The sequence below is a fragment of the Moschus berezovskii genome, chromosome 21 (genome assembly GCF_049115385.1).
Source record: "Moschus berezovskii isolate FMDL1 chromosome 21, NW_MosBer_1.0, whole genome shotgun sequence".
NCBI classification, from domain to species: Eukaryota; Metazoa; Chordata; class Mammalia; order Artiodactyla; family Moschidae; genus Moschus; species Moschus berezovskii.
The window spans coordinates 16,844,300-16,988,478 of record NC_142480.1 but is presented as its reverse complement, the minus strand read 5'-3'; the positions used below and the strand labels follow the sequence as shown (position 1 = coordinate 16,988,478).

Genomic DNA, 144,179 nt, shown 5'->3' with positions numbered 1-144,179 from the left:
GGTTATAAAATTGTGTAGAGCACTTGGTTCACAACAAAACTTTCTGTACTGACCCTTTCCTGTCAATCCCTGCCTCTGCCTCTCATCCTAAAAATCATTGATTTTTTTTTTTTTTATTCCTATAGCTTTTACTTTTCCCAAAACGTCAAGAAATGAAGTATACAACATATCACGTTTGAGGTCTGGGTTCTTTAGAGTAAATTGTTTCTGGATTTCTTTCATATTGTATGCATCAACAGTTTGTCCTTTTTCACTGCAAATTAATATTCTATTGCATAAATGTACTACAATTGTTAGTCCACTAACTAGTTAAAGGATATCTGTATTCTTCCCAATTTTTAGTGATCAAGAAATAAAGATGATATGAACAATTCTGTCATTGTCTTTGTATAAAAATACATTTTCATTTCCAATGGGAAGATATTTAAACAGCATAGAATTGTTGTGTCAAATGGCTGTTGTATGTTTAACTTTCTAAAACATTGCCAAACTGATTTCCAAAAGAGCTGAACCATTCTGCATTCCTGCCAACAGGTAAGAGTGTTCAATCAGTTCAGTTCAGTCGCTCAGTCATGTCGGACTCTCCGCGACCCCATGAATCACAGCACGCCAGGCCTCCCTGTCCATCACCAACTCCCGGAGTTCACTCAAACTCATGTTCACAGAGTCGGTGATGCCATCCAGCCATCTCATTCTCTGTCATCCCCTTCTTCTCCCGCCCCCAACCTTTCCCAGCATCAGAGTCTTTTCCAGTGAGTCAACTCGACGCATGAGGTGGCCAAAGTATTGCAGTTTCAGCTTCAGCATCAGTCCCTCCAATGAACACCCAGGATCGATCTCCCTTAGAATGGACTGGTTGGATCTCCTTGCGGTACAAGGGACTCTCAAGAGTCTTCTCCAACACCACAGTTCAAAAGCATCAATTCTTCGGCGATCAGCTTTCTTCACAGTCCAACTCTCACATCCATACATGACCACGGGAAAAACCATTGCCTTGACTAGATGGACCTTTGTTGGCAAAGTAATGTCTCTGCTTTTTAATATACTATCAAGGTTGGTCATAACTTTCCTTCCAAGGAGCAAGCGTCTTTTAATTTCATGGCTGCAATCAGCATCTGCAGTGATTTTGGAGCCCCCAAAAAATAGAGTCTGACACTGTCTCCACTGTTTCCCCATCTATTTCCCATGAAGTGATGGGACCAGATGCCATGATCTTTGTTTTCTGAATGTTGAGCTTCAAGTCAACCTTTTCACTCTCCTCTTTCACTTTCATCAAGAGGCTTTTGAGTTCCTCTTCACTTTCTGCCATAAGGGTGGTGTCATCTGCATATCTGAGGTTATTGATATTTCTCCCAGCAATCTTGATTCCAGCTTGTGCTTCTTCCAGCCCAGCGTTCCTCATGATGTACTCTGCATATAAGTTAAATAAGCAAGGTGACAATATACAGCCTTGACGCACTACTTTTCCTATTTGGAACCAGTCTGTTGTTCCATGTCCAGTTCTGACTGTTGCTTCCTGACCTGCATACAGGTTTCTCAAGAGGCAGGTCAGGTGGTCTGGGATTCCCATCTCTTTCAGAATGTTCCACAGTTTATTGTGATCCACACAGTCAAAGGCTTTGGCGCAGTCAATGAAGCAGAAATAGATGCTCTTCTGGAATTCTCTTGCTTTTACCATGATCCAGCGGATGTTGGCAATTTGATCTCTGGTGCCTCTGCCTTTTCTAAAACCTGCTTGATTCATATAAAATGTGCTGGTCATTATAATTGGCACCAAAGTTATGAAAGACAAGAGTATTATTATGTGCCTTGCATTTTGAAAGCCACTCAGCTTCTGTGTTGTCAGATCAAAAGTGAATGTAGTTAGCAAACATTTTTAAAAGTATAGCAGGGAGACAATGTCATGCACATAGACACACAAAAATACATACTCTCTCCCACACACACAAAGTACACATTCAATATTGTTTCAAAAATGTTTTCTGGGGCTTCAAGTAACTTAAAGTAGTTCTTATAACTCAATAGTATTCTAGCTGAACAACTATATTTAATAACTTACTATATATTTGGGATTGAATTAACCATCAGGATATTCTGATCAGTTATATAATTATGTATATCAACTAATATATATAATATTTCTTACATGTCACATTCCCTCAGTAAAATCATATTAGGTTTCCAAGATATATGCACCAAATAATTATGCAAATTACATTATAATACCTATTATTTTATATACTTGAGTGAAACCTGAAATACTGATGACACATTTGGTTCTGAAAATTATTTACCATAGAATTAAAATGAAACAGACTTTTGAAACTAATTCCTTCCAAGGAATACTGGCAAGTCCGTCAAATAAATTCAGTAGTATGCTTTCCATTTTACCTTCTATCTATGCATTCCACAAAACAAATGGTAGCTATTAGGTGAAGACAATAACTATCTCAAGAGGAAGAAAAAGAAAGCTGACACATAATTTCAGTGCCTGACCCATTTTAAGAATATTTTTTCCTGAAAGATAGGTAATTTATTCATTGTTTCATAACTTATGGATGTTTACCACCATAATGGCTTTCTGACTTTGACTTTGTCAATTGTGCATGGTTATTTTGAAAACAAAATCATGTAGTTATGTTTCAGAAAGTAAATCAAACAACTTCAATGACCAAAAACATTGGTAAATTGGCAAGTGTTTCTTACTAACCTAGTCCTGTATTGTAATTTTTTTTCAATCACCCCTTCTTAATTTATATCATTATGCTAATATTTCTTCTCATTTAGAACAATTTTATCAAACTCTTCCGCATATTGTATATTTACTTATTGCAACCACCCTGGGATGTGTGGGTGGAGTGGAGTAAAGAAATGGGGATAAATTAGGTTTAAGTCTTTTTGTTGAAATTTTGGCTGAGTTAGGACTATAATCCAACTTCCTTTACACATTCTCTGTTTTATTCCTTTAAGCTTGAAATATTCTGAAAAACAGAAAAATAAACTAAATGTATTATAATACAATTTAGAGAAATATTTAAATCATTTAAGAATAATTTGAATACTTCTAATAAAATAGTAAATATCTATTTAAAATGCAAAAACCAGCAAATGATATGCAATAATGATATTAACAAAATAATCTTCACTACCATTCACCCTCTTCTGTGTACTGATACACAAATAGAATTTCAAGAATGACTGACAAGTTGTTTTTCCTGTGATCTCCAACCATGAATCTGTCATGTTTATTCTTGTTCAAAGATAGTGACAGCAGATGAGAAGAAATTGAATGGCCTTTTAAAAAAATAAAACACACATGACAGATGCCATATGGCTTTTCCCCCAATAACTGGGTTGAATACATTTAGAAAGAATTTCAAAAAAGAAGTGGAAAATTATTTCATAAATGCTCTTGCATTTCAAACAAATAGATAATAAATATTATAGCATTCAGTGACCTGATATAATCCTGAACAATAAATTATAAACTAGCTATAAGGAAATTATATAAGCTTAATGATAAAACTTTATATTAAGAAATCAAATATGTTAAAAAGTATGGAGACAGGCTTAATGAGCACAGTATGTCCATCACTCAAATTTAAAATTTTTCAACTATGCTCAGTCATCCGCTTGCCCATCTTGTCCCAAACTTAAATTACCCTGAGACAAGTCCAAGAAAGCATGCATTTACATTATTCTATCATGTGGTTTTAAAATGTATGTATGATATTTAAAATAAAATAAAAATATCATAAAGTATTTAATTTAAAAAAACCCACTGTAAAAATACTATAGATTTGGTGACAGACCGGGAATCCTGGTGTGCTGCAGTTCATGGAATAGCATAGAGTCAGACACGACTGAGTGACTGGACTTACTGACTGATGAGATTAAATATGAAAACATTGATTTAAATAATGGAGACATCCATTATTATTGACATATTTTGACATATTTTTGACATATAACTGACATATTTAATAATTTATAAGAAATATATTTGATAAAATATAATGCATTATCCTTGTAAATGAATTTGTAAAGACAAATCATTACTTTTTTTAAGACTTCAATGATTTTTTGATTTTATGCATTTATCATATGTGTGAAAATATTTCAAATATGTCACAGTACTTCTAAACATAAATGCTACTTTACAAACAAACGTTCATGCACATATATTCTTTTCCATATGGTCCAAAGGTCTACTATATTAAAAAGTATAATTATATGAAATATATATAAAATGTATAAGTGATTACATATATACATACACACATACACACTGATTTTTGAAATACTGATTAATGTCTATCAGGTAGTTGCATATAATTATTTGAAGTTTATAAGAAAGTTAAGAGAGTTTAGAATTGTATATGAATTGTTGTTGTTTAGTTGCTAAGTTGCATCCAACTCTTTTGGGACCCCGTGGATAGTAGCCCACCACATTCCTCTGTTCATGGGATTTCCCAGGAAAAAACACTGGAATAGGTTTAATTTCCTTCTCTAGGGGATCTTCCTGACCCAGGGATTAGTCCCCTATTTGCTACATTGGCAGGCTTATTCTTCAGCACTGAGCCACCTGGGAAGCCAATGTATATGCATATAAAGATATAAAAGTCATGAGAAAATAGGTAGTATCAACGCTAAAGTCACTGGTAGAGAAAAATTTCTAAAGAGATGTGTACTATGAGAATGATGTGAAAAATGAAAATTTGTTCCATTGATCTATATTTCTGTCTTTATGCCAAGTACCATACTGTCTTGATGACTGTGGCTTTGTAGTAGAGCCTGAAGCCCGGCAGGTTAATTCCTCCAGTTCCATTCTTCTTCTTCAAGATTGCTTTGGCTATTCGAGGTTTTTTGTATTTCCATACAAATTGTGAGATTATTTGTTCTAGTTCTGTGAAAAATATCATTGGTAGCTTGATAGGGATTGCACTGAATGTATAAATTACTTTTGGTAGTATACTCATTTTCACAATATTTATTCTTCCAATCCACAAACATGGTATATTTCTCCATCTATTAGTGTCCTCTTTGATTACTTTCACTAGTGTTTTATAGTTTTCTATGTACAAGTCTTTTGTTTCCTTAGGTAGATATATTCATAAGTATTTAATTCTTTTCGTTGCAACAGTGAATGGAATAGTTTCCTTAATTTCTCTATTTTCTCATTATTAGTGTATAGGAATACAAGTGATTTCTGTGTGTTGATTTTATATCCTGCAACTTTACTGTATTCATTGATTAGCTCTAGTAGTTTTCTGGTAGAGTCTTTAGGGTTTTCTGTGTAGAGGACCATGTCATCAGCGAACAGTGAAAGTAAATGACCCAATCAAAAAATGGGTCAAAGAACTAAACAGACATTTCTCCAAAGAAGACATAAAGATGGCTAACAAACACATGAAAAAATGCTCAACATCCCTCATAATCAGAGAAATGCAAATCAAAACCACAATGAGATACCATTTCACACCAGTCAGAATGGCTGCTATCCAAAAGTCTACATGCAATAAATGCTGGAGAGGGTGTGGAGAAAAGGGAACCCTCTTACACTGTTGGTGGGAATGCAAACTGGTACAGCCACTATGGAGAACAGTGTGAAGATTCCTCAAAAAACTGGAAATAGAACTGCCTTATGATCCAACAATCACACTCCTGGGTATACACACCGAGGAAACCAGAATTGAAAGAGACACATGTACTCCTCCAATGTTCATTGCAGCACTGTTTATAATAGCCAGGACATGGAAGCAACCTAGATGTCCATCTGCAGATGAATGGATAAGAAAGCTTTGGTACATATACACAATGGAGTATTTTTCAGCCATCAAAAAGAATGCATTTGAGTCAGTACTAATGAGGTGGATGAAACTAGAGCCTATTATGCAGAGTGAATTAAACCAGAAAGAAAAACACCAATACAGTATACTAACGCATATATACGGAATTTAGAAAAATGGTAACCTTAACCCTGTATACGAGACTGCAAAAGAGACATAGGTATATAGAACAGTCTTTGGGACTCTGTGGGAGAGGGTGAAGGTGGGATGATTGGGGAGAACGGCATTGTAGCATGTATATTATCATATGTGAAATGAATCACCAGTCTAGGTTCGACGCATGATACAGGATGCTTGGGGCTGGTGCACGGGGATGACCTGGAAGGAGGATGTGGGTAGGAGGGAGGTGGGAAGGGGGTTCAAGAAAGGGAGCACATGTACACCCAGGGCAGATTCATATCAATGTATGGCAAAACCAACCAATATATTAATGTAAGGTAAAAAAAAATAAATACAATTTTTAAAAAGAAAAAAATATGAAAATTTGCAGAAAGATTCTAAGGAACAACAGAATATAGAAACTGACATAATCACAATAGGAAGAGAATGATCATATTACTGAATTCTAAGTGTTAAGAGAATTAAAAGGAGATAAGGGACTTCTACTTAAAATATAAATTTAGTGTTAAAAAAATTCCCCATCTGCTAACTTCCTATTCAAGTAACACATAGGGGTAGGTGTAAAATTGAACAACAAAAACACTAAGGATGAGATCATGGAGGGAAACTAAAGCAAAACCACAAATGGATGGAGGCAAAAGAATACCTTTTGCCAACCAAGAAGCTATTCAGTTCAGTTCAGTCGCTCAGTCGTGTCCGACTCTCCACGACCCCATGAATCACAGCACGCCAGGCCTCCCTGTCCATCACCAACTCCCGGAGTACACTCAAACTCATGGCCACAGAGTCGGTGATGGCATCCAGCCATCCCATTCTCCGTCGTCCCCTTCTCCTCCCGCCCCCAACCTTTCCCAGCATCAGAGTCTTTTCCAGTGAGTCAACTCGTCGCATGAGGTGGCCAAAGTATTGCAGTTTCAGCTTTAGCATCAGTCCTTCCAATGAACACCCAGGATTGATCTCCTTTAGAATGGACTGGTTTGGAAACTCCTTGCAGTATAAGGGACTCTCAAGAGTCTTCTCCAACACCACAGTTCAAAAGCAGCGATTCTTCAGCGATCAGCTTTCTTCACAGTCCAACTCTCACATCCATACATGACCACGGGAAAAACCATTGCCTTGACTAGACGGACTTTTGTTGGCAAAGTAATGCCTCTGCTTTTTAATATACTATCAAGGTTGGTCATAACTTTCCTTCCAAGGAGCAAGCGTCTTTTAATTTCATGGCTGCAATCAGCATCTGCAGTGATTTTGGAGCCCAAAAAAATAAAGTCTGACACTGTTTCCACTGTTTTTCCATCTATTTCCCATGAAGTGATGGGACCAGATGCCATGATCTTTGTTTTCTGAATGTTGAGCTTCAAGCCAACCTTTTCACTCTCCTCTTTCACTTTCATCAAGAGGCTTTTGAGTTCCTCTTTACTTTCTGCCATAAGGGTGGTGTCATCTGCATATCTGAGGTTATTGATATTTCTCCCAGCAATCTTGATTCCAGCTTGTGCTTCTTCCAGCCCAGCGTTCCTCATGATGTACTCTGCATATAAGTTAAATAAGCAAGGTGACAATATACAACCTTGACGTACACCTTTTCCTATTTGGAACCAGTCTGTTGTTCCATGTCCAGTTCTAACTGTTGCTTCCTGACCTGCATACAGGTTTCTCAAGAGGCAGGTCAGTTGGTCTGGGATTCCCATCTCTTTCAGAATGTTCCACAGTTTATTGTGATCGACACAGTCAAAGGCTTTGGCATAGTCAATGAAGCAGAAATAGATGTTTTTCTGAAACTCTCTGGCTTTCTCCATGATCCAGCAGATGTTAGAGGATTTCTAATAATTCTTTCTGTATTTGGAAACAATTATTTTCAACAGATAATTTATAAAGTGGTAACTTCTGTTATTAACATTGAATTAATTTATCTTATCCTATTGCAGTTATTATGATTATTAAATCATACTTCAGATTGTATACCTCTAACTCAGTAGTATAAGGAGTGGCCAGAGGAGGGAGGTGAAAGCAAATGAGTCTTGAATTATGAAACATGACAAAAATTGTAGGAAGAAATGGAGATAAAAATATCCTGGAGCTGATGGAATTTACAGAGCTTTTTTTAAGTGGTAATTTCTAAAAACCATAAATGATACTGCCACTTTTCAAAGACTGAGTTTCCTTTTATGTCAAAACATGAGAACATGGAATCACTAGGATCCATTTTGAGCTCAATAAACCTCAAATATATTAAATCGAAGAAAACTTTTCTTAATTAGATGCAGTTATGAAACTCATTTAAAAGAACCCCAGAAATTAATACAAATTAATGAAAAATTAACCATAAAGGGAAATAATGGATGCTAAAGAAATGATTCTTAAAGTGATACTTACATAAATATACCAGTAAATTAATTATATTCATGTATTTATTCATAAATTTTATTTATTTATTCATAAAATAATTATTATATTTATTTGTTCATAATAATTCAGATTTCACACTTTGGTTTAAAAGGATAGTCACAGATGTATTACACTGCAGTCACACTGAAAGCCTCATTTTTATAGATAATTCTTAATACAAGTCTAAAATATCACATTATAGGAATATGTATACTAATATGAAAAACAGATATGCAAGCTTTGATTCTATGTTTTATTTAAAAAGTAAGTAAAAAGTGAGTTTTGTTATCAAAACTAACAGCTTGAAAATAGAAACAATTGGTCAGTCTCACCTGAAGATACTGAAGCAAAAATCTCAAATAAAATTAACAAAATAAAAATCAGATCCTTGAAACTGTATTATAAGATCAAATAGGCGTCTTACATGGAAAAAAATATAGCTTCTATACTAGGAAACCTAGGAGTATATCTTTCACATTAAGAGACTCACAGAAAAATATCAAAGGATTATCTGCATAGATACTAAAGCTATATTCATTAAAGTTCAAGATTCAGTTTTCATTTATATAGAACTTATAATAAAATTTGAATATAGGCTGTGTCCTTACATTTTAATATCCATGCATATGAAACAAAATATAACAGAAAGTGTCCTTTCACACTACATTTTTAACATTGATTGCATCTACCTATCAGAATAGATAGACCAGAGAAAACAATAATAAATAATAATTGTTTGTGATAGGGAAAATAATGGCCCCCCCCTCCTAGATTTCCATGTCCTCGTCTTTGGAAATTGTGACAATTTTACCTGGTAAGGAGAAAACAATTTAAAAACAGAAAGAAGATTGCTATTTCACTGACCTTAGAATAAGGAGATTATTCTGGAATATCTGTGTGAGCCCACTGCAATCATAAGGGTCCTTTAAATGTGAAAGTTGGAGAGAGAAGTTAGTATTAGAATGGATTCAGTACAAGAAACACTTCACTGGCTATTGCTGGCTTAGATAATGGAAGGAGACAATGAGTGAAGGAATCTGGGCAGCCTCTGGAAAGTGAAAAAGACAAGATGGATTATTTTCTATAGAACCCAGAAAGGAATTCATACTTATCAACACCTCATTTTAGCCCAAGGTGAACATTTCAAATATCTGACCTCCAGAACTGTAAGATAATAAATTTGTTTTACTATTTAAGTCACTAAAATGTGAAAATTTATAAAGCAGCAATAGGAAATTGGAACATAGAATAAAATTTTCAGAGGTGCTTTAAGTATTTTGTCAATTAGACTTTGAATTCACCAGTGATAGAGCTTTATAAAATGGAAAAATTATAGAAACACTGGAAATATTACAAAGAATTTTAAAAATACTAATGAAGTTAGAATTTAGAAAAATCAACTGATTTACTCTTCAGAAAAAAAAAATAAAACTAAAGATTGTACTTAAAAGAACAAAAACAATAAACTGATATAAATGATTTTTTAATATGAACACGTATATAAAACTTAAAAGATTGATATACTTTTATCATAGCCTTAAATAAATGAAAATACAAATCAGATAAAAATTCAATTCTTTTATAGCTTTACTATAATTCAGGTAAAAATTCAATTTTTTATATCTTTATTATATAATCTATATAAGATACTGAATCCAGTAAAAACATAGGTAGCTATTTTTGTAAACAAGCAAGGTGGAAAATATATGTGTAATATTTAACAAGGAATTCTCAAAAAAGAAGAATGAGGGGAGGCTAGCTTTTCAGATGTCAGAAATCCACCGTAATTTACACAATGTAGAGCTGTTGACATAAAAGTGGAAAGAAATCAATGGTACAGAAAGGAAAACTCAAGAGTAGACTCATATATGGGAAGGAATACACAATAAGTCTTTATAATTGCACAAAACTTGACAAAATTGTCAGCAATATAAAGGACTTTCCTTTCATAATTTCATCGCAGAATCAATCTTGTTAAAGCTCCAACTCACTATGAACAATAAAGGAATGTCCTGATTTTGGGTAATTTATAGTGATCTTTTCTAAAAAGTATGGTGGTGGTTTAGTTACTAAGTCATATCCAACTCTTGTTACACAATGGACTGTAGCCTGCCAGGCTCCTCTGTCCAAGGAATTTTCCAGGCAAGAATACTGAAGAAAAGTCTCCATTTCCTTCTCCAGGGGATCTTCCCAACCCACGTAACAAACCTGGTATCCAGCATTGCAGGCAGATTCCTTACTGACTGAGCCACCAGGGAAACCATTCTAAAGTATAGTGTTTTAAAATGATTTCAGCAGTTTTAATGCTGAATATTAAGTATTAACTAGAAAATATTTCTCTAAGGATACTTTAAACCAGAAACTTGTATGGAAACATAAGACTTTTTTGTAATTGTTATTTTATAGAACAGGGTTTAATGATAGCCAGGTAAAATTTCCGGGTTCCTATCAATGCTAATTAAAGTTTTAACTGAATAAAGACACACTTTGGAAAAATAAAAGTGAAAGTGAAAGTCACTCAGTTGTGTCTGACTCTTTGTGACCACATGGACTATACAGTACATGGAATTCTCAAGGCCAGAACTGGAGTGAGTAGCCTTTCCCTTCTCCAGTGGATCTTCCCATTCCAGGGATAAAACCCGGGTCTCCCATATTGCAGGTGGATTCTTTACCAGCTAAGCCACAAGCAAAGCCCTTGAAAAAAGAAAGTTCCACTTCACAAAAACTAATGAGACCAGCATCTTTCAGACTTTCCTACATTATACATTAGTCAGTTCAGTTCAGTTCAGTCGCTCAGTCATGTCCACCTCTTTGTGACCCCATGAATCACAGCACACCAGGCCTCACTGTCCATCATGAACTCACAGAGTTCACTCAGACTCATGTCCATCGAGTCGGTAATGCCATCCAGCCATCTCATTCTCTGTCATCCCCTTCTCCTCCCGCTCCCAATCCTTCCCAGCATCAGATTCTTTTCCAGTGAGTCAACTCTTCACATGAGGTGGCCAAAGTATTGGAGTTTCAGCTTTAGCATCAGTCCTTCCAATGAACACCCAGGATTGATCTCCTCCAGAATGGACTGGTTGGATCTCCTTGCAGTCCAAGGGACTCTCAAGAGTCTTCTCCAGCACCAGTTCAAAAGCATCAATTCTTCAGTGATCCGCTTTCTTCACAGTCCAACTCTCACATCCATACACGACCGCAGGAAAAACCATAGCCTTGACTAGATGGACCGTTGTTGGCAAAGTAATGTCTCTGCTTTTTAATATGCTATCTAGGTTGGTCATAACTTTCCTTCCAAGGAGCAAGCGTCTTTTAATTTCATGGCTGCAATCACCATCTGCAGTGATTTTGGAGAACAAAACAATAAAGTCTGACAGTTTCCACTGTTTTTCCATCTATTTCCCTTGAAGTGATGGGACCAGATGCCATGATCTTTGTTTTCTGAATATTGAGCTTCAAGCCAAGCTTTTCACTCCCCTCTTTCACTTTCATCAAGAGGCTTTTTAGTTCCTCTTCACTTTCTGCCATAAGGGTGGTGTCATCTGCATATCTGAGGTTATTGATATTTCTCCTGGCAATATTGATTCTAGCTTGTGCTTCTTCCAGCCCAACGTTTCTCATGATGTACTCTGCATATAAGTTAAATAAGCAGGGTGACAATATACAACCTTGACGTACTCCTTTTCCTATTTAGAACCAATCTGTTGTTCCATGTCCAGTTCTAACTGTTGCTTCCTGACCTGCATACAGGTTTCTCAGGAGGCAGGTCAGGTGGTCTGGGATTCCCATCTCTTTCAGAATTTTCCCCAGTTTATTGTGATCCACACAGTCAAAAGCTTTGGCATAGTCAATGAAGCAGAAATAGATGTTTTTCTGGAACTCTCTTGTTTTCTCCATGATCCAGCAGATGTTGGCAATTTGATCTCTGGTGCCTCTGCCTTTTCTAAAACCTGCTTGAACATCTGGAAGTTCATGGTTCACATATTGCTGAAGCCTGGCTTAGAGAATTTTGAGCATGACTTTACTAGCGTGTGTTCAGTTTAGTTCAGTTCAGTTCAGTAGCTCAGTCGTGTCCAACTCTTTGCAACCCCATGAATCACAGCACGCCAGGCCCCCCGTCCATCACCAAATCCCGGAGTTCACTCAAACTCATGTCCATCGAGTCAGTGATGCCATCCAGCCATCTCATTCTCTGTCATCCCCTTCTCCTCCTGCCCCCAATTCTTCCCAGCATCAGACTCTTTTCCAGTGAGTCAGCTCTTCGCATGAGGTGCCCAAAGTATTGCAGTTTCAGCTTTAGCATCAGTCCTTCCAATGAACACCCAGGATTGATCTCCTTTAGAATGGACTGGCTGGATCTCCTTGCAGTCCAAGGGACTCTCAAGAGTCTTCTCCGGCACCACAGTTCAAAAGCATCAATTCTTCGGTGCTCAGCTTTCTTTACATTATACATTATTAATATATAATTTGCATAATTTGCAAGCAACTATAAAGATAACTCCTTATAAGTACTTTCATCATATGTAAAACTCTTGTCCTGTGGTTTCTTGCAGGACTTTTAAGATGTTAAACACACACACACACACTACATGCAGTCCAATAAATACTCATCTGAATTACTCCAAATGTTTCTCATTTCATTTTTATTGACTTGCTCATATTTAACATATCTCTTCCACTGACATCCACAATAATATCATTCTGTATACAAGTGAGAAAATACGTTCAAATAGAATAATTAAATTGCAGAGGGAATATATTTAATAGGAATATAATATTTATCAGTAAATTATTCAGTAAAACTTGCTCTTCCCAAAAGAACTGTAATTTAAGCTGTGCAATATAATTTCCATCAGATGAACATGATAATATTAATGAGTCAAATCTAAAAGATGTTCATTCTCCTCAGATGGGCAGAGTCATTTTTCTACACAATTAGTTGATTATAAAATAAATATTATTTTAGATATGTTTTTCCTGAAAATGTCATTATATGTAGTAAATTTTGAAGGCTTCATTCTGAAAAAATTTTAAAATACTGATTAACTTCTCAATTCATAAAGAAAAAACCTAAATGTTTCACCAACCAGGAACTTTCAGTCTTTTATCATTTTTGTACTTCTAAATATTAGATTTCATATATATGTATATTTCTAGATAATATCTGAATATGAAACCATGAAATCATATATTTTACAAAGTGGTATGTAAAAATAATTCTATTTCCAAAACAATTTACTTAGTATTATAAAATGGAAGGAAGAAAGAATGAAGAAAAAACAAAAATACCCAAAACTTTCATCTGCAAAAAATTAGAAGATATACCTCTAACTTTCTAGTACTACACACTACATACTAAGTGTGTAGCTATGGGAGAATTGATTGGGAAAAGTCAGAATGTTCATTCATTTTGCTTTGTTTACTCTTGGATCTCTTCAGCAAAAATAAACAAAATGTACTTTTTTAAATGTTGCTTTGTATTGAGTCTTTGGGGGGCAATTTGCACCCAAACTAAATGTTTCAGATGGTCTTTATTTTGCCATCATGAAGTTATTACAGTCATGGATTATGTCAGGAAAAAAAAATGTATGATAACTATACGTGCTGGCAGCAAATGCATGAAAAAGTTGTTTGCTAAATTGTTGATTCTTTTGTACAAATGAAATAATACAAACACAGTGTAGTAGTTTGTATATAGGTTAGGTATATATAGTAAACAAATACAAGCAAAATGCTGTTTTAAAATTACGCTTCAATACTTCAAAGTTAACTTATGAAGCCCTTAAAAGTGCAGACTCACCATTTATTTCAAATATGATAAAATGAAGAAACTCTAAAAAGACTGAAAGAGTGAAAACAACAATAAAACTGTGCACAGTGCACATTACAACTCTTTTCAGAAAGATGAGCATCAGGGAATAATTAATGAATATCTTTATCCCAATATAGGCAGTCTTATATTGTCCGTCTAGTGAGATATCAGAACAAGTAATTACCATGTCACCAATTTTTCTCTTTTCTATCCGAGAATGTTCCCTGCAGTTGGTGTACCCATTCTTTGTTTTGTGTTAGACAGATAGCTTTTCCTTTTTTGAGAGTATGTCTAAAGGAAATGTTCTTGATGGTGAGACGGCACACCTCTTCCACTATCCAGGACTTTTGAACTGGATGCTGCTGCTAAGTCACTTCAGTCGTGTCCGACTCTGTGTGAACCCCCTAGATGGCAGCCCACCAGGCTCCCCCGTCCCTGAGGGTTCTCCAGGCAAGAACACTGGAGTGGGTTGCCATTTCCTTCTCCAATGTGTGAAAGTGAAAAGTGAAAGTGAAGTCACTCAGTCGCGTCCAACTCTTCGCGACCCCATGGACTGCAGCCTACCGGGCTCCTCCGTCCATGGGATTTTCTAGGTAAGAGTATTGGAGTGGCTTGCCATTTGAACTGGATAGGAACCCTTTTGACTGGCTGGGTTTGGGTTGTCTGCCATAAGGAGTGTATTCAACGTGTAATAGAGAGTAAACCAAATAGTTTGTTATAAAAATATGGACTATAGAAAACATTAATGGTGTTTGTCAATATCTAGCTCTTTTTGATTTCTGGACAGGGCAGCCAAATTTAGCAATGTGCTCAATTTGAATTTAAAAATTTCAAATAAACAAAAGATATTTTATATAAGTATGCATTTTTTTATTCTAAAAATAAGTTTTGTGTGTAAAATTAAAGTTCAATTGGATATCCTGTATTGTTTTCCAGCAAACCTACCTCTGTGGCAATTGGCAGACTTAATTTCCCATGTTCACTTCATAGAGGAAAAGCATATGACTAGTTTCACTAGTGGGCTTTAAAGAAAGACAACACATTACTTCTAGATAAAACTAAATTTTCATTATGCAATTCTTTGTTTCCCAGTTATGGTATCTAAGCAGATTTCAATTTGAGATTTGGGTAAAACAAGATGAAAGCATCCCATATTGCTAATTCACTCCCCTCTAAATGAGTGAGAAATCAATTTTCTGCTGTTTATACAACTGATACTCAATCATGACTATCACAAACAAAGTTTATCTTCTAGTTTTTCCTCTATTTCCTCTCTCATTTACCACAACCCCCTACCATTTAATAAATATTATTTTTACCAAATCCTTCACCTCAGTTGTTCACAACTACCCTGCCTTTTGTATTGTACCAAAATTGCACAGAAACTAATAGGAATGTGGAGTAGTCTCAAGAAAATATATTATTTTAAATTCAATGATAGCTTGAGTGAAAGTATAGAATTATTATGAGAGTTGGATCCTAGTACAATTTGCATGTCCAAATGCTCTTTCATTTCCAATAACATTACTATTACTGGAAATGTAATAACAGATCTGGAAATGATAATATTCCCAAGAACATTAGTGTATGAAAAGTTGGAGAGGTTAAAGAGATCATCTCAATAGAAATAATAATTTCTACTTCTCTGGGAAAACAAAATAACCTTCTTTATTCCATTTGTGTGAACAGGTTGAAAATATTGTCTGTGTGACCCAAGACATCTGCCACTATATGTCAGACTGGAATAAAAGTACAGTAATCCAGCAGCAGGTTTGGGAAATGGAATTTTAAATGAGTGTTGACATGCAGGAAGGTAGAGAAGAACCCATAAAAAAGAACATAAATTGTAAGGAGTAAAACAGTAAATTTTATGTCATGTAACAAAGAGATATCATAGAAAAGTAAGATGTATGTTCATATTGTTAAATCAAATCACTGACGATTATACAGTGGAAGTGACAGATTCAAGGGATTAGATCTGATAGACAAAGTGCCTGAAGAACAATGGAGGTTTGTGACATTGTACAGGTACAGCAGGCAGGGATCAAGAACATCTCCAAGGAAAAGAAATACAAAAAGGCAAAATGATGGTCTAAGGAGGCCTTATAAATAGCTGAAAAAGGAAGAGAGGTGAAAGGCAAAGGAGAAGAGGAAAGATATACCCATTTGAATGCAGAGTTCCAAAGAATAGAAAGCCTTCCTCCGTGATCAGTGAAAATAAATAGAGGAAAACAACAGAATGGGAAAGACTAGCGATTACTTCAAGAAAATTAGAGATACCACAGGAAAGATGGGCACCATAAAGGACAGAAACAGTATGGACCTAACAGAAGCAGAAGATATTAAGAAGAGGTGGAAAGAATACACAGGAGAATTGTACAAAAAAGTTCTACACGACCCAGATAAACACGATGATATGATCACTCACCTAGAGCCAGACATCCTGGAATGTGAAGTCAAGTGGGCCTTGAGAAGCATCACTATGAACGAAGATAATGGAGGTTATGGAATTCCAGTTGAGCTATTTCAAATCCTGAAAGATGATGCTGTGAAAGTGCTGCACTCAATATGCCAGCAAATTTGGAAAACTCAGCAGTGGCCACAGGACTGGAAAAGTTCAGTTTTCATTCCAATCCCAAAGAAAGGCAATGCCAAAGAATGCTCAAACTACTGCACAGTTGCACTCATCTCACACGCTAGTAAAATCATGCTCAAAATTCTCCAAGTCAGGCTTCAGCAATACATGAACCGTGAAATTCCAGATGTTCAAGCTGGTTTTAGAAAAGGCAGAGGAACCAGAGATCAAATTGGAAACATCCACTGGATCATAGAAAAAGCAAGAGAGTTCCAGAGAAACATCTATTTCTGCTATATTGACTATGCCAAAGCCTTTGATGCATGGAATTGAACAAACTCTGGAAAATTCTTCAAGAGATGGGAATACCAAATCACCTGACCTGCCTCTTGAGAAACGTGTATGGAGGTCAGGAAGCAACAGTTAGAACTGGACGTGGAAAAACAGACTGGTTCCAAGTTGGGAAAGGAGTATGTCAAGGCTGTATTGTCAGCCTGCTTATTTAACTTATATTCAGAGTACATCATGAGAAACGCTGGACTGGATGAAGCACAAACTGGAATCAAGAATGCCAGGAGAAATATCAATAACCTCAGATATGCAGATGACACCACCCTTAGGGCAGGAAGTGAAGATGAACTAAAGAACCTCTTGATGAAAGTGAAAGAGGAGAGTGAAAAAGTTGGCTTAAAACTCAACATTCAGAAAACTAAGATCATGGCATCTACTCCCATAACTCCATGGCAAATAGATGGGGAAACAGTGGAAACAGTGGCTGACTTTATTTTTTTGAGCTCCAAAATCACTGCAGATGGTGACTGCAACCATGAAATTAAAAGACGGTTACTCCTTGGAAGAAAAGCTATGACCAACCTAGACAACATATTAAAAGTCAGAGACACTACTTTGCCAACAAAGATCCATCTTGTCAAAGCTATGGTTTTTTCCAGTGTCATGTATCGATGTGAAAGTTGGACTATAAAGAAATCTGAGCATCTAAGAATTGATATTTTTGAACTGTGATATTGGAGAAGAATCTTGAGAGTCCCTTGGACTGCAAGGAGATCCAACCAGTCCATCCTAAAGGAAATCAATCCTGAATATTCATTGGAAGGACTAATGCTGAAGCTGAAACTCCAATACTTTGGCCACCTGATGTGAAGAGCTGACTCATTTGAAAAGACCCTGATGCTGGGAAAGATTGAAGGTGGGAGGAGAAGGGGACGACAGAGAATTAGATGTTTGGATGGCATCACCGACTCAATGGACATGAGTTTGAGTAAACTCTGGGAGTTGGTAATGGATAGGGTTGTCTGGTGTGCTGCAGTCCATGGGGTCACAAAGAATCGGACACTACTGAGTGACGGAATTGAACTGATAGTTAAACTGTTTGTTGTGTTTTATCTGAAACTAGAATGTATGATTTTGGGCTTGAAACTAATGAATTTAATTGTTGGAAAATTTCAGAGAGAAGCAACTCCATGTCAGCAATTCCATGTGACATGAGGAAATTACCTCAGGGATTTAGAGAATACAAGAGAAAAGTGCTGAATTGGCTTCTCTCACACATTAGAAGTAGAGATAGGATCAAAACAATCCCCTGGCTTAAGAATGGAAACTGTGATCATACTCTAGTCTTACTTGTTTTGCTAACATAATGGATAACTGTTTGCACAATGCAAGTCAATTTTGTTCTGATGCAACACTTTTAACCTTTACTTCAAAAATCAAATTAATTAAATCTGTTGAACTACCCTCTGTAATACATGTCCACAGAATTCACCAACATAAAAAACAAATGGGCTTCCCTGGTGGCTCAGAGGTTAACGCGTCTGCCTCCAATGCGGGAGACCCGGGTTCGATCCCTGGGTCAGGAAGATCCCCTGGAGAAGGAAATGGTAACCCACTCCAGTATTCTTGCCTGGAGAATCCCATGGATGAAGAAGCCTGGTAGGCTCCAGTCCACGGGGTCGCAAAGAGTCGGACACGACTGAGTGACTGAACAGAACAGAACAGAACAGAAAAAACAAATATCTACTTATTTCCTATATATATATGACTGAAATTTATTTGATCACTATATGTAAATATGTAAATATTCACATAAGTCACTTGAGATCTGCCACTCTCTGGAGTCAAAATAGAATCATTTTCTTCACCACTCATTCCTTAAAAGTTAAAAATACTGAATAATCAATCAATATGGCACTCTGGAAAACCAATTATGTTTTAGCACTATCTGTCAAATAACATATTTGCATCCTGTCAAGGCAAAACCTCTTATAATATGATGAAATGTGTGTACCCAAAAGTTAGGGTATCCTTCAAAAACAATAGAGTCTAACACATTTATTCAAATGTGTGTTTTTATGGCACCTATCATGATTCACTCTCATTCAAAAGTCTATCAAAAGTACTTAAGAGACAACAGAAATAACTTTGCCAATGTTTCCTTTTTTAATAAAATATACTTGAGGTGTACATGGTGAAATGATATACATAGTGAACGATTCGTATAGTCAAGCTAATATATATGTCTAATTTAGTTGCCTTTTTTTTTTTTTTAATGAGAATACCTGAAATCTACTGTCAGTAAATCTTTGGTCTATTTACTGTAGTCATCATGCTGTACATTAGATCTTTAGATTTAGCCGTCCTACATAACTTCTACTTTGTACCCTTTAACCAAGTTTGCCCTGCTTGTCTCATGTTCCAGTCCCTGGTCACCAAGTTTATAAACTCTTCTTCTAAGTAATTTTTTTTATACTCCATATGTATGTGAAATCATATGCATTTTTTCCTCTTTGTGTTTGCCTTATTTCAATTAGCATAATATCCTCCTGATTAATACATGCAGCTGCAAATGGCTGAATGTTCTCATTTTTAAGGATAAATATAATAATATTCCATTGTACATACATAACAACTATCTCTTCATCTATCAATAATCACTTTAGTTTTTGAATAATGCTGTGATGAACACGGGAGTGCAGATATCTCTTTGAAGTGTTAATTCCACTTCCTGGCGGGAATATATCCTGAAGAAGAATTTCTGGACCATATGGTAGCATTTTTAGTTTTTTGAGAAAACACCATACTGTTTTCCATAATGGTTCCGTAACTTCACATTCCCCTCAGCAGTGTGCAACGACTCCTTTTTCTCCACATTCTTGCCAACACTTGTATTCTTTTTATGAAAAGAGCCATCCTAACAGATGTGAGGTAATATACCATTTTGGTTGTGATTTGCAAATTCTCTGATAATTAATAATGCTGGGCATCTTTTCATATACCTTTTGGACACTTGTATGTCTGCTTTGGAAAAATGTCTATTCAGGTCAAACATTTTTCTTGGATATGATACTCAAAGCTCAGGCAAAAATAAAAAAGAGGGACTCAGACTAAAAATTCTTGCATAAAACAAAGGAAAATATATATACAATGATAAGGCAAGCAATGAACTTAAGAAAACATTTGCAAATCATATATCTGGTAAGAGGTTATTGTCCAAAAATTACAAGAAATTCATACAGCTAGAGAGCAAAAAAATATGATCTGATTTAAAACTGAACAAAAGACCTGAACAGACACTTTTCTACAAATATATTTCTGAAATTTAATATTATGTCTCATTTATATTTAAACAGAAAAATAAATTTTAACTTGGTTACTGGATTTTTAGTTGAAATTTTCAGGAGTTAACTCAGGAAAATTTTGTGTCCTGAGTATATAAAGGGTTTTTAAATCTTAACATTCTTGATAATGCTTTAAAAAGCATTCTACAGGTCCAACATATAAAACTGCAATGTTACACAAGCAGAATCTTCAAAACAGGAAAGTTATTATATCTATACCAATTTCTATAATATCAATGATGTTAATATCATGATAACATTATTATGAAAATAAGATTACATATTTTCTATATTTAAAGTTAAGAGGTTTAACTGAAACAGGTAACATGATTATTTATATATGTTTGGTTATATTACATAAGCTGAATGACAAATATCTTTAATCTTATTACTGTGTAAGCATAGCATTACTCTGTATAATTAACACATCCCATCTCTAGTAAATTCAGTTGTGCTTTCTTTGTTTTTATTTTCTTTATTGAACGATAATTGCTTTACAGATTTCGTTGTATTTTGTCAAACCTAAACATGAATCAGTCATAGGTATATATATGCCTCCCTTTTAAACCTCCCTCCAATCTCACTCCCCATCCCACCCCTCTAGGATGATACAGAGCCCCTGTTTGAGTTTCCTGAGCCATACAGAAAATTCCCATTTGCTATCTATTTTACATATGATAATATAAGTTTCCCTGTTACTCTTTCTATACATCTCACCCTCTCCTCTCCTCCCGCTGTGGCCATAAGTCTATTATCTATGTTGCTCCACTGCTGCTGCTAAATCACGTCAGTCGTGTCTGATTGTGTGACCCCATAGACGGCAGCCCACCAGGCTCCTGTCTCTGGGATTCTCCAGGCAAGAACACTGGAGTGGGTTGCCATTTCCTTCTCCAATGCATGAAAGTGAAAAGTGAAAGTGAAGTCGCTCAGTTGTGTCCGACTCCTCACGATCCCATCTATTTTTGTCATCTTTGATTTCTTTCATCAGTGTTTTATAGTTTTCTATATATAGGTGTTTGGTTTCTTTAGGTAGATTTATTGCTGAGTATTTTATTCTTTTCGTTGCAAAGGTGAATGGAATTGTTTCCTTAATTTCTCTGTTTTCTCATTGTTAGTGTATAGGAATGCAAGGGATTTCTGTGTGTTAATTTTATATCCTGCAATTTTATTATATTCATCGATTAGCTCTAGTAATTTTCTGGTGGTGTCTTTAGGGTTTTCTATGTAGAGGATCATGACATCTGCAAACAGTGAGAGTTTTACTTCTTCTTTTCCAATGTGGATTTCTTTTATTTCTTTTTCTTCTCTGATTGCTGTGGCTAAAACTTCCAGAACTATGTTGAATAGTAGTGAGTGGTGAGAGTGGGCATTCTTGTCTTGTTCCTAACTTTAGAGGAAATTATTTCAATTTTAAATCATTGAGGATAATGTTTGCTGTGGGTTTATCATATATGGATTTTATTATGTTGAAGTATGTTCCTTCTATGCCTGTTTTCTGGAGGGTTTGTATCATAAATGGATGCTGAATTTTGTCAAAGGCTTGCTCTGCATCTATTGAGATAATCATATGGTTTTTAACTTTCAATTTGTAAATGTGGTCTATCATATTCATTGAATTGCTGAAAAAGTATCTTTCTAAACTGGAATGACTCAAAGCAAGCATCCTATAAACAGAAATAAAAACTTCAAAGACATTATCTCAAATTATAATCTTCAAGTAGCACTGCCTAGATAAGAAGCATTTTATCATTCATTTTAAGAAAATATTTCACATTATATATTTTTGATAAAGAGCTTTGAAATTTCACATATAAATGAGTTAGTAAAGTGTTCATATAACACTTTCCAAATGGCATTTTCATTCCCCTTGGTGTATTTGCTGTATCAAAGATTGTAAAAAGAAATAGCAATTTTTGTCATATAGAAATTTACTTGTGTTTTGATGTTAAGAGAACGTGAAGATCTCTTTTGAAATGAATCAGAAGTGATAGTATTGAGATAAGACATGATGATAAGGAAGATGGTGATATTATACTATACTAATTTTTTAGATCTTCACAATAAATTTTACTAAAATATTACTTCTTGTAGTAAAGACTCTCAATATCAAACTTTAGTAAATTTAAATTTTAAAACTCATTTTGTCCATATTTGCTTAATAATTAGCAGGAAAGGTATATTATTACAAGGAAAAAATGACATTAAACAGAAACAAATGGGAAATGAATATCTCAGTTTGGAGCTATGCATAGCTATAAAACATCTATAGTTTTAATATTTATTCATGGATTAGCAGAATCACCTAACGGTTTAAAAACAAATTTAGACATATATATATATATATGTATATATATATATTCCCCTATCTTAAAATATATACTTTCCTACTTTCTTTCAGCTTATTGATCCATTCTTATTCTGACTTACTATTAATAGATAATAATTTATGCAATAATCATTGCAAAAAGAATATTCTTCAAAATCAAACACATATGGTTTTAAAATCCTAACTCTGTCACTTGATAGTCTGGCTTTCATATACTTCATTTCTACAGTAGGAAAAGAACATTTATCTCACAGATTTTTTAACAGAAGAAAAGTAGGAAAACATTAATAATATTAGTTGGCACTTATTAAGTAATGACTATGTAACAGCAACTATTCTAAGTACTTATTTAGTCATGAGACTAAACATATAAGGAAGATAGCTACATAATTACTACTTTGTTGATGAACAAACTAAGAATTAGCTAAGTTAATGTATGGTGGAGAAAACATTTCAAGCTGAAGTTCTTAACAGCACACATTTACCTTTATTAAACACAGAAGTATTGATGTACAGAGAAATCCTGTAGTCTCTCAAAGCAGGGAATGATGATTCTCAGATACAAGATATTTGAGTGCAAGTTTTTGTTATGATAGCACAGAGTTATCTAAAGATTATATTCCAGTTTTTTTCTACCTTGATTTCCCAGTTAAATAACCATTTTGTCAGAATTGGTTCTCTTCCATAATTATGCATTCTTGGATAATTATAAGTATAAAAAAGGACAATTTTGGTTTAGTTTACAGTAATTTGCAAAGTTCCCTTTTATACTTTCTCCTATTTCTTAATTCAATGTTCCCATATTTAATTGCAATTAATATTTATTGATAATTAATATGTAGTCAATTAAATATGAATAAAGCAAATTTAAAAGCAGAGCAACATTAATTCACACTGTGTTACATATTTCTCTTGATTTGCTCAAAACTTTTCCATTCAGCAAAAGAAAGAATCCTAGACTGCTGAAGAATTTTAAAATGTTTCAAAATGAATGATCAATAGGTAAAGGAAAATAAGTATATTTTTAAGCATGTAGATATTGTTAATAAGAATTGTGAAACAAGGCTGATAATGAAGAATTAAACATATGACATTGCATCTTGTACATAGTATATGCTTGCAGCATTTGTAATGTAATTTCAAGATTGCATCATACTGTCTTGGAGAAAATTATCCATGAGATTCAGTACGTTGGAAAGCTCTGAAGTCTCTTGAAAAGTGACTGAAGGTAGAGGAAAGGCATTTGAGATTAAGGGGGACACAAAGCCATGCCCATATCTGACGTAGCATGACAGAACAAGTCGACTTTCTAAAAGCTAGCTGATTATTGAGATTCTAGCTTCCATCTATGGGGTCGCACAGAGTCAGACACGACTGAAGTGACTTAGCAGCAGCAGCAGCACCAGCACTAGGAAAAATAAAGTTACTAAATTATAAATTGTTCTCATAGAATTTTACTTCATAATAATCTAGATGTTGATATTATTAATATTCTTTCAAGTACCTACTAACTTGTCAATGATTTGATATACTAGATTCTCCCTACTTAGGTTCACACTGAATCCAGTCCAGGTTATAATCCAAAAAATTAAAATAAATTATAGCATTCTTTTTTTTTTAAGAAAAAAATAACATCTAATTGTAATGATCTCTATATAGAATGTACATACTTTGGATATGTAAATTACTCTAATATTTCATGTGTTTACAAGGGGTTACTTGCATATTTATGTATTCATTATATATCTATTGTTTTCCTTTAGGAGTTTTAGAATCTAATAAAACTGTCACAGAATATTCAGCTGAAATGAATAAATAAGTAGATGTTTGGGTTATTTTTCATTCCATAAGTAAATTTAACAACATTATAACTTCTAAACACTCTCTTCACCCACAAAATAAACTGAAATCAATTATAATACTAATATGATGAGATTTCTCAAGTTTGCTATTCAAATTTGTCAACACCTATTTATTATAGAATCTCGGAAATGTATGTCTATAATTTGTTTTATGTAAAAGAAAAAATAATGGGTATATTAACCCTTAGTGTTTTTTACCTCCCCCCAAACTGAAAATTTAAGATGTGAGACATTAAAGTGAATTCAGTACTTTCACTTCATAACAACTTAAATATATTTTAATATAATTACAGAGAAATATTTTTGAAATGGGAGAATACAGTTTTCAGGTACATAGTAACCTATACGCATAAAGCTTAGCATACATTGGAGGGTGGACAATGGTTTGGATCTTGTAAAAAACTCCATCTCCAGAGTACTTTCACTCCCTGACTGGTATTCAAGTTTTCTGGAAGACCTCATTCACTGGGCTTCTCATTATTTGGTCTAACTCAGGAAACTTATTTAATACATCTGATGGAAAAGACCTATTCTCAAAGCATTTATCAAAAACAATCAGCTGCCTAAGGAACTAATATCAATCTGGGCAAACAAGGGAGTTTAAGAAGAAAAATAACTGAGGGGGTGAGATGTCTACAGCATCACTGAAAAAGTTCTAACATTCTTAAGACTCCAAAAGAATTGCTTTGCCACTCTAAAGACAGAAAGATTTATTGTTGTTTTTCCCATCCTTGTAAGTACAATGGAAAATTCAAGATATTTTGATGTTAATATTCTAATTGACAGGGGAATGCTATAATGAATGATATGAAGCCTTAGTGATTATTGAACTAAGCACAATAATAAAATGATGCTCCCTGAGGAATTACTACTAAATGAATTAAAAATCAATTAATAAGAAACATAATATGTTATTCATCGGTTTTATTATTTGAACATCTCTAAGTAGTTTCCCAGACTGTCCAGTATTTAATAATATTCTTTAATATAAAAAAATCAGAAAATTTTTAAAAGTAAATCTAGAGGAAAAGCATCGTGAGAATGTTCTTTGCAATGATTTCATGGTCATGACACCAAGCACACAGACAACAAAAGCATAAATAGTCAAATAGGACTACATCAAACTAGAAAGCTTTTGAACAGCAAAGGAAACAATCAACAAAATGTAAAGGCAACTATAAAACAGAATATATTTGCATATCAAGTATCAGATAACAGGCCAATAACCTGTACATACACACATACACGCTCAAAACTTAATGGCAAAAAAGAAATTTAAAATGTGCAGAAGATCTGAATATACATTTTTCCAAAGAAGACTTACAAATAGCCAACAGGCACATGAAAAGATGCTCCACATCAATAATTATCAGAAAGATGTAAAACAAAACCACAATTAGCTCTCACCTTGCAACTGTTAAGATGGCTATTACTTAAAAAGACAGAATTTAAAAATCTGTGCTAACAAGGATATGGAGAAATTGGAACCCATGTGTACTGTCAGTGAGAATGTAAACTGTTCAATCACTATAAAACCAGTATGGAGGTTCCTCAGAAAATTATAAATAGAAGTACCATGTGATCCAGAAATTCCACTTCTGGCTATTTATTTAAAAGAACTGAAATCAGGATCTTCAAGAGGTATCTGAACTCCCATGTTCACTACAGCAGTATTCACAATAGCTAAGATAAGGAAAAAATCGAAATATCCATGAATGAATGAATGGATAAAAAAAATGTGGTCTCTATTGACTATTATTATATAATAAGCTTATCATATTATATAAACATGCTATATGATCTTATTATGTATTATATCTTATTATTATGTATTATGTAATAGTATCACTACAAACAAAGCTAGTGGAGGTGATGGAATTCCAGTTGAGCTATTTCAAATCCTGAAAGATGAAGCTGTGAAACTGCTGCCCTCAATATGCCAGCAAATTTGGAAAACTCAGCAGTGGCCACAGGACTGGAAAAATTCAGTCTTCATTCCAATCCCAAAGAACGGTAATGCCAAAGAATGCTCAAACTACCACACAATTGCACTCATCTCACACGCTAGTAAAGTCATGCTCAAAATTCTGCAAGCACTTCAGCAATATGTGAACCGTGAACTTCCAGATGTTCAAGCACGTTTTAGAAAAGGCAGAGGCAACAGAGATCAAATTGCCAACATCCGCTGGATCATGGAGAAAGCAAGAGAGTTCCAGAAAAACATCTATTTCTGCTTCATTGACTATGCCAAAGCCTTTGACTGTGTGGATCACAATAAACTGGAAAATTCTGAAAGAGATGGGAATACCAGACCACCTGATCTGCCTCTTGAGAAACCTGTATGCAGGTCAGGAAGCAACTGTTAGAACTGGACATGGAACAACAGACTGGTTCCAAATAGGAAAAGGAGTATGTCAAGGCTGTGTATTGTCACCCTGCTTATTTAACTTATGTGCAGAGTACATCATGAGGAATGCTGGGCTGGAAGAAGCAGAAGCTGGAATCAAGATTGCTGGGAGAAATATCAATAACCTCAGATATGCAGATGACACCACCCTAATGGCAGAAAGTGAAGAGGAACTCAAAAACCTCTTGATGAAAGTGAAAGAGGAGAGTGAAAAAGTTGGCTTGAAGCTCAACATTCAGAAAACTAAGATCATGGCATCTGGTCCCATCACTTCATGGGAAATAGATGGGGAAACAGTGGAAACAGTGTCATACTTTATTTTTTGGGGATCCAAAATCACTGCAGATGCTGACTGCAGCCATGAAATTAAAAGACGCTTACTCCTTGGAAGGAAAGTTATAACCAACCTAAATAGTATATTAAAAAGCAGAGACATTACTTTGCCAACCAAGGTCCGTCTAGTCAAGGCTATGGGCTTCCCTGGTGGCTCAGAGGTTAAAGCGTCTGCCTCCAATGAGGGAGACCCGGGTTCGATCCCTGGGTCGGGAAGATCCCCTGGAGAAGGAAATGGTAACCCACTCCAGTATTCTTGCCTGGAGAATCCCATGGACGGAGAAGCCTGGTAGGCTACAGTCCACGGGGTCACAAAGAGTCGGACACGACTGAGCGACTGAACGGAACAGTCAAGGCTCTGGTTTTTCCCGTGGTCATGTATGGATGTGAGAGTTGGACTGTGAAGAAAGCTGATCACTGAAGAATTGATGCTTTTGAACTGTGGTGCTAGAGAAGACTCTTGGGAGTCCCTTGGACTACAAGGAGATCCAACAAGTCCATTCTAAAGGAGATCAATCCTGGGTGTTCATTGGAAGGACTGATGCTAAAGTTGAAACTGCAATACTTTGGCCACCTCATGCAACAAGTTGACTCACTGGAAAAGACTCTGATGCTGGGAGGGATTGGGGGCGGGAGGAGAAGGGGATGACAGAGAATGAGATGGTTTGATGGCATCACCGACTCGATGGACATGAGTTTTAATGAACTCCAGGAGTTGGTGATGGACAGGGAGGCCTGGCGTGCTATGATTCATCGGACACGACTGAACAACTGAACTGAACTGATATTACATATTATATGAACTTATTCCAATATGTAAAATATTAATTAGCTTTTAAAAGGAAGGAAACAATGTTGTTTAAAACAACATAGATGAACTTGGAGGACGTTAAACACGGTGTAATAAGTCTGACTCAAGAAGAAAAATATTGCGTGGTTTTGCTTATATCTATAATTAAAAATAGCCAAAATCATAGAGTCAGAGAATAGAAATATGATTATCAGTGCCTGGAGAAAGTGGGATACAGGTTGATGTTGATTACAATGTGCAAATTTTCAGATATGCAAGATGTACAAATTCTTGAGATCTAATGTATAGCATGGTGCCTATAGCTTACAGTATTGTATTGCATGTCAAATCTGCTAAGAGGGTAGATCTTCAAGCCTTCTTACCACAAAATAAAGAAGAAAAATAAAACAAAAACTATGTGAATGTGATGGATATATTTTCTTGATTATGTGAACATTTCACAATGCACACATATCAAAATATCCACTGAACACCTTAAATATACACAATATGTATATATCAATTATACCACAATCAAGCTGTTAACAAAAGCTGAGAATGTCAGTAAACTTTGTGTATTATTTATTAGCTAGTTGACAATTTTTCCATGGGGTCGCAAAGAGTTGGACATGACTGAGCTACTGAACTGAACTGACTGACAATTTTTCTGATTATTCTCACTTTATAGAAGTCATATTTCCATAATTTAAAAGGATAATGGTATTCTATTACAATTGATAGGCTCTTTCTGCCATTAATAAATAAAAGAGAGATCTAATATTATTCTTATACAATACCCAATATAATCCAAAAGACCAAAAAAGATATATCGCTGAAATATATTTGTCATTTTCTATTACTTTCTGGATGAAGTACATCTTGAATGCTTGATCACTCATCAAAGATGATTTTTATATGCTTCATTTATATAATATAGAGACTATAGAGAATTAAATGTTATCTTTAGTAGAGGATTCAAAATTATTTTTAAAATTATAACACTAGAAATATCTGTCTTTTTCTAAAATAAAACTTAGCTGCTAACTTCGAAAGTCGTATCTTGAACCTGCAGTTTTAACTGGTTTAACTTTGAGAACTTTTAAGTGCAGCATTGTCACCTAACGGATATATAGATTCTTTGTGCTAAATAATAGTTTTATTTTAATTGAAGGAACATAAGATTAATCTTAATTTTTAATAAAGCTTAAGTTTTAGGAGCAACAAAGTTTTTAAAAATTAACTTACTTAAAATAAATGAATGAAATAAACAAGTGATTTTAAGGGATTTTAAGACTGCGCAAAAACGTAAGAAAAAGCAAAAACTTCATGCTCTGTATGTACAGAAAACATAAAATACTCCAGCACAGAGTTGGAGTTTGATGACTTGAGACAAATAATCAAACGGTGACACTTTTGTTTATTTTTCCCCTATTACTTGATTTTTAATATAAATTATTTGCAACAGTATTTCAACATGCACATTACTAAAACAGAAGCAAAGCTAATATGTTGATAAATACATCCGTGTTTTCCCTCTATCGCAGAAATAATTAATCTATATACCTTAATAAAACCTTTGCTTATAAAAGGCTTTCAGTTCAGTTCAGTTCAGTCTTTACTGTGAGTCAAATTTTCTTGAGGGGATAAAAAAAACAGATAAGTTCTCAAACTGAATTTCATTTTTACTGTTTAATAAAAGTGAAACCATGTTGATGAACTGTAACAAGAGTGTTAGTGCACTAAACTAACACTTTAAAGTGTTTCATTATGAATAGAATGTTTTCATTAAATTTTATGAAGAATTTTTTGTTTAAATTATTAATCAGAACGAAGCCCTAAATTTGTTTGTTATTCTTATTATAAAAGTAGACTTTCTATACAATTCCTTTACTGTATATTGCATTTATAAAATTATTTTATGAAATCTTAATATTTCATAGTAGCAGTTTCATATCATTTGTAAAAGCAATGAAGCTGAACAGGCATCTCAGGGACTCAATTTCACGTCTTCTTTTTAAAACTCTATCAATATATACATTGGGCTAAATTTTCTGAAGAATTTTTTGTTTAAATTATTAATCAGAACAAAGCCCTAAATTTGTTTGTTATTCTTATTATATTACTAGACTTTCTATACAATTCCTTTACTGTATATTGCATTTATAAAACCATTTTATGAAACCTGAATATTTCATACTAGTAGTTTCATATCATTTGTAAAAGCAATGAAGCTGAACAGGCATCTCAGGGACTCAATTTCACGTCTTCTTTTTAAAACACTATCAATATATACATTAATGAAAATCCATTAAAAGATAAAACAAAAGATATCATATTTAATATCCTAGACAGTAAAGAATCTGCGTGCAATTTGGGAGACCTTGGTTCTATCCCTATGTTGGAAAGATTCCCTAGAGAAGGAATGGCAACCCACTCTAGTATTCTTACCTGGAGAATTCCATGGACAGAGGAGCCTGGTAGGCTATACAGTCCATGGGGTCACAAAGAGTTGGAGATGACTGAGCAACTAACACTTTCCCTTTTCACTTAGAATGAGAAAACGGTATCTCTATAATCATATTAATTTCATACATTTTTATATTTTGGTCCAACGTAATAAAGTATTAAGCAACTACTTGGACATTATTGCTTTATGTATATAAAAATAACTGACAAAATATTTGTGTAAAAGTAGTAGAAAAAAGCAATTGCTTTACTTTGAGGATTGTGACGTCATTAAAAGTATATTGAAAAAATGTTGTTTAAAAATGAAAAGCAAATTTAGTTTGCTGCTGCTGCTAAGTCACTTCAGTCGTGTCCGACTCTGTGTGACCCCATAGACAGAAGTTTAAATTACTGAAGAATAACGACAATGCTAATAAACAGAAAAACACTGGTTGCAGTGGTACTAGTTCCTTTAAAAATATACATATATATATGCACACACATATGTCTATCTATTTCAGTATATACACACAGTGATAATGTATGATATTATTAAATTATTTATGAGTATGAACGTCTATGTAAGCTGTTTTTACTCTATAAGCCAAAAGTAAAGATATCACATTTATAGGTATTATTATCACTGTGATAAATTAGAGCTGAAATTAAAATCAATTCACACTGCAAGTTCAATCACTGTCAAACTTTTAATAAGGCATCATTAATTTATCACTAGATTAGTAATTTAACATCAGAATAGCAAAAATGATCAATGTACTAATATGTCCTTTAGACTGCTTTATTATTGATACAATAAAGAAAAGTCATCCTTTTCTTAGTTTATTTAATATTCTAGAAGTACAATGTCACCTGGTTTTTCTTTAATTTATTTTTTAATTGAAGGATAATTGCTTTGCAGAATTTTCTTGTTTTCTGTCAAACCTCAACATGAATCAGCCTTAGGTAAGGGTTTTCACCTGCTTTTGAGTGAGTAGCTTATCACTTATATAAAGGAAAGGTGAATGCTGAGAGAAGTCAGGAACCGTACTGAGTGACTTGACTTAAAACTATAGGAGGAACTCCAGGAGTCACTATAATAGACCATTCACATTTATCAACACAAGGGACAAAGAAGGTGGTGTTTTGCGTCAGTCCTCGGGTGTTGACAGTCCTTAAAACGAGTTAAATCACTGGCACATACGATCTGAACATCTCAGTAAAGAACAGGTGCTTAGCTGTCAGGTTGGTGGGAATAGAGGTGGGGCATTACCAATGTCTTTGACAATACTCTCATAGCAAACAGTATCACATACAAAAGCACAGTATTACTCACAATGTGAGTACTAAAATGTTAATACAAATAATAAATTTAATATTTATTCTACAAATACGTAAAAGGTTTTTTTATGCCCTGTTTTAAAGCTTTTAAAATTTAAATTATAGCTATTTTACTATTATGTGTCTACATGTGGTATCTCTGTATATATTCAGCTTTGAGTCTGCAATATTTTTGAATATGTGGCTAAGGATCCTATTGTTCTAAAAACTTTCTCTAGCCATATTCACTTAAAACCTTGCTTCTGCCTATTTACTTTCCCCCATTCTTCTGGGGTCTCACTACTAAATCTTTCCTCCAAGTCCCTTTTCACAACTTTCTAGAAGTTTTATGTATTTGTTTCTCACTGTTCTAGTTTGGATATTTTCATAATCTTTCAACTCATTCAGGCTCTTTTTACCTTTGTCTAACATATTGTTAAATCCCTCTATTGAGGTTCTTCTTTCTATTATCATATATTTTCTTTTTATATAAGTCAATTTCTTTCTATAGTTTCCAGTTCTCAGTTGAAATTCTCTAACTACTCATTTTGTTTTAAACAAATAAAACACATAATTTAAAGTCTACCTAAATAAACTCATATCTGGTCTTAAAAGGATCTGCTTCTCTTGTATCATTTTATACTTAAGTCTTTAGTGTACCTGGTTATTTTTATCGGCTGCTGAACATTTTGTTTAAACATATGTGGTGTCAGTTTAAGACTGAATGATGCTATATGCTTTCCAAGAGGAGCGACAGTTTCTTTTGACCAGCAAGTTGTAGGGTTAGATACACTTATTAAATGACTGAATTGATTCAAAACTGAAGTTCAATAATGTGAGTTAGGTTACTGAATGGTTTACTATTAATTCTATGTTGTGTCCTTTTTCAATAGATCCTTAATTCTAATTTGTATTCCCCAAGCCCCCAGGTGATGACTGAAAAAAATCTATTCAGACTTATAAAGGCCCTGTTTTCAAGCTGCCAAATAACACAAGAAAAAAGGTCACATCATAAGTTGTGCTTAGCTCAGAGAACTTTTTACCCCTGGATCTCGACCCATCATATCCTCTCCATTTGCTGGTCTTCTGATAGCTTCCTACATATCTTATTTTTAAATATTCTCCATTTTTCTTAGTTAACTCTTAGGAATTATATCCTGGTGGCTCAGGCTGTAAATAAACTGCCTGCAATGAGAGAGACCTGGGTTCGATCCCTGCATCAGGAAGGTCCCCTGGAAGAGGGCATGGCAATCCACTCCAGTATTCTTGCCTGGAGAATCTCATGGACAGAGGAGCCTGGCCGGCTACAGTCCATGGGGTCGCACAGAGCCAAGACATGACTAAGTGACTAACAGGAATTAAACAACAAAAACAAACCCCAAACTTCTAGGAGGTAAACAGTTCTACCACTGACATAATCAGCAGACTAATTAGAATAACACTTCAGACCTCACATTTGTATTCAAATAGCTGACTTAAAATAAGTCATTTGTAGAAGTAAACAAATATTTAAAAATCTACAGAACTAGTGAGTGAGCTGAGAAAAGTATACTCCTACCTGGTTTTGAGAGAGTAGCTCATTCCTTAGGGTGAAGGAAACAGTGGTATGGAAGGACAGCACTGAGAGAAGGCAGGAGACAGGCAATGAAGACTGTGAACTCAAGGTACCATGCTGGGTGACTGGAGTTCAAACCTGCAGAAGTTTCAACAGGCCCGCCTGGCCAGTGGCTGTTCCTGGGCCTCCGCTTGCCACAGGGCCCTCAGGAGGAATGGCAGCCTGCTCGGCCTTCTGCGGCGGTGTGTGGTGACAGGGCACCTTTACAGGTCACGTTCTGCTGGCGGGTTGAGGGCAGCAGAGCCTCGCTCACGTGCGTGCACTAACAGAATCAAATGTTTCTACTAAATGATGCAGGCCCAGCACAACCACTCCGCCATCCGCATGGGCTACCTGGAGCCTCGACGTATGCTCGCAAGATCCGTGAACTGGGCGCTCAGTCCCCTGATGTTCTCAGGGGTGAGAGTTGGAATCTGCCAGGCGTCCCTCAGAGAAAAGGTGAAAGGGCCGAAGATGAGCCTGTATGCTTCTTGAGGTACTTTTTGCAGGTAACGTATACACTTCCATGAATGAGGGTTTTATACTACCCAAGGTTTACGCGCAGCAACTCAATTTCAGAAAACCATTTTAAAGAGGTAATTTTTAAAAGCACAAATATGTATATGTAAGAAGGTGTTAACACCTTACTTACATTGGAATGCCCCATGAATATTGAATACTTAAATAGTGGGTCATTGCCATCACACCTGTGTACTGTAATTTTTACAATGGAATAATATGCAATAAAAATGATATTTACATGGACCTTTTAATGCCACCAGAACATTCTAAATATTTAATGTTCATTGAGAAATTTAAAGGGCCTTTCCCAGTGACTCAGTGGCAAAGAAACTGCCTGCAGTGCAGTAGAGGCAGCAGATTAGGGTTCCATCAATGGATGGGGAAGATCCCTTGGAGGAGATTATGACAGCCCACTCTAGTATTCTTGCTGGAAAAATTCCCATGGACAGAGGAGCCTGGTAGACTATTGTCCATGGGGTCACAAAGAGTCCATCAGTATTGAAGCCACTCAGCACTGAACACACAGGTGAAAATTAGAATTTGTTAGTATAGTGAGGTATTAAAGATGTGCATAGTTATAGACACGCATATGTATAGATAGAAATATATGTTCAAATAATTATATATTTCCATTTAATATTAATTTATCAAATACTTTAATAATTTCTTATTAAAGACATTAAGAGAATATTTTATTTCTCAAATGACACCAAAATGTGCTGTGGGACTTGCACTGGAAATGTAAATTTCTAAATTGTTTTCTATACAAATAGCAATCAATAATTTAACAACTAATAAATGAGGTAAACTATATTTAAATAATAGGAAGGTGACAAATATTGTTTCAATACATTATTCCAATTTTATTTTCAATGGTTTTATTTTAGAAATCCATTTTAAATGTTCAGTTCAGTTCAGTCACTCAGTCGTGTCCGACTCTCCGCGACCCCATGAATCACAGCACGCCAGGCCTCCCTGTCCATCACCAACTCCCAGAGTTCACTCAAACTCATGTCCACAGAGTCGGTGATGCCATCCAGCCATCTCATTCTCTGTCGTCCCCTTCTCCTCCCGCCCCCAACCTTTCCCAGCATCAGAGTCTTTTCCAGTGAGTCAACTCGTCGCATGAGGTGGCCAAAGTATTGCAGTTCCAGCTTCAGCATCAGTCCTTCCAATGAACACCCAGGACTGATCTCCTTTTAAACATCATCAAAACTGTAAAATTTATAGTCTACATTCATGTTGCTACTTCAGCTCTTCAGTGATGAGTTGTTCCTCAAAGATACATAGACGCACACATATATAATTTTTGAGATGATAACTAAACTATTTCTTCAATTGTTACATGACAGTTCCTTCTTAAAAACAAATACAGCACCATTTCCATTTCTTTCTGTTCTGAACAGGTGAAGATGACAGTAAAATCAATAAAGAGAATTGTAAGGTCAGGATGAAGAACATTCCCAGTTCAGATCTTAATTTCAGGAACAATTTGCCATGACATCTGTGTAGTCTCTTCATGGAACTTTAGCAAATCTGACAGCTAATTAATTATAAAGCAAGATTAGAGACTGGACAGAAGTGCTGGCAGAGGAGAATTCATCTTTTGTGTCAACATGTTTCAGTATGTTCATTTTCTTAGGCCTGAAACACATTCGCCTAGTAAATCATTGTTTATCTTTAAGCTCAAAAAGGAAATCAAACATGACATGAACAATTATCAAGATATTCTCAGAGAAATGAATTCCCAAAAAAGAAATATGAAAGTAAATTAGAACTATGGTGACATCTGAGATTTCCCTGTTTTTTGTCTAAATTGTATGCAATGTCTAAAATTACTTTATTTTAAAATATCAGACCGAAATAGAAAGCTATCACCAGAAACAAAGTTTATATAAAATGATCATGAATTTAATATACCTATTTTATATATATACAAATTGTAGATTATGAATTAAGAATGCAGAGTTCAAGGTAACATTATAAGTTAAATAGGAAAACTCGGCCGATTAAAAAATTAATATTCTCCATTCTTAGTAATTCAGAAATGTTATTTGACCAAGTTAAAATTCCTATTTTATTTAACCCTGGATAAATTAAAACCAAACAAAAGCTTTTTACTTTCAATCATGTATTTCCATAGCTATGTTCTGTAAAAATAAATGCACATATTATAACTTATTGTGGTGAACAATTTAAGTGTTTAGAAATAGTGAATCAGTATGTTGTATAACAGGAATTAACATAGTGTGTAGGCCAGTAATACTTCACAAACAAACTCATAGAAAAAGAAATCAGATTTGTGACTACTAGAGAAATGGCAACCCACTCCAGTGTTCTTGCCTGGAGAATCCCAGGGACGGGGGAGTCTGGTGGGCTGCCATCTATGGGGTCGCACAGAGTCGGACACGACAGCAGCAGCAGCAGAGAAGGGAGCAGGGGAATTAGATGAAGGTGGTCAAAAGGTCCAAAATTCCACTTATAAGTACTGGGGATGCAATGTGCAGCATTATTAATATGATTAATACTGCTGTATGTTATGAAACTTGTTGAGAGTAAGTTCTAAGATCTCATCACAGGGAAAATTTTTATTTTACTTCTTTAATTGTGTGTCTTCTGAAATGATGGGTATTCACTAAACTTATTGTAATCATTTCATGATAAATGTAAGTCAAATCATTATATCATACACTTTAAACTTATACAGCACTATATCTCAATTATATCTCCATAAAACTAGAAATAAAATAAAATTGAAACAAGTGAAGAAACTTTTGGTTTCTAGTCTGGTATGTAATGAACTTGGAAGTTGCTGCTGTATCTTAACAAGTAAAAACCTATACAAACTAAAAAATAAACTTTTCTTAGATCTGGAAATAAAGTTATATCATATCCTGCTCCAATGTATGAAAGTGAAAAGTGAAAGTGAAGTCGCTCAGTCGTGTCCGACTCTCAGCGACCCCATGGACTGCAGCCTACCAGGCTTCTCCATCCATGGGATTTTCTAGGCAAGAGTACTGGAGTGGGTTGCCATTGCCTTCTCCAATAGTACAAATAGCTGCCTCCAAATTTGGAGAAGCAAACAGAATCCAACTTCCTGGAGCAGAAACTTACTAGAAGAAACCACAGCAGGAACCACTGCTGGGTAGAAAAAAATCTAATCTTTAATTAATGAATTGCCAGAAGTTCAGTTGCAAACGCCTAAAAATCAAAAATGCCTAGAGAACCCAGTCGTAGGAGGACCCCACACTTGAGTTTAAACAGTAGGGATTTGGCCAAGTTATAAAATTAATTTCAGATTTTTTTTTTTACTTCTATGAGGAGGAGGGGAATATGAAATATTCTGATTATGTCAGGGCACTCTGTTCTTCATAAGGTCTGTACTCAGGAGAAACAGTTTATCCAAGATCCAAACTGATGGGATTTGATCGGAGTCTAACCAACCTGGGAAAAGAGAAAGACCCCTCTGGATGTCTTTAGCCTTCCAGATAAAGGAAAGAAATGCCCAACTTCAGTCCATTCTGACCATCCTGTCCCACCTAAATAAGTATGGACTGAAAAGCACTTTTGAAGTTCACAGGAGAGAGGCACAGTCTCATTAAAGACTGCATCATAGAACTCTCTAGAATGCATCATCTCCCCCAACAGCTTACCACTACATTGTTCAAGGTGTATTTATAGCACCTTTTCCTAGTATATCATGTCCATTTGTCAAGAAAAAGTACATGCCAAAAGAAAATAATAGTTTTGAGAGACAAAGCAAGTATCAGAACCACTGTCAGTCAGACATAAATATTGGTATTATCAGACTAGGAATTTGAAACAGCTGTACTAAGAACTATAATGGATAGAGTACACAGCACAAAAGAACATATGGGAAATCTAAATAGAGAGATGTACCTTCTAAGAGAATCAAAAAGAAACACCAGTGATCAAACCATTATAACAAATGAAGAATACTTTTAATGGACTTATAAAAAGTTAGATGGATAGGCTGAGAAAAATTTACTGAACTCAGGATAGCTAAGTATAAACTGTCAAAAGTGAAAAACAAAGAAAAAGCAATCAATAGTACATCAAAATAGTGAGACAACTGTGAAATGTGTAACATGTATAATGAGAATACCAAAGGAGAAGAGATAGAGAAAATAACAGAAGAAATATGTGAAACAATAATGATAGGAAATACTAACATTAATGTCAGAAATAAAGCCATAGATTCAGGAAGTTCAAGAACACCATCAGGATAAATACCAAAATATTAATACTACTTATTATTTTCAAACTGCTGAATATCAAAAATTTTAAAAAACCATGAACAAAGGCAGAGAGAAAAAAATCTGGCACATAAAGGAACAAAGATAAGAATTATATCTGACTAATCTATGCAGACATGAAGATAGTGAAGTGAACTATTGAAAATGTTGAGAGACAAAATCCAACAGCCAATAATCCTATACCATGTGAAACTATCCTTCAAAAGGGAAGAAAATTTTTTTTTCTGACAGATATAAATAGAAAATGTGTTGCCAAGAGATCTACCCTGCAAGAAATGTTAAAAGGAGTTCTTTAGAGAGAATGAAAATCATATAGGCCAGAAATTCAGATCTAAAGATGGAAGAGCATTAAAAAAATCTCCATCCTCGGTATATCAGTTGTATATCTTTTTTTTTACATTTTTTAATAGTTGCCCTAGAGTTTGAAATATATTTAGTTACAACTAATCCAAACTGACTTTCATATAACTCTACAGTTTCAGGAATGTGAGTACCTTATGACACCAACAAAGGAATATATTATATAAATTTTCAGATATATCTATAAAACAAACATAATCAAATACATTACTGCAATTACTATTTTGCTCAACTGCTATTCATCAGATTAAGAAAAAATTTTTTACCATAACTATAGTGTTGAACTAGAGTTTCTGTTGCACCCCATCCTCACAAGTATTGGGTATTGTGTTTGTATCAGATTTTGGCCATTTTAATAGAATCACAGTGGTAGCTCATTGTTTTAAATTACATTACGCTAACGACACATGCCAGGTGTTCATTGGAAGGACTGATGTTGAAGCTGAAGCTCCCAATATTTTGGCCACCTGATGCGAAGAGCTGACTCAGTTGAAAAGACCCTGATGTTGGGAGATTGAAGGCAGGAGGAGAAGGGGATGACAGAGGATGAGATGGTTAGATGGCATCACCGACTCAATGGACATGAGTTTGGGTAAACTCCAGGAGTTGGTGATGGACAGGGAGGCCGGGCGTGCTGCAGTTCATGGGGTCGCAAAGAGTTGGACACGACTGAGCGACTGAACTGAACTGAACTGAATGACACATGATGTGAAGCATCTTTTCATATACTTAGTTCATTTTCTATGTTTTCTCAGTCATGTCTGACTCTTTGAGACCCTATGGACTTTAGCTCACCATGATGCTTTGTCGTTGGGATTTTCCAGGCAAAAATACTGAAGTGGGTTTCCATTTCTTCCTCTAGGGGACATTCCTGACCCAGGGATCAAACCCACCACCTGCATTGGCAGGTGGATTCTTAACTGCTGAGCCACCTGGGAAGCTCCATATACTTATTAGTTACTGTAAATCTTTGGGGGCACTATCTGTTAAGGTATTTTGCCCATTAATATGTTGTTGTTAAGTTTTAGGAATTATTTGTATATTTGGGATAACTGTCCTTTCTCAGATATATCTTTTGTAAATATTTTCTTCCGGCTTGTGGCTTGTATTTTCCTTCTCTTTATAGTGCATTTCATAGAGCAGAAGTTTTTAATTTTAATGAAGCCCAGGTTTTCATTTCATTCTTTCATAGACTGTGCCTTTGATATCCTATCTAAAAGTCATTCCCAACCACATGCATTTAGATTTTCTTCTATGCTATCTTCTAGGATTGTTACATTTTTACATTTAGGTCCTTAATCCATTTCTAGTTAATTTTTTGGAGGCTTTGAACACTGTGTCTAGATTCATTTTTCCATATTGATGTCCTGTTGTTCCCAAATGATTTGTTTAAAAGGTTTTTTTAAATGATATGTTTTCTTCATTGTATTCCCTCTGAAACTTTGTCAATTATCAGTTGATTATATTTGTGTGGATGTAATGCTGCACTTCCTATTATGTTCTATTGTTTCATGCATCTGTCTATTCTTTTGACAAAACACCCTGTCTTGAGTACTGTAGCTTTATAAGAAGACATGAATTTGCATAATACCAATCGTCTTACTTTATCCTTTTCCTAATCTGTGTTAGCTATTTTGGATCTTTTCTTTCTCAATATAAATTTTATAATTTTAATCTGATATATGGATTTTTTTGATTGGTATGGCATTGAATCTATAGATCAAAGTGCAAGTAACTGACACACTATCATACTGAATCTTCTTATCCCTAGAACATGAAATATCCCTCCATTTATTTAGAAATTGATTTTCTTTATCAGTTTTTTGTTTTTCTTTTTATAGATTATGTATATATTTTACACGAGGTTTTCACCCAGTTATTTCATTTTTACTTGTTCATGTATATGGTTTTGTGTTCTTAATTTCAAATCTCCCTTGATCATTGCTGATATATGGAAAGGCCATTGACTTCTGCATATTAACCTTGTATACTTCAACCTTACTTAATCACTCATTAGTTCCAAGCCATTCGTGTGTATATGTGTGTTACTTTGAATTTTTCTACATAGACTACCACCTGTTAACAGTAACAGTTTTATTTATTCCTTCCCAATGCGTACACCTTTTTATTTCTTCTTCCTGTCTTAGCTAAGACTTCAGTATGATGGAAAAAAATGTAGCGAGAAGAGACATATTTGCCCTGTTCTTAATTGTGGTGGGCAAACTTCAAGTTTCTCACCATGAAGTATGACATTAGCTGTGGGTTTACTGTCTGTGTGCTTCATCAGGTTGGTGGACTTCCTCTTCATCTCTAGTTTGCTGAAAGTTTTTTATTATGGGTAGATGTTGAATTTTGACAAGTGCTCTTTCAGAATATATTGATATGATCATGTTTTTTTCCTTATCATTTTGATACGATGCATTACATTAATTGGTTTTTGAATTTTGAAAATGCCTTGCAAATGTGGGATAAATCTGAATTGATCATTTGAATGATTCTCTTATATATTTTGAATTTTATTTGAGAATATTATGTTGAGGATTTTTACATTTGTTCATGAAAGATATTGATCTGTAGTTTATTTCCTTGTAATGTCTTTGTCTGGTTTTGGTGTTACGGTTAATGTTGGCCTAATAGAATGAGTTAGGAAACATTCCCTCTGATTCTATTTCCTAAGGAGACTGTAGACAATTGGCACAATTTCTTTACTACTTCTGTACTCAGTGAAATCATCTTGGGCTGGTGTTTGCTGTTTTGGAATGTTATAATTGGGGTATTATCTTAATAGATACAGGTCTATTCAGATTTTTTACTTCTTGAGCAAGTTTTATTTGATTGTGCTATTGAGAAACTGGTTTGTATCATCTTGGTTGCCAAAATTATAGGCCCAGAGTTGTATTTAGTATTCCTTTATTATTATTTTAGCTCCATAGGATCAGCAGTAATGTTCCCTGTTTGATTTCTGGTATGAGTAATTTTTGTCATCTTTTGTTCTTAGTTAGCCTGGTTAGAGACTTACTAATTTGTTGATATTTTCAAATAACTTTTTTATTTCATTGATTTTTTTCTATTGATTTCTTATTTTCTTTCATTTATCTCTGTTCTATCTTCTTTTACTATTTCCTTTCTTCTACTTTCTTCTGAAGTGATTTAAATGCACTTCTAATTCATCTCTTAGATGGAAGCTTAGATGACTGATTTTAGATCTATTAATATCTTCTTTTCTAATTTACATTTTCAGTACTAGAAATTTCCCTATAAGTGACACTTTCATTGTATCTCACACCTTTTGATAGGCTGTGTTTTCATTTTCCTTCATTCAAAATATTTTAGCATTTCTGAGATTTCTTCTTTAACCCATGTGTCTTTCAGAACTGTGATGTTTAATCTCCAAGTATCTGGTGATTTTCCAGCTATCTATTACTGATTACCACTGTGATCTGAGAACAGATATTGTATAATTCCTACTGTTTCAAATTTGTTAAGATGTGTTTATGATCAACAATTTGATCTTTCTTGGTGAATGTTCCATGTGAGCTTATGAAGAATATGTATCTTGCTTTTGTTGAATAAAGGAATCTATAGATGTCAGTTACATTCATTTATTATCAATATGGTTGTTAAGTTCAACTATGTCCTTCCTTACTGATTTTCTGCCTGTTGAATTTGTTCTTTTATGACAGGAAGGTGTTAAAACCTCCAACTCTAATAGTGGATTCATCTATTTCTCTCACTGGTCTATCAGTTTTTACGTCATACATTTTGACACTTCATTGCAAATGGCATACATATTAAATATTGTTGTGTCTTCTTGGAGAATTTTATCATTAATGTAATGCCTTTCTTTATCCCTGAAATCTTCCTTACTTTGAAGTCTAATATGAAGTAACCTAATCTTATTTTCTTTTGTTTCTTGTTAACATATTATGTCTTTCTCCATAACTTTACTTTTAATTTATACCTGTCTTTACATTTAATTTGAGTTTCCTGTAGACAACATATACTTGGATTTTGTTTTCAACCTACACTAACAAGCTCTGTCTCTTAACTGGTGGATTTAGAACATTGATTTTTAAAGTAATTACTAATATAGTTGGGCAAATATCTACCATACTTGTTATTGTTTATTATTCATCACTGCTTTTCCTTAATCTTATTTTGCCTTCAGCTCTTTTCTTCCTTTAGTGATTTTAATTAAGCATTTTTATATACTTCAGTTTTTTCTCCATCCTTGGTATATCAGTTGTATATCTTGTTTTGTAAAATGGTACAGCCACTTTAGAAGACAGTTTGGCCGCTTCTTACAAAACTAAATATACTCTTATCATATGATCCAGCTATGCATTCCTTGGTACTTTCCAAAGGAGTTAAAGGCTTAGGTCTAAACAATAACCTGTTCATGGATATTAATAGCAATTTTATTCATAATAACATAAGCTTTGCTAAGTCACTTCAGTCGTTTCCGATTCTGTGTGACCCCATAGACGGAAGCCCACCAGGCTCCCCCGTCCCTGGGATTCTCCAGGCAAGAACACAGACACAACTAAAAGCCTTTCAGTAGGAAAATAGATAAGTAAACTGTGGTGCATCCTTGCAATAGAATATTATTCAGTGCTAAAAAATGCTATCATTTTAGAAAGTCATAGCTATGGAAAAACATGGAGAAAACTAAAATGCATATTTCTAAGAGGAAAAAAAAGTCAACCTGAAAATGCTACATACTGTATTATTCCAGTTATATAACATTCTAGAAAGGGTAAAACCATGGAGATGATAAAAATGATTAGTGATTTCCAGGAATTAGGGAGAGTGAGGGATGAATAATTAGAGTGAGAAAAATTTTAGGGCAGTGTAACTGTTCTGTATGATACATGTCATTATAAAGTTCTTTTCAAATCCATAGAATGTGCAACAAAAGGGAAGCATAATGTTATCTGTGGACTTTGGGTGGCAATGAGGTGTCAGTGTAGGTTCATCAATAATAACAAAACTGCCACTCTGGTGGGGGTCACTGATAGTGGGAAATTCTACACATGTGTGGGTCATGAGGTTTATGGGAAATCCCTGTCTGTACCTTCTACTCAATATTGTTGTGAATCTAAAAACACTCTTAAAAGAGAAAGTATGTTGTTTGATAAATAAATATCTTGATTCATATCCAGTATAGCTCATTATAAAGCAAATAGTTAAAATAGCACTAGCCCAAACCCAATCAGTTCTACATCATAATGACTACTTTCTGTGAGACAGCAGTGTTTCATGTTTAAAATAACATGTTCCCTAGAATCAGAAAGACTTGGGACATAAATTTTGACCTGTGACCAATGGCCTGTCTCCTTCCATATGTCAGGAAAATATCTATCCTAGAGATTATAAGAATATAAATGTACAGTGTCTGCCATTTAGCAAACTCTGTAAAGCATTACTTTGCACTTACTTTGAATGAGCAGATAATTTGTCTTCTCTACTGGAAATATTAGCCAACAGATTACAAATATATGAGTCTCTTCTTACTCTAGTTAATACAATTAGGAATATGATATATCTACAGCTATTAATTCCATAACATTTAGAAAAGAAGGTATTTTTTGTGGTTTCCAAATCTAAAAATTTTAACATGAATTTTAAAATTTTATGAAGTATGGAATTTTGTGGCCCAGGGGTTATTATTCTGACAGAGTTAAAACAAAAAACAAAAACAAATAGCTATGATAACATAGCAAGTCTAGTCCTCTTTATGGAATTATGTCTGAGTGTTTATTGTTTTGAATTAATGTCTATAGATCCTCCCCTCTCTTCATTTTACTGAAGTTCACTGTCAATTTGGGTTGCTATTTGTAATGAAACACACCCATTAGAGCTGAACTAAATATATAATTTAGGCTAGTCACAAGGTCTCTCTGGGACTCATCAATATTAAATATTTAAAATAAAGTGAGACTAGACTCTGAGTTACATCATGTACTTGGAATTAGTTGTTCTACGAGTAGTTACTGTGCCAACATCTGCTGGATCATTGAAAAAGCAAGAGAGTTCCAGAAAAACATCGATTTCTTCTTTATTGACTATGCCAAAGCCTTTGACTGTGTGGATCACAACAAACTGTGGAAAATTCTGAAAGAGATGGGAATACCAGACCACCTGACCTGCCTCTTGAGAAGCCTGTATGCAGGTTAGGAAACAACAGTTAGAACTGGACATGGAACAACAGACTGGTTCCAAATAGGAAAAGGAGTACGTCAAGGCTGTATATTGTCACCCTGCTTTTTTAACTTATATGCAGAGTACATCATGATAAATGCGGGGCTGGAAGAAGCACAAGCTGGAATCAAGATTGCCGGGAGAAATATCAATAACCTCAGATATTCAGATGACACCACCCTTATGGCAGAAGGCGAAGAAGAACTAAAGAGCCTCTTGATGAAAGTGAAAGAGGAGAGTGAAAAAGTTGGCTTAAAGCTCAATATTCAGAAAACTAAGATATTGGTATCTGGTCCCATCATTTCACGGCAAATAGATGGGAAATAGTGGTTGACTTTATTTTTCTGGGCTCCAGAATCACTGAGCATGGTGATTGCAGTCATGAAATTAAAAGACACTTACTCCTTGGAAGGAAAGTTATGACCGACCTAGACAGCATATTAAAAAGCAGAGACATTACCTCGCCAACAAAGGTCCGTCTAGTCAAGGCTATGGTTTTTCCAGTGGTCATGTATGGATGTGAGAGTTGGACTATAAAGAAAGCTGAGCACTGAAAAATTTATGCCTTTGAACTGTGGTGTTGGAGAATACTCTTGAGAGTCCCTTGGACTGCAAGGAGATCCAACCAGTCCATCCTAAACGAGATCAGTCCTGGGTGTTCATTGGAAGGACTGATGTTGAAGCTGAAACTCCAGTAGTCTGGCCACCTGATATGAAGAGCTGACTCATTTGAAAAGACCTGGATGCTGGGAAACGTTGAGGGCAGGAAGAGAAGGGGATGACAGAGGATGAGATGGTTGGATGGCATCACTGACTCAATGACCATGGGTTTGGGTGAACTCTGGGAGTTGGTGATGGACAGGGAGGCCTGGTGTGCTGCGGTTCATGGGGTCACAAAGAGTTGAAACACAACTGAGCACTGAACTGAACTGAACTGCACTGCATACATGCAGAATGATGAGCGCATCATAAGCTTATATGTTGATGAATTCTTATAAAGTTCAGAAAATTGCACTGTTACTATTGAAAAAAATAAATAGAACATTATCATCACTATAAAAGTCTCCCTCAATCACCTTAGTTGTTATACCTCTCCAAAGATTACCACTATTCTCACCTGTCTCCAAAGGTTATATGGTTTTTTAATAAATAATGGCTTTATAATATATTGCTTCTAACTTTAAATGAATGGAATCAGCACATGTTTGCCTCTTGATTTGTCATTTTCGTTAAAACTTTGTTGTGAATATTCTTTATCACCACATTGTTTTTGTATTCATACATCATTCATTTTTACTTCTGTAAAATATTATTTTTTATGAATATGCCACAATATATTTGTTCATTTTCCTGTTGATTACTTTCAATGTAAGGGACTACAGATTATATTGTTGTTAATGCACTTTTCCTTCTCTTTGGTCCAAATATACATTTATTTCTGTTGGTTGTATCTCCAGAAGGGAGTTGTTTGGTGATAAGGCATGCATGTATCTAACTCTAGTAGATGTCATCAGGGCTTCCTTCGTAGCCCAGTTGGTAAACAATCTGCCTATAATGCAGGAGACCTGGTTTGATCCCTGGGTCAGGAAGATCCCCTGGAGACAGAAATGGCAACCTACTCCAGTATTCTTGCCTTGAGAATCCTATGGAGAGAGGAGTCTGGCAGGCAATAGCCCATGGGGTAGTGAAGAGTAGGACACAACTAAGTGACTAAAGCAAACAATGGCTAAACATTTTCATACTTCCTTGTCAAATCTCAGTTAAGTTTACCAGTAGATTTTATGCCAGTGGAAGTATAGTTACCTTATATTGTTGTTAAAAGAGTTCAGAACATATATCCCTAAACATGCCACACTGGCACATTGACCATTTTGAGTTAAAGACACTTGAAAAACAGCAGATGCAAGAAGAACATTCTGACTTTCCTTTTTTTTTTGAATCAGGAGATGAAATTCTTAACTGAAGGGCAATACACCCTAGGCCAGAAGGTATGTAACATTCTTATCACTAATGGGAACTTGAGTTGAAGAGACTTCTGTACAAACAGATCTTGATAAAATGATTTTTACTTGCCTTCAGCTCATCAAATATTTAATTACTTTTCTCTTTTTATTCAGCTGCCTCTTTTTATTCAGCCTTGTGTAAAAGCATTTTTGTTTTGCAATTTTTTACATCTTCCTTCCTTATGGAGACTCCCATGTCACATAAAGCTTGCATTAAATAAATTTTTATGCTTTTTCTCCTGTAGATCTGTATTTTGTCAACTTAATTATCAAGCCTGGGTGGGGGGGTGAGCAACTAGAGGTAAAATTTGCCTCCCTATACTGCTTTAATATGTGTTTTGGGGACCATTATGGCAGGTGAACCACATTTTCAGTTTTTTCAATCAATTGCATATATTTTTTTTTTACAGTTTGGATTGACTTCTGTTGCATTTATTTTGGATTAAATTAAATTATTAATAAATGAGAAAAAAAAGGTGTCCCAATAAGATTCTAAAATTTATCTTTATCTGGCAAGGCAAAACTTGCACAGTACTTCTCCACATAGAAGTTTGAGAGGATTATAGTTTAAAAAAAAAACAAGCCATATATCCCAAATGAGGCAATATTCTAAATGCAAGTCTCAGCTGACAAGGTAGACTGTAAATTCTTTGTGGTTGACTGGACATGTTCAGTTCTCATATCACAGATGCTTGCAAATCTGGTTTCAAACAAATTAAATCTTACACGAGTTGCTTAAGAGCCAGCACACCTAAGATTCCTTAGGGAGGTACATATTCCTGAAGCTTAGCAGAATTTTCATTATCAATATATTCTGGATATAAGAACTTGCTACTATATTGTCACTTATGTTCATGTTCTGAATTTCCTTTTCATCTTGGTAAAGATGTCTTTTTGCTTTAATTAACAGAATTTTCTAGCTTTCAGTTCAGTTCAGTCGCTCAGTCGTGTCCGACTCTTAGCGACCCCATGAACCACAGCACGCCAGGCCTCCCTGTCCATCACCAACTCCCGGAGTTCACTCAAACTCATGTCCATCGAGTTGGTGATGCCATCCAGCCACCTCATTCTCTGTCGTCCCCGTCTCCTCCTACCCCCAATCGCTCCCAGCATCAGAGTCTTTTCCAGTGAGTCAACTCGTCGCATGAGGTGGCCAAAGTATTGGAGTTTCAGCTTTAGCATCAGTCCTTCCAATGAACACCCAGGAATGATCTCCTTTAGAATGGACTGGTTGGATCTCCTTGCAGTCCAAGGGACTCTCAAGAGTCTTCTCCAACACCACAGTTCAAAAGCATCAATTCTTTGGCGATCAGCTTTCTTCACAGTCCAACTCTCACATCCATACATGACCACGGGAAAAACCATAGCCTTGACTAGACGGACCTTGGTTGGCAAATGTAGCCTAAATTCACAGACTTTTTCTTAATGATTAGGACACTTACTAGGTTCTCTTTCTTTGGGGTACTGAATTTAAAAATTATTCTTTAACCCAAAGTCAAGAAACATTTGTGTTTTATTTACTAACAGATTAGATTGGGAGTCCACCTAGAGTTTAATTTTGTGTTAGAGATTGAGGTAGGTTAATGGTATACTTTGTTCATTTGAACACTTACTGGACCAGCAACTTTTACTGAAAAGAATAAAATCCCTCAGTGTTTTGCAGTGAAAAATTTGTCAAAAATTAATACCATTTTCTTTGTGAGTCATTTTCTAAAGTTTTTTATTCTGTTTTCTCTTTATCATTATTTCAAAATCAACCTCTTTTTTAAGCTGTATCTTTGCAGTTCCTTAAGATATGACCATATAAATCCTGTTGTATTAGCAGACTTTGTATATAACTGTGAATGTGTTTAAAAAGTGGTAAAATCCTGAAACTAGCATAATTCTGTCCAAATTATATATAACTATCATTTTACTTTTATTTTAGTTCTTACAGTAGTACTCTGGTATAATTTGAACTGCATCCCTATCCATTCTTCACAACAATTATTAAAAAAAATATATGACCACTAACGGTCAACCAGCAGGTTTTCCCTTGATCCTTCTCTAGTTCATTAACTGTAAAACAGGAGTATCATCTCCTAGAAGAAGGAAAGCATTCTCTGATACAACAATACAACCAAAATTTTTAAGTGTATAAAGAGATTTCAAGGCATTTCTGTTAGAGCATTACCTTAAATCTTACCTTATTACCTTCAATCTTCCCAGTAAATCAGAGAACTTATAAAATTTTGAATAATTTGTCTAACTGTATTTTTGCCTTTTAATTTCATTTTATTCTGTTTTGCATAAATTCCTCCTCCCTTACAGTTTCTCCTAAATCCCACATGACTTTAAGCTTTTCTACTTGGCAATTATATAGAAAACTTAAAGCATAAAAGCACATGGCTTTCTGAAATCAGATACACCTATATATGTCTCAGTCCAACAGTTGGTAGATATGTAACATTGAGCAAATTGAAACTGAATTTATAAAATGGGGACAGAATACTATGGTTATATCTGAATTCTCAGAAACAAAGATGCATATTTCTTACAGTGGGAACTCAACAAATGTTTTTTAAGATTGAGTTATCATAGAATTGTCACTGAAGAGCTGTGAGATAGTTTTGTTAAATCCTTTTAGGAGCGTTTAACGTGTGATGGCTTTTCAGAAGAGACATTTAAAGAATATAATTAAATCTGAGAGATGTACTCTCAAGCACAGCCTAAAATGAACTTTAATCATGAACTTATTCTGTTATCAGATTAAACTGAGGCATGGAAATTCTTATATTCAAAATGATTTATTTATGCTAACGTCATTAACTTTTATACACATTTTTGCAATCTTCCTGTGAATAAACAGGTTAAGCATCATTTAACACAAGACATGTGGAAAAGAAGTAAGGGCTTTGTGTTCCTGGGAAGATCCAGAGCAGCAATTTTTATTTCTGCCTTGTGGAAAGAAAACTCTCAGCATGTACACCCTTGGAATGGAAAGTTTCTGCTACATAGGTTTAACTTTACTCCTGAACCATGAGTGCACATGGCTTTGTCTCTCCAGTCCTAGTAGAGCTGTAGGAACAATATTCAAACTCAGAATATCAGGTTAATAGAGCAGATTTAACAGACATTTGCAAAAACTGTCCATCTTGCTTAAACTACATTATCTCTGTATTTTTAAGTTTACACATTTTTCATAATGTTCACACTTCTTCCCTGAAAATATGGGTCAAAGGAATAGTTAATCTCTTTGTCTTATTTGCTTTCAGAAATCAGAGGAAGTATAACAATCTAAGTATGATTAGTGCAACTGTTTTATATATCACTTGGAGAGATCAGTTTAATAAAAAAAATCTGTCTGGGTCATCTTGACCAGCATAACATTATTTTTGATTCATGACACATAATGAGCCAAAATATACTTGCTGTAAGAATGCTAAACATTAAAATGACCTTGGCTCTTCTCTTACCAAGGAAACCATCTGTAGAGGAAATCTGCCATATGCAAACTGATATAAGAAGCTTCAACACCTTATCTTTTCCCAAATGAAAATTTAGATAATCATAAATAAACTTTAAAGAAAAATATTTCATTCTCTCAAAATTCCTTAAAAACTACTTATATATATATATATATATATTTATTTAGTGTAAAGAGCTGTAAATAACCCAAGTAACAGAATAAATACAATTTATTCATATACTAGTCCAATTAACCTTAGGAATATCTTCCAGGTGTGGAAGACTATAGTCCTTAACTGTAAGATATTCAGTTCAGTTCAGTTCAGTCGCTCAGTTGTATCCGACTCTTTGTGACCCCATGAATCACAGCACACCAGGCCTCCCTGTCCATCACCAACTCCCAGAGTTCACTCACACTCATGTCCATCGAGTCGGTGGTGCCATCCAGCCATCTCATTCTCTGTCGTCCCCTTCTCCTCCTGCCCCAATCCCTCCCAGCAAGAGAGTCTTTTCCAGTGAGTCAACTCGTCGCATGAGGTGGCCAAAGTATTGGAGTTTCAACTTCAACATCAGTCCTTCCAATGAACACCCAGGACTGATCTCCTTTAGAATGGACTGGTGGGATCTCCTTGCAGTCCAAGGGACTCTCAAGAGTCTTCTCCAACACCACAGTTCAAAGTCATCAGTTTTTTGGCAATCAGCTTTCTTTATAGTCCAACTCTCACATCCATACATGACCACTGGAAAAACCATAGCCTTGACTAGACGGACCTTTGTCGGTAAAATAATGTCTCCGCTTTTTAATATGCTATCTAGGCAATGGCAACCCACTCCAGTGTTCTTGCCTGGAGAAAATGGGGGAGCCTGGTGGGCTGCAATCTATGGGGTCACACAGAGTCAGGCACGACTGAAGTGACAGCAGCAGCAGCAGCAGGTTGGTCATAACTTTCCTTCCAAGGAGTAAGTGTCTTTTAATTTCATGGCTGCAATCAGCATCTGCAGTGATTTTGGAGCCCAAAAAAATAAAGTCTGACACTGTTTCCACTGTTTCCCCATCTATTTCCCATGAAGTGATGGAACCAGATGCCATGATCTTAGTTTTCTGAATGTTGAGCTTCAAGCCAACCTTTTCACTCTCCTCTTTAACTTTCATCAAGAGACTCTAGTTCCTCTTCACTTTCTGCCATAAGGTGGTGTCATCTGCATATCTGAGGTTATTGATATTTCTCCCAGCAGTCTTGATTCCAGCTTGTGCTTCGCCCAGCCCAGCATTCCTCATGATGAACTCTGCATACAAGTTAAATAAGCAGGGTGATAATATGCATCCTTGACGTACTCCTTTTCCTATTTGGAACCAGTCTGTTGTTCCATGTCCAATTCTAACTGTTGCTTCCTGACCTGCATACAGGTTTCTCAAGAGGCAGGTCAGGTGGTCTGATATTCCCATCTCTCTCAGAATGTTCCACGGTTTATTGTGATCCACACAGTCAAAGGCTTTGGCATAGTCAATAAAGCAGAAATAGATGTTTTTTACTTTGAGTTTAATAGGACCATGAAAATGTTGCTACCAAATCCTGGAATGACTGCCTTATTTTCCCATATTTTTCTTTGATTTTTTTTGTGAGATTATTCTTATGGAAAAGTAAGGCAAACGACTCAAATGCAGTCAAATAGTCAACTTTTTAGTTTCTACCTGGATACTGTTGAAAGAAATAGTACATTTCACAATGTAAGATCATAACTATAGTTATGAAAAGTTAGCTGTGTCATCTTTTTTTTTTGTATTTAAGCAAAAGAAATACATACCTCCTAGTTTTAATAACACTTAAAAAATCATTTATGCTCTAATGTATACCTCTTTAAAAATATTTAAGATGTAAAGGAATTTTTTAAAAATCAAATATGTTTTTTCTAAAAATATAAATGATTTTTTCCCCCTCAGGGGGCAAGGAAATTGAAGTGATTTAAAGAAAGCATCAGATATCTGATTTTATATGATGATTCTATGCTGTGCTCTGGTGCTCAGTCATGTCCAACTCTTTGCCACCGTATGAACTGTAGGCTTCCAGGCTCTTCTGTCCATAGAATTTTCCAGGCAAGAATACTAGAGTGGGTTGCCATTTCCTACTCCAGGGGATCTTCCCAACCTAGGGATCAAACCTGGGTCTCTTGTGCCTCCTCCATTGGCAGGCAGGTCCCATACCAAGGTGCCACAGAAATTTTATGCTGTAATAATTAAATATTGTGATTATTTTTGAGAGTAAATTTTCATCATAACTTTTAATAGAATCTATATCAGTGACTTTTAATAGAAGCCAGCCAAACAGTGAGCTTTTTTGAAGTTGCCCTTTATCATATTGAGAAGTATCAGTGAGAAAGAATTTGTCTATTATTCTTAGTTTAGTGAAACTTGTAGAGAATGATTGTTGGAATTTGTACAATGCTTTTCCTGCATCAGTAGAGATGATCATATATTTTAATTTTTTTAGTCTGTTAGTGTGGTGAGTTGCATTCATTGGTTTCAAAATGTTAAATCAACATTAAATTCCTGTAATAAACCACACTTGGTTATAACATTTTATCAGTTTGTATTATTACTGGATTTAAAATTTTTAAAGAATCTTTGCCTCTATACCCATGAGTTTGTAGTTTTCTTTTCTTGAAATCATTTTCATTGGATTGCTTAACCCATTTACATTTAATGTATATATTAATGTATTTTTTAAAAATATAGCATATCAATAATTACTTTCTGTTTCTGTCATCAGTTTTCTTTCTTAGTTCCCTCTTCTAGATTGAGTACTTTTTATCATTTCATTTCAAATATTTACTGGCTTCTTATCTACAGCTCAGGTTTATATTACTCATCTTTAATTTAGCACCATATATTTTCATGAGATACTGTAGAGTCTCACGTGTGGTATAAGCACATTTTCTGCTACTGCCCATTTTACTGATATTACACACTAGCTTTCCTGGTTCTTATTTCAGAACAATGGTAGACTCATTAGTAGCATAGTATTCATGCTTCAACTTTAGAGACAAAGTATACATGCAATTGGTAGAATTTCCCTCCCCAATTTCTTTGTGGGAAGAGTTTTAACTACAAATTCAGTTATTTTAATAAATATAAGAACATACGTGTTATTTTGGGTGAATTTTGGTACCTGTGTCTTTCAAAAAATGTATGCATTTTATCCACGTTGTTGAACTTTTTGACATTAATTACTGTAATATTAATGTATCATTTTAATATCTGTAGATATTCTAAATCTAGTGAAACTTTTTACTATGGCTCACTATATAGTCTCTCTTGAAAAAAGTTCATATGCACTAGAGAAGAATATATGTACTATCACTCCACCTAATATGTTGTTCTGGAAATGTAAGCTATATTAATTTTGTTGATAACATTGTTCACATCTTCTATATCTTTGTAGATATCTCTCCACCTGTTCTATCAGTTATTGAGAGGAATTTAATTCCATGACCAAAACTGTGGATTTGTCTATTGATGCTTTTTCCTTTACGTTCCTATCTGTTGTTCTGGAAATGTAAGCTATATTAATTTTGTTGATAACATTGTTCACATCTTCTATATCTTTGTAGATATCTCTCCACCTGTTCTATCAGTTATTGAGAGGAATTTAATTCCATGACCAAAACTGTGGATTTGTCTATTGATGCTTTTTCCTTTACATTCCTATCTGTTTATGCTTCATGTATTTTGAAGCTCTGCTATTAGATTCATTAACATGATTCTTACGTCTTTTCAATAAATTGAAGCCCTTATCAATTTATAACCTTCCTTTCCTTACTTTGTTCTTAAATCTACTTTGTTTGCTATGAACTCAATTAATCCAGCTTTCTTTGGGTTATACACATTTTTTTCATTCTTCAAATTTTAATGCCTTTGTGCTTTTATAATAAAATGAGACTTCTGATAAACATCATAGAGTTGGAATATGCTTTTTTTTATCTCTCTTGATAACCTCTGACTTTTAATTAGGTTTAGGACATTTAAACTTAATGTGATTATTTATACATTTAGAGGTTATGGGCTGAATTGCATCCTATATTATGAGGATAAAAGGCATATCTTCATTGTGGGAAGAGAAAGTTAGACGTAATGTGGGTCAAAGATACAGACTAGTGGTCCTATCTGCCCTGTATTTCTATGTGAATGTGAAATATCTTTTTAAATTTTTATTTTTCTATGTACCTGTTACAGCTGAATATAAATTACATGCATATCCTAACAATGTAGCATTGCTCCTTGACTGGAGCTAGACAAATTTATTTGATATCTTCTTAGTGTTTTAGTCAAAATTAGGTTGGTGTGAGTCGGAGCTATGATGAATTATCAAGAATATAACATTGTAAAAATGGAAAGTAATAATCTGTATCCCTTTATTAAGTCAACTACTATGAGTGATTTGGTTAATATATGCAATGACATCATTTATGTTACTTGAATAATTGTAATGACCCTTTTTTTGGTTTGGTTTTGTTTGTAGTATAGACATTCGATAAATATTGCCTATAAGGAGTGTATTGACATCAAAGATTTTGTACTAAAGATTTAAAATTAGTAATAAAAATTTCAAGTGTGTTCTTCTAAATAGTAATTCGCATGCATTTTGACATATTTTTCAGAGCTGCATCTTAACATTTTATGTAATACTATCATTAGAATGAACACAGTGGATTCCATTTTAATTATAGAACAATAAAATATTTATACTTTAGAGTTTATAGCAATATCTATATTATATGGTCATGCCAGAATCAGTACAGTTCAGTTCAGTTCAGTTGCTCAGTTATGTCGACTCTTTACGACCCCATGGACTGCAGCACGCCAGGCCTCCTTGTCTATCACCAACTCCTGGAGTTTACTCAAACTCATGTTCATTGAGTTGGTGATGGTAGAATAAGTGGTGCCAGAATAAGACATTTCTAATTTTGAATAAAATATCATTTTAAGACTTATTTTCTTTTTCCTTTTCCATTTTTCTTTGTTATTTTCTAAAATCAGGGTAACTCAAAATACTATTTACACATTCAAAATAGCTTTGAAATATTTAAGGAAGCAATCAGTACTAACTAAAAATACCAAAATACATAGCAAATAAGTCTCATTATCTTTTCAACGTAGAATACTCCCAAACTGTATACGTCACTATTTATAAATTTTCTGTTTCAAAATAATATCTGATATATTGAACACATTTTGTATCCTATACAAATCTTTGATTATGATCTGTATTTTATATTGTATTATTAGTCATAACATTGGAGATAAAAATATAAAATTCTATTTTATTTACAGCATGTAAGTTACTTATCTACCTGACTGTAAATTAATATGGTATTAAGCTTAAAATCTTATTTAAGATATCTGTCATGTGCTTTATGAATTCAACTTTCTGAACGCATGTATATAAAGGAAATATTATTTAGGCATTTAGCGAGTTGATAAAGGACATGAAAAACTAAAATTTAAGTTAATTTCCAAAATAGATTTTTAAAATTCAATTAATTTCAATAATGCTATTTCCCACTTTGATTTGAGAATATATATTAGGTGCGGGTTATAAAAGTTAAAAGAAAATGTTAAACTTGAAACACGAGCTTTGAAAAACAGAATTGTGCCATCTGCATTTCTTGACGCTATCATATGACCTTGATATTCTAGCCATCTAGAATATATTTTTATGGGATTAAAGGCTTATGATAAAAAGGAGGAAAATACAGTTTGCTTAGTTCACTTACACTTATGTTGAGATAGTTTAGGAATTATTTTTTAACACAACATGTATCCTTGATATGAAATCAAATACTCCTTATGCCTGCCTTGAGATTATTAACATAGTTTATTTATTCTCCATTATTTTCTTTTTTATGCTATGCAATACTTCTTTTTTACCTTAGATTTCCAACATTGTTTCTTGTAGATATAAACCAAATACGTTAAATATATCCCTCAGAGTTCTAAAGATATTTTTGCTTCTATTTCTTTGGGATGACTTCTGCTCATAGGTAGATAAATAATTGCTGACTTTATTATCTGAGTTCTGACAGCTCAAGTTTAAATTTTTCTGAGAATATTTGCTTTAAAAGGAAACAGAATCTTCTTTTCTTAGAATATTCCTTATTGGTAAGATTCATGTTGTTTCTCTCTTGGTGACCTTTTATAGTTGGTCAGATCTTTCAAGTTACCTCTTTTTTGTAGGTTTGCTTTTCTGAAACTGTTTTCTGTATTCTAAAATGTAAATCATTACCTAACACCTCAACTGAAACTGAAATTATGTAACTAATATATTGGAAAATTTCAGTTTTTCTGTTTCCTTCCACCAGCATATGCACGGTTAGTTTTTCTGTGGCTATAATTAACACAAAATTTCCATAGAAACATTTAAAGTTGTGTCCTATTTTTCACTTTGTAAAAACATGTTGTATTTTCTGTTTTTTTTCTTCTCCTTGTTCTTCTTTGTAGAATACTTCCTTGTCTGATCTTGTAGTTCTACATTTTTATGACACTTGGAATTTTTCAAATTACTTTGAAAACTGTATGTTTTGGTTATTATTATTTTTAAATGCATACATGGAAAATTCAATTCTTTATGATATTAAATTTTAATATCAACCAACCTATTAAGCTATCCCATTTATATACATCTTCTATATTATATATATATGTATTTTTTTCAAAATAATATTATAAAAGATTTCTTAAATATATCCCTAAGTGCTTTAGAATGTTTGTTTTCACTGAGTATTTTATTTTCTAATGGTGGGAAGTAATAGTAAAGCAATATCTGTCATCTATTTTCTCCTTTTTCATTGGGGAAAGTATAAGTTATTACACAAAGTAAATATAGTAACATATGGCTTAGTATGGAGAAATATGGTCAAAGTTAATGTCCTACCTTTTAGTTGGCATTCTGTAGGCTAGAAAAATAATGGAGATATGAGGCTTTTTTGCAGCCTCAACTAACTTTTAATTAATTCTCAGTATTTATTGGTGTCAAGGGGCAATTGGGGTCAGATGGGTCATACTCCTTGTTTCAGTGTCTTTTTCTCAAGTTTCATATTCTACACCTGTTATGAAAATGTTACGAAGTACCGAACTACCTGTTCATGGGTATCAAGAAACAGTCACATTAGCCACAGTAGTGTTAGCAAAATATGCATTTTCTCATTGGTTCCAATAGAGGCTTCAGATGTGAGAGTATATGTGCTAATTCAGAGGGAAATGCTAGAGACTTGGCCTCAAAACCACTCCTCCAACCCATTGAACATTTCTGTAAGCACTGATTTTCCAAGTTGAATAAACAGAATTTTGTTAAAATACCCAGAGTAGGGACTTCCCTGGTGGTCCAGTAATTAAGAATCTACCTTCCAAAGCAAGGGACAGAGTTCATCCCTGATTGGGGAGCTAAGCTCCCACATGCTGCAGTGCACCTGGACTCATGCTCTGCAGCTACTGAATCAGTGTACAAACAAGATTAAAAAAAAAAATGTGTGGGAACCTCAATAGACATTTTTCCAAAGACATACAGCTAACCAACAGACACATGCAAAGATGCTCAACATAAATAATCATCAGGAAACTGCAACTCAAAATCACAAAGAGAAACTTCCCTGGTGCTGAAGCAGTTAAGACTCTACACTCCCAATGCAGGGGGCCTGGATTTGATCCCTGGTCAGTGGAAACTAAGAGTTCACTGGCCAGGCTGCAATTAGAGATATGAGTGCTATGACTAAAGATCCTGCATGCTTCATCTAAAGAACCCTGCATGCCATAATGAAGATCAAAGATCCTGAATGCCACAACGAAGACCCAGCACAGCCAAATACATAAATAAATATATAACAAAACAAAACACAATGAAGACTTTTTGGTGGTCCAGTGGTAAGAATCTGTCTACCAATGCAGGGGACAAGGGTTCAATCACTAGTCCAGGAATATCCCACATGCTGAGCAACACCTAAGTCCATGGACCGTAACGACCGAGTCCATGATCCACAGACTGCATGCTACAACTACTGAGGCCTTTTGTCACAGCAACTCAAGCTTTTTAATATCCTGCCTTGGTTTGTCATTGCTTTTCTGCCAATGAGCAAGTGTCTTTTAATTTCATGACTGCAGTCATGGTCCACAGCGATTTTTTAGCCCAAGAAAATAAAGTATGTCACTCTTTCCATTTTTTCCTCATCTGTTTGCCATGAAGAGATGGGACTGGATGTCAGCATCTTATTGTTTTGAATATTGAGTTTCAAGCCAGCTTTTTTACTCTCTTCTTTCACCTTCATCCAGAAGCTCTTTAGTTCCCCTTCTCTTCTGCCATTAAAGTGGTATCATTTGCATGTCTGTGGTTGCTGATATTTCTCCCAGCAATCTTGATTCCAGTTTGTGATACATCTATCCTGGCACTTTGAATCATGTACTCTGCATGTGACTTAAATAAGAGGGTGACAATATACCACCTTGGCCTACTCCTTTCCCAATTTTGAACCAGTCTGCTGCTCCATATCTGGACCTAAGCGTTGCTTCTTGACCTGCATACAGGCTTCGCAGGAGGCAGGTAAGGTGGTCTGGTATTCCCATCTCTTTTTTTTTTATTTTTTTATTGGAGGCAAATTACTTTACATTAATATATTGGTTGGTTTTGCCATACATTGACACGAATCTGCCCCGGGTGTACATGTGTTTCCCCTCTTGAACCCCCCTCCTACCTCCCTCTTCCCCATATCCTCCCTCCAGGTCATCCCTGTGCACCAGCCCCAAGCATCCTGTATCATGCGTCAAACCCCATCTCTTTAAAAATGTCCACAGTTTGTTGTGATCCACACAGTCAAGGCTAAATTAAACTCAAAGGTTTTACACAATGAAAGAAATCATCAACAAAATGGAAAGACAATTTATAGAATGGGAGATAATATTTACAAATGATATGACCAACAATGGGTTAATATCTAAATTATATAAATAATTCATAAAACTCAGTAACTCATCACCTCCCCAAGGAAAATAAAATAATTTAAAAATGGGCAGAAGACCTGAATATACATTTTTCCAAAAAGGACAAACAGATAGACAATAGGCACAGGAAAAGATGCTCAATATCACTCATCATAAGGGAACTGCAAATCAAAACCACAATAAAATGTCACCTCACATCTGTCATAAATCCTATCTATCATCAAAGACAACAAAAATAGCAAATGTTAGTGAGTATGTGAATGTAAAGAGAAGCCTCAAACAGTACTGGTAGGAATGTAATTTGGTCCAGCCACTGTGGCAACCAGTGTAGAGGTTCCTCATAAAACTAGAAATAAAACTACCATATAACCCAGAATCTTCACTTCTGAATATATATCTGGGAAAAGTGGAAACACTAATTAGTAAAGATTGCACCAACCCCAATGTACATGGCAGCACTGTTTATAATAGCCAAGATATGGAAATAACTCATGCATTCATAGATAGATGAGTGAGTAAAGAAGAATATATATACACACACACACATATATGTATAACTCCAATACTTTGGCCACCTCATGCGACGAGTTGACTCACTGTAAGAGTCTGATGCTGGGAGGGATTGGGGGCGGGAGGAGACGGGGACGACAGAGAATGAGATGGTTGGATGGCATCACTGACTCGATGGACATGAGTTTGAGTGAACTCCGGGAGTTGGTGATGGACAGGGAGGCCTGGTGTGCTGTGATTCATGGGGTCGCAAGGAGTAGGGCACGACTGAGCGACTGAACTGACTGACTGACTGATGTGTATAGAATGTTGAATATATATAATCATATATGTGAATATCACTTTGCTAAATAAAAGAATGAAATACTGCCATTTTCAGCATCGTGGGTATAACTAGAGAATATGATGTTAGTGATATAAATCAGACAAAAAAGTGTTACATGATATTTCACTTATATATGCAATCTAAAAATTAATAATGAATGTGTAGAGCAAAACAGAAGTAGACTCATGCATGTGAAATTACAAACTAGTAGTTACCAGCAGGGAGAGGGAAGGGGAGAGGGGCAAATTAGGTGATGGGGTTAAAAGATACAAACTACTATGTATACAATAAACAATAAGGATGTACTATATTGCACAGATGATTATAGCCATTATCTTGTAATAACTTTTAATGGATTATAAAATGTAAAAATGCTGATTCACTATGATATACACCTGAAACTAATATTGTAATCAATAATACCTCAGTATAAATAAATCAATAACAAAAGGCATGTTCATTGAAGATATATCCAATAAACACATAACTTTTTTTTTAATTGAGAATTTGTCACATTTCTTCAGTAAAGTCTAAGTGATCCCACATTCCAAACTGAGTCTACAGTATCTATGCTCAGAAGAGGTCCAGGAATTTGTTATGGTCCATGGACCATCATTTAACCAATATTATATGAGAAAGCATGCTTTCTTTGAAGATATTTTCTTGCAAAACCCAGTCCATATAGAATAGGAGCAGAGTTGGTGCCCCATGACTTCTAACCTAGAAATAGATCAATGAAGTGTATAATAATTTTCTTCTAAATTTTGAGAAACACAGTGGACTGTAAATCTGGGCTACACCTAAACAGGGGGGTAAGCGGGAGTGAATATCCAGCTAAATTAAGCTAGAATAGCAGAACAACCTGGAGTGTTAAGAGACTGCATACAAACGGATGGAAGGCCAGAATATCTGACAAAGAGCACATAATGAACCAAAAAGTGATTCAAGAGATAAGAGTCCACCAGGAATCTACTGAAAAGGTACTGGAATTTCACAGAGATTATGACAATTAGCTTTGGGAAATCATGTGCAAGGTTGGATTCATAAGTGGTCAGCAAGAGTCAGACAATTTAAAGAATCTCAGCTATAGGAGGACATTATGAAAGACACTAAGCATACCAAAAGAGAGAGTCGTTTTTAGATATCTTCAAAAAACAAAACCACCAAGTACACTATCCTAGTGCTAGAAAGAAACTTCCTATTTTGTATGTTTCTTTTTTCTCACTTAAGCATTAAAGGAGCTAGAAGCAGCCTGTGCTGTGCTTAGTCACTCAGTCGTGTCCGATTCTTTGTGATCTCATGGACTGCAGCCCACCAATTGAATAGTAAAAGTGCTAGTTAAAAAATAAAATAAAAATAAAACAACAAAAAGATGCATAGCTTGGACCAAGTTCAAGCTAGAGGAGAGACAGTCTTTAAATAACTTAGCGTTTTCAATATTTGATGAGACTACACTTATTAATAAATGGCCTAAGACTATTTAGGGAAGTAAAGTGACCAGTAAATGTATTATTCATATATATATTTTATCATCCTAAAATGCAAAAAGACGAAATGTGACTCATTTTAGATATGATTTAAGGAGCTGGAAAAACATGACCCATGTCAGTGATTTGAATGAGTAATGTGGGTAGCTGATGATAGAGATTAATCCGAATTCCATTATTGAATCACTAGCAATACAGACTTTTTTTTTACATGTCAAGTGTTGAAACCCTTTGAGATTTTCTTTGCCTGATTTTGCAGTCAGGACTGATAAATTTAGGTTGACATAATTTAACATTGTTATGTAAGAACTCAAGTCAATGATGCTGGACATTTTACTAAATTGGTTAATGTGAGCTATTAAATAACTATGTGTATATATATATACATATATATATAAATTCTTGGTGACAAGGCTTGTATATTTTCATAGTGATTGGGTATGTCTGATTTGAACTTAGGTGATTTTTATTTCATCATTTTTGCAGACATATAGTCTGTCTTTCCCTCTGTCTTTCTTTCATGTTTCTAAAATTTCTAAAATGAATGCATGTTGCTGCTTTTGGTAAATTTAAAGATAATCATTGATTTCCCTTTACGTAATGACTGCTTATGCTTCTTGTAGTTAATCTGCTGAGAACAACCACAAAACCTGGGGAAAAAGTTAAAATACCTCTCTGAAGGTATTGAGAAACTAGCAAGACAGTCAGATTTTTAAGAATGAAATAAGGATGTGAGCCAAAAACATTAAATCCAATAGTTGGATCTGCTTCTCTGCTTGAGGCAGTTATGAATTCTAAAGAAGTTTCAGTGTAAAGGCTGAGAGGCAAACTAACTTACAAGAACTAGAGTGGGAGAAAAATGGAGTCCACAGGGCACCAAAAAGGAGGGTCCTGATAAATAGCCAGGCTCTTCTACTGCTATACCCTGGAAGCAAGCAAGGACAGGAAAGAACCAGACCTCACAAGGAAAGAAGCCTTCCTTTCACTCAGTTTTGCCTCTGGCAAAATTGTTTCTGGAGGAGCATAATATCACCAAGAGCCTTCATTATTTTCAACTAAATTTGATACTCTGTCACTTTATAAAACTAAAGTATAAAAATAATTAGTCATTAAAAAGTAAATAATTGTCATCAAACAGTAAAATATAGAATATATTGGAACCACAAAAATCTATATGCAGAAATTTCCAGATAGAAAATTTAAAATATTTTTAAATATGTTCAAGAAATTAAGTGAAAATGGGAAAAACGAAGAAGTAAAACGTGTAGAATAAATACTAGTATTGTATCTGTGCTTATACTTAAAGAATCTGATTAATGACATGAAGAAACTGCTGAAGAAATAATCAGTTACTAGCATACAGCTGAAAAAAATGTGCAAAAATGGTGAAATAATATGATGAAAAGTACCAAAAGGAATTCAAGAATAATGCAAGAAATGTAGTAAAAACAATACAATATACGTTTAATTGACGTGACAGCAATAGGACAAAAACAAATGAAACCAAATGTCAGTACAAAATATGAAAATGACCGCAAGCCAAAGAGAAAGTAGAATCTTTAAAATAGTCAAAAACCAAATTTCTCTTGAAAGAGCATCAATGAATTGGACGTTGACTTCTCGAAAAAGATATTGACAGAAATCAATTTGAAATGACATTTCTAAAGAAAGAAAATAACTAACAGATTTATTTATATAGGAAAACATCCATTTTACAAATGAAGTTGAACTTTTAAAACTTAGTGGAAAAAAACTAATTTTAGAAGGTCATTATAAAGAAAATTATAAAGGGATTATTTTAGACCAAAAAAAGTGATTCTAGACATACAAAGACAGCTACATTAAAAAATTTATAATACTTTTTGAGAGAAAAAAACTAAATAGGACTGCTATGCCATATTCATGCATTGAAAGGTACACAATTATGAAATTGTCAGTATTCTTCAAGTAAATACATAGATTGAATTTCAATCAAAAGCCCAACATATTTTGTGTGTGTATGTACATTTAAACTGGGTCTAAACTTTACATGGAAATACACATGTCCGATAACATTGAAAGTGTTACTGAAGAAGTTGAAGAACTTTCACTGTGCACTATTAACACTAACTATGTGGTAAAATAGGGTGATGATATTATAAAAATATTAATGGTATAAAGCAAGTATAAATAGATGTACTAATGGTACACAATAAAGAGTGAAGGATCTGACTTACACACACATGCACATACACAGACACACACACACATATATATGTGCATATGTATGTGTGTGTGTATATTTACACACAAACATGTCTGTTACAAAATGATTTAGACAAAATGACCCTAGGCCATTTAAATAGCTACAGGTTTGTAAAACAAAAAGAATCTTCACCCATTATTCTCATAATATACAAAGATAATTCCAGATGTATGGTACATCTTAAATGTGAGAATGTCTGAAGAATGTCTTCATAATTAATTATAGACAGTGAAGCAGGTAAATAAATTAAAGGTTGTTAAATAACTTGAACAAACATTTCCTCAAAAATTCTGTCTAAAAGGCCAATACGCATACAGTGGACTCAACTACATTAACAAACATAAAATGCCATAGGTAGGTAAAAGGCAAGGATATGGAATAATGGCAATTATATATTTCTAGTGAAAGTACAACTGTATAATTGTTTTTGTATATCTGTTAGATGATAAAACTGTTGAAAATACATATACCCTAAAATCTAGAACTTTAACTTATATGTGTATCAACAATAAAATTAATTTAAATGTATACCAAAAATATTTATAAAATAGAGTGGTATTGTTTACAATAACCCCAAACTGTAAACACCCATTGTTAGTCTACAGAAGAATGAAAAATAAAATACTTGTGTAGCCTCAAATTGTAAAATTTTAATGTAATAAAAAATATTTGTGGTACATAAAATTTATGGATACATTTCACAGTAATTAGTCAAAGATGTAAAATACAGCATACATGCTGCTTAATTTTATTCATAAAAATTTTGAGAATAGACAAAACTAATCTTTTATATAAAAATTAAACAGAGTGGGAAAGAGCTTTAGACTCTTGTGCTAATGTTCTATTTTATGACATTGTTAGTCATAAAATATATCTTGGTATATTTATTCTCATAATTGATAACTCTGTTTACTGATGTTTTGTGTTTTGTGAACTTTTACATATATGTTATCCTTTAATTTAAAAGTTTATAAATATTTTATACAGATAATATACTACATATAGTCATACATTTGTGTGTCTGTATATATATATATATTTCCCCCCCCCTAAAATGTAATGGCTACCTACTCCAGTAGTCTTGCCTGGAGAATTACATGGCCAGAGGAGGAGGAGCCTGGTAGGTTATAGTCCATGGGTCACAAAGAGGTAGACATGACTGAGTGACTAACAGTTTCACTTTTTTCCTTTTCAAAACAAATAATATATATGAATGAACATTTGAATGAGTTATAAATGTACATGAAATTTTAAAACACAAAATTAAATATATAGGATCTGCACTATTTCAAAGAATTGGCAAGAAAACAGAGGCATCTTAGTACATATAGGTAGACTATCAATATGCAAAAGATTTTCACTGTTGTTCAGTCACTAACTCATGTCCGGCTCTTTGCAACCCCGTGGATTACAGAACACCAGACATCCCTATCTTTCACAATCTCCCAGAGTTTGCTCAAATTCATGTCCATTGAGTCAGTGATGTTATCTAACCATCTCATCCTCTGACACCCTCTTATCCTTTTGCCATAAATCTTTCCCAACATCAGGGTCTTTCCCCTTGATTTGGTTCTTGGCATCAAGTAGCCAGAGTATTGGATCTTCATCTTCACCATCAGTCCTCCAATGAATATCATGGACTAGTTTTTTTTAGCTCTGTGACATACTTACGGCTAACTTAATCTTAATACCAATTCACCTCAGCTCAGTTCAATCGCTCAGTCGTGTCTGACTCCTTGCAACCCCAAGGACTGCAGCATGCCAGGCCTCCCTGTCCATCACCAACTCCCAGAGTTTACCCAAACTCATGTCCATTGATGCCATCCAACCATCTTATCCTCTGTCATCCCCTTCTCCTCCAGCCTACAGTCTTTGCCAGCATCAGGGTCTTTTCAAATGAGTCAGCTCTTCACATCAGGTGGCCAAAGTATTGGAGTTTCAGCATCAACATCAGTTCTTCCAATGAACACTCAGGACTGATCTCCTTTAGGATGGACTGAGTGGATCTCCTTGCAGTCCATGGGGCTCTCAAGAGTCTTCTCCAACACCACAGTTCAAAAGCATCAATTCTTCAGTGCTCAGCTTTCTTTATAGTCCAATTCTCACATCCATACATGATTACTAGAAAAACCACAGCCTTGACAAAATGGAACTTTGTTGGCAAAGTAATGTCTCTGCTTTTTAATATGCTGTCTAGGTTGGTCATAACTTTCCTTCCAAGGAGTAGGCATCTTTTAATTTCATGGATGCAATCACCATCTGCAGTGATTTTGGGGCCCCCCAAAATAAAGTCTGCCACTGTTTCCACTGTTTCCCATCTATTTTCCATGAAGTGATGGGACCAGATGCCATGATCTTAGTTTTCTGAATGTTGAGCTTTAAGTCAACTTTTTCACTCTCCTCTTTCACTTTCATCAAGAGGCCCTTGAGTTCACCAATTCACTTACCCTAACAGATATTTGTACTTCCTGCCAATATTACTATAAAACAAGCATGCACATAGCTATTACTCAGGTAACAAGAATTCACACTAAGTTATTAAAAAATGCAATCCAATTTTTAAATTGTGTATTAGAAGGTATTTCACTTAAATTGAAGGTAATATTAGTTATGATCGAAGAAAATTGGTTGGGCTTCAAATAGCTTTTTAATATCATTTCCTAATGAAAATTCTTCACAATTTATTTAAACCTTGCTTTCTTTTCTTATAAAAATATTCATGTTTGACTGCAGTTCATTTCTAAAGTTTATATCATTAAAAAAATGTTCCTATCCTGAGCTTAAGATCTCCTTTTATGTATTCTTTATATATATATAGTATTTCACATCTGTTCATGGACTTAGGATGGATATATACTAAGGTACAGTTAATGTCATTGTCCCATTTTCTACGCCAATACCTCATTAGGTTTGCCAGAGTTAGCTGAATTTCTAAACATAGTGCTCATTCAATCGGGGAAAGCCCAAAAGAAAACCTCAATCAACAACTATGTCTCATCAGTCATTTGCTAGTTGGAGCTGGAGTTAATATATATAAGTAAAAATATTTGCTTAGTTGAACATTTGAAATCAGTCAAAGAAAAGATATTAAATTTTAAAACTATTTTTTAAAATAATGCATGTATATGATAAGAGTTCAAACACCATGGAAAGGTGAAAGATAAAGGTATAAGAAAGAATTCTCTTCTTCCCCAAAGAATCTACTAATAATGCTACCTTATTTAACTTAGTGCTAACAAAACCTGTAGTAAGCAAACTAATGGACCCCAGTGATAACGTGCCTTAATTGCAAGAACTTGTGAATATGTTATATGAACATGAAAAAGAGCAATTATGTTGCAAATCTAATTAAGGGTGATAATTTGCTGACCTTGAGATGGTGAAGTTATATTTTTCCACTTTTATTTAGAAAAAAATTGACAAAGAGAAGCTTAAGGTGTAGCGGATGATGAAACATCATGAAATGATTACCACGATAACTTTTATGAACATTCATCACCTGATATAGGCTTCCCAGTTGTCAGTAGTTAAGAATCCACCTGTCAAGCAGGAGACATGGGTTTAATCACTGGGTTGGGAAGATCCCCTGGAGAAGGAAATGGCAACCCACTCCAGTACTCTTGCCTGGGAAATTCCATGGACAGAGGAGCCTGGTGTGCTGCAACTCATGGGGTCACAAAGGAGTTAGAGACGACTTAGTGACTAAACACAGACATATTCCCTCTCTATCCACTTTCTGGAAAGTTATTTTATCATAAGTGGATGTTAATTTTTTGTCAAAAGCTCTTTCTGCATTATTGGAATAACTCTATTTTTATTATTTAAATTTAATTTATTTATTTACTCTATAAAAGCATTTTTATTTTTTTTCTTTATTTTCTTTATTATTTTATTTTTTTATTAGAGGCTAATTACTTTACAATATTATATTGGTTGGTTTTGCCATACATTGACATGAATCCGCCCCGGGTGTACATGTGTTTCCCTTCTTGAACCCCTCTCCCACCTCCCTCCTCCCCTTATCCTCCCTCTGGGTCATCCCCATGCAACAGCCCCGAGCATCCTATATCATGCGTCGAACCTGGACTGGTGATTCGTTTCACATATGACAACATACATGTTTCAATGCCATTCTCCCAAATCATCCCACCCTCACCCTCTCCCACAGCGTCCCAAAGACTGTTCTATACATCTGTGTCTCTTTTGCTGTCTCATATACAGGGTTAAGGTTACCATCTTTCTAAATTCCATATATATGCGTTAGTATACTGTATTGGTGTTTTTCTTCTGGCTTACTTCACTCTGTATAATAGGCTCCAGTTTCATCCACCTCATTAGAACGAATTCAAATGTATTCTTTTTGACAGCTGAGTAATACTCCAATGTGTTTATGTACCACAGCTTTCTTATCCATTCCTCTGCAGATGGACATCTAGGTTGCTTCCATGTCCTCGCTATTATAAATAGTGCTGCAATGAACATTGGAGTACACGTGTCTCTTTCAATTCTGGTTTCCTCGATGTGTATGCCCAGGAGTGCAATTGCTGGATCATATGGCAAGCCACTCCAGTACTCTTGCCTGGAAAATCCCATGGATGGAGGAGCCTGGTAGGCTGCAGTCCGTGGGGTCGCTAAGGGTCGGACACGACTGAGCGACTTCACTTTCACTTTTCACTTTCACACATCGGAGAAGGAAATGGCAACCCATTCCAGTGTTCTTGCTTGGAGAATCCCAGGGACAGGGGAGCCTGGTGGGCTTCCATCTATGGGGTCACACAGAGTCAGACACGACTGAAGTGACTTAGCAGCAGCAGCAGCAGCATGGCAGTTCTATTTCCAGTTTTTTAAGGAATCTCCACACTGTTCTCCATAGTGGCTGTACTAGTTTGCATTCCCACCAACAGTGTAAGACGGTTCCCTTCTCTCCACACCCTCTCCAGCATTTATTGCATGTAGACTTTTGGATAGCAGCCATTCTTACTAGTGTGAAATACTATCTCATTGTGGTTTTGATTTGCATTTCTCTGGTTGTGAGGGATGTTGAGCATTTCTTCATGTGTTTGTTAGCCATCTTTATGTCTTCTTTGGAGAAATGTCTGTTTAGTTCTTTGGCCCATTTTTTGATTGGGTCATTTATTTTTCTGGAATTGAGCTTTAGGAGCTGCTTGTATATTTTGGAGAATAATCCTTTATCAGTTGTTTCATTTGCTATTATTTTCTCCCATTCTGAAGGCTGTCTTTTCACCTTGCTTATAGTTTCCTTTGCTGTGCAGAAGCTTTTGATTTTAATTAGGTCCCATTTGTTTATTTTTGCTTTTATTTCCAATATTCTGGGAGGTGGGTCATGGAGGATCCTGCTGTGATTTATGTCGAAGAGTGTTTTGCCTATGTTCTCCTCTAGGAGTTTTATAGTTTCTGGTCTTACATTTAGATCTTTTTTTTAAAAATTTTTATTTAATAAATGGTACAAAGCACAATGCCAAAAATATTAACAGTTAAAATTTCACCAAATGAAAAAATACTATAGAATTCACAGTTTAAAAGCTACATTAAGTTATTTTAAAACTGCCTCAAGCTGCAAAAAGAAAAAAACCCAATGCCATACCTAAGTTATCCCTCTCTCAAAATAATGCCATTTATGTTATAAACCATGAGCACCCCATCAAAAGACAGGAACTGCTTTTGTTAATTCATATATATATATATATATGTATCACTCTGCTATACACCTAAAACAAACACAACACTGTAAATAAAATATAGTACAATATAAAATAATTCATATATATATATATACTGTATCACTCTGCTATACACCTAAAACAAACACAACACTGTAAATAAAATATAGTACAATATAAAATAAAATAAGTAACATTTAGATCTTTAATCCGTTTTGAGTTTACTTTTGTGTATGGTGTTAAGGATTGTTCTAACCTCCAGAAATAAATAAGGAAATAAATTTGTGTTGTTTAACCACATTTTGGGGTAATTTTTGGTAATTTTATAAGTTGCAATAGGAAAGTAAGACAAGATGTTAATAAAATGTATATTTTATTGATACAGATCAGAACTCTATGGGAAACAATTCACCTTGCCTCGGGTTCCCTGAAGTTGTGAAGTATACAAGTTGTGAAACTACATATAATGGTGGCCATGATCATGCTCTTTACTATATGATAGAGATATTCCTATATCAGTATATACAGAGCTTTTTGTTTCACTAATGATGCATGGTATTCTGTTTTATGATAGAGCCACAGGTTAACCATTCTTTATCTATAACTTAAAGAAATAGAGTTAGAAAACTATTCTATCATTTATGTCTAACCAATGGAACTATAATTTAATACATATTGAAGTATAATTAAGTTGCTCCAAGTGTTATTTATTGAAAATTATTCTTTTTGAACTGCAAGGATATTAAACCAGTCAATCCTAAAGGAAATCAACCCTAAATGTTCATTGAAAGGACTGATATTGAAGTTGAAGTTCCAAAACTTTGGCCACCTGATGCGAACAGCCTCCTCATTGGAAAAGATCCTGATGCTGGGAAAGATTGAAGGCAAAGAAGGAGGGGGCGGCAGAGATGAAATGATTAGATAGCATCACCGACTCAATGGACATGAATTTGAGCAAACTCTGGGAGACAGTGAAGGAGAGGGAAACCTGGCGTGCTGCAGTCCCTGGGGTCCCTAAGAGTTGGACACAACTTGGTGACTGAACAACAACAAGGTGGACCTGATTCTCAAATATATATCAGCTCAGTCAGTTCCGTTCAGTTGCTCAGTTGTATCCGACTCTTTGCGACTCCATGGACTACAGCACAACGGCACACCAGGTCTCCCTGTCCATCGCCAACTCCCAGAGTTTACTCAAACTCATGTCCATGAGTCCGTGATACCATCCAACCATTTCATCCTCTGTCATCCCCTTCTCCTCCCACCTTCAATCTTTCCTAGCATCAGCGTCTTTTCAAATGAGTCAGTTCTTTGCATCAGGTGGCCAGAGTATTGGAGTTTCAACTTCAGCATCAGTCCTTCCAATGAACACTCAGGACTGATCTCCTTTAGGATGGACTGGTTGGGTCTCCTTGCTGTCCAAGGGACTCTCGAGTCTTCTCCAACACCACAGTTCAAAAGCATTAAATTCTTTGAAAGGTGAAGCTGATTCTTTCTTTATATGAGGAAGTAACCCTTTTGTTTTTCTCTTCCCTTACGAATAAAACAGCTTTTGGAATTATCCTCTATTGATGTGAATGAGTACAAGATGGGAAAATAACATGTGTTCACAGATAATGAGACTCTTGTTATCTTTGGGAGGTTGATCTGTCAATATAAATAAGCGAACACTGGGAAAGAGCCTAGTGCAAAGCCAAACTAGGCACAAGATGATACTGAGCTTAAATCCAAGAAGACAGTTGCCATTTTCAGAAGGATACTGCAAGAGGAGCTCTGGGTAATCATGAATCTGTAATACTAATATTCGAGCTATTTGTGAACTTTCATTTTCAAAACACAAGTATTAAACAGCACAAAAAATATTTGATCCTGGAAATGCTATGTTGTCTACATTAGTTGGTTCATTTTGGAGAGACTGTCCATAAATCATTAATCTCCTTATGAGAAATAGATTTATTAAAGAAAATTATCATGCATTGTATTATAATCATTCTCATTTTATTATCTAGTTATAATTGTTTTTTAGAAATATGTTGAGTGGGCATAATCTCATCAAATCACTTGATGAATCTCATTTGAGTTTCTATATTGTACCACTGATATATTTACATCTAAACAGGTCTGTTTTCAAAACTTAATGACAAAGTAATCAAATTTAATAAATCTAATAAAATAAATTTTAAAAGGAAATAAGATTTTGACAATAAATTGTTGCAGAATTATGAAAGCTACTGCTGCTGCTGCTAAGTCACTTCAGTCGTGTCCGACTCTGTGTGACCCCATAGACGGAAGCTCACCAGGCTCCCCCGTTCCTGGGACTCTCCAGGCAAGAACCCTGGAGTGGGTTGCCATTTCCTTCTCCAATGTGTGAAAGTGAAAAGTGAAAGTGAAGTCGCTCAGTCGTGTCCGACCCTTAGCGACCCCACGGACTGCAGCCTACCAGGCTCCTCCATCCATGGGATTTTCTAGGCAATAGTACTGGAGTGGCTTGCCATTGCCTTCTCCGATGAAAGCTACTAAGCAGACATAAATTAGTCTGAAAACACTGATGCTTAATATTAGAACATACAGGAATTTAAGTACTAAAATACATTTAAAATAGGATTTTTTAAATATTTTAAAATTTATTTTCTAATTGGAAGAAAACTGCTTTACAATGTTGAACTGGTTTCTGCCATGCAACAATGCTAATCAGCCATAATTGTACATATATTCCCTCCTTGACCCTTCCTCCCCTCCCCTTATCCCACTCCTCTAGGAAATCACAGGTTGACAGGTTTGGCTCCCTGTATTATATATCAGCTTCACACCAAGTATCTGTTTTACAAATGATAGTGTAAATGCTACTTTCTCCATTCATCCCAATCTCTCCTTACCCCACTGTGTCCACAAGTCTATTCTCCACATCTGTATCTCCATTCCTTTCCTGCAAGTAGGTTCATCAGTATCATTTTTCTAAAATAGGAATGCTTAACAAATTTGGTTATAATTATTTCTTCACATCAGTCCTTCCAATGAACACCCAGGACTGATCTCCTTTAGGATGGACTGAGTGGATCTCCTTGAAGCCCAAGGGACTCTCAAGAGTCTTCTCCAGCACCACAGTTCAAAAGCATCAATTCTTCGGTGCTCAGCTCTCTTTATTGTCCAACTCTCACATCCATACATGACTACTGGATAAACCATAGCCTTGACTGGATGGACCTTTGCTGAAAAAACGATGTCTCTGCTTTTTAATATGCTATCTAGTTTGGTCATAACTTTCTTTTCAAGGAGTAAGTGTCTTTTAATTTCATGGCTGCAATCACCATCTGTAGTGATTTTGAAGCCCAGAAAAATAAAGTCTGCCACTGTTTCCACTGTTTCCCCATCTATTAGCCATGAAGTGATAGGACCAGATGCCATGATCTTAGTTTTCTGAATGTTGAGCTTTAAGCCAACCTTTTCACTCTCCTCTTTCACTTTCATCAAGAGGCCCTTTAGTTCTTCTTCACTTTCTGCCATAAGGGTGATGTTATCTGCATATCTGAGGTTATTGACATTTCTCCCAGGGAGATCAGTCCTGGGTGTTCATCTGTAGGACTGATGTTGAAGTTGAAACTCCAATACTTTGGCCACGTCATGCGAAGAGCTGACTCACTGGAAAAGACCCTGATGCTGGGAAAGATTGGGGCAGGAGGAGAAGGGGACGACAGAGGATGAGATGGTTGGATGGCATCACCGACTCAATGGACATGGGTTTGGGTGGACTCCTGGAGTTGGTGATGGACAGGGAGGCCTGGTGTGCCGTGGTCCATGGGATCGCAAAGAGTTGGACACAACTGAGCGACTGAACTGAACTGTATTATTTCTTTGATCAGGTCCAAATGAATTTTTAAGGAGGTATTCTTCTAAAATATACATATATATGTCTAATGTATGCTTATTTTATCACTGTCATGCTCTAAATGATTATTTACCAACATCTGGGACATGGGTAAAATAGTAGATATATTTTTAGTTTTAAATTTTTTAAAATAAATTAATTTAGGGTCAATTGATTATCTAATAGATTCAGTAATGTTGCTGCATATTTTCAGTCTTATACTGAGTAAAAGGTCTGTGGATAGGGGAGAAGACAGAATTTCTTGCTTTTGTTACTCACTATCTAGATGTTCTTTAGTATTGTCATATGAGAACATTGAAATGTTAGATGTTTATCTTTCATTATTTTAGGAATGCTTGGCATAAATTCCAATAGTGACACTGACTTATTTAAAAGACAAAAGTGTTATTTTAAGAATATCGTATATTGAAGATTTTTAGCTGGCTCAGTTTTTTACAGCACCTTAGAGAATGAAAGATGTGATAAAATAAGCTATATCAGCTCAGGAAAGACGGAAAAAAATATGGAAATGAAGATCTGAAGTGTCTTTTAATGACAAGAGAGAATAGGAGAGGAAGATAGCTTTATTTATGAATGAAGCAAATGTGACTCAAGGGAAAAGATGTTAAATGTGTTGATTAGGAAAGAGAATAAAGAGGAAAAAATAGAAAAAAAAGGTAATTTTTCATGTTTTAAGCTTTTATAACTACATATTAATTTTACTGACATATTTTCTATAGGCTTCCTTGTCTGAAAGCAAAGAAAGAATACCTAGAAAATTAATCTTTCTTAAGCACTGTAGTACTTCCCAGGATTTAAAATAGACTCTAATTTTTGTTTAAAATATCTTAAATATACTTAAATCATCAGGACACTTATACAAAATATTGTTAATAGTGACTGCTTATCTCTTGATATCCTTTGACAGTAGAATTTTGAGTAATTTCAATTTCTTTGAATGTATACACACACACACACATATATTCTACCAGATTCTTCAAAATGAGCACATTTAGTTTTTATTCATGTTTCAAAGCATAAAATATAAAATTTAAGCAGGAAACATTTTTTTTTTACTCCCTGAGCAAATGAAATTTTTTGAAAGTCAGAAGGGGCAAGTTTTAGTTTGAAGTTCAAGAATGTCCCTTTAAACAACAGAAAATAGACTCATCAAGATATGTACTATTTTGAGGCAACTGATATAATTATTTGCCTCAACTTCATAATTATGGGGAAAGGATCAGAACATTAAATAAAGAAAGCTTTGTTGCTGCCAAAACAGATTCTCACTTAAGGAGGATATAGATTTTCAGAAGAAAGATGGTGGTGCTCATTTGTTTTCTGTAACTGTCAAAATCTAGTATGACCTTGATATCCTTTAGTCTAGGAATTAAATTTGCATATTCACTACCACCAGCACAGCAAAATAAAAATAAGGAATGAAGAGACTATATGGTAACCCACTCCAGTACTCTTGCCTGGAAAGTCCCATGGACGGAGGAGCCTGGTAGGCTGTCATTCATGGAGTCGCTCGGAGTCAGAGACGACTGAGAGGCTTCACTTTCACTTTTCACTTTCATGCATTGGAGAAGGAAATGGCAACCCACTCCAGTGTTCTTGCCTGGAGAATCCCAGGGACGGGGGAGCCTGGTGGGCTGCCATCTATGGGGTTGCACAGAGTCGGACATGACTGAAGTGACTTAGCGGCAGCAGCATATATATATATATATGCCATATGTATATGTGTGTGTGTATAGAGAGAGAGAGAGAAGATATGGGTAGTCATCTTGGACTGCCGTAACAAAATATCATAGATCAGTAACTTAAACAACAGCAATGTATTTTCTCAACATTCAAAAGGCTGAAAATTGAGATCAGAGATGCTAGAATGGTAGGATGAAATCTGCCTCCCTGGCCTAGATAAACTGTCATCTTGATATGTACTCAAATGAAAGTGTAAGAGAGCAAGTAAATGCTAGTGTCTCTTTTTATAAGTGCACCGACTACATTATAAGGGCCGTATCCTCATGACCTCAACTAAGTCGATTACCTCCCAAGGCCCATTTCCCAAGCAGCATCACTTGGGGATTGGGGCATCAATATAATGAATTTGGGACAGACACAAATCCATTTTACATTACCACCAACAGTGTTTAAGTGTTCCAATTTCTCTACATCCTCAACAACACTTGTGATTTTTTGTTTTTTGATAACCATCATAACAGATAGGACATGACATCTTACTGTAGTTTTTATTTGTATTTTCATGATTATTAATTATGTTGTATATCTTTTCATATGCACATTGTGATGTAGCAATCCCACTCTGGTTGTGTATCCAAAATAATTAAAATCAGGATTTTGAAGAGATAACTGCACTCCCAGTTTCATTGCTGTATTATCCACAGTAGCCAAGATATGGAAACAATTTAAGTGTTTCCAAGAGATGAACAAAGAAAATGTGTTAAATACATACAATAGAATACTATTCAACCTTTTAGAAAAAGGAAATATTGCCATTTGACACAACGAGGATGGAGGTCATCATGTGAAATAAAATAAGTAAACACAGAAGGACAGATACTGAATGACTGTATTTATATGAGGCATCTAAAATAATCAATCTCATCGAAGAAGAGAATACAGTAGTGATTGCCATGGATCGAAGAATGGGAGAAATGGGGAGTAGCTGCTCAACAGGTATAACATTTCAGTTATGCTAGATGAATAAATTCTAGAAATCTGCTGTGCAACATACTGCCTTTAGTTAACAATACGGTATTGAGCATTGCAAAATTTGTTAAGAGGGTAGATCTCATGTTAAGCGTCCTTACTGTACACCCACAAAATAGACATAAGGAAACTTTGGACAGCGTTGGATATGATCATTACCTTGATTATGGTCATCACCACAATCAAGGTAATGGGTGTTTGGGCATGTCCAAACTCATTAAATTGTACACAACAAATGTGTGCAGTTCTTTGTATACCAATTATACGACAATAAAGCTGTTAAAAAAAGTCAAGAAAAATCTTAAACTGTGGATGTATAATGTCTTCTGAACAGGAATAAAAAATAGTTTATGAGTGGATTGCATGATGTATAAAAATGCCATGCCTAGATCCATTCTCTTGGCACTTGGATTCTGCATTCTTCAGAAGGTCATTCTAGCATTCTGAAAGGCCAGATGCTAATGGCTATCCCAGGTGGCTGGAATACAGAGTAAAACCAGTAAAATCCATACTAATCAGTCCATTTTTTTGCCTCTTACTGTAAATTCAGTTATTCTCATGAACAAGATTTTAATACTGTAGTGTTCCACCTTAAGCTGTGACAAATTATCCTGCAGAACCAACTGCAAAGCCGACCAAAATGTCACCTTCCATAGTTAACATATAGCAAACTCCCTAGGAGACCATGGCCGTAAGTTGAGAATGAGTGGCAGTGTACCAGGAATAGGTGCTCTGGGAGCATGATCCACTAGCTTAAGCAACTTACTTGTACTTTTGGGACAAGCTTGAAGCCATTCTTCAATACGACATTTTCACTTGATGCAGCTCATACATTTGTGACTTGGTGAATTAGATAATGTCCATTTATTTGCATATGCTCAGTTGTAGGACAGTGGTCTTTGGGCTTCCCTGGTGGCTCAGAGGTTAAAGCACCTGCCTGCAATGCGGGAGACCTGGCTTCGATCCCTGGGTTGGGAAGATCCCCTGGAGAAGGAAATGGCAAGCCACTCCAGTATTCTCGCCTGGAGAATCCCATGGATGGAGAAGCCTGGTGGGCTACAGGGGTCCCAAAGAGTCAGACACGACTGAGCTACTTCAATTCAGTGCTCAAAGATTTTCTCCAAACCCTAAGGGTCCACTCTCTAATTCTCTTTGAAGACTCACAATAGACTAAAAGTACTTCCTCATTTGCTACAGAAATTTTGAGTAGTATTAGTTCTGCCAAGTCATATGTGACAAAGATTCATTCACTAAAACTTGGGCCAGCTCTTAGAGTCTTTGTAAGGACTGGAACGCAAATTCAAATCCTTGTAGCCTTCAAAAACTCATTTGCAGAATACAGCACATTTAATTTGTCATATACTTCTCAAGTCAAAAGAGGACAAATGAGCCATGTGCCACTTGTCTAGTCCTAGGGAGTATAACAGACATCATCCTTGTCTTTTATTTTAGAGTAACTCTAATTTGACTCAGGCCAGGAAACACCAATAATCGTAACTGAGGAAGGAAATTGAAATTTGATAGGTTTTATCTCCCTTTAGGGCTTCCGTGGTGGCCCAGAGATAAAGAGTCCACCTGAAATGCAGAAGCTGCAGGAAATGCAGATTCGATCTCTGGGCCAGGAAAATCCCCTGGAGGAAGGCATGTCAACCCACTCCAGTGTTCATGCCTGGAGAATCCCATAGAGAAAGGAGCCTGGCGGGCTATAGTCCATAGTTTGCAAAGTCAGACAGAACTGAAGCAACTTAGCACACACACACATTCCTCTTTAACAAGCATTTTTTTCTCGCCAAATGTTAGAGGATATAAACTGTGTCTATTGTGTCAATATGTAGACATTAATGTTGTGGGCTAGCATAATGTCTTTTGAGATGTTGGGTTAATCTAGATTTCTTAAACTAAATTATGAGAGAGAATTATAAAGAGAGAAGAGACAATAGAGTTTTAGTGCTGTCATTACAAGTTGAAAGCCAATTGCTGCTCATGTTTTCTACTTATTGATAGAAAACAAAATCTTTTGGCAGTTTGATAGCTGCATGATAGGTGCCAGGGGCAAAGTTAATTGCTCCTATAAAGAGACTACATCTGGAACAATTGGAGTCATCATCACATTTTATGTGGTTATCTCCCATTCCTGCCATGTTTCATCTGCAAGAGTCAAACAGACATGTTAAATGGAGTTGTGCTAAGAATCTCTGAAATTCCCCAAGGAATACAGCACTGCTTTTATTGTTCTCTTTTGATAGGGAAGAGTGGGAAGAAGATGAAAGGGTTAGTGCTCAGTCGTGTCCACCTTTTTGTAAAATCATGGACTAGCCTGCCAGGCTTTTCTGTCCATGGAATTCTCCAGGCAAGAATACTGGAATGGGTAGCCATTCCCTTCTCCAGAGGAGTTTCCCTGACACAGGGATCAAACTCAGGTCTCCTGCATTGCAGGCAGAGTCTTTACCATCTGAGCCACCAGAGAAGCCCAGGGAGGGGAAGGTTTCAGGGCAAATCTTTAGCTTCTCTGTACAGAATCTACTCTCAAAATGACTCAGTCCAAAGCTCTATTACATGACTATAAGCCCCACCTCTGATAGAGCACAGTGGTATTAGAGATCTGCAGAGGTTAACATTGTTTCGGAGCCAATGAACAGTTACACGTGTAAGTTATGCCAATAAATGCCTGGCGTCTCATATACATTTAGTGGGAGCTACCTGTCAGACTAGGTTTAGTCAAACAACTGAACAAGGTGCTTGAAGTACTACTCCTGTCGCTCAGAATAGCACATTACAATTAGAATCGTATGGAAGTATAGCCATATTGATTAAATTGCCCTACTCTAACATTTTATTTCCTTTCTGTCACATTTAGAATGCAGCTCCAACTAAATTTATCAGATTTTTGCAATAATAAATGGTGAAAGAATGTAATATGTGGCATATAGTATATTTATCTTGATCCTACTTCTGGTTATCCCCTGGGCTTCCCTGGTGGCTGAGACAATAAAGAATCTGCCTGCAATGTAGACCTGGGTTTGATCCCTGTGTTGGGAAGATGCCCTGGAGAAGGGAATGGCTACCCACTCCAGTATACTTCCCTGGAGAATTCCATGAACAGAGGAGCCTGGCAGGCTACAGTCCAGTCCATGGAATTGCAAAGGGTCAGACATGACTGAGTGTCTAACACTGACACTTCACTTTCTGGGACATAATGCTATCAGAATCAGTTTATCTGGCTAGAGGCTATGAGGTAGTAAGAGTGGTTAGTGAGAAGAACTGGTGTGTCATTGCAAAGCAAAAAGCTCAGGTGAATGACTAAAGCTCTCCACCACAGCATGCACACCCATTAGCCAGGAGAAGAACAAGGGCTAGGGATTCACACAACTCGTATCCAGATAACTTCACATAAAGGATCCCATTCTCGTTTTCCAATGCCACTATTTCCCAGTCAATGTTCCAGTCTTCACATAAGAGACCAACAATTCATTTATAAATTCCATAAATGGATAAAACCATGTATCTGATCTGTGTTGTTATTACCCTACCACTACTAAGTACAGGGGGAAAAAAAATCTTAGATTAGGAATAGACAGCTCAGAACTTGCAGGTGTCTTTCTTAAAGCTTTGTAGTGTCAGAGGCAACTAGACCATCTCCCAGTTCTCATAACCCTCATCTTCACCATAACACTCTATTGAACAGTGACTCTATATTGAAGCCATGTCTCCCTTATTACTTTTTCTGTCACGCTTTCTATAGACTGTAGAGCTGTCATCCTCCAGTTATAACCACTAGATCAACTCATATCCAAGCAGGCCAAATAAAACAAATCAAAACAAACAACAACAACAAAAATATTCTCATCCATGAATATCTGTTTTTACACCCACTGCTATTATCAGCCAAGTCAAGTACAGGAAACAGAAACCATTTTTAAACAGGTGCTTTTAAACAGTTTCTGTCACAAATCATAAACACTGAAGGACAGGTTCTTAGATAACCATAAGGAATAACTCCCATTCTCTTACTACCCACCACTGAGAACTGGAGCCATGACATCAAGCATGAAAGAAAGTGAAAGTGAAGTCGCTCAGTCGTGTCCGACTCTTTGCGACTCCATGGACTGTAGCCCACCAGGCTTCTCCATCCATGGGGTTTTCCAGCCAAGAATACTGGAGTGGGTTGCCATTTCCTTCTCCATGGGAATTTTCCCCACATCAGGCATACACACCTGAAAAATGAAGGTCAAGGGATGAAAAACCAGTATCAAGAAGTTATCACTTAATGATGCTGCAGGTATCTGTTAACACAGTGGAAGCTGATAAAGAGACCTAAGTGGTGGCTACAGGAAACCTTCAAATGTGTACAACCCTGTTTTGCCGTCACAAAAGATAAACATATCCAGGATATTGGCCTCTCTTTCATTTTTATCTTCCAAATTTAAGCACATTTTTGGATTTTTCTTAAATCCAGACCCAAAGATACAAAAGACCACAAGAAATAAAGTTGTAGCTTTCCAACTTCTCTAAGGAGGAAGTGAGAAATAGAAATTGAGAAAGACAATCCACAATATCTAGAACATCAAGAATAAAAACATCATAATAATAGAATCACTAAAATTAAACTGTATTTAAACAATAATTTAACATTGGCGTTTTTAAAAAATAATTGAATAAACTTTTTACAATAATGACTTAGAGATTTAGTTTTACCTGTATTTATTTTGTACTGGAGGACACTGTAGTATAATTAATAAGGTCAGCAGATTTTAGAATTAGATTTCACAGTTAGGTTTCTATCATACAATTCTGTGTCTTTTCCTCTGCATCATCTGTTTACATTTTATTCTTCATGACTGTCTTTCAACTCAGACAATTATACATAGATAGGTAGGCTATTTTCTGTGAAATCTCAAAATGAAAAAAATATTAATTGCAATTAATAGAGTAAAATCTGCTCTGATCATGGTAATAGGTTTTGATTCTTCATTACAAGTGACACTTGTGTTATCAAGTTCAACTATTAATTCATTGGTATGCTTCTGTTGCATCATCCAGTATGTATTATACTTCACCCTAGGAATGTTATTCTCTTTTGCTCTATTATTCATGTTTTTAATCAGAACACAGAATACTTACTGAAGAGTGTACAGATGTTAAAGTGAGATGGAGTTGGGTTATACATCCGCATCCACACCGTCCCTACAGTAACATCTTAGTCAAGTGTTTCAAGTATTTTCTATCAAGTCCTACTTCTGCATCTGCTTAAAACGATAGCAGAGCTGTTGTGAGCAGTATATGAGAGGGATAAGGCTTGAAATTTGCTCAGTACATTGTCTGTCGATATGAATGCTTAATCTTGAAGCTGTTTATAATTCAGTTCAGTTCAGTTGCTCAGTCGTGTCCGACTCTCTGCGACCCCATGAATCACAGCACGCCAGGCCTCCCTGTCCATCACCAACTCCCGGAGTTCACTCAAACTCATGTCCATCAAGTCGGTGATGCCATCCAGCCATCTCATTCTCTGTCTTCTCCTCCCGCCCCCAATCCTTCCCCGCATCAGAGTCTTTCCCAGTGAGTCAACTCGATTAGGGACTGTTAATTGAGATACTGCTTTTCAAATTCCATAGTTTCATTTTCATTAATTGGGTATCCACTTATCTCCCTACAAATCATCTGAGCAGAAAATATTTTTATTTGTGACTTTTAATATTTAGCAAAGATGGAGACAGCAGACAAGATGGCGGAGGAATAGGACGGCGAGACCACTCTCTCCCCCACAAATTCATCAAAAGAACTTTTGAACGCGAGTGAAGTCCACAAAACAACTTCTGAATGCTGGCAGAGGACGTCAGGCACCCAGAAAAGCAGCCCATTGTCTTCGAAAGGAGGTAGGAAAAAACATAACAGATAAAAAGCGAAACAAAAGAAGTAAGGACGGAGCTCTGTCCCGGGAAGGGAGGCTTTAAAAAGAGAGAAGTTTCCAAACACCAGGAAACATTCTCACTGGCGATTCTGTGGCGAGCCTTGGAAGCTCAGAGGGCCACATAACCCTCTTTTTTTTTAAGATTTTTTAAAAACCCACAGATTACCCGCCAAACGGTAACTCCCAGCGGAGAAGCAGTGCAGACGCCTGCATACGCCATTAGCAAGCGGGGGCTGGGCAGGGAGGAGCCGGCTGAACTGCTTAGAGAGAGGACTGGGCTTGAATGCCGCGAGAACAATTTGAGAGAACTGGGGAGAGCAAAGCAGACTGTGGGATAGCTTCCCCACGAAAAGGCGGAAAGCTCTAACCTATGACTCGGCCAGCCCCGCTCACAGAATAAAGGACTGAGCAGAGTGAGCTGGCTGTGGTTGGCCCATCCCCCATTCCCCGCCGAGACAGGCAGGGAGCGCAGCCAGAGCCGGAGCGGGCAACCGCGGCCCCAGAAAGGCATCCGATACAAACTGCAGGCAGGCTTGTTGCTATTCAGGACTTCTTGGGCTCAGGCAGGTCGATATCCCCCTGAGAAGGTGCGCCGGTTGTACACCCAGAAAACTGAGTGGCGGGGACTGGGGAGGCGATAAGTCACAGAGACCGCGCTCGCCAAACACCTGGTCCCCCGAGCTGCTCGGACCGGGGAAGGCACAAAACGCTGGCCCAACCAAGTCTGCGCCTTTGTGGAGTACCTGAGAACCTGAACTTGAGCCGCTCATACCTGGGAAGTGCATACAACCCGGTGCTGGCCTCAGACAGTTCCCGGCAGAGCAACCTAGAGCCTGTGCAGTGTAGACTGGGACAGCATACGTGCTGTGAGCGGGGGCAAACCCAGTGTGGCCGAGACGCTGTGAGCACTCCCCACAGACGCCAGAGATAATCGACTGCAGCGTTCCTCCCTTCCCAGAACAGGACTGAACAACTGAGCCTTAAAAAGTATCCACCCACCCCCTAGTATCAGGGCGGAAATTAGACACTGAAGAGACCAGCAGACAGAAGCTAAAACAGAGGGAACCACCTTGGAAATGACAGATAGAGACGTCTAGAGACTACTCCAAGAATAAGACCAAAAACCAGAGGCAAGAGGCTTAAACCCGAATCCTGAGAACACCAGAGAAGTCCTGACTCCAGGGAACATTAATCGATAGGAGCTCATCAAACGTCTCCATACCTACGCTAAACCCAAGGGTCAACAAGTTCCAGAGCAAGACATACCACGCAAATTCTCCAGTAACACAGGAAACTAGCCCTGAGCTTCAATATACGGGCTGCCCAAAGTCACTCCAAACCCACTGACATCTCATAACTCATTACTGGACACTTCATTGCACTCCAGAGAGAACAAATCCAGCTCCACCCACCAGAACACCGACACAGGCTTCCATAACCAGGGAACCTTGACAAGTCACCTGTCCAACCCCACACACAGCAAGGAAACTACATAATAAAGAGAACTCCACAAACGGCCAGAAGAGGGAAAGGCCACCCCAAGCAAAGCATTATAAGCAAGATGAAGAAGCAGAGAAATACCCAGCAAGTAAAGGAACAAGATAAATGCCCACCAACACAAACAAAAGAGGAAGATATAGGGAATCTACATGAAAAAGAATTTCGAATTTTGGTGGTGAAAATGATTCAAAATCTTGAAAGCAAAATGGAGTTACAGATAAATAACCTGGAGAAAAGGATTGAGAAGATGGAAGAAAGGTTTAATAAGGACTTAGAGGAAATAAAAAAGAGTCAATATACAATGAATAATACAATAGATGAGATCAGAAACACTCTGGAGGGAACAAACAGTAGAATAACGGAGGCAGAAGACAGGATAAGCGAGCTAGAAGATAGAATTGTAGAAATAAATGAAACAGAGAGGAAAAAAGAAAAACAAATTAAAAGAAATGAGAACAATATTAGAGACCGCTGGGACAATGTTAAACGCTCCAACATTCGAATCATAGGAGTCCCAGAAGAAGAAGACAAAAAGAAAGACCATGAGAGAATACTTGAGGAGATAATAGTTGAAAACTTCCCTGAAATGGGGAAAGAAATAATCACCCAAGTCCAAGAAACCCAGAGAGTCCCCAACAGGATAAACCCAAGGCGAAATACTCCTAGACACATATTACTCAAATTAACAAAGATCAAACACAAAGAACAAATATTAAAAGCAGCAAGGGAAAAACAGCAAATAACACACAAGGGGATTCCCATAAGGATAACAGCTGATCTTTCAACAGAAACTCTTCAGGCCAGGAGGGAATGGCAAGACATACTTAAAGTGATGAAAGAAAATAAGCTACAGCCCAGACTACTGTACCCAGCAAGGATCTCATTCAAATATGAAGGAGAAATCAAAAGCTTTACAGACAAGCAAAAGCTGAGAGAATTCAGCATTACCAAACCAGCTCTCCAACAAATGCTAAAGGATCTTTTCTAGACAGGAAACACAGAAAGGGTGTATAAACTCGAACCCAAAGCAATAAAGAAAATGGCTACGGGATCGTACTTATCAATAATTACCTTAAACGTAAATGGGTTGAATGCCCCAACCAAAAGACAAAGGCTGGCTGAATGGATACAAAAACAAAACCCCCATATATGTTGTCTGTAAGAGACCCACCTCAAAACGAGGGACACATACAGACTGAAAGTGAAGGGCTGGAAAAAGATATTCCATGCAAATAGAGACCAAAAGAAAGCAGGAGTAGCAATATTCATATCAGATAAAATAGACTTTAAAACAAAGGCTGTGAAAAGAGACAAAGAAGGAAACTACATAATGATCAAAGGATCAATCCAAGATGAAGATATAACAATTATAAATATTTATGCACCCAACATAGGAGCACCGCAATATGTAAGACAATTACTAACAAGTATGAAAGGGGAAATTAACAATAATGCAATAATACTGGGAGATTTTAATACCCCATTTACATCTATGGATAGATCAACTAAACAGAAAATTAACAAGGAAACACAATCTTTAAATGATACAATAGACCAGTTAGTTCTAATTGATATCTATAGGACATTTCACCCCAAAACAATGAATTTCAACTTTTTCTCAAGTGCACATGGAACCTTTTCCAGGATAGATCACATCCTGGGCCATAAATCTAGCCTTGGTAAATTAAAAAAAGTTGAAATCATTCAATGCATCTTTTCTGACCACAATGCAGTAAGATTAGATCTCAATTATGGGAGAAAAACTATTAAACATGCCAACATATGGAGGCTGAACAACACGCTGCTGAACAACGAACAAATCATAGAAGAAATCAAAAGAGAAATCAAAATATGCATAGAAATGAATGAAAATGAAAACACAACAACCCAAAACCTCTGGGACACTGTAAAAGCAGTGCTAAGGGGGAAGTTCATAGCAATACAGGCACACCTCAAGAAACAAGAAAAAAGTCAACTAAATAACCTAACTCTACATCTAAAGCAACTAGAAAAGGAAGAAATGAAGAACCCCAGGGTCAGTAGAAGGAAAGAAATTGTAAAAATTAGGGCAGAGATAAATGCAAAAGAAACAAAAGAGACCATAGCAAAAATCAACAAAGCCAAAAGCTGGTTCTTTGAGAAGGTGAATAAAATTGACAAACCACTAGCCAGACTTATCAAGAAACAAAGGGAGAAGAACCAAATCAATAAAATTAGAAATGAAAATGGAGAGATCACAACTGACAACACAGAAATACAAAGAATTATTAGAGAATACTATCAGGAATTATATGGCAATAAAATGAATAACCTGGAAGAAATGGACAAATTCCTAGAAAAATACACCTTGCCAAAACTGAACCAGGAAGAAATAGAAAATCTGAACAGACCCATCACAAGCACAGAAATTCAAACTGTAATCAAAAATCTCCCAGCAAACAAAAGCCCAGGTCCAGACGGCTTCACAGCTGAATTCTACCAAAAATTTAGAGAAGCGCTAACACCTATTCTACTCAAACTCTTCCAGAAAATTGCTGAGGAAGGGAAACTTCCAAACTCATTCTATGAGGCCACCATCACCCTAATCCCAAAACCTGGTAAAGACCCCACAAAAAAAGAAAACTACAGGCCAATATCACTGATGAACATAGATGCAAAAATCCTTAACAAAATTCTAGCAATCAGAATCCAACAGCATATTAAGAAAATCATACATCATGACCAAGTGGGCTTTATCCCAGGAATGCAAGGATTCTTCAATATCCGCAAATCAGTCAACGTAATACACCACATTAACAAACTGAAAAATAAAAATCATATGATTATCTCAATAGATGCAGAGAAAGCCTTTGACAAAATTCAACATCCATTTATGACAAAAACCCTCCAGAAAGTGGGAATAGAAGGGACATACCTCAACATAATAAAAGCTATATATGACAAACCCACAGCAAACATTATCCTCAATGGTGAAAAACTGAAAGCATTTCCCCTAAAGTCAGGAACAAGACAAGGGTGCCCACTCTCCCCACTACTATTCAACATAGTTCTGGAAGTTTTGGCTACAGCAATCAGAGCAGAAAAAGACATAAAAGGAATACAAATTGGAAAAGAAGTAGTAAAACTTTCACTGTTCGCTGATGACATGATCCTCTACACAGAAAACCCTAGAGACTCTACCAGAAAACTACTAGAGCTAATCAATGATTACAGTAACGTTGCAGGATATAAAATCAACACACAGAAATCCCTTGCATTCCTATACACTAATAATGAGAAAATAGAAAGAGAAATTAAGGAAACTATTCCATTCACTGTTGCAACGAAAAGAATTAAATACTTAGGAATATATCTACCTAAGGAAACAAAAGACTTGTACATAGAAAACTATAAAACACTACTGAAAGCAATCAAAGAGGACACTAATAGATGGAGAAATATACCATGTTCATGGATTGGAAGAATAAATATTGTAAAAATGAGTATACTACCCAAAGTAATTTATACATTCAATGCAATCCCTATCAAGCTACCAAAGATATTTTTCACAGAACTAGAACAAATAATCTCACAATTTGTATGGAAATACAAAAAACCTCGAATAGCCAAAGCAATCTTGAGGAAGAAAAATGGAACTGGGGGAATTAGCCTGCCGGACTTCAGGCTCTACTACAAAGCCACAGTCATCAAGACAGCATGGTACTGGCATAAAGACAGAAATATAGATCAATGGAACAAAATAGAAAGCCCAGAAATAAATCCACGCATCTATGGTCACCTCATCTTTGACAAAGGAGGAAAGAATATAAAATGGAGAAAAGACAGTCTCTTTAACAAGTGGTGCTGGGAAAACTGGTCAGCCACTTGTAAAAGAATGAAACTAGAACGCTTCCTAACACCATACACCAAAATAAACTCAAAATGGATTAGAGAGCTAAATGTAAGACCAGAAACTATAAAACTCTTAGAGGAGAACGTAGGCAAAACACTCTCCGACATAAATCACAGCAGGATCCTCCATGACCCACCTCCCAGAATATTGGAAATAAAAGCAAAAATAAACAAATGGGACCTAATTAAAATCAAAAGCTTCTGCACAGCAAAGGAAACTATAAGTAAGGTGAAAAGACAGCCTTCAGAATGGGAGAAAATAATAGCAAATGAAGCAACTTATAAAGGATTAATCTCCAAATTATACAAGCAGCTCCTGCAGCTCAATTCCAGAAAAATAAATGACCCAATCAAAAAATGGGCCAAAGAACTAAACAGACATTTCTCCAAAGAAGACATAAAGATGGCTAACAAACACATGAAAAAATGCTCAACATCCCTCATAATCAGAGAGATGCAAATCAAAACCACAATGAGATACCATTTCACACCAGTCAGAATGGCTGCTATCCAAAAGTCTACATGCAATAAATGCTGGAGAGGATGTGGAGAGAAAGGAACCCTCTTACATTGTTGGTGGGAATGCAAACTAGTACAGCCACTATGGAGAACAGTGTGGAGATTCCTCAAAAAATTGGAAATAGAACTGCCATATGATCCAGCAATCGCACTCCTGGGCATACACACCGAGGAAACCAGAATTGAAAGAGACACGTGTACTCCAATGTTCATTGCAGCACTGTTTATAATAGCCAGGACATGGAAGCAACCTAGATGTCCATCTGCAGACGAATGGATAAGAAAGCTTTGGTACATATACACAATGGAGTATTATTCAGCCATTAAAAAGAATACGTTTGAATCAGTTCTAATGAGGTGGATGAAACTGGAGCCTATTATACAGAGTGAAGTAAGCCAGAAAGAAAAACACCAATACAGTATACTAACACATATATATGGAATTTAGAAAGATGCAAATGATAACCCTGTATACGAGACAGCAAAAGAGACACAGATGTATAGAACAGTCTTTGGGACTCTATGGGAGAGGGTGAGGGTGGGATGATTTGGGAGAATGACATTGAAACACGTATGTTGTCATATGTGAAACGAATCACTAGTTCAGGGTCAATGCATGTTATAGGATGCTCGGGGCTGGCAGGCGGGGATGACCCAGAGGGAGGATAAAGGGAGGAGGGAGGTGGGAGGGGGGTTCAGGAGGGGGAACTTATGTAAACCCGGGGCAAATTCATATCAATGTATGGCAAAACCAACCAATATAATATTGTAAAATAATTTGCCTCCAATAAAAAATAAATTAACTATAAAAAAAAATTTAGCAAAGATGTCTGCCCTATTAATACATAATATATATTATGAATTATGTGAGATAATGATCAAATATTATCAGAGAGGATATCTCTGATCATAATATCTAAAGTAGACCTCTCCCTTCAAATCATAAAACTGTTCAATTAACTTCTAAGTGGTTTTAAACATCTCAAAATATACTTCTCTTCATTTGTATTTCTCTTTCTACAAAATATAAATTTCCTGAGATAAAAGTCCAGGTCTAGTGTTTTATTGTATTATAACAAAACATAATACAATGTGATATGATAGTTCATACTAGATATACCCGGTCATAGTATAGGATGTTATACCAGTCTTTATTTCCTGGGATGAATCCCAATTGGTCATGGTATGTAATCATCGTTGGTGTTATTGTTTTTCTAGTTGCAAAGTCTTGTCCAACTCTTTTTGCAATCACGTGTACTGTAGTCTGCCAGGTTTCTCTGTTCATGAAATCTTTTGGAATACTTGGGTTGTCATTTCCTTCTCCAAGGGATCTTCCCCACCCAAGGATCAAATGCACATCTTCTGCATTGGCAGAAGATTTGGTAATTCTGCATTTACCACTGAGCCAAGGAAGCCCACAATAATTTTTACATGTTGCTAAATGTGGCTTTCCAAGGACTTGCATCTTGTGTCCATGATAGGTATTAGTCCTTAATTTTCTTAACACAGCTTTATCTAGTTTTGTTATCAGGGTAATATTGGCCTCATAAAATCAGTTGTAATGTGTTCCTCTTTTATTTTCTAGAAGATTTTGTGAAAAATAGGTGGCCTTCTATTTCTCTTCAATTCAGTTTTGGTATTTTACTTTATTCTGGGGGCTTTTGCTTGTCATCTAAATTGACTATTTTATTGGCATAAAGTTTTTAATGTAATATTTCCTTTTTTAAAATATTTTCACAAGTTTTAGTGAGTCTCCTCCCATTTTTATCCTCAATTTTGTAAATCTGTATTTTATCTTTCATTTTCTTGATCATTTTAGGTAATGTTTGTCAATTTTGTTGATATTTTCAAATAAACAACTTTTGCTTTCAGTGATCCCACTATTATATTTCTGTTATTTATTTTGTTGATCACAAGGAGTTTAAATGTTGACAACTTAAAAATGTGAATATACTAAAAACAGAACCACTGCAATGTGCAAATATACAAGTTCTTGAAATGCAATAATTTAAGAGCACATAAATACTTTAATGTAGGGAAAGAATAAAATACTAAATCACTCTGTGTGTACCTGTACGAATGTGTATATTTTTTATTTTATAATTTAGTAATTATACACTATAATTTTTATTTTATATTATACCACGAGATACAGAGAGTAAAAAAGTATTATACTCCTTTTATGAAGGTATGTATGTGTCCTATTAAGTTAGGTTCTTTTTACATGAAAAGCATTGTAGTATAGTCATTACAACCATGGCTTCTAAAGCTTGTTATCTATGGGACTTTGTTCAATGTGATAGAATATTTGCAAAAATGACCACGATAATGCCCTCTCCTTAAATGCACACTTCTTTAGGAAGATTCTCTAGAGAAGGAAATGACAACCTACTCCAATACTCTTGCCTGGAAAATCCCATGGACAGAGGAGCATGGTAGGCGACAGTCCATGGGGTCGCAAAGAGTTGGACACGACTGAGTGACCACTTTCACTTTTATAATGTAGGTTTACCACATCTATAATGAGGTATAATCTAGTTTCACATTCCTTATATCAGGATTTGTGTTTTGATTTGCTTTGAGCAACAGAATATAGAATCTGTTTTATTGCTCAAATTGCAAAGCCTAAGTTTTAGGAAGAATTGTGGTTCATATTCCCATAGTGTTGAACCATTCCTATGAGAGAATCCATCTAAAACAAATAAGCAAACAAACAAAAATCTAGGTCTAGCCCCCAAGGGATGGCTGTCTTGCAGAGGAGAACAAAGGACTGCAGCTGATAGCCAGAATCAACTGACAATTATATATATACAACCATTTGAGACCATGATGCCCCAGTAGAGACACCAGGTGTTCGAAGTTGCATGAGTGATCCCAGGTGAAACTGATCAAAGAACTACCTAGTTGAGCCCAGACTAAAGTACTGACCCTCAGAATCATAGGCAAATAAACAGTTGTCTTTTTAAGTTTTGGGTGGTCTGTGATGCAGCAACAGATAACTGAAAAGGGCAGATTTCTTAAATTCTCTGAGGTTTCCTTATCCGTAATATTGGAGATATAACAGTATCTATCTCATAAATTTGTCTTGGATCAGTAATTGAAAAATGCTTTCAATTGGTAGCATTTTGGTACCTAGCCCATAGCAAATTTTCTTTATGTTATTGTCAAATACATACATGTGATAGAAAACATACGGGAAAAATGTAGGCTACTCATAGCAAAGACCGCATCTGGAGCAAGAGATAACTGGTCACAGAAAATTAAAAACTTCCATAGCCCAGTTTCCCATCTCTATTTCTTGGCATCATATTCTCTCAACATTTGCTTCCACATAGGTACAAATACGGTTGCCAGCATGATTTATATGAACAGAAATCTTAGCTATATAAAGGAAGTGTTTCTTCAGTATGCTCTTCACCTGACATTTTAAGGAACTACAGAAAAGCATTTTAGAAACCATGGATGATTAAAATATCAAATAACAGCTTTCAAGAATGACTAACAATATGTGTGTAATGCATTAATCTTACTACTTAAAATGCAACATTAAATATTATATAATTAATATAGTGATATCACTATTACTTACAAAGCTTTGTATTGAGTACAATCAAAGATAGTTTAGTTCAATGTATAATCATGAAATTCATAGTACTAGAATCATAGAATTTAAAAGTTAATTATATAGATGTAAAATATCACTGTACAATATTATGGAAAGAAAATGATAATGAAAGAATATATTTGGATTGTTGACTTAATAGAAAATATGGTTAAATTATTGAAATCTATGAAACCTGTATGCAGGTCAGGAAGCAACAATTAGAACTGGACATGGAACAACAGACTGGTTCCAAATAGGAAAAGGAGTACGTAAAAGTTGTATATTATCACCCTGATTATTTAACTTATATGCAGAGTACATCATGAGGAACGTTGGGCTGGAAGAAGCACAAGGTGGAATCAAGATTGCGGGGAGAAATATCAATAAACTTACATATGCAGATGACACCACCCTTATGGCAGAAAGTGAAGAGGAACTCAAAAGCCTCTTGATGAAAGTGAAAGAGGAGAGTGAAAAAGTTGGCTTAAAGCTCAACATTCAGAAAACGAAGATCATGGCATCTGGTCCCATCACTTCATGGGAAATAGATGGGGAAACAGTGGAAGCAGTGTCAGACTTTATTTTTTTGGGCTCCAAAATCACTGCAGATGCTGATCACAGTCATGAAATTAAAAGACACTTACTCCTTGGAAGGAAAGTTATGACCAACCTAGATAGCATATTAAAAAGCAGAGACATTACTTTGCCAACCAAGGTCTGTCTAGTCAAGGCTATGGTTTTTCCCGTGGTCATGTATGGATGTGAGAGTTGGACTGTGAAGAAGGCTGATCGCCGAAGAATTGATGCTTTTGAACTGTGATGTTGGAGAAGACTCTTGAGAGTCCCTTGGACTGCAAGGAGATCCAACCAGTCCATTCTAAAGGAGATTAGTCCTGGGTGTTCATTGGAAGGACTGATGCTGAAGCTGAAACTGCAATCCTTTGGCCACCTCATGAGAGGAGTTGACTCACTGGAAAAGACTCTGATGCTGGGAGGGACTGGGGGCGGGAGGAGAAGGGGATGACAGAGAATGATATGGCTGGATAGCATCACTGACTCGATGGACAAGAATTTGAGTGAACTCTGGGAGTTGGTGATGGACAGGAAGGCCTGGCGTGCTGTGGTTCATGGGGTCGCAAAGAGTCGGACACGACTGAGTGACTGAAATGAACTGAACTGAACTGATATAGGCATAGAAATAATTTCCTATTTTCCTACTTTTAGCGTTTTCACTCTTTCTGCTATAACATTATATTGACAAAACTATGTAAGAAAATCTTAAACAGTTCATAAATAAATATGCTCAAATGGCCATAAAGCATATAAAAGTATTCAACGTCATTTGTTACTAAGAAAGAAAAATTAAAACCACAATTGTATAACACTACACATACACTAGAATAGCAATTTTAAAAAAACTGACAGTGCAACTGAGACTCATAAATTGCCAATGGAAGCATAAACTATTTAAAAAAATATAGCTTGACATTTTCTTAAACCTTGATTTATGAATTTCACTTCTAGTTATTTATCTAAGAGAAATAAAAACAAAGAATGTTAAACACCTTAAATAAGAATTGTCATAGTAGCTTCATATGTAAGAGGGAAAGTCTGGAAATAACCAACACTAGGTATCCATCAACAGAAGAATGGATAAATTGTAGGATATTATTAAAATTGAATAGTACTCAGCAACAAAAAGGAGCAAACTGTTGATATATGCAATAATAAAAATGCATAAAAAAATCACTGAAAACCATTTTGGTGAGAAATAGAAGTGGAACACAAGAGAGAACAGACTATCCAATTCCACTATTATGAATCTCTAGAGCAGGCAATAAATCTATGATGATATAAATAATATCTGAAAGCAGAAGGTATAGCAGATTGACTGGAAGAGACATAAGGGAACAATCTTGAAAAAGTATGTTTTACAAGGCTATAACCATTTTTCACAACTTACTGATCTGCAGAGTTTTCTGTGCATTTTATCATATTTATATCACATTAAAATAAATTATTGGAAAAAACAAGACAACAGCATAAAAACCTATGAAAGTAAACAAATAGTACTCGTTTTAGATTAGATCTTGTCTTTAAACTGAAATTTATCCTTCGAGAATTTATTGGACGTTTTCAAAATGACTAGCATGAGTGTAAACATGAATAGTGATGTATCGCTTCCTCATTGCTACTAGGTGACGTGATTCTTAGATGGGAGGATAAGAGAGTAGACATTTTCCATGTGTCCATTTCTGTTTCTACAAATAAGTCAACTCAGATACTATTTCATTAGAATTATGCTTTTCTAGTCTCAGAATGTTCAGGCAATTAAGTATTGAAAATATCTATAAATAATTATTTATTTGAACCATAACAATGACCATATTATCTAGACAAACTATGAGGTGACTTTTCTGTTTAAAAGTTTGTTTATAATGTTGTAAGATTATATACTTATCTGTTTTCTCACTTAATACGTCTCTCAATTGGTGTAATCAGTAAATCATTTATAATACCTTTCTTGTAATTTGTCTTATCACTAGGCCTCATTGGTTTTCAACTTTATATCATAGTTATATTAACCCAGTAAGTGTTAAACTTCTAAATATCTCCTAGCACTGATCAATTGGTATAGACAGTGAAAGTATTACTCACTTGGTCATGTCCATCTCTTAGTGACCACATGGATTGTAGCCCGCCAGGCACCTCTGTCCATAGGATTTTCCAGGCAAGAATGTTGGAGTGGGTTTCCATTCCCTTCTCCAGGGGATTTTCCCAACCCAGGGATGAACCTAGGTCTCCTACATTGCAGGAAGATTCTTTACTGTCTGAGTCAGCAGGGGTAAAAATAGTGAGATATTCAGTAATTATTAAATTTATTAGTTTAAATATAATTGGCTGGTTTGTAAACATATAACTGTGTGACAATCTGATAACTGAGAGATGTGATTAGCATATTTTTACATAGATTGTTTGAAACGTTGTACTGTTAGTTGTGTTTTGTTTAAGATGCTTGGGAGCCAATAACAGACTGCAAATTATATGGCAGATAAACTTACAGATGAGGTGAAAGTGTACTGTATTTTAAGTGGTCCATTAAATCCACTACTAGACCACAAACTGAAATAGCATCAGTGAGTAATTCCCTGAAATAAAATGATCTGAAATCCATGATAGCAAATGTAACAGAGTCCTATCATTAATAAAATCATAACCAAGGCGTGGGGAGATAAACCCACAGCAGCAGAGGTAAACTTCCAGAAAATTTGTTCTTGTAGGTGTTTGATCTACCATATTACAAAGAACATGATTCAAAGTGATCATATTTAAAGTTCTAAGACAGTCTATAAGGTATTATTTTTGTCTTTTAAAACATAGAGTTATATAAGTTTTCTTTGTCATTGTTATTTTTACTTCTGTCTATAAGTAGAGTGTTTGTACGGAGTGCCATAGGCAAAAAAACTCTTACTTTTGTCTGCTTGCTAAAGTTAGGTTTGTGGGCAGTTGCAGTTTATTTAATATATGTTTCCAGTATGTACGTAGAATTTTGATGAAGGAGAATTAAATACAAAACAAAAGAAAGCAAGAAAACCCAAAAGCCAAACTATATTTATATACAATCAAACACACATACACATGCACAAACTAATGCAAGAGCACATCTATAAGCATATCTGCAGATATGTAATCAGTTTGTCTGCTGAGGAGGGACTTAGTTTTCCTCTGCAAGAAAAATATATTCACTTACTTAATGATTACTGAGAAGCAGTGGAGAAAATTAATTATAAAGTGCCAAGATGTCTTCCTAGAGGGCAAGAACAAAGACTTTATAACCTTTTTCCTGAAATGTGTATTTCTTTAAACATGTGAGCAGGATGCTGCTTGGTAATGAGTAACCTGATAGAAAAATCATGGACTGTAGCCCATCAGGCTCCTCTGTCCATGGCAATTCTTGTGGCAAGAACACTGCAGTGGGTTTTCATGCACTCCTCCACGGGATCTTCCTGACCTAGGGATCGAACTCGGGTCTCCTTCATTGGTAGGCAGGTTATTTACCACTAGTGCCACCTGGAAAGCCCAATAAAAAAAAAATCACAATATAAAAATTAATGAAATCCATGAACTTGATCCTACAGAAACAGAGTAACAGTTGTGAATATGAATCAACATCTATAATATGGTCAACACTGGCATCTGGCATGGTTCAAGCTGCCTGTGGGACTTTAAACCTAATTAGAACTAGGTTGAAATGTCAGGCCAGAGTTTATATGAAACATTCTCACCTATTCATACCACTCTATGCCAGGTAAGGTGAATTTTTTTTTCTTTCTGTTATACTTTGACAGAGAGGTGGTGATCATTTACAGTAGTTGCTTGTGACTAGGAGAAGAGACTGCTGCAGCCTCATTGTCTGGATTAGAAAAAGTGTGAAAGGTGAGAGGTAGCAATGGACACCCATGAAGCATTTCTTGAGACCTCTGTTTAGCTGTCTCCAAGTCTGGTGACACAGCAGAACTGGCGGTTGTGAAATACTCCAGGCTCAAAACTTAGGAACAATCTTAACTGATTTGTTGAATAGGAGTCAGAATTAAGTTATCTCCTTGAATTGTCATAGGAAGCAGAAAGCCAGGCAGGAGGGAGAACAGGATAAGTGAGACTGAAAACCATCTGCAAACATACTTTGGAGCTCAAACTGAAGGAGTAGAATATAGTCACTACTGATAAAGTTAATAATAAGCTCCTACAGTGTATATTCAATTCATGAAACCTATCTTCTCCAAAAGATAGCTAGGAAGAGTCTAATTTTTTTCCAGAGTTCAAAAAATCTGTTTATTACAGAGCCTTGTAAACTTTGATAAACTTGGCAACAATAACCTAATAAAGGGAAGCTACCTTTCTGGGACAAAATAACCACTGGAATAAAGACTGGTAATAATACTTACCACTAAGTGAAGTTGAAATTCACAGGCATTTTTGTCCTCTATAACTAAGAATAATAAGGAAGGAGTTAAAAAATAATTTTAAAGTTAACCTCAAAGTCACTGGAAATGAATAAGCTGTTACACTTAATTAGGCAAAAATCCCTGCCATAAAATGCCTATCATCCTTTAGGTACATGATATGTGTGCTAATTAATAATCAAAGTACAGCCTGAAGCAAGTTTGGTACAGTAATTTGTTCAAGTAAAAGTAGAATTTGAAATGTGCTGTCAGTTCTAATTGAGTTATGACAAAATACCCAGGATGGAGATTTTTCAAAAATAGCAGTTCAAATTTAAAAGAAATCTTTTAACAAGAAAGTAAAACTGACTTGAGAATTGCTTGACAAAATATATACTAGAACTTTGTTTTTCTAGCATACTATGATCAACGGGAAATTATTATTTTTCAGGAAAATCATCATGAATGAATGACAGATTATAGACTCATGTAGGCTGAAGAGCCACAGCAGCAGTAAGTTGGAGTACTTTTGGCACAGAGCGTTGTCTGAGATTCTGTCAATGGTTACTGTTGTATAGATGATTCAGCTGAATAAATGTTACTTTGTGCTCAGGATTGTGCTGAGTGATGTAATGAGGAATTTTAGAAAAGAATATATGTTATCCATTCAAGAAAATTATATTCTTCATAAGAAAAAGCAGCTTCACATATGAACTATTTGCTAATAATGAAAAAAACACAGTATGTGTCCATACTGATGGTTAGAATGCTTAGAGTTAGAGTTTTTGGTGGTCTCAGTCAATTAGGGAATACATTTATGAGGCCTGAAAAGATGGAATTATTCAAATACGAGAAGAATGGGGTATATATAAATTAGTGGATGAAAACATTGTAAAGAAGAAAATGATGATATGGCAGAAACCAACACAATATTGCAATTATCTTTCAATTAAAAATAAATTAAGAGGAAAAAATGAAGAAAATGAGTAAAGTATATGAGATAGCTCTCTTGACTTGATGAACCCCTTTAATTGGGGAAAAAGAGAAATAATTTTGAAAGGATAGTTTGAAATTCTTTAAAAGCCAATCTCATCAACTTCTAATGGGGGAGCTTCTAAAAAAGTGATACGCATAAAATAGCAATAATTTTATTTCCAATCTTCCTTGATATTACTTTAATAAAGCTAAATATTAAATAAACATAGTCTCCAATATGGACATTAATGAACCTCATCTCCTGGCATTCATACTGTTCTATAATTCTCTCCCAAATCAAAGAGGGTCAACCTGTGTAATTGGAGAAGGAAATGGCAACCCACTCCAGTGTTCTTGCCTGGAGAATCCCAGGGATGGCGGAGCCTGGTGGGCTGCCATCTATGGGGTTGCACAGAGTCGGACACGACTGAAGCGACTTAGCAGCAGCAGCAGCAGCCTGTGTAATCAACAGAATATTGCAAGAGTCATGATATGTGATTCTGAGACCAGGTAATCAAAGCCCTTATGCCACCTTGTGCTTTAAGGAATCATTCATTATAAGGATATTATGAAGACACTCACCAGCCCTATGCAGAGGTTCATGAGACATGAAACTCTTAGCATGTGCTACTAAGGAATTGAGAATTCTTTTTAATAGCTATATCTGAAAACTATCTTGAAAGTAGGTTCTCTAGCTTTGTTAAGCCCTCAGTTCAGTTCAGTTCAGTTCAGTTCAGTCGCTCAGTCGTGTCTGACTCTCTGCGACCCCATGAATCACAGCACGCCAGGCCTCCCTGTCCATCACCAGTTGACTGCAATCCCAGCTGACATCTAGATTGTCATCACCTAAAGTGATAGAATCACCCAGCTAAGTTAACCCCCAAATACTTGACCCTCAGAAATGGTGAGATAATAAATGTTGTCTAAGATGCTTAATTTGGGGATAGTTTGTTATGCAGCAACAGGTAACAAATGAAAAAAATTCATCTGAAATTTCAATGACAAATGAATGCAAAAAGGAAACAAGGAAGTGCCAATCCTCTATATCTAGTCTACTAGATGTTCTAAATACTCTGATAGTTGTTGAATTTTATTCTCATTGCAATTTTTAGTCTAAGCGCTAATGAATTTAAGCAATTACACACATTTCCCTTGTGTAGATTCAGTAAAGAGATTAAACAAAGAGTTATTAAGAAAAGTTATCTAATGTCAAAATTAGAGATACCAGTGATCCAATGGCAATGGCAAGCCACTCCAGTACTCTTGCCTGGAAAATCCCATGGATTGAGGAGCCTGGTGGGCTGCAGTCCATGGGGTCGCTAGGGGTTGGACACGACTGAGTGACTTCATTTTCACTTTTCACTTTCACACATTGGAGAAGGAAATGGCAACCCACTCCAGTGTTCTTGCCTGGAGAATCCCAGGGACGGGGGAGCCTGGTGGGCTTCCGTCTATGGGGTCACACAGAGTCGGACATGACTGAAGTGACTTAGCAGCAGCAGCAGCAGCAGTGATCCAATACAAATATAGTCAGCATATTCCCAGAGCACCTGAGCCACTCCTTTATCCTATCTTGGCTATCTTGGCTAAGTTAAGCAAACCCTTGATGCTTTAAACAACTCTAACTTTCCACAGCTTAATTGTCACATTTGAAGAAATATGAAATGAATATTCCTTATTCTGAGACAGAATAATGTGCTGCTTGAGCAGGTGGTAAAATTCTGAGGGGAGGAAAATATGCTTAACTCAGAAACTATTTTACTTATTAAAATTTCTCTTCACTGACATTTATTGTAATTTCCTCAGAATAACTGTATTGCTGACAAGTTTTAAATAGCATGGAATCTGCTATTAGAGGTTTTGAAATTCTGAATAGAAAATTAAAATATTGCAAGTTTTACAGAGAGTTTTCATGTTTTACTTCAAAGTCTTATTCATTTAATCAACCTGATTCTTACTTGTGAAGGAGGAGAGTGGCTTTCAATTCTACATTAATTTTTATTATGTGCTTTCACACAGAAAGATGATAAGAGAAGTAAAATAATATCCTTCCAAATATGGAGAGAAAGGCCATTCTTCTTGGCTTTTTGAGAAAAACACAAATTTCTCCAGGAAAGATTATGAGTGCTATCAGCCACACTTTTTCTGCTTCATAGCGTCTCACATTCCATATTAAAATAGGCTTAGTTATTATTTTTGAGTGGGTTCAGTTATATTCATTTAAGTTATTTCATATCTTTCCTATAAGAGAAACTAGAGTCATCTAATATTTTAGAATCCACAGTATACTTTCAAGTGTAAGAATTAAAATTAGTGGCTAGAAATTATTCCTATTCAATCCTTGCTAACCAGCATTTTTCCCCAAGAGCTTCTAAGTTAAGTGCTTGGTTGCATAAAACTATATAAATTTAATGTTCAGTGCTCAAGTAGAAATTAACAGGTTTAGAGCTTATAAGCAGTTAGAGTCATGAGAAAGAAATGATCTCTATACATGTAATTTTTTTTTTTTTTTTTGGTGTGCGTGTGTAGGATCTTTGTTCCCCAACCAGGAATCAAATCCATACCCCATATATTCAAAGCAGAGTCTTAACCATGGACAGCCAGGGAAGTCTCTGTTATGTTTAAATGAGATGTCCTTATGAGTCAATGAATTAATATATACATATTCCATTTAGAATTTAATATAAACTTCAGTTTTTAAGCTTATCTTTGTATATGCAGGCAAATGCACATAAAATAAGGCAGACTTTGTGATACAAGTGTCTGAATAGCTTTTACGGAGAATTTAAGAATATAAACAAAATTAAATTAAGTGTATTCAGATTTTCTCTGAATATGTTGGATTATATATCAATGGACTAGGCTAAGAGAAAAAAGGTTGCTTTCATATACATGTACTAAAGAATGACAGAAAAATTGTTAATGAATCAAGTAATTTCCCTGCTGACATATAACAAGCAGAGAAGACCTTTGAAAAGAACATGTAAAATTTACTGGAAACAACAAAAGTTAATCAGAGATGAAAATATTATGTAAATCAAATCACTATTATAAATCTTAAAGTACTACAAACTCTGCATTCTTGATCAATATATCTTTATTTTTAGTAAAGCATTCATGTAATTATAGTGTAATATAATTCTATCCTTATAGCAATTAGAAAATATGTTTAAGTTTCTTATAGTTGGTTTTGTGTATTGCATATATGTGTTTGTATTCTTCAATAAGAAATCAAGAAACTGGCATCAGTAGAAATGAAATATAGGCTCATCTGATCTCTCTAAAATGAACACAAGTATCAACACTCTGGCTATAGTTTCACAGAGAGATGAAATGCATGAGGGAGCAATTAAATCATATATTTTAAAGACAAAGCAATATTTTAAATTGCTTTATTGGTTTCTTGTATAAGAAATGATAGGATAAAATGCTGCATCTCATTTAAATTGATCAGTTTACAGAATATGTAGAAAATAGTATTTTTATATTTTAATGCTTTCATGTAGAGGATGAGAGTACTAAATTTTCTACAGTGGAAACAAAATCAGTCATTATTGAAAGGAAGTCTCATCCCATATAGTTAATTTTAATCACAAGGGGAGACAGAATAAATGACAATACTGTAGTAGGTTCCAAACTCAAAGATGTCTTCAATATTCTGAACCATCATTCAACTACATGATACACTAGCAATATAAAAAAGTAGCATAATTATTCTTGCATTTATTTTGTCTCAGAACCAAATTTTATTTGAAAAAAAGAAAGTTGATAACTAGAATTTGGGCTGAGAGTTCAGAATAATTGCTATTTATTACAATGCACTTGACATAAAGTGCCAAATTATTAGACATTTTGTATCTACTTTACTTTTAGAAATTAAAAAAATTACCGCCTACAAATCTGTTAAAATTTCTGTATTTGCCATCTACTCATTATAAAGTAAATACATGTTTTAAGGTTATTTCAGTTCTAAAGAGGTGAAAGGCAAGCTGCTGATGAATTTGATAAGGTCCAATTTCTTTTCATAAGCAATTGTTACTTAGAAGTACTCTTTAATTTCTAGCTCATTTTTTCAGAAAGGAAATAAGGCAAAGACGAACAATAAAAATTGCAACTCACAGATACACATTATGTTTATATTTTGGTTAGAAGAATGAAGCACATTCTATGATGATACAGAGATCTTACTATTATATTTCAATAATGGCAAGTTTGAAGTAAATTATTTTTAGGTTATGTTGTTTCATGAAAAACTCAAGAATACTCACTGCTTCATCAAGCCTAATTTGAGAGTTACATCTAGAAAAGAATTATGTAAATAATATAAGGAAGGCACAGATTGTTCAGTGATAAAGAATCCACATACCAATGCAGGAGATGCAGGTTCGAATCCTGGGTTGGGAAGATCACCAGGAGTAGGAAATGGCAATCCACTCCAGTATTCTTGCCTGAAGAATTCCATGGACAGAGGAGCCTAGAGGGCTACAGTTCATGGGGTCACCAAGAGCTGGACATAACTGAGCAACTGAACACAAACAAATGATATAACCCCTGATTTATAATAATATACTGAGATATTTAGCAAGAAAAAAAATGACACAATTGTAGAATATTTAATTTAGAAGGCATCATAATACAAAATATCTGCTCTAATTCATGACCCAATAAAGGGATGTTGTAGTTTAGTCACCAAGAGTGTCCATCCAACTTTGAGACTCCATGGACTGAAGCCCACCAGACTCCCCTGTCCAGGATATTTCCCAAGCAAGAATACTGATGTGGGTTGCCATTTCCTTCTCCAAGGGATCTTCCTGACCCAGGGATGGAGCCCGCATCTCTTGCATTGCAGACAGGCTCTTTATTGCTGAGCCACCAAGGTAACCCCAATACAAGTCGCAAAAGTGTTAGACACAACTTAGCAAATAAACAACAACAAAATATAGGGATACTCACTATCTTACAATTGGGAGAGAGCCTTCTATCTACTGTAGAGAATCTCTGGTAATCAGGAACAAATTTTGACACAACTCCAGTGTCCAGAATTTAGGCTCATTGTTAACATTGAACCAAAGTCTGCCTCTACCTAACTCCCAAATTTAGACTGAAGTATTATTTCTAGAAAAACATTGAATCGACTATCTCCTTTATATACCATTTAATAGTTGAGTGTACTCATCTTCATTTAATACACCTGAATTATTTTTCAATGACCTGATTTCTGAACTACCTAACTTTGTTTTCATGTTTAACTTTATTCTAATTTATAAATGTTTTTAAAATGAGACATTTAAAAATGTTTATTTCATCAAAAATTTGAAATGTATTACTATATGCTTTGTAGGCAGACTTTATACCTAGTATTGTAATCCAAAATTGTCTTGATTTGGTTTTTCACATGATCCTTTGGTAGTTATTAATATATTTATTAAGTCATTCAATAATTCAGACCAGCAAATTTGCTATCATTAACTAAAGTGTTTCTATAATGTGAGATACTACTTGAATTTATTATTAAATTGTTTACATTTAATTTAACAACATTTTCTGTATGTAAGAATTTCTTTTATTGTCAGTTTGTGAGGATACATATTAAGAAATATAGATCTAAATCTGATGATGTCATCTAAGTAGCTGAATAAAATTCCTCTTCAACAACAACAACAACAAAAATCTTGGCATATATTCACAAAAGCTTCCTGGGAGCTTTTGGAATTCAGGAAGAGCTGTGAAACCTCAATGCAGAGCCCAAAACTGCAGAGGGCCATTTTGAGAAGTCAGGTTCACAAACTTGTGTCTGGCTTGCCCACCCATGGTCTTGGCTACAGAAATGGAAACACATCCATATCCTTGCAGACTGCTGCAGCTTCATAAATGGCTTTGGGTCTGACACCAGTACTACATAACAAAGATCCTGGATGAGTCATGCCCACCACGTGTTGGGTGACAGAACTTGGACCTGGGTATGGATACTGATATGGCACATCAGCTGGCTCTAGATCCCTCCGCTGCATTACAGGAGGCACTGAATTTAGAAGACTTACCCACGCGATAGAATCTATACCCACCTGGAGCCTGGAAATAAGCCTGACAACAGCATACCCCACTGCAAACTCAGCGACAGACTTGTAACTCATCAACTCACCAAGACGGCAATTCTACATGTAATCTCACCACTCCGGGGAAACTGAGAGGAGAAGGCTGTTACTTTCTAAATTCACTGGGTAAGGACTGCTACTGTTAAGTCACTTCAGTCGTGTCCGACTCTGTGCAGCCCACCAGGCTCCCCCGTCCCTGGGACTCTCCAGGCAAGAACACTTGAGTCCGTTGCCATTTCCTTCTCCAATGCATGAAAGTGAAAGTGAAGTCGCTCAGTCGTGTCCGACTCTTTGCGACCTCATGAATCACAGCACGCCAGGCCTCATTAGGCTACACAAATCATGAAAAATCAGGTAAATATGATGCCGTGAAGGGAAACGAATGAAGTTCGAGTAACCTACCCCTAAAGAAATTATGATTGGCCTGGCAAAAATTCAAAATAATCATCTTAAAGAAACCAATTGAAATGCAAGAAAATGGAGATAGACAACTAAACAGAAAAAGGAAACAATGCATGAACAAAATGAAGAATATCATTGAGAAAATAAAATAAACCATAAAAGGCCAAACAAAAATTCTGGAGCTAAGGAATTCAATGGCAGAACTGGAAAATTCAGCAGAGAACTTCAACGACAGACTTGATCATGTGAAGAAAAAAAATGACCAACTTGAAGACAGATCATTTGAAGTTAGCCATTGGTGTGTGTTAGTTGCTCAGTTGTGTCTGACTCTATACGACCCCATATAGCCTAGGCTATAGCCCGCCAAGCTCCTCTGTTCATGGAATTCAGACATGAATACTGGAGTGGGCTGTCATTCTATTAGTTATTTAGTGGTATAACAAATAAAAAAAAGATAAGAAAAAAAGAAAGAAGTGAAGAAAGCCTACATGAATCATGTAACACCATCAAGAGAATGACTAAATGTAATTTGATACTTCTGTCACATTCTGCATTCCATCCTGAAATCCCTAAACTTCTAAATGATTTTTTTTTAATTATGTATTTTAGGGTTGTACCTTTGTGCTATCTAGTTGTATGGGGTTTTGACAATGCTTAATGCTTTGTATTTACCACTACACTGCCACACAAAACAGTTCTGCTGTTCTAAAAAACCCCTGTGCTTCTTCTACTTAATTCCCCTTCAATACCACTCCCACTCAAACCCTTTGCAAATATTAATCTCTTTATCATTGCTATAGATTGATCTTTTCCAGAATGCTATATAATTGGAAGCATACAGTATGTAGCTTTGTAAGACTGGCTTCATTACCCTACTAATATATGTATTTAAGATTCATCAATGTCTTTTGTGGCTTCCTAGCTTTTTATTATCATTGCTAAATATCCCACTGAATGTATATGCCACAGTTCATATATATACACTCACCTATTGAAGAGCTGATTCCAGCTTTGGTGACTATGAATAAAGCTACTGGATGCCTTTTCATACATGTTTTATATGGTTAAAAGTTTTATAGTTAATTGTGTAGATATCTAGGAGTGTGGTTGCAGATCATATGGTAAGATGATTAAATATTCTGAGTATTGCTGTAACAAGCTTAGAATCTTAAAATATCAAAAACTTATTTATCTCACAGTATTGTAGGCTGGAAGTCTAAAGTCAAGATGTCAGCAGAACTGAGTTCCTTCTGAAGTCTCTGAGAATCTTTTCAGTTCCATTCTCCTAATTTTTAGTGGCTGCTGGTGCATCTTGACATGCTTGTGAATACATCACTCCAATCTCTGCTTCTGCCTACATGTAACTTTTCCCTTTAGGCATCTCTGTGTCTTTCCATTCTGTGTCTCTCATAAGGGTACTAAAAACCAGATGTAATTATTGTTATCTAGTTGCTAGGTTGAGTCCAACTCTTTGTGACCCCATGGACTGCAGTACTCTAGGCTCCCCTGTCATTCACTGTCTCCTGGAGCTTTCTCAAACTCCTGTGCATCTAGTCAGTGATGAAATTCAATCATCTCATCCTCTGCTGCCTCCTTCTCCTTTTGCCTTCAGTCTTTCCCAGCATCAGGGTCTTTTCCAATGAGTCAACTCTTTGCATTGGGTGGCCAAAGTATTGGAGCTTCAATTTCAGGATCAGTAATTCCAATGAATATTCAGGGTTGATTTCCTTTAGGATTGACTGGTTTGATCTCTGTGCAGTGTAAGGGACTCTCAAGGGTCTTCCCCAACACTGCAATTTGAAAGCACCAATTCTTTGGTGCTCAGCTTTCTTTATGGTCCAATTCTCACATCCTTACACGAATACTGGAAAAACCATAGCTTTGACTATATAAACTTTTGTTGGCAAAATGAAATCTTTACTTTTAAATACACTGTCTAGGTTTATCATAGCTTTCCTTCTAAGGAGCAAGTGTGTTTTTAATTTCATGACTGCAGTCACCATCCACAGTGATTTTGGAGCCTAAGAAGATTAAATCTGTCACTGTTTCCACTTTTTCCCCTTCTGTTTGCCATGAAGTGATGGGACCAAATGCCATGATGTTAATTTTGAATGTTGTTTTAATCCAGCTGTTTCACTCTCCTCTTTTACCCTCATCAAGAGACTGCTTAGTTAGTACGTACATGTGTGCTAAGTCACTTCAGTTGTATCTGACTCTTTGCAACACTATAGACCATAGCCTTCCAGGCTTCTCTGTCCAAGGGGATCCTCCAGACAAGAATACTGGAGTGTGTTACCATGCCCTCCCCCAGGGGATCTTCTGGACCCAGGAATCGAACCCACATCTCTTATATCTCCTGCACTGGCAGACAGGCTCTTTACCACTAGCCTTACCTGGGAAGCCCTCTTTAGTTAGGGTCCACACTAAATCCAGAATGATGTCATCTTGAGGTCCATAATTTAATACCTATGCAAAGAACTAATTTCCAAACAAGGTCGTATTATCAGGTACAAGGGGATAGTACTTAGAGATATTTCTTCTCATATCAATGCACCATATATTATAGAAGTTATTCTAAAATATTTTAATTATTCACCCCATATGCAAAATACATTCACCCCAACCAAACATCCCCCAAATTCTCAAAATATCATGGCATCAACTGTAAGTCCAAAATCTTATATTAATCCTAAACCTCATGTGTTAAATAATCTTATATACAAGTGAGAAATTTAGTATAATTCATCCTGGGGCAAAAATCCTTTTCATCTGTGGAGCTGCTGCTGCTGCTGCTGAGTCACTTCAGTCGTGTCCGACTCTGTGTGACCCCATAGACGGAAGCCCACCAGGCTCCCCCGTCCCTGGGATTCTCCAGGCAAGAACACTGGAGTGGGTTGCCATTTCCTTCTCCAGTGTGTGAAAGTGAAAAGTGAAAGTGAAGTCGCTCAGTCGTGTCCAAAGCTGAGAAGCTAATAAAATGGTTACCTATGACTTGGTAATTCTTCATATTCCCAAAGGGAGAAAGTGGATATATTATTTTTCTGGGGGAGGGATAAGACAAAAATAAAAGCAAAATAGTTGAGGGAAAGGACAAAGGAGTAAGGAGGGAGTTAAAAAGCGTAACAAAAACAGGACAGTCATTGAAACACGTATGTTGTCATATGTGAAACGAATCACTAGTTCAGGGTCAATGCATGTTATAGGATGCTCGAGGCTGGCATGCGGGGATGACCCAGAGGGAGGATAAAGGGAGGAGGGAGGTGGGAGGGGGGTTCAGGAGGGGGAACTTATGTAAACCCGGGGCAAATTCATGTCAATGTATGGCAAAACCAACCAATATAATATTGTAAAATAATTTGCCTCCAATAAAAAATAAATTAATTACCAAAAAAAAAAAAAAAACAGGACAGTCAACCAGATGAAACTGGGACAAGACTGAGTGTATTTAGTAAATAATTGTATCTTATTATAAAATAAAACTAAAAACAATCTAGTCATAAGCCAGAGTCAATCCAATTAAATATACCTGATTGTGTTCCCTATAATAATAAGATATTTAGAATTATGTGACTCAGATGCTAAAAGTATTTGTCTACAGTGCAGGAGACCAAGGTTCGAACCCTAAGTCAGGAAGATCCTCTGGAGAAGGAAATGGCAATCTACTCCAGTATTCTTGCCTGGAGAATTCCACAGACAGAAGGGCCTGGTGGGCTACAGTCCACAGGGTTGGGTTGCAAAGAGTCAGACACTGCTGAGCAACTAACTTTCACATATAGATGAAAATTTAACTTCACTGTGTGTAGGAGCACAGGCAGATTTGGAGGCATGTAAGTTTTAATTGAAGCTTGTATATTACCTTCAACGTCTACTGACTTAAAGATTTCAGCTTTAATTAACAAATGTCATGGAATATTTTTATGCTAAATCCACCTACAAAGAAATGTTGAACAGGTGTCTGAATGCTCACACAGTGTTGTGTCTTTTCAGGTGAACATCTTTTTCTTCATGATTAGAGAATTAAACAGTCTCATTATGGTGGATTAAGAGTAGGATTGGAGTAGAGGCTGGCTGGTTAAAATGGAGGAAACTTTCAGAAAAAAATTAGGGGAAAAAAAAACAGGTGGCCATTTAATAACATTCTACCCATCAATTAAGAACAGTTGTCTTCCATAATTAGTAGACTACAAGCATGCACATGCAATATTCAAACAAATTATCCTAAAACTGTGAGCTAAATTGTGTGATTTTAAGAATATTATAAAAAAGAAGCACTTGTTTTCTGTATTCCTTTTAATCTTGGAATGCTTTATTCTATTTATCATTGTTTTTCCCCTTAACAATCTGTATCAGAATCATTAGAAATAAACATCCTTTTCTTTAACAAAAGATGAAGAATCACTGACAATACAGTTAATCAATATTTTGTTTTTAGCATAACTTTACCAATGAAATGTACTTTAATTTGACATAATATAATATATATGATATCTTGGCATTGCTAATATTTCTAATACATAGGTACCTGGAAATGTACATTTAAGAATGTAAAATCAGGAACAGATACATGGAAATATATAGATTTTTCATTTCATTGTTTAAAACTTTCTCAAAGAACATAAAATTAAAGTTTGAAGTTGATGGGGTCTTCCAAGACTCCTTGCCTCCACTGCAAGGGGCCCAAGTTCAATTCCTGATCAGGGAACTAGATCCCACAGGCTACAACTAAAACCCAGCATAGCCAAATAAATATTTTTGGGCTTCCCAGGTAGCTCAGCTGGTAAAGAATCCACCTGCAATGCAGGAAACACTGGTTCAATTCCTAGTTTGGGAAGTTCCCCTGAAAAATGATAGGGTACCCACTCCAGTATTCTTGGGCTTCCCTGATGCCTCAGACAGTAAAGAATCGCCTGCAATACGGAAGACCTGGGTTCAATCCCTGGGTTGGGAAGAGCCCCTGGAGGAGGGTGTGGCAACCCACTCCAGTATTCTTGCCTGGAGAATCCCCATGGACAGAGGAGCCTGGAGGGCTATAGTCCTTGGGCTTGCAAAGAGTTAGACACAACTGAGCAAACATTCCTCCCCATGATTTTCTCTAAAGAGTAAACAAAATATCCTGGTTTTAAAAAATTGAAACAAATCAGTAGTAAAACAAAGAAATTGCTAATAATATTTCTGCATATGTTTTTTTTTACAAATAAAACACTGACATAACCAGATTTAAATGTCCCTGATTTATTTAGATTGAGTAAAAAGGAAAGAAAATCATCATGCTATATTTAGATAGTCTGATGATTTATTTTCCCTAATAAGTTCCTGTGACTCCAATACTTCTCCTCTTCTTGCTCCTTGTACATGGAGAAAAGAGTGGTTTTCCATAACTTTGTGATAGCAGAGGGGAGAGGCATCCACATACTGATGTTTCGTCCACTGGTTCCTTATAGTATCCACTGTGGAGAGGCTACTTTAAGCTGTTCCCTGGACGGGAAAAGATAAGACTGGTCCTTTCCTGGATGAGAGACTAATTGCTGCTGAAGCCCTTAACTGTTTCAACTTGTGATCTGGTCATTCCTTTGTCTTGTTTAAGGCCTAGTTGGCCTCCATATACACCTCTGAATAATTTTACCTCCCCTAAACCTCTTTCTGGAGAAGACTCTTGAGAGTCCCTTGGACTTCAAGGAGATCCAACCAGTCCATTCTAGAGGAGATCAATCCTGGGTGTTCATTGGAAGGACTTATGCTAAAGCTGAAACTCCAATCCTTTGGCCACCTCATGCGATGAGTTGACTCACTGGAAAAGACTCTGATGCTGGGAGCGATTGGGGGTAGGAGGAGACGGGGACAACAGAGAATGAGGTGGCTGGATGGCATCACCGACTCAATGGACATGAGTTTGAGTGAACTCCGGGAGTTGGTGATGGACAGGGAGGCCTGGCGTGCTGTGGTTCATGGGGTCGCTAAGAGTCAGACACGACTGAGCGATGAACTGCACTGAATTGAACTGAAACCTCTTTCACATTCTCTCCACAGGTCCTGGCCCAGGATTTCTATGCCACATCCTCTGCTGTGCCATCAACTCAGAAACTGCTAGATTTGGTGGCGGCAATTTAAGGACATTTAGATCTGACTGACAGGCTTTCAATCAGGCTGACCTCTGTAATCATCAAGGAAATGTAAGAAATCCTGTGTGATGATGCACTTCATGCAAGATTAGCGAAGTTTGGGACTATTAAGTAATCCTTGTCTCTGCTTAATCATTCTATACCATTGTCTTTACTTGCTGAGACCACCTGTGTCAGTGCAAGGCCTCTTCACTTGACAGGTTGCCTCCCAGAGTCCCAAAAGGAAAGCAGGATGGCATTTCTCTTCCCCAAACATCAAATAGAGCAAACTATCAACATAACAAACACTTCCTCAAATTCATCAGCATAGGGAGTGTTCAGTATTAATTGGTGCTTTCCTTTCCTACATAACACTCTTATTTTCTTGTTTGTATTCCTTCTACAACTCACTGGTCAGCAAAATTCTTAATATATTATGAATTTCTGAATTTCTTCCTACACTATGAAATTGTAATCTGGTTGTCCAAGTCTCACTCTTGGTTTGTTAAAAATGCTAAAGGATAAATTTACTTTTCTCTTTAAAAAAAAAATTACCTGGCTTTCCAGACTATTATATTGCTATAAAATTAAGAATCCAGATTTTATTTCTTTCTTTATCTATTCCTGCAACAAGAGTTCTAATTTCTAACCATCTCTCCCCTGCCCCTTGGAAGATCACATTCCGTTATCTAGATAGATGGTAACTTTAGGCCAAATAGAACATTACGAAGGAAAAAGCAGCAAAAAGACAAAAATACATAAAGATATTTCATATGTCTTATCTCTTTTAGACATATGTCCACACGGCTAGAATGTACTTGCCAAGGGGATTACTAATGTTAAGAAAGATGATACAGATCCCAGCCAGCTTTCCAGGAAATAAGAATGAAATGGAAGGAGATTCCTATCACACATGCCAAACAGCTAGCTTGCCATTCAGTGAGTTTCGAGAAAAAAAAAAAAAAAGTAGTTTCTCCTTTATTTCTGTCATGTATTTTTTAGATCCAATACATAAAACAGAAATAAAACAAAAGAAATTAAGGATCTAAACCCCATTCTGTCGCCAATATTCTTCTAAGGTCTTTTGTCCTTCATATGATGAGAGTTATCATTACCTTTTCTGAGCATCCTCAACCATTGTATTTTCAATGTCTTTCCAAGTATTTATTCATCCTGTATACATTACTCTGTGCACACTGAAATTTTCCAAATGTTTTACAAAATCATTAACCACAAACAAAATAAATAATTCAACCTAGCTTTGTATAAGTATGTGACACAAAACAACTATATTTTTACTTATTGTTTCATAGTGAGTTTATATGGCATAAATTGAATTATTTTTTCTAATACTACTTAACTATTTGACTTTGAATCATGAAAAGTAAACTCTTGGGTCCTCAGTTTATTTATATTACACTGCTATTTCTTTTACGTGGTTAAAAATTCTATGAAAGATGCATCCAGAGGACATTTTACTCTAACTGAAGAAGTCTGTTGAATGTAACTGAATTTGATTTTCTTTTTTTTCAGTTAGTAACTGTCACTCAGAGAGAATATAATATAGGACACTCAAATCAAATTTAATTTTGTTATCTTAAACTTATCATTCCTTCCTATCTATATGTTTTGGGATACAGATTTAACACAGGTATGCTAGGATAATCTCTCATTTATTTTCACTGGCAAATATTATCATCACTTATATATGTAAATAATGACTTGCCCAAGTATGAACTGAGGAGAGAATTCTATGTCTAGAAACCTCTCTACAATTTGACAATAAATCATTGTTTCTAGTGGCACTACTGATTGGCTTTCTTGACCATATTTATTTTTTTTGTTTAGATATTATCACTTTAAAGGAATAGAAAAGTGAGCAATATAAAAAAATATACAAAGAAAAAAATTTTAATCTTGTGACTATGGAAAAGCTGAAGGAGGAAATGTTATTAATCTGTAATAATTCCACACAAACTATTTTAGGGGAGTACAATTACTCAATAATTTGTGAGGAATAAGATACTGATTTTTTTTTTAACTATAGGGGGTATACACAGAGGCTACTGGTTTTCACTCCAACATGTAAAGACTTAGATGTCATCACGTTCATCCTAACAATTAGAAAAAGTTGGAAACACTAAAAATCAATAACTTAGATCCATTCAAGAACTGAGACTGTAAATCACTACCCATACTGTAGAGATGTACGCGAATGTAGAGAATCAGAGCTGAAATATGTTTAGCAAAATTAATACAAAAGTGTAATACACTACAAACAAGTAAGATCTATCTCATTAATGCAATTTAATCAACATTTAAAGTGTAATATATGTGGCCCAGTATATTAACAAGCTAAAGAATGAAACTAATATGAACATACATTAGAGGTAGGAAAAATATTTGACAAAATGCAATCCTTATTTTGATAAACACTATCTGCAAAATAGGAATTGCAGTTAGCTTCCTTAATTTGATAAAGGGCACCTATCAAAATTTATTTTTACAGCTTGACAAAATAGAGAATTTTTCCTAAATTCAGAAAAAAATGCAGGGATGTTTTCTCTCATCACTACTAATTAACATCACCCTGGAAACTAGGAACTATACAAATAAGAAAAAGAGAAGTAATTGTTCTGGTCTATTTTGTTTTGCAAATGACATGAGTACCTTGTATAAAACCCCCAATGAATCTACCCTCAAAAATACCTTGTAGTATTCTAATAAGTCAGTATAGCAAGTCACAGCATACAAAACCAATATACAAAAATAACTATTAAACAACTGGATTTTCAGTTCAGTTCAGTTCAGTTCAGTTGCTCAGTCGTGTCCGACTCTTTGTGACCCCATGAATCACAGCACACCAGGCCTCCCTGTCCATCACCAACTCCCGGAGTTCACACAAACTCATGTGCATCAAGTTGGTGATGCCATCCAGCCATCTCATCATCTGTCGTCCCCTTGTCATCCTGCCCCCAATCCCTCCCAGCATCAGGGTCTTTTCCAATGAGTCAACTCTTTGCATCAGGTGGCCAAAGTATTGGAGTTGCAGCTTTAGGAGCAGTCCTTCCAATGAACATTCAGGACTGATCTCCTTTAGGATGGACTGGTTGGACCTCCTTGCAGTCCAAGGGACTCTCAAGAGTCTTCTCCAACACCACAGTTCAAAAGCATCAATTCTTTGGCACTCAGCTTTCTTCACAGTCCAACTCTCACATCTACACATGACCACTGGAAAAACCATAGCCTTGACTATATAAAATTTCCTATTAAATTCTGAGGTATAAATATTTTAAAAGTACATATAAAATATATATTCATAAATCTAAAAAATGCATATTAAAGTAATACGGAGTTCTAAACAAATTGAGAACTATCCCATGGTCATGCATTGGAGGACTCCCTATTATAAGAAGTCAATTTTCTAGAATTTGATTATAGATCTAATCCTACACCAACTGAAATCCTAGTGACCTACTGTATAGACTCCTATAAAGTGTTCTAAAATATGGGGATTCTCCAGTTAAAAATACTGGAGTAGATTGCCATGCCCTTCTCCAGGGGATTTTCCCAACCCAGGTCTCCTGCATTGCAGGCAGATTCTTTACCAACTGAGCCACCAGGGAAGTCTGTCTAAAATATACCAAAGGACAAAAGATCTAGAATAACTTAATATAATATTGAAAAATAACAAAGCTGAAGGACTCACAATATCAGATTTTAAATTTACTGTAAAGTCACAGTACACAGGTTGCATTAGCAAAATAATAGACACCTAGATCAATGGAGGGCTTCTCAGGTGGCATTAGTAATAAAAAACCCACCTGCCAATGCAGGAGACATGAGATGCAGGTTACATCCCTGGGTCGGGAAGATTCCCTGGAGAAGGAAATGGCAACCCACTTCAGTATTCTTGCCTGAAGAATCCCATGGACAGAGGAGCTTGGTGGGCTACTCTGAAGAGTCAGACACAGCCGAAGCGACAGCAGGCACACATGCCCAGATCGGTGGAACAGAATAGAAAGCAAAGAAATAAGACTGTAATGATACAGAAATTACTCTCTGTATTTGTCGAAATTAGTCCTGGTCGGCTGCCGTTTGTGGGGTCGCCCAGAGTCGGACACGACTGAAGCGACTTAGCAGCAGCAGTAGCAGCAGCAGTCCATACTTATATAAATGATCGATGAGATATTTTGTGCAAAGTAATTCTAAATTTATGTAGTTATTTCACCTTCATGATGGTGATTATTAACTCCCCAGTCTTTAAGTGAGGTTGTACAGAGTGACTTCCTTCCAAAGAGTAGAGTGTGGAAAGAGGAAAAAAAGTAACTTTCCTGTGTTGAAACTTAACCAGTATTACCCAGTCAGGTGACCAAGACTAACATCAACAATGATTGCACGTTGATAATATGTACTCTTGATATATTGTGATGAAGTTAATGCTTTCTTTACCTCTGTGATATCCAGCTCAAGAACTCCAGTAGAAACGTGAAAAAACAGGAAAAATGTGAGAGAGACACCTTACAAAATATCTGGTCAGTTTCTCAGGATTTCTAGGATCATCAAAAACAAAGAAAATATGAGAAACTGTTATAGCCAATAGGAGCCCATGGAGCCAAGACAACAAAATGTAACACGGTATTCTGGATGGGATCCTAGAACAGACAAAAAGAACATTAGGCAAAAACCTAAGGAAATCTACTTAAAATACTGGATTTCAGTTAACAATAATATATTAATATTGGTTCACCTATTGTGTCAAATATTTGTACTATAATAAAATAAAATGCTAATGGGGAAACTGGGTATGGGTATACGGGAACTTTCTGTCTTCATAAAAGTTTTGTAAAACTGAATTATTCTAAAATAAAATACTTATTTACCAATTAAATAACAAAACCAAAAAAATACAAACAAATACTCCACACTTTAGCTTCTCCTTTCAGGAAGCTATACTGGACACATATGGCTTTCTCTCCTGAAACATTATTGAGACTAAAATGTAAAAAAAGATTAGAATCGACCTATAACAGCAAATTTCTTCAAATCATAAGTTAGATGGAGCATATTTAGTGGCTGAAACATAAAAAGTTACTGTTTAATGTAAGCTCTGAGGATGTGCAAGAGAAATTGTAGTGCAATCCTCACACTGATAGCCTAACGTGGTCTTGGCTCTGATTCATCAAGTACAAAATTCTGCAAGCGTGAAAGTTAGGGATGAAAACGGAACTCACCTCCAATCCCTTTCTTCCATTTATTCATTATGCAAAATTGAGGCAATTAGAATTGAGTAAGACTAGCAACTCATTTTTCTTTAATGCAGTTGATTAATGAATCTGGAGAAAAGTAGGGATCTAGAGTAGATTTTGTTTCCTAGAGAAAAACCTTCTTCATTCTGGCACAGAGAAAGTTCATTTCCTCACAGAAGTCTCTCACCTAAAGCACCATAAATTGAAGTCAAGGAATCAATATACCACATTCTATCATACGTTGAGCTCCTGATCAAATTCTGACCTATAGTAGTGATTAATGACTATTATAAATCCCCATCTTAATCTTCTGACTTTCAAGGGGAAAATGACAGCAGTGTAATCTGTGGCCTTCTTGTGGTTGAATGTGGCCCCTGTCACTAGTTCTAGACAATCAGCATCACTTTCAGACTGGGACATTTAACTGTTGACAGAGAGTCATTAGAGTTCTTTTTCTGCCATAATGATCAGTAAAAATCCAAATAGTAAGTGCTGTGGCAGCTCAAGTTCCAAAGTGAGGACAATTTAAAACACAGTATAGACACAAACCCCTTCAACACGGAAATTCAACACGATCAAGAAATAAACCTTTGTGTCAAGCCACTAAATGCTTGTCACTACAGCATAATTTAACTTACTTCTCTTGATGCACCACCTATGGAAAAATATATCAAGAAATGATCCTACTAATCAGACTGCCAGGAAACCCAGGCAATTATCTACTTCTTCTCTCTTAAATATAAATATCAGTGATAATAATTATTCATACACATGAAAAAATATCATAAGGGAGATAATTCCAGAAATAAAGAACATAGGTGAAGTAATAAGCATTGTAATAAATGAATAAAAAACAATATAAATAAAAAGCCCTAACAAATATGCTAAAAATAACCTGAGAGGAATGACATTCTAAAAATATATATATGCTATATGGAGTATAAAGGATATAAAGCCTTTTGAGATTAAAGCCACAATCAAAAAATATTAGAAAATAACCACTAACAAAATATATTTGAAACCTTGAAAACATGTTCAGATAATTGTACAGTTTTTATAGCAAACAGCGCAAAGAAATTAGAAATATGGAAAGGTTAACAGACAAAGAGGTTCAGTCTGCATTTGATCATTATAATGATATGGAGAAATCTTGAGTCTACTTTTTACATTAAAATTGCATTTTGAATCTAAGTGTTTCACTCTCTTCAACTTTAATAATTCACATGTTGCCCAACCCTGTTGTTTGTCATCAGTTCAGTTCAGTTCAGTTCAGTCGCTCAGTCGTGTCCGACTCTCCGCGACCCCATGAATCACAGCACGCCAGGCCTCCCTATCCATCACCAACTCTCTGAGTTCACTCAAACTCATGTCCACAGAGTCGGTGATACCATCCAGCCATCTCATTCTCGGTCGTCCCCGTTTCCTCCTGCTCCCAACCTTTCCCAGCATCAGAGTCTTTTCCAGTGAGTCAACTCGATTTTTTCTACTTCTCTTTTCTTACTTGTCTTTCCCTTCCTTCCTTCCTCCTTTCCTCCCGTGCTTCCCTCCCCTCCTGTCCCACTTTTCCTTGCCCATTATGATAATATGGAGAAAGCTCAGAAAGTGTCTACTTTTACATTAAAATTGCATTTCATATCTGTTTCACTCTCTCCAATAATTTGTGTGTTGCCCAGCACTATTTTTTGTCAAGGGAATTTTCCCTATTCTTTTCCTTCCTGCCTTTCATCTTTTCTTCCCTCCTTTTCTTCTTTCCTCCTTCCTCTCTCCTCCCCTTTTCCTTTCCTCTCTCTCTCTGTTTCTTTCTTCTTTCATAGGACCTAATCCACTGGGTTTTTAAAACACGTTCTTTATGTTACAAAGCATGGGCAAACACGACCTCCATGGAATCAAACACAAAAACCCCTAAATAGTTTTTTCTTTCTTTAACTAGTTTGGAAATAATGCCAAATTAAAAAAAAAAAAAAAGGAAGAAAATGTAAGACAAATATCTTATTCCCGTTAAATTATCAAATTACAATGAATTTATCAAATATAGCTGAGGTGGAAAATTCAAAACAAAGGCTAATTTATAGGCAGGAATATATGTACCTAGGCAGTGAGCCCAAAACAATAACATCTTTATTACCTTTATCTAAATTTAATCCTTGATGTTAAAATTTTAAAATGTATTTTCCACATGTGAATTATCTCATAATATATGCTTTATATAAATTCCATTTCTAGAGATCAGGAAAATGGTGACATAGTTGTAATAACAGTAGCTATAATATAGATGCTGTAATGTATGCATTATAATATTGAAAGACATATTTACCTGCCATTTGTAGCCATGCTATCTTTCCAGACTCCTGTCTCTTTAATACTAGTCTTGGCAGGTACTAGAAGACTCAATGAGATTTCCTGTGGTTTATGACCCAAGTTGACAACTGTGACTTCTTCTTTGTGGCGTTCTGATGGTTATGTCATATAAGAATCACCTTATATCATTTGAGAAGCTGCTGACACAGAGCTCTGGTTTGATGGATGACCTGAGCTGCTGCTATTCCCATCAGAGTTAAGCAGCAAGTTTTACAGGAAATTATTGGAAGAAAATACAGTGAGGAGGAGAAAGAGAAAGTAATGTGCATTGCACAAAAACTGACAAAATGATTTGCTTACAGTTCCAAGCTGGTATAGCTGAAAATGGCAGGGAGGGTAAAAACGTCTCATCAATATTTAAATAGTTGATCATATAACCAACTTGACAGGCCATTTGTAAGGGCAAATTATAGAGCAGAACTGAAAGCTATGGAGGCCACTGTGCCCTCACTTGCACTTTTCATATTTCAGGTTTACATAAAACATAAAAGAGGTACAGTAATGCAATTGTTTTATGTTTTTACACCAGTGATTCTCAAACTGTGTTCCCCAGAAGCAGCATTAGTGTGAGAACTTGTTAGCAAGTGCAACGACTAAGACCCCACTCCAGTCATACTGAATTAGAAACTCTAGGGTAGGTTTAACAATACATGTTTTAGCAATCCCCCAGGTGATTACAACACAAGTTCAAATTTAAGACCACTGCCTTCTCAAATCAATATTTGCTGTTTTAATTCCCAAACATGTAATATCCTATGCACACATCTTTGATTTTCTCGAAAGTTTTATATAAATAATTTATAACAAGAGAAAATAGCACTGGCAAGATTAATTAAACTCTATTGCATATAAATATAAAAAATATACACGTGATATACAATGCTGCTAATAACTTTCAGCAATATAGTTCAGTTCAGTCGCTCAGTCGTGTCCGACTTTTTGTGACCCCATGAATCACAGCATGCCAGGCCTCCCTGTCCATCACCAACTCCTGGAGTTCACTCAAATTCATGTCCATCAAGTCGGTGATGCCATCCGGCCATCTCATCCTCTGTTGTCCCCTTCTCCTCCTGCCCCCAATCCCTCCCAGCATCAGGGTCTTTTCCAATGAGTCAGCTCTTCGCATGAGGTGGCCAAAGGATTGGAGTTTCAGCTTTAGCATCAATCCTTCCAATGAACACCCAGGATTGACCTCCTTTAGAATGGACTGGTTGGATCTCCTTGCAGTCCAAGGGACTCTCAAGAGTCTTCTCCAACACCACAGTTCAAAAGCATCAATTCTTCCGCGATCAGCTTTCTTCACAGTCCAATTCTCACATCCATACATGACCACTGGAAAAACCATAGCCTTCACCAGCGGACCTTTATTGGCAATGTAATGTCTCTGCTTTTTAATATGCTATCTAGGTTGGTCATAACTTTCCTTCCAAGGAGTAAACGTCTTTTAATTTCATGGCTGAAATCATCATCCACAGTGATTTTGGAGCCCCAAAAATAAAGTCTGACACGGTTTCCCCTGTTTCCCCATCTATTTCCCATGAAGTTATGGGACCGGATGCCATGATCTGCATTTTCTGAATGTTTAGCTTTAAGCCAACCTTTTCACTCTCCTCTTTCACTTTCATCAAGAGGCTTTTTAGTTCCTCTTCACTTTCTGCCATAAGGGTGGTATCATCTGCCTATCTGAGGTTATTGATATTACTCCAATTACTTTAAAAATATGGTTATAAAGCCACAGATTGAAAAATACACATCACATTTAGAGTAGAGTAACTCTCTATTATCAACATGATAATCCCATTCTTCCCTGTAAAATGGCTTACATGTTTACCCAGCTTGCAGTTTAGCATTCCTGGTAATAGAAAGTTCACTACATTGGAAGGCAGCTCAGCTGTTAGCCAGTGTACCTGTGTGTGTGAGGTGGAGGTAGGGGGGTGGCTACTTTAAAAAACGTAAACAGAGCTTTAAAAGACATCTGAGAACCATGCAAGGAATGCAAAGCAAATTAAAAAAAAAAATCTAGAGAAGCAGAACCGTTCTTAGGTGAGCAAAGTCACCAAGAAGATTTTTCCCTTAGTATATCTGCTGATTCTGGTTGGAGAATTCTGGGCCTTTGATAGAGAAAAGAAAGTTGAATTGAGCTTTCAGTGGTTCTTTTGAAAAACCTGGAAAATGCAAGTGCCTGAAATGTATGGTCAGTTTTTTTTTTTTTCTTCACAGAATAATGCTAAATTCTGAGCAATAAACAGAATGGGGAACGAGGCTGAAAGCTTCTACAAATCCCCGGAAATGTTTCCGCAGTCTTTCAGGGTCCAGTGAAAAGAAGCAAAACAGGAAGGGAACTTTCCTCAAAAATACTGGCTCTCCAGTATTACAGAGTTTTCTTCAGGAAAACAGAAAACAAGCTAGGCACATCAAGCAGAAAGAGCTCATACCATGAATGATAGGCCTAAAAAAAAACTGTTGAAAGAGCTGGAGGAATAAAGGAGACACACCTGCCAGTATTCAGGCATTCAGAAGGCACGGAATTGCTAAAGTTCCGTAAGGAAGCGGGCGGTGGATTTGGCCACCCCGCCCCGGCTGCCCGCTCCAGGAGTCCCGGGGTCCTCCAGGCGCTTGCACGAGGGGCGCCCCAGTGGCGTGGGAACGCATCCAGGGATCAATCCATTCTTGTGTTGGAAAGGCCTGAGGACTTCGATCATGCAGCTTTTGAAGAATTTTTTTTTTCCCCGCCCGTTCGGTGATACCAGAAGGTCCATAACATGGTCCAAACTTCTAAAGGGAAGCGGTGGTGTCCAGAAGATTAGGATGGTGAAGCACCACATCCCGAAGGGCGTCCGGTGGGAGCGCTGGGCCCACACCTGGGTGGGGGTGAGCGAAGCCTTGGCCCAGATGGACCGGAACCCTGGCCTCTACCACTGTGTTTCTGAAGAGAGAGGAATGACAGCCTGGAGGGGGCCCTCAGAACACACATGAACGGGGCCTTCCCGGACGGCGTGAGGTTCCAGAAGGGCGCAGGCCCCTGCTTGCAGAACCCTGTGTCACCTGCTGCTGACCGGCCGTGGGTTGTTGCCGGGGAGTGAACTTCATAGTGGGATATGGGATGCTGTGAGTGTTGGACGTCCCAGGTGACGGAATACTTCCAGAGTACTGCGGCCCCTCGATGCTGAACCCGAAGACAGGCCAGGAGGCCCTCCCGGAGCTGGCGAGGACCGAGCTGCTGGCGGTGGTGGCCAGGAAGGGACAGGCAGTGTGCTATGTACCCCGGTCGTGTTGTGCAGGTTTGTCTGCCTGTTTGTAAACCTCCAGCCCACGTCGCTTCGCATCTGGGATAGTCTGTTCAAGGAGGGCTCCAAGGTCACCTTCCAGGTGGCCCTGACCCTCCTTAAGCAACATCAGGCGTTGATCTTGAAAGCTAACAGCGTCCCCGACGTCTCAAGGAGATAACCAGAGGGAGCTTCGTGACGCAGTGCCGCCCCTTCGTGCAGACAGTGTTCTGGGAGCCTGGGAGCCTGTCCAGGGCCAGCGTGACGGGGCGCTGCCGGCCCGGCTGCTGACACACGGCTGACTCAGCTGTCTGCGCAAAGGAGCTTCTGCCCGCCTTCTGCTGCCAAGGCCAACACGGCTACACTCCAGCCAGGAACCGAGCAACTTAATTATTATTCTGTAACGTACCTCTTCTCTTCATTGTCAGCTGCAAGTCACCTTTCTAGATTTTTTTTTTTTTTAATCAGAGACGTTAATAATATATAAAACGTGAGATGTAAGGAAAAGTATGTGTAATTCACGGGAAGTAGAAACCTTCCATAGTCGAAAGCGCATTTGCCTGGCTACCACTGCTGGAGCTATACTGATCTCTTCTTTACCTTCTACATTCTACACGTGCTTCTTGCTGCTGCTGCTGCTAAGTCGCGTCAGTCGTGTCCAACTCTGTGCGACCCGATAGATGGAAGCCCTCCAGGCTCCGCCGTCCCTGGGATTCTCCAGGCAAGAACACTGGAGTGGGTTGCCATTTCCTTCTCCAATGCATGAAAGTGAAAAGTGAAAGTGAAGTCGCTCAGTTATGTTGGACTGAGCCACCCCATGGACTGCAGCCTACCAGGCTCCTCCGTCCATGGGAGTTTCCAGGCAAGAGTCCTGGAGTAGGGTGCCATTGCCTTCTCTGTGCTTCTTGCTGGTAAATCCTAAACTGTAAATGTACCTTTTACACAAAACGGTAGAGATAGAGCACACGGAAAAAAGGGTTAATGAACACAAATATGTATATAACGAAGAATATTTGCTACTGTCCTCTTTTTTGTAATTGTTCATAAGGTATTTATACCTCCTGCTATTTATAACTTCTGGTATCCATTCCATATCTACTTTATCCTCAACCAGATGTCTGGATGTGTTTCTAACTTGGCACATATGTAATATGTAAATCATTTTAGTAATATTTAAATATGATTTCTTTAATTCAGGACAGTTATGTTCTACAACTCTTTTTTCTATGGTGAATTTCAAAATAAACGTTTATAAAATATATAAATATAAATATGAATTTATGTCTCACCCTATCTCAATAAAAGGATAAAAATTATCCTACAGTAAGTAGTATTCTGATGCTGAAGCTGAAACTGCAATACTTTGGCCACCTCATGCGACGAGTTGACTCACTGGAAAAGACTCTGATGCTGGGAAAGGTTGGGGGCGGGAGGAGAAGGGGACGACCGAGAATGAGATGGCTGGATGGCATCACCGACTCTGTGGACATGGGTTTGAGTGTACTCCGGGAGTTGGTGATGGACAGGGAGGCCTGGCGTGCTGTGATTCATGGGGTCGCTGAGAGTCGGACACGACTGAGCGACTGAACTGAACTGAAGTAGTATTCTTAAAATTCACAAAATTTCAATTTTAGTGTAAATGAAACCTCACACTTAAATATTAACTTCACAATTAAATATATTGGTCCAGTGAATAAAATAACGGTAGGAAACTAAGAAAAGTTAAACTTCAAGTCAAGTATGATAGCAGGAGTGCTGTATTTCCATTTAACTGTTAATTGACATTGTTACACACTTAAAAATGCTTAGTATTAAAAATGCAGTATGACTATAGGACAATTTTTACAATTATACATCTTATTGCAGTGCATGCAAAGTTATGTTCTTAATGACTATGAAGAGAATATCTGTAAAATAAAGCATGCCTTTATTGAAACTCTTTTCTTTCTGTTTTTTTCCTTCAAAATATTGTTGCTTGAGAAAAAAAGAAAGAAAAGATTTCTGTCTGTGGACCAAAGCTCTGTTCTCAGTGGAATCTCATCGGCTTTGCCTGCTAAAGAAGAGGTAAGGAGGCTATGGTGGGCAGTAGGTAGAAATAAAAAGGAGACAGTAATTCCCAATGGTTTAACAATTTCGACTACATTGCATGTAATGTGATCGATCTCTGATGAATCTCCACAGTTTTCTGAATTTCTTCCTAATCATAGTGTCCGTTCCGTTCAGTCGCTCAGTCGTGTCCGACTCTTTGCGACCCCGTGGATTGTAGCCTACCAGGCTTCTCCGTCCATGGGATTCTCCAGGCAAGAATACTGGAGTGGGTTACCGTTTCTTTCTCCAGGGGATCTTCCCGACCCAGGGATCGAACCCGGGTCTTCCGCATTGGAGGCAGACGCTTTAATCTCTGAGCCACCAGGGAAGCCCAATCATAGTGTGCCTTTCACTATTGTATTTCTTTGGAAGAACAATGTTGAGACTAAATTTTCTGTCAAGTTTGCATCAAAAAGCAAAGGCTGTGCACTGTTTATCTGAGTCACAACTCTTTTTAGATAAGTTAAAAATTAAAGCTTTTCAAAATAATAAGTAAAAATGTAAATAAATATCTTTTTCATGTCTAAGAGGTAGAAAGAGAAGATACAGCGTTAGCACAGGTATAAGATGATGAATCTAATAATAAGACATCAGTGTTTTCATCAGATTGAAAGCATGTTATATGTCTTTGACGTTAGAAAATCACCTGAGTGTTGTGGAAATTTACTTGCTCTGGAAATCAAAAGTTCTGGGTTCAAATCCTCAACATATACTAGCTCTGTGACCTTGAACAGGCTGAACATACTTCTGAATTTCTTCACAAAATTGTAATAATTGTACAAGCCATGTATTCCTCTCATGCATGTTTGACAAACGGTAAAACCATATCAGACATTATTTGACAAAACTACAAAGCACCTTTTGATGTGGGATTCTTAGAGAAAGTGATGTTGTACAGCATATGTGAGATAACAGGAAACTGTACACAGTTTACTTCAGAATCAAATGTCTTGGATTTTAACTCCATTAGCTTGTGCTTTTCTATACAATGAAAAGTGACGATCACTGAAAAGTAGTGAAAAAAATCACTGAATTTGATAAAGAACGTTCTGGAATTGACATCGTTTTCTTTTGTTTAACAGTAATTTGCTAGCTTAGCCCGTGTTTTCTTATTTGTGAAGTGTGGAGGAGGCAGCATTAAAATTTGTATTAATTCTGTACATTTGTTAAAATGTACAGAATACTAGTAGAGCTTCTAATCCATTGGATGAATGCAATAGATTTTGTTATTTTTATTTTTCAGGTAAATAAAATTTGTAAAGGTCATACTAAGGAAATTGATAATGAAAATAAGATAGTAAAAATGATATATAGCATTAAAATTAAGTGCAATGTAAATGCTGATATGCTGAAACAGGTGGTGTAGTGGTAAGGAATCCACCTGCCAATGCAGAAGGAGCAAAAGATGCAGGTTTGATCCCTGGGTCGGGAAGATTCCCTGAATAAGGAAATGGCAACCCACTCTGGTATACTTGCCTGGAAAATGCCATGGGCAGAGTAGCCTGGCAAGCTACAGACCATGAGGTCACAGAGAGTCGGATACCACGGAGTGACTGAACACACAAGTGCAATTTATTTAACAAGGATCTCTTTTGCTATGTACATATTTTGATCTATTTCTTGAAGACGCATTAGCAGAAACCTTAGTGACCATAAATGCTGCATGTTGCATCCATACTAATAGTAATAAAATTATCTCTTGTTCAACAGAACTTATCATTATAACTTATCATTCAACAGAACTTATATTTTTATCAAAAACAACTGCATTTCTCTTTTTAATTCAGGTTGGTATTTCCCTGAGATAGTCTGGTTTGGGGAACTGTACTTTCTGAAAGATCAATCAGCATCTTCTTTGTGAAACTGTAGAACATATATTCTCCAACTGTCTAGGTTTAACAAGCCTTAACCAGTTCTCAGTTGATTCCTTGGCTGTACTAACAGCCTCAGTATCCAGCAACATCCCGGGCACTCTGCCACACCGTCTGTTCACTATCAACAAATGTTACCAATCAGTTTGATCAAAGTGTCACAAAGGTCAATGTCTTGCAGCTTTTGCTAAAAAAGAAATGCCTAAGAAGAATATTCTCACTTTCCTCTTATCTTTTATGACTTGCTTTTTAACATGTGTTCCTATTAAATACTGAGCAGACACAAAATATATATAAACTATATGATAGATAGAGTGTTTAATGTAGAACTAGCTAAATAGTAAATGCTGAAAATTTTAAATTTTATTAGAAATAATATGCGCCTAAAAATGTATTTTCAGACTTAAAAGAATTTTTAGAAATTTAAGAATTTTAGAAATATAAAGAGATACAGATAAATTTGAACTTCCTCTAGCCCGTTTAATCTCATTTATTCTCCAAGGAAACTGCAATCCTGAAGTCAGTATGATTTATGCATATGCAGGCTTTTATATTGATACGAGTTTATATACTAGTTTATTCTTTATATTTGTGCATACTTTATTAAACCTAAACTAAAACAATCATAGTTCATAAAAAAAGAATAATCTGAAGCATAGATTCAGAATTTGATCATAGTAACCCACTGACAAATGACTGGGAATCAACTTAATGCCCATTTAAAGGTCTGCATCAATTTATTTCCGATTTGACAACCAGCCTGTTTATTTTTATCAAAGGGTTTGGGGAAATTTCAAGCCTTTTTAAAAAAAATTTTTTTTGTTTTAAAAATTATTTACAATGTCAAGCATCGTTTTTGAGGTTTATGAGCCACAGGTGATTTCTTTCCTGCAAAATGCTTCTTCATGACTTTTGATAAATATTTTCTTGGCCTGTTTGTGCTTTCACCAGTTGAAATGGTGGAGATGCTTATATGTTTTGCATATAAATATAATTTATTTTCTTACAAATATCCACTAATGGCTTGCCCAATTATTCTTATTTTGGTGCTATGAAAGTAATATACTTTTCATATTAATACTCTCAAAATTATCAACTTTTTAATTCCTTTTGATACAGATTTGTTAACAATATTTTCCAACTCAAAGATAAATAGAAATTTCTACAAGTTTTTCTAACTAAAATTTGATTTTCCACAGTTTAGCATTTAAAATATTTTGGGGTTTTTTTTTCCCATAGAATGAAAAACTAAATGCATTTTCCATAGATATAAAATTTGCCTCAGCACCATTTACCAAATAGTTTATTTTGTTGTTGTTCAGTTGCTAAGTCATGTCCGACTCTTTGTGACCCCATGGATTGCAGCACACTGGGCTTCCCTGCCCGTTCAGTATCTCTCAGAGTTTGCTCAAACTCATGTACATTGAGACAGTGACACTATCAAACCCTATCTCATCCTCTGTCACCCCCTTCTTCTCCTGCCATCTATCTTTCCCAGAATCAGGGTCTTTTCCAATGAGTTGGCTCTTCCCAACAGGTGGCCAAAGCATTGGAGCTTCAGCTTCACCATCAGTCCCTCCAATGAATATTAGGGTTGATTTTCTTTAGGATATTTCTGATTTGATCTGCTTGCAGTCCAAAGGACTCTCAAGAGTCTTCTCCAGTATTTTCAATTCAAAAGCATCAATTCTTTGGCGCTCAGCCTTCTTTATGGTCCAGCTACCACATCCATACATGACTACTAGAAAAACCAGAGGTTTGACTATAAGGACCTTTGGTGGCAAAAGGATGTCTTTCCACTTTTTAATATGCTGTTTAGGTTTGTCATAGCTTGGCTGCAGTTACCATTTGCAGTGATTTTGGAAGCCAAGAAAATAAAGTCTGTAGCTGTTTCAACTTTTTTCCCTTCTATTTGCATCGAAGTGATGTGACCAGATGCCATGATCTTAGTTTTTTGAACATTGAGTTTTAAGTCTACTTTTCATCTCTTTCCTTCAGAAGCTCTGTAGTTCCTCTTCACTTTCTGCCATTAGAGTGGTATCATCTGCATATCCTAGGTTGTTGATATTTCTCCTGACTATCTTGATTCCAGTTTGTGATTTGTCTGCCTGGTATTTCATATCCAGCCTAGTATATAAGTTAAATAAGCAGAATAACAAAAACCCCTTTCCTTTCCCAATTTTGAACCAACCCATTGCTCCATGTCCGGTTCTAACTGTTGCTTCTTGATCTTCATCTGGGTTACTCAAGCGACAGGCAAGGTGGTCTGGTATTCCCATTTCATTAAGAAATTTCTTCAGTTTGTTGTGATTCACATAGTCAAAGGCTTCAGAGTATTCAATGAAGCAGAAGTTGATTTTTTTCCCTGAAATTCCCTTGCTTTTTCTATGATAAAGCAGGTGTTTCAGTTTGGTCTTTGGTTCCTCTGCCTTTTCCAAGTCCAGCTTGTACATCTGGAAGTTCTTGGTTCAACTACTGCTGAAGCCTAGCTTGAAGGATTTTGAGTATTACCTTGCTAACATGTGAAATTAACACAGTTGTATGGTAGTTTGAACATTCTTTGGCATTGCCCTTTTGGGGGATTAATATGAAAACTAACCTTTTCCAGTCCTGTGGCCAATGCTAAATTTTCCAAATTTTCTGACATGTTAAGTGCAGTGCTTTAACAGCACCCCAAAATCCACTTTAACAGTTTTAAATAGTTAATAGACTTTTCTAGGATGGATACTAGAGACAGAAAGGAATGGACGTTCAATTGCATATATATTTTAAATTAACTTTAAAATGCTTGAGTAAATATTAAATTGTCTCAGTTTCAGCCCCTCTGAATTACAAATTTAGCAAATAAAAATAGAAGAGGCTCAGTTAAATTTGAAATTCATGTAGGCAATAAATACTTTTCTATTCTAAGCATGTCTTAAATATTACATGGAATGTACACTTAAAAAAATCTACTTTTTATCTTAAATTCAATTTGTAAAAAAGTTCTGTATTTTATCTAGCAACACTATTCTTACTGAAACAAAAATATAAAATGACTATTTTGATGATTCTAATTAAAAAAAATAAAGTTAATCATACAAATTAACTGTGGAAAATTCTCAAAGATGAAAACTTTTTAAAGTAAATTTTAATAGTTAATTTTTCAAATGTATTTTCTGGGAATTTGCATCATTTACTACTTAATTTTGCACTAGTCTTTTGAGATACTCCATACGTGATACTTAGCAAAATTTCATTATTTTTAATGGCTGAGTAGTTTCCATTATAAATGGAGAAAATTTCCTCTTCTGGGGCTCTAAAATCACTGCAGATGGTGACTGCAGCCATGAAATCAGAAGATGTTTGCTTCTTGGCAGGAAAGCTATGACAAACAGTGTGCTGAAAAGCAGATACATTACTCTGCTGACAGTGGTCTATATTGTCAAGGCTATGGCCTTCCCAGTGGTCATATGTGGTTCTGAGAGCTGGACCATAAAGAAGGCAGAGCACTGAAGAATTGATGCCTTCGAACTCTGGTGCTAGAGAAGACTCCTGAGAGTCCATTAGGGCAGCAAGGAGATCAAACCATTTAATTTAACGGGGAAATCAACCCTGAATACTTGTTGGAAGGACTGATGCTGAAGTTGAAGCTCCACCATTTTGGTCATCTGATGTGAACAGCTGATTCATTGGAAGAGTACCTGATGCTGGGAAAGATTGAGGGCAGGAGAAGAGAGCAATAGAGGATGAGATGTCGAGATGGCATCACTGATGCAATGGACATGAACTTGGGCAAACTTCAGGAGGTGGTGAAGGAGAGAGCGGCCTGGTGTTCTGCAGTCCATGGGGTTGCAAAGAGTCAGATATGACTGGGCGATTGAACAACTATGGAGTATGTATACCACATCTTTATCCACATGTAGATGGACACCTAGGTTGCTTCCATGTCTGGCTATAGTAAATAGTGCCACTTCAGTGTTCAACGTTGAAGTCCATGTGTCTTTTTGATTAGTGTTTTCATCTATTCTGGATATATAACCAGGGGTAGGGTTGATGGATCATATGATAACCCTGTTTTAATTTCCATTATGTTCTCCACAGTTGCTGCACCACTCTCTAATCCCACTAACAATGTAGGAGGTTCCCTTTTTTTCCATATCCTCTCTAGCATTTATTATTTGTAGACCTTTTGATGATGATCATTCTGACTGGTGTGAAGTGCTACTTCTTTGTAGGTTTGATTTGCATTTCTTAATAGTTGGCAGTGTTGAACATCTTTTCATGTGCCTGTTGACAATCCACATGTCTTCTTTAAAGAAATGTCTATTTATGTCTTCTGCCAATTTTTTGTTTTTAATTAGGTTGTTTGTTTTTTTTGTAATTGAGTTATATGAGCTGTTCGCAGTATTTTGGAAATTAAACCACACTCAGTCACATCATTTGCAAATATTTTCTCCCAGTATATAAGTTGTCTTTATTGTTGTTTATGGTTTTCTTTGCTGTGTGAAAGCCTTATTTTTGTATTTATTTATTTTGCCTTGGGAGTCTGACATAAGACAACATTGTTACAATTTATGTCAGAGATATTTAAGTCTTTAAGCCATTCTGAGTTTATTTTTCTGTTTGGTGTAAGAGTGTATGAGGGTGTGTTTGAATTTCATTGAGTTACTAATACATGCAGCTGTCCAAATTTTCCAACACCATTGCTGAGGAGACTGTCTTTTTTCCATTGTATATTCTTGCCTCCTCTGCTGAAGATTAGTTGGTCATAGGTGTGTGGATTTGTTTCTGGGCTTGCTATTCTGTTCCATTGATCCGTGTCTGTTTTTGTGTCAATGGTATACTGTTTTAATTACTGTAGCTCTGTATTGTCTGAATTCTGGGATAGCCATACCTCCAGCTTTGTTCTTTTCCCTCAAGATTCTTTTGACAATTCTGCTTTTTTGTGGTTCCATATAAGTTTTATGATTATTTGTTCTAGTTCTTAGTTTTCTTTTTTGGTAATGGCTTTGTTTGGTTTTGGTATCAGAGTGATAGTGGCTTTATAGAATGACTTTGAAAATGTTTTCTTTCATGTTTTGGAAGAGTTTGAGAAGGATCCATATAATTTCTCCTTTGTATGTTTGGTAGGATTCCCCAGTGAAGCCTGAAGTGTGTCTTCAGGGAGTTTTGAATAAATCCTTTTATCATTACAAATGATAATAAATAAAATAATTTTATCATTATAATAAATGAAATAATATATGCATATAGTAGATTATATATAATATATGAAAATATGAAATAAAAATCATTTTATCATTATAAATTATTATAAATGGCTCAGATGGTAAAGAATCTGCCTGCAATGCAGGAGACCCAAGTTTGATCCCTGGGTCAGGAAGGTCCCTGGAGAAGGGAATGGCAACACATTCCAGTATTCTTGCCTGGAGAATTCCATGGACAGAGGAGCCTGGTGGGCTAGAGTCCATGGGGTCTCAAAGAGTCGGACATGACTGAGCAACTAACACTTTTACCATTATACAGTGTCCATGTTTATCTTTTTTATGTCTTTGTTTTACAGCCTATTTTGTCTGATATGAATATTGCTTCCCCCCTTTTCTTGGCATTTCCATTTGCATGAAATATCTTTTCCATCCCTTTACTTTCAATCTGTGTGTGTCAAGAGACCTATATGTGGGTCTTTTGTAGGTATCATGTTGAAGGATCTTGTTTTATCATCCAGTCTGCAATTCTGTATCTTTTGATGAGCACATTTAGTCTATTGATATTTAAGGTAATGATTGATACCTGTGTATTTATTGCTATTTTAAACCTAGTTTCCCAGTTCATTTTGTATTTCTTCTTTATTCCTCTTGTTTTCTTTTTCCTTTTTTGGCTTGATGGTTTTCTTTTATATTATGCTTGAGTGCTCTTCTTTTGGGCTTTTGTGAATCTATTTGTATGATTTTTGATTTGTGATTACCCTGGTGTTCAAGTATGTTAGCACGTTACTATATCTTCTTACTTTAGACTGGTAGTCATATGAGCTGAAACACATTCAAGCAATCATTTTCTTACTCCCCTCCCCATTTTATGATTCTGATGTCCTATTTTATATTTTCATTTTATTTATAATTACTTTCACAATTTTTAATTTTTTATTTTAATTCTTTGTACTAGCTTATTTTTCGCTTCATGGACCACAACTTCGTCATGATGAAGGGGCTTATGTAACTCAATGAAGCTATGATCCATACTGTGCAAGGCCACCCAAGATGGATGGGTCATAGTGAAGAGTTCTGACAAAACATGGCCTACTGGAGTAGGAAATGGCAACATACTCCAGTATGCTTTCCTGGAGAGCACCATGGACAGTATGAAAAGACAAAAAGATATTACACCTGAAGATGAGCCCCCCAGAATGGAAGGTGCCCTATATACTACTGGGAAAAGCAGGGGGCATTACAAATAGCAATAGAAAGAATAAAGTGAAAATGATGCTCAACTGTGAAGGTGTCTGGTGGTGAAAGTAAAGTCTGATGCTATAAAGAACAATACTGCAATGAAACATGGACTATTAGGTCCATGAATTAAATTGGACATAGTTGAGTAGGAGATGGCAAGAGTGAACATTGATATATCAGGAATCATTGAACTAAAATGGATGTAAATGGGAGCATTTAATTCAGATGACCATTATACCTACTACTGTGGGGAAGAATCCCTTAGTCCTTATAGTCAATAAAAGAGTCCAAAATGTAGTACTTGGGTGCAATCTCAAAAACAACAGAATGATTTTGGTTCATTTCCAAGGCAAATCATTCAACATCACAGTAATCCAAGTCTATGCCCCAAATACTGATGCTGAAGAAGCTGAATTTGATGGATTTTATGAAGATATACAACACCTTCTATAATTAATACTGAATAAAGGTCCTTTTCATTATAGGACATTGGAATACAAAAATAGGAATTTAAGAGATACCTGGAATAACAGGCAAGTTTGGCCTTGAAGTCCAAAATGAAGCAGAGTAAAGGCTAACAGAATTTTTTCATGAGAACATGCTGGTCATAGCATATACCCTTTTGCGACAATCCAAAAGTAACAGCTCTATAAATGGACATCACCAGATAGTCCAACACCAAAATCAGATTGATGTTCTTTTCAGACAAAGCTCTATACTGTCAGCAAAAATAAGACCTGGAACTGACTGTGGCTCAGATCATAAGCTCCTTATTGGAACATTCAGGCTTAAATTGAAGAGAGTAGGGAAAACCAGTAGGCCATACAGGTATGATCTAAATCAAATCCCTTATGATTATACAGTGGAGGTAATGGATAGATTCAAGAGATTAGATCTGGTAGAGAGCCTGAAGAACTATGGATATAGGTTCTTAACATATTACAGGAGGCAGTGACCAAAACCACCACAATGGTGTCTCTCACCTAGAACCAGGCATACTGAAGTGTGAAGTCAGGTGGGCCTTAGGAAGCATTACTGTGAACAAAACTAGTGGAGCTGATGGAATTCTGGCTGAGCTATTTGAAATCCTAAAAGACGGTGCTGTTTAAGTGCTGCACTCAATATGTCAGCAAATGTGGAAAACTCAACTGTGGCCACAGGACTGAAAAGGTCAATTTCACTCCAATCCCAAAAAGGGCAATGCCAAAGAATATTCCATCCACTGTAGAATTGTACTCATTTCACATGCCAACAAGGTTATGTTCAAAATCCTTTGAACTAGGCTTCAGCAGTACGTGAACTGAGAACATGCAGACACATAAGCTGGGGTTCGAAAAGGTGGTGGAACCAGAGATCAAATTGTCAAAATTTGTTGGATCATGAAGAAAGCAAGGAAGTCCCAGCAAAACATCTGCTTCATTGACTACTCTGAAGCCTTTGACTGTATCTGTTCCGTTCCGTTCCGTCGCTCAGTCGTGTCCGACTCTATGCGACCCCGTGGACTCTAGCCTACCAGGCTTCTCTGTCCATGGGATTCTCCAGGCAACAATACTGGAGTGGGTTACCATTTCCTTCTCCAGGGGATCTTCCCGACCCAGGGATCGAACCTGGGTCTCCCGCATTGGAGGCAGACGCTTTAACCTCTGAGCCACCAGGGAAGCCCTTTGAGTGTATGGATCACAAAAAAAGAGAGAGAAGGAAAAGAAAAAACTGTGGAAAATTATTAAAGAGACAGGAAGACAGGAATCCCAGACTACCTTAATTGCCTCCTGAGAAACCTGTATGTGGGTCAAGAAATGACAGTTAGACTGGACATGGAAGAGTGGACTTATGCAAATTGGGAAAGGAGTACTACAAAGCCATGTTTAGTCACCCTGTTTATTTAACTTACATGTAGAGTGCTTCATGAAAAATGCCAGGATGGATGAATCACAAGCAGGAATCAAAATTTCTGGGAGAAATATCAGCAACCTCAGATATGGAGATGATATCACTTTTATGGCAGAAAGCAAAGAGGAACTAAAGAGGCTCTTGATAAGGTGAAAGAGAAAAGTGAAAAAGCTGACATGAAACTCAGCATTGAAAAAACTAAGATCATGGCATCTGATCCAATCACTTCATGACAAATAGAAGTGGAAAAAGTAGAAATAGCAACAGACTTTATTTTCTTTGTCTACAAAATCACTGTGGATGGTCACTGCAACCATGAAACTAAAAGCCACTTTCTCCTTGAAAGGAAAGCTATGACAAACCTAGCCAGAACCTTAAAAAGCAGAGACATCATTTTGTCAACAAAGGTCCTTGGTGTCAAAGCTATGATTTTCCCATGCATAGATGTGAGAGTTGGACCATAAAGAAGACTGAGCACCAAATTGTGCTGATGCTTTCAAATTGTGGTGCTGGAGAAGACTCTTGAGAGTCCATTGGACAGCAAGGATATCAAACCAGTCAATCCTGAAGGAATCAACCCTGAATATTCATTGGGAGGACTGCTGCTGCTAAAGCTCCAATACTTTGGCCATCTGATGAGAGCCGACTGGAAAAAGACTGATGGCAAGAAGAGAAGGGAGTGACAGAGGATGAGATGGTTGGATGGCATCACCAATTCAATAGACATGAGTTTGAGCAAACTCCAGGAGATAGTGAAGGACAGGGAAGCCTAGAATCCATAGGGTCGTAAAGCATCAGACATACCTTAGTGACTGTACAACAACATTGATCCTTGCTTCTTTTCTGTTTAAAAATACTTTTTAATGTACTTCTTTAGAATAGATTTAATATTGCTGTATTCTTTCAGTTTTTGCTTATCTAAGAAATTTTTTCTCTCTCCTTACCTTATGATAAACTTACTAGATAGACTATCCTACTTGCAGGTTTTTCTCTTTTAGGATTTTGAATATATCTTTAGAATTCTTCCTGAACTGCAGTGTTCTGCACAGAAACCAGCCAATAGCCTTTTGATGTTCCTTTGTAATTAACTCTTGTTTTCTCACTGTGTTTTAGAATTTTCTCTTTCACTTTTGCCATTTTAATTATAATATACATTGGTGTAGGACTGTTTGGGTTCATTTGTTTGGCACCATCATTGCTTCCTGTACCTGGATATCTGTTTCTTTCTTAAGGTTTAAGAAGTTTTCAGCCATAATTTCTTTAAATACCTTTTTGATCCCCATTACTATGTTTTCTCCTTCTGAGATCTTTATGCATAGATCAGCATGCTTTATTATCTCATAGGTCTCATATGTTATTTTCATGTGTCTGCTAAACTCTATAGTATCAATTCCATAAATAGTTTTTGAATGAAAGTTACTGCCATATCAGATCACATTTGGATTTGAATACTAGCTAGGTATTGACTTTAAGCAAGATATACACACACACACACACTTTTACACACTTAATGGGTTGTCTACATTACAAGGATGTTATGACTAAATGGAGATAAAATTTCTAGCATCATGTAAGTACAATTAATATTTTTCATGTGTTTAAATAAAACTGAAAATAAAAACTGAAGAATAATCTTAGCTGTTTTTTAAAATGCCTTTTGACTTGTTCATGATGTAAAAAAGTTCTGGTTAGCCTGATTCAAGACTACATGTCTTTATATTTTGTGGAGTGATTTGACTTAATAAACATTTTTCAAATAGCAAATATAAAACATATTTGATACATTAACTTGTACTTAGCTTTATGCATTATAATGACTGATTTATTAATTTGAATTTTCTTCAAGTTTTATGTTACCTCTTGTGTAATTTAGAAATATGTTGATATAGAATTCATCTCATAAAGTAAGGCGAGTACAATTATAAGGCCAATATAGTGATAAAATAAAGGATAAACCATCATTTCCAATAGATTTTTAAAGGAAAGTAGATTTGCTTACATAATATAGGTTGATGGCTGTTTTCAGAGTATGAAACTCTCCATAGTATTAAAATAGTCTATTTCCTTTCTGGCACTTGCTATAAATGTGCATGACAACTGCTTTCGTGAAGGTGAACAATGGAATAACATTTTAATTCTCACTCTGAAAGAAGGATTGGTCACAGAGAAAAGTGACTTCAATTATTTTCTAAAAAACAAAAGGTGAAGGAAGTTGTACTGTTTATAGAATGGTCATTTCTTACACAGTGACATTTCATTCAACATACATCATTCTAACAAAATAAAATAAAATTAATTGATAAGCTCTTATGTCCCATTTATCCTTAGAGTCCTCTCAATTCCAAAAAGAAGAATTTTACTATTGGTTTTTTTTTAATTTTATTTTTTTGGTAGAAGCATTATCCCATATGCCCCAGCACTAATTCATTATAGATGACAATAGGATATGAAGAATGACAACAAGATGCCATATTTTCAGTGTATTTTTCTACTTTGAATGAAGTTATTTCATGATTTTTGCCAGTACAATACAGTACAGGGAGAAAGAAAAATGGTAAATTAAAAAATAGCAAAAGTGTTTCTAAACCTAAAATATATTATCTCTCTTGATTCTCTCAAACCACGTGAAATAGAAAACCCAAACAGCAATAAATGAGAACATCACATTACAGAGAAAATGACATTCATGTAACATCATTACCTTTTTTTAGAACTGTGTTTTGTTCTTTTTTCTGTTGTACCACACGATTATTTTTTCTTCCTCTTCCCTTCTATCTGAGGTTAGGCTAATATTAAAATGGAGTATTTATAGATGATTACATCTCTAAAAGGCTTTTACTTTTTCATAATGGCTTTTACTTTCAGACAAAATTGATGTTGGATGTTGTAAAGTAATAGAAAATATGTTCATTGGTCTCCGCACCTGATTCCTGTAATGGAGCTCTTTAAACTCTTGTAATTTCCTAAGAGAAGCACTGCTGCTGCTGCTGCTGCTAAGTCACTTCAGTCGTGTCCGACTCTGTGTGACCCCATAGATGGAAGCCCACCAGGCTCCCCAGTCCCTGGGATTCTCCAGGCAAGAACACTGGAGTGGGTTGCCATTTCCTTCTCCAATGTGTGAAAGTGAAAAGGGAAAGTGAAGTCACTCGGTCATGTCTGACTCGTAGCGACCCCACGGACTGCAGCCTACCAGGCTCCTCCATCCATGCGATTTTCTAGGCAAGAGTACTGGAGTGGCCTGCCATTGCCTTCTCCAAGTGAAGCACTAGGAGCATCTTTGTTCTAATATTTGGCTTTTGTTCCCAAGTTACTTACACTGAGCTTCTGTATCTTTTGGAATTTCCTGAGTGATAGGTGTGTCTTTTGTTTTCGTGAGGTGACTCTGAGAGGGCTTGTCACCAAGAAAGGGCAAATCCTGCTTGCATGCATTCTCAGTCATGTTCGACTCTTTGCAGCCCCATGGACTGTAGTTCGCCAGGCGCCTCTCTCCATTGGATTCTCTAAGAATGCTGCAGTGGGTTACCATGCCCTACTCCAGGGCATCTTACAGACCTAGGGATCAAACCCGTGTCTCCTGCATCTCCTGCATTGCAGGCAGATTCTTTATCGTTGAGCCACCAATGAAGCCTAAACTGAGATTAGAGTCAGAATTTTCAGCTCCACCCCCATTTCTCCAGAGAGGGGAGAGAAACTAGAAAAAGGTTAATGATCAATCATGCCTATGTGATGAAACCTCTATAAAAATTCCCTAATTATAGGGTTTGGAGAGCTTCCAGATTGGTGAACACATTTACCTACCAGGAGGGTGGTGCACTTCAAATCCACGGGAATAGAAGCCCTATACTCTTACTCTCCCAGATTTTCCCCTGTGTATCTCTTCATCTGTTCTTCTGTATCATTTATCATATCCATTTTTACTACATAAAACTATATCATAAATTGGTAAACATAAGTCTTTCCTTGAATCTGTGAGCTGTTCTAGCAAATAATCAAATTCAAGTGGGAGAAAATCATGGGAACTTCAGGTTTGTAGCCAAACTGGATAGAAGTTGTGGGTAATCTAGGGACCTACTACTTGTGGTTGGCATCTGAAATGGGGAGCCGTCTCATAGGACTGAACCCTCAGCTTGTGGGATCTGATGTTATCTCCAGGTAGATAATGTCAGAATTCAGTTAAATTGTAGGACACCCAGCCAGTGTCACAGATAATTGCTTGTTGGTGTGGGGAAAACGATCTCACACAATTGGTGTCAGAAGTGTTGTGAGTGTGGCTGGTAGTACTGTGACAGCAAAAGAGATACACACAGGATAAGCTGAGTTTTCTTATAGGCATAGTTGATTAAAGGACACAATAGTTCTATGCAATGAGCAGATATTGACTGAAAAATAAAAATCTATATTAAAGTTGAAAAAAATGTGTCTACGTCCTGTGTGTCTCTAAAGTTAAATGTTTCAAAAAAACTTTTCATAGCACTACTCAAAGTATGCTCTTCAATTTTTCGGGACCCATATTCATTTATTTTCATTTATTTTATCCCAGTTTAGATGATATTCACAAAATCGTAGAAATACACTGCTCCTTGCTTTTAGCATATTTCTAAAGAATGAATTACACACTTTATATCTCTCGACCAAAACTGTAATCTATTTGACATTGTAATCGATTGCAATTACTATTTGTAGTCACTGGATTGCATACCTCAAATCAATACATAATTGTTGATAAGAGGAAAATGGAAATATTAAAAATGGATGATATGTAGATTGATATAAAGATAGAATGAAAGGAAAATAATTGTTAATACCAGTTTTTAAGTCAAAAATTTCATGAGAAGAAAGCATATAGGGTTATCCTTAAAGTAAGGTATTAATAATTTCAGTGAAAAATGAGCTGGTCAAAAATCTCTACTGTGGTTTCTAAAACAGAAATCACTATTAGGAGATAAGAATCAGGGCATGGAGCAGAGTTTATTAATTGTTTTATCTCTGGTATTTATCATAATATAGGCATATAAAATATGTTCCTTTTCTGATTATTTAATAGAAAAATGCCACTATAACAATTATAAATTTTCTTAATCCCACAATTTTAAAGAAAATTTTCATCTAGCTTTAAAATTACCATAGAATTAAATAGTGTATATGTAAATATCTTGAGATGTATAGAAAACTAAATAAATAAATAAATAATTGAGATATGCCAAATGGGCTTCCCTACTGGCTCAGCTGGTAAAGAATCTGCCTACTATACAGGAGACCTGGGTTTAATACCTGGGTTGGGAAGATCCCCTGGAGAAGGGAAAGGCTACCTACTCCTGTATTCTGGCATGGAAAATTCCATGGACTCTATAGTCCATGGGGTCGCAAAGAGTCAGACACAACTGAACAACTTTCACAGTGTTATTTAAGTTGGTGCAAAGGTAATTTCAGTTTTGCACTCTACTCTTGAATTTTGCTATTTGATATTGGTATATACGTTCATGTATAAGGTATATACATTGTTAAATAAATGTGGTTATGTTATACATCATTTTAATATGCATTTCTTGCTTTATGTTTTTTGCTAATGACTTATTACTTGCTATTTATATTTATTTTAGACTACATATATTTGTTTAGATGTTAGACAAAAAGCAAATTCAAGCAGTTTTTTTATTTGAGTTCAAAATGGGTCTTAAAGCAGCGGACACAACTTGCAACATCAACAGCTCATTTGGTCCAGGAATAGCTAATGAATATACAGAGCAGTGGTGGTTCAAGAAGTTTTGCAAAGGAGACAAGAGCCTTGAAAATGAGGAGCTCAGTGACCATTCATTGGAACTTGACAACAACCAACTGAGATGATAATCGAAGCTGATTCTCTGACAACTACACAAGAAGTTGCAAAAGAAGTCAGTGTCCAGCATTCTGGTCTTTTGGCATTTGAAGCAAATTGGGAAGGTGAGAAAGTTCATAAGTGGGTGCCTCATGAGCTGACCGCAAATCAGAAAAATTATTGTTTTGAAGTATCATCTTCCTCTTATTCTGTACAAAAATGAGCCATTTCTCAATCAGATTGTGATGTATGTTGAAAAATGGATTTTATACAACAACTGGCAGTTACCAGCTCAGTGGTCGGACCAAGAAGCTTCAAAGCACTTCCCAAAGCCAAGCTTACACTAAGGAAAGAAAAGGTCATGGTCACTGTTTGGTGGTCTGCTGCCCATCTGATCCACTACAGTTTTCTGAATGCCAACAGAACCATTTTATCTGAGAAGTATACTCAGCAAGTCAATGAGATGCACTGAAAATTGCAACACCTGCAGCTTGGCATTGCTCAACAGAATGGACACAATTCTTTTCCATGACAATGCCCGACCACATGTCCCACAACCAGTGATTCAGAAGTTAAACGAATTTGGCTGTGAAGATTTGCCTTATCTGCCGTATTCACCTGACCTCTTGGCCAAATGACTACCACATTTTCAAGCATCTCTAGAACTTTTTGCTGGGAAAATGCTTCTAAAACCAGCAGGAGAGAGAAAATGCTTTTCAAGAGTTCATGGAGTCCCGAAGCATGGATGTTTATGCTATAAGAATAAACCAAATTTATATGAATTTAGATTTAATTTTCAAGTGGTTAAGAATAGAGATCATGTACTGAACACATTTCATTGTATTATTTTTCTTTCCTCAAACAATGATAGAAAAATGGGATAGGTTGTTCTGTTATTCTATAATTAATATGATCTAAAATTAATATGAGCTGAAACATTTATTTTATAGGAAATGCACTCATTAAAATAATGCATTACTTTCCAGTTCTCAGAGACCCTGGTTTGGGCACTATATGTTTACAATGATGTGGAAGTTATAGAATACTCTGGAAATTAGCAGGGCAGAATCCCATGGGTATAATAGATTATGTAGAGAAAATAATTTAAAGGGTTGATTTTTAAGAATGATGACATTTAGAACCCTTGAGAATCCATATCCTGAATTTTATGTATCAACATTTATTAAAATGTAAAATAATTTGAAAAGCTTACATTCATAAGTGAAATTGTACTGACAAATAAGTCATGACCTTTTCTAGTAAAGAGATCACTTTATCTCTGATGAAAAGTTATGATGAAAGAACATTGAATAAATTCTTCATGTTAATGGTCATGTTATTTTCATTGGAATCTTACCACTATCTTATACCATTCTTCAATCCATGTCCAATCCTCATTGTTACACTTCCCAATTAACTTTATTCTCGATTTGACTGTTGTAGACACCATTTTTAAAACTGCAGAAAGCAAGCAACTGTTTCAAAGAAAGAACTCAAATGACTTATTAAATCTAGCAGATGACCAGACTCAGTATTTTCACATGCCAGTAACACCCTTAGAGGTATCCCAGGTTGAATACAGTAGAAGAGAATAAGTTGAAGAAAGTAGAATATTGTTTGCACTGCTGGAAAACTGCGTCTTTGTATTCTGAGTATAATCAGGAATATCAGTTCTGATGCTTGAGAATTCAACCCTATTTCAAAAGCACCACAATTAATTAAGAAATAAAGTAATAACATCATGTATATGGAAATAGCAAACCTCGATTACTCCTAAGCAATTATCTATCTTGCATATTTGAAATTACTCTTTACAAAGCTGCCTTTTACAGTGCTTTGTCCATTTGAATTATTTGACAAGATAATCCATATTCATGCTGAAAACTGAAAAGTACAGAAAAAACAAACAAGTAATTAATTTAGAGGAACTAACTTTCATCAAATAATTGATTTATTAATTTGTGATTATTGCTTGATAATTTTTTATCCATTCCAAGTGTCTTTAGATATGTACTATGCAGAATGAATTACAACTTTTGTAACTTTTATAACTTGTAAAATACTCTCTTTATAGTAAAATGTGATTGCAGGACTTCCAATTTGGCTCCAACCTGTATAATACTTGGAAGTTATCATGTCATCATTATAGAAAAATAACTGAGCAATATGAAAAGCAGTGACTTTTGTTAGACTCATCAGAGATTGGAAGTCAGTGGAAAAATTATAATCAGTACTTTGGGGAGGCAGGCAAGTATAGTTATTAGCAGTCTTTATCAATTTACCTGGAACAGAAGCCTCTGAAGTCTTAAACTGGGAGGAACACATACAGTCATTTCAGCAAACCAGCTGAGACTGTGTGAACTAGCTTGAGAAGGAGAAACTCCTGGGGCCATGTAGTCCAAGTTTCTGTAGGTGTTAACCTCCAGGAATCCTACCAGTTTCTCATGTTGATCATCCAATAAAAATGCCTTCATGTTTTGGGCAGAGGAAAAGGAAAATAAAATATTCCTGGATTATTCGCCATAACAAAGACTACCACTGCAGGGGAAACCATGTTACTAGAGAGTTTTAACAGGGGAAGGAGCAATTATGTAGCTTCAGCCACATCCCCCATACCCCTCAGCCTTCCTTTCCTATTTTATGCAAGAATAAGGGGAAAAAAGCTGAAAGATACTTGCGAAAGTCACAGTGTGGGGACCCAGGCCCACCAAAAGACGGAAGTAATCAGAAGGTTATAGAACAGTTTCCCTCTGCAAACCCTACCATCATTCATTTCAACAGGGCTGGAGTATAACAGAGAATCACAACTGAAAGATCTACAAGACACAATCTTTATTTAAGAAGGAATTCTTCGGAAACTTCAAACATAACAGAGGATGGGACAGAAACACTAGAGGAAATTCAAGTCTCTGACATCTATAGCTTCCGCAAATGTTGAGCAGCTGTTGCTGCTGCTAAATCACTTCAGTCATGTCTGACTCTGTGCGACCCCGTAGACGGCTGCCCACCCCCATCCCTGGGATTCTCCAGGCAAGAATACTGGAGTGGGTTGCCATTTCCTTCTCTAAATATTGAAAAGAGTAATTACCAAAAATATCTGTTATTTGGCATATCTATTCAAACTGTAGATCAAAGAAAAACTCAAAAGAATCCTGAGTTTAAAAGACATCTCATCTAGGAGGAACAAGAATGAGATTTATATCTGATTATCACAAAACATACAAACAGAAAGGTGAGTAAAATATGTAAAGCATTGAAAGAAAAAAAAATAATAAAAGGAAACCTAGAATTTCCTATCCAGTGAAATTATATTTTAGAAGTTAAGGAGAAATAAAAATGTTTTCAGGCAAAAAACCTAGCGAGATTGTTGCCAGCAGGTCTGACTTGCAAGAAATATTAAAAGATTTTCAGGGTAAATTAAAATTATATGGATCAAAAATTTAGATCTACATAAAGTGTGTCAGAGATGAAAGTAAAAGAAAATACTTAATTTTTCATATTCTTCATTGATCTAATAGATACCTGTTTATCTAAAATAATAATACTATCAATATTTGAGTGTTTTTAACATGAAGAAAACTGGATTGAATGACAGCAATGTTATAATGGGAGGGAGGATGAAATTATAAATTCTCTTTGAAAAACTACCAACCCTGTCACTGAAGCTGTATATTGTTATTTGAAAGTGGACGTAGGTTATTTATTAGTGTATACTGCAAACTTCAGGATAACCAGTAATTTAAAATATGGCAAAACCAATACAATAATGTAATTAGCCTCCAATTAAAATAAGTAAATTAAAAAAATAAGAAATAAAATAGGTATAAATAACTGATATACTAATGGACTAGAGAAAATTGACTAATATAAAATACTCATTTGAAACCTCAAAAATTAGAAAAAAATGGGGAATATTAAGAAACAAAAATCAAAGAACGAGTATAACAAATAGAAAAGAGTTACAAACATGGTAAATATTGGTTAGACTATATAATTAATTGCTTTAAATGTTAATGGTGCAAATAAAACAAACAAAACCCAGAGACTGTTAGAGTAGTTAACATAATCCCAACTATATACTTTCTGCAAGAAACCCTCTTTAAATATAAGGGCACAGGTAGTAAAGACAGGAAGAAAGATATAATTTGCTAATACTAACCAAAAGAGAGTTCGAGTGGCTATATTATTTATAGAGAAAGCAGACTTCAAGGAAAGTCATCTAGGATAAAGTATTGCACTCCATAATGATAAAGGAATCAATTCTCCTGGCAGACATAACAACTTACAGCGTGTGTGCACCTAAAAACTGAGCATCAAAATATGTAAGACAAACCATGATAGTACTACATAAAGAAATAGATAAATACACCACAATAGCTGTAACTTTAACACCCATTTTTAACCAGTCAATAGAGCCATCAAATTCAAAATCATCAAGGCTATAACTTAACTGCAGAGAACTGGATCTAACTGATATTTATAGACTACTTCATCCTACAGCACTAGAATACATATTCTTCTCAAGCTCATATGGAATATTCACTCAGATAGATCACATTATGGACCAATAAAATACACCTAAGCAAACTGTAATGAATAGAAATTATATAAATTATGATATCAGGCTACAATGGAATAGCAAATAAAATTGAATTCAGTTATAGAATGTTGTTTGCAATAACATAAAATATCAAAATATTTGGAAAGTGAAAAACACGCTTCCAAATAACATCAGGATCAAAGGAATCTCAAAAGAGTTTAAAAAATATGTTAAAGAAAATGAAAATACAGAATTTGTGAAATGCTGTGAAGTCATTTCCTACAGGGAATTTATAGCATTGAATGTGTGTAGTATAAAGGAGGACAGATCTAAAATCAATAATCTACTCTCCTATCTTAGCCAGTTAGAAGAAGAAAAATAAGGGAAATTTAAGCCTAAAACAAACAGGAAAAAAGAATCAGAAATAAAGAGCAGAAATAATCAGAAATTAGAGCAGAAATAAATAAAATGAAAACTGGAAATGAATGAAGCGCAAAGCTGGTTCTTTTGATAAGATCAGTAACATTTATTTTAAAAATCAAGTCAGGATAACCAAGAGAAAATGTGAAAAGACAAGAAATACTAATCTCAAAATGGGAGTGTCCATCACTAATAACCTCATAACATTTAAATGTAGCAGT

At 35.9% G+C, this 144,179-nt stretch overlaps 1 pseudogene; it reads left to right on the top strand.

Annotated features, from left to right (window-relative positions):
• The first annotated feature begins 33,531 nt into the window (after window positions 1–33,531).
• On the top strand, window positions 33,532–121,197 carry LOC129550089 (growth hormone-regulated TBC protein 1 pseudogene; annotated as a pseudogene).
• The last annotated feature ends 22,982 nt before the right edge of the window (window positions 121,198–144,179 follow it).